The 144179-nt window shown below is 42.6% G+C and overlaps 2 protein-coding genes, 1 non-coding gene and 1 pseudogene across 3 annotated transcripts; 3 read left to right on the top strand and 1 right to left on the bottom strand.

Annotated features, from left to right (window-relative positions):
- Positions 1-13515: 13515 nt before the first annotated feature.
- On the top strand, positions 13516-13589 carry trnai-aau (transfer RNA isoleucine (anticodon AAU)). The gene has a single exon. It is a non-coding gene; the product is annotated as a tRNA-Ile (tRNA).
- A 51289-nt stretch (positions 13590-64878) lies between these two features.
- LOC144692033 (histone H3.3A-like) lies at positions 64879-87475 on the bottom strand (annotated as a pseudogene).
- A 14812-nt stretch (positions 87476-102287) lies between these two features.
- LOC144692032 (putative DMBT1-like protein) lies at positions 102288-122359 on the top strand. The gene is made up of 5 exons (XM_078560589.1): positions 102288-102323; positions 110501-110642; positions 115839-115871; positions 116575-116889; positions 122124-122359. The coding sequence occupies exons 1-5, from the start codon at positions 102288-102290 to the stop codon at positions 122357-122359; spliced, it is 762 nt and encodes a 253-aa protein (XP_078416715.1).
- Positions 122360-127996: 5637 nt separating this feature from the next.
- LOC144691332 (scavenger receptor cysteine-rich type 1 protein M130-like) lies at positions 127997-140245 on the top strand. The gene is made up of 5 exons (XM_078559336.1): positions 127997-128154; positions 129140-129454; positions 133967-134074; positions 137462-137587; positions 140203-140245. The coding sequence occupies exons 1-4, from the start codon at positions 128106-128108 to the stop codon at positions 137578-137580; spliced, it is 591 nt and encodes a 196-aa protein (XP_078415462.1). The 5' UTR covers positions 127997-128105; the 3' UTR covers positions 137581-137587; positions 140203-140245.
- Positions 140246-144179: the final 3934 nt, after the last annotated feature.

The following is a 144179-nucleotide window of genomic DNA, read 5'->3' as shown; positions in this document are numbered from 1 at the left end:
ACCCAAAAAAGGTTCTGGATCTAGTTTAGATCCCTTTTAGATCTAGTAGTGTGCAATGAAGACGATTTAATTAATAATCTTATAGAACGCGATTTCTAAGGGAGACTGAAAATAATAAGGTAGAAGATTAGATTTTGTTTTTGTAAATGATTTGGTTTACGCTGAATCTCGAATGATGAGTCTCAAAATAGCAAACATTAGCTTTTGAATTCGAGCTGTCAAATGTAATTTAGGTCACCACATTTAAAGATATGATTTTGGACAAACAATGGTTCTCATTAAAATACTTACTGTACAATTTTAAACACGTATACATCCGTTTAAGTTGTATCAGCCCCAAGACAAAAGAAGAACAGCGCAACCGTTACGAACAAGAGTGCTTAAAGATACCATAGTAATAAACCGCGGAAATCGAAAGCTTTTAGATTTCAGCCAAAGAGGATCTACAATTTACAAGGATACAGTAAAGAGAATATGATATTACACCAACTGCTAACTTTAAAAAAAGTTTGTAAACATTTCTATAAATTATGCAGATGAAAAAAAAAATAATTGTGAGAGTAAACATTGACCCTTTGGACTCAGAGAAAGGTGGAATTATAATGGAGAATCGGGATTTGGCTCAAAAACGATTCAGAATAAACCGAAACCAAATATCAAGTGAATATATTGAACTTATGTAAATCTGTGCCAGGAAAGAAAGATTTCTGGAGACATTCAAGGGGGTAAGTTGCAAGCAATCTCCTAGACCTTTCCACTTGCAACATGGAGTTTGACAGAAGAGGTAGCTGCAAAGATAGCAGATGTATTGGATTCGATCTTTCAGAATTACTTAGAATCCAGAACAGTTCCCAAGGATTGGAAAGTAACAAACCCCGATATGTAGGAAGAGGACAAGAAAGAAAACGGGGAACTATTAGCTTCACATCACTGCCAGGCAAAATGATATTTTCCCTTCTTTTCGGGATGTGCTAATAGAACACTTGGAAAATCATAATGTTATTCAATAAACTCCACACAAGATAGTGCAGGAGAAATTGAGTACGGCGATCTTATCAGCGGTTCTGAGGATGTAATTATGAGAGGGATAAAGGGAACACAAGTGAATGCACTAAATTTGGATTTTCAGAAAGCATCCATTAAAGGATCCTTAAAGGTTCTTATACAAACTTAGGAATTATGGGATTTGGCGTCAATACTAGCATGGAAAATGAATTGGCAAATGGACAGGCAACAGAGAGTAGGAAGAAAAGTGATATTTTCACCTTGGCAGGTTGTAATTAGTGGGGTGCTGGATGGATGAATACTTCGGTCTCAGCTATGTACATTCGATATTAATGGCTGAGATGATGGAACTGAGTTCGAAGTGTAGGATAAAGTTGTTTCCCACAGCAAGAGTTCATGTGAGACTGGAAAACAGCATAGTCACAGTGTGATGTAAAGAGTCACATAACAGTAAAACTGGGATAGACAGGTTCGGACATCGGAAAGACGTGAACTAGAGACGGTCGTGTAGAAAACTGCATGGAGATAGCTCTTAGACTGGGCTTTTCTGGTGGTTATGTATACAGCTGTGTGTTACCAATAAACAGTGACTGTTCAACAGTTGAACATTCTTCGTAAGAACAATGGACAGAACTCTCACAACTTGGTAGCAACTAATGACCGAACCCAGAACTCAAGACAAGCTGGGGAAAGACCCCAAAATCTGAAAAACTAAAGGAACCACATCCTGACCTGACGAATTCACCAAAACTGAAGAGAACAGATGAAGATCGCCTAAGAAGAAACCCCATTGCAGAACTGGATGCTCAAGGGCAGAAGTGAAATCAACTGTGTAGCTGAAGGACACCAGCAGAGCCCGCCCCGGGCATTGTGAATCCCCTTCCAATACAGAGTCAAATAACCGAGCCAGATCGCAAGGGTGAGTTAGCTAAATAATATTTATAAATCGGTACAAAGGCTGAACGGGTCTTTAGAAGTATTGAGGGCATTAATCAGGCAGAACAGTCCATTTCTTCAGTCACCGCCCCCAGCCCGAGTCCAGAGTCGGCCGCCTAGAACCGTTGAAATAAAAACATTTGACGCCTCAGTGAAAGCCGGAAATCCCCTTTGATGAATTGAAGACTCTACTCTGGGAAATTCGCGAGAAGACCCAAACGTTCGATTCAAAGACTTGCTGCAAAGAAAATAGATCACTTTGAGGTCGGGTCCAACATCGCCGCTGGAGCCCGCCAAAACCCCAAAAAGCTCGGGGTGAAGTGAACTAAACGGTTTCTGCAGATCCATCTTTAAAAGTGCAACAGCAATTAAATCTGAACTCCCCTCTGCTGAAAGAAAAACAGCCTTGGATAATAAATCAGAGCTAGCAGGTCGATCTTTGCTGATCCAAGGGGCAATTCAGGCACAGAATTGGTGGCGTTGGCGGGCATTTTTAAAAGATATACCATAGCTTTAGGGTTAGATAAGGAGACACAGGTTGATGAAATGAAAACACTTTTGGAAACAGAAGGTCCGATAACCGATGACGTCATTGTGAGCCAAGGAATAAATGAATCTCCGGGTAAATTTGAAGCTGTTCTGAAATCTTTCGATACCTATTTTGATTTAAGAAGGAATACAATTTTAGTGCGAGGAAAGTTCAACAACAAGTCCAACAACCTGGAGAGCCCATTGGCATCCTGGACCTGGTGGTGTCCGATAACGGCCCGCAATTCACTAGTGAAGGCTTCACTCAATTCACCATCCATTACGGATTTCAGCAACTTAACTGCTCCCCAAATTTTCCACAATCAAATGGTGAGGCGGAAAGAGGCGGCCCACCGTTAAACCCCCTTTTGAGATATAGAAAATACGTCCCATAGACGCATTGAACATTGAGATCCAACTTGCCTCAGTGCAACAGGCAGGAGCTGTGCAATGTCCCGCATAATCTTAGTAGAACTTAATTCTCCTAGTTTCTGTTACCAAGCTGAATCTGTTTACATTTCGGCATATTGTATTCTACCTGCCCTGTTCTTTCCCACACACTCAGCCCATCCATCTCCCTCTGCAAATTTTCTGCGTTATCTCCAACACACGCTTTCACGCCATTTTTCATCGTCAGCAAACTTGGATACTTTGTGTTGTAAGAGTTCTTTTCAGTAGGTGTTCAGAGGCTTGTAATGTTGAACAATAACCGTTTGTTGGCAACACATAACTGTATGTGTATGTGTGTGTGTGTGTGCGCGCGCGCGCGTATGTGTGCTTACGTGCTTGTGTGTGTATGTGTTTTTGTGTGGTTGTGTACAAACTATAGGCCAGACTAAGAGCCATCTCCATGCTGATATCTACTCAAGTCTCCTGATCATGCCTCTCCCATGCGCTAACCTGTCTATCTTAGGTATACTGTCATGTCACTCTTTCTATCACGCTGTGGGCAGTGCTGTTCTCCAGTCTCACATTAACTCTTGCTATGCCGAACGTACTCGCAGTACCGTTCCCTCCACTCTTAATCCAACATAATTGCATTACAATATTTTTTACAACTACCCTTTCTCCTTCTTCAAGCCTATGACTTTATAAATTCATACAGTCTGGAGGCCTGACAATTCTACCAGATCTCGTTCTGGTCACATCTGGAGGGTTGTAGGCCCAGTTGTTTTGGGCCAGCTTTATTGGTTTGGAGTTGAAAAATCAGAGTATCTTTTCTTTCTGGCACATTTTTTTATTCATTCATGGGATTTGGCAGGCGGCTGGCTAGGCCAGTGTTTATTACCCATCACCAATTTCCCTTGATAAGGTGGTGCTGAGCTGCTTTACTGAACCGCTGCAATGGATGTGATGTAGGTACACCCACTTGACTGTCTCTACCTGATTAGCTTAAAAGTATGATAGGAGGTTCTTCTCAACAGATGAGGAGGAGAATCATGTTCCGGCGGATTGTACCTTCTGGAGTATGTAACAGGTATGATCTTGCTTGATCTTCACCTCCCCAGTCTATGATGCCCGCTCTTTCAAGGTGCCTGGTCCAAACCTTGTCACTTCTGTTTAACTGGAGCAGGTTCTTGGTGCAGTATCTCCTACTGTAGGCAGAACAGTGCATTCTCGGTCCTGAACTTCCTTCTGATCCCTGACTGCCTGAATAACATAGAGATACAACCAGCCAGGGTTTCGGTCTCCTTACCTAAGGAAGGGCAGCTTTCCCTCACAGAAAGGACAATGTATCTTCATTGGACTGGTTCATGGGAGATGATTGTGTGTGAAGAGGGACTGTTTAAGCTAGGCCTCTACTCAGGTGAACGGCCTGCTTTGAAAACTTTATTTTCAGTAAGATTTGATTCTCAGAACACTCCAGCTTAGAGAATCACGGGAAACAGCAGAGTCAGGAGTAGTGACAAGAGCTCCATCATCTCAGTGCTGACCAGTAGCTCCATCCAAGATCCATCTGCCAAATATATAACTGCAGCAGCTTTAACAAAGACTATTCCAGCTTCCACTACCTCGACTGCTGGTAACATACTTAGCATCAGATCGCTCCTGATTAAGAATTTACTGGCAGATCACAGAGTCACAGTAGCATAAGGTGTCGACAGGGGTGCTTCAGAGTCGCCTGAGTTCTGGATCGATGTGATATCGTCCTGTGATAACGCTGTAAATGTAAATTATTCAGCACTGGGCAGAGATGACAATAACCTCACGCGCTATCCTTTTTACAGCTCTGGTGTGGAAGGTGGGGGCACGATTTAAGTTTCTAACTTTTCACAAAGATACGGTGACACTTCATCTCCGGCCGCCATCTTATTCTTGCTCCACCAGCTCTATGTTTATTCATCTGCCAAAGTGATTTTTACTGACGTGACCCCAGAATTTTATCTGCTTTCATTTTATGAAGGAGCACAGTTTGATGTTGAACTGAATGAGTCACAGGCATCAACCAATATTCTCTGGGTTATTCGCTTCCCACTCCACAGGGCCCAGCCACTTCCAGTGTCACGGGGCGAATGGATAAAATGAAAAGCAAACATCTTGCATCAACCTCTCTGTCTCTTCTCCAGCTCTCTCTCCCTCGATATCCCTCTATCTCTTTCTTTCCATTTTTCTCCCTTTGGCTCTCTATGTATCTCTCCCTCTCAACCCCCAACATCCCCGCCCCCCTTCAACCCGTCTCTCCCTCTCTCACATGTACACAAACACACAAACGCACACACACGTACACGCACACACACACGCACACACACACACGCACACACACGTACACGCGCACACACGCAAACACAAACGCACACTGATGCTAATACACTTTCTTCCTATTCTGGCCCAAACGAATTGAAACGAAATATTTTCAGGAAAGCCACAGTGACAGCCTTTAAAGAGATTGTTTGGGTGATGTCGTGGTTCCTTGCCACGATTAGGAAAGGATGGCCAGACAAAACCAAAGGTTTTCGATGAGAAAATATGTATCGAGCAAAATGAAAGAAGTAAAGGCTGTCAGATTGTATTCTTTTATTCCTTCACCTGATGAGGGCTTGCTGGTTGGGCCAGCCTATATTGCCCATCCTAATTGTCCTTGAGAATTTGATGGCGAACTGCCTTCTTGAACCGCCGCACTTCCTGTGGTGTAGGTACACCCACAGTTCTGTTAGGGAGGGAGTTCCAGGGTTTTGACCATGTGACAGTCAAGGAACGGCAATAAATTTCCAAGTCAGGATGGTGAGTGACTTGGACGGGAACGTCCAAGTGGTGGTGTTCCCATTTATCTGCTGCCCTTGTCCTTCTAGATGGTAGTGGTCGTGGGTTTGGAAAGCGCTGCCTAAGGAGCCTTGGTGAATCCGTACAGTGCACCCTGTAGAAGGTAGACACTGCTTCTACCGTCCGTCAGTGGTGGAGGGAGTGAATGATTGTGCGTGGGGTGCCACTCAAGCGGCCTGCGTGGAACTGGACCGTATCAAATTACTTGAGTGTTTTGGAAGATGCACTCATCCAGGCAAGTGGGGAGTATCCCATCACACTCCTGACTTGTGCCTTGTAGATTACAGACAGGCTCTCAGGAGTCAGGGAGTGGGTTACTCGTCGCGGGATCCACAGCCTATGACCTGCTCTTGTAGCCACAGCATTTATATAGCTAGTCCAGTTCAGTTTCTGGTCAATGTTAACCCCCAGAATGTTGATTGTGGGGATTCAGTGAAGTGCAGTCGGATGTCAAGGGGCGATGGTTAGATTATCTCTTGATGGAGATTATCATTGCCTGTCACTTGTGTGCTGTAAATATTACTTGCCACTTGTCAGCCCAAGCCTGGATATTGTCCAGGTCTTGTTGCATTTGGCCATGGAATGCTTCATTATCCGAGGAGTCGCGAATGGTGCTGAACATTTTGCAATCATCAGCGAACATTCCCACTTCTGACCATATCTTGGACGGAAGATCATTGATGAAGCAACTGATGATGGTTCGGCCGAGGACACTACCCTGGGGACACTACACCGCAAGTGAGAACCATGGAAAATAATAGAAAATTCATTGGGGAAGTGAAGAATAAATACAGGTAGAAAAGGGCGAATGGGAGAATAGACTAGCAGATTTCGTTTTTGCTTTATGGATATAAATATAAAAGGTTGCGAGAACAGGAACGGTCCGAATAGGGACTAAAACGGAATTTCGCGCCTGGAGCCAGAGGACTTATATTGTGTTTGCCAAGAAAGAAAAACACTTCCAAAGGCAGAGTGAAACACGAGGTAGTTGTGAAATTGGGTGGGCGACAATTGTAGATAGAGGAGGCATTATAAACGTGGTTTTACTTAAATGTTGACAATTCACCAGGATTGGTTCAGGGGCAGGGTGTTGAGGAAAGTAAGTTTGGAAATTGCGGAGGGCAGTGGGCCGCAAATTTCCAATCCTGCTTAGTTTTAACGGACGATGCTAGAGGATTGTAGAATTGCAAATGGTATACCATTGTTCACAAAATGTAACTAATTATCATTTTGTAAACCACACGCGCACCAGTTTAACCTCAAGTGGTGGAAGAGCTTTTGGAAATGATATCCAGAGACAAAATGTATTACCACATGGATAAGTGCGGATTCATTCAGGAAAACATGCCTGGATGTGTTAAAAGCAGTTAGTGTTCAGTTAACTTGATTGTTTTGGGATGAAGACTGTCAGTGGAGCATGGGCACCAAGTCAGCTGAATGATAGGAAACAAAGCGCTGTGGTGAATTGCTATATAATGGGATTCTCCAGCCATCAGCGGTGTCATCAATGCTGTTTTTCTTCAACATAGGACCGAGGCGTCAACGTGGAGGGCACCATTTCAAAACTTGTGGATGACACAAAACTCAGAAGTGTTGTAAAATTCAGAGGAGGATAATGATAACCTTCCAGAGGACAGAGGCAGGCTGATGGAACAGATGGCAGAAGTGAAATTTAACGCGGAGAAGAGTGAAGTTGTACATTTTTTCAGGGAGGGCGAGGAATGGCGATATAAGGTACACTAGTCAATGCTAAATGAGATGCAGGAGCCGAGGGGGCTGGAGAAATGTCTTGAAGTTGGCAGCGCATGTCGGGAAATTAGTTAAATTAGTGACCGGCGATTCAGCGCAAAATCAAGTGGGTCACCGACTGTGCGGTGAATTTTCAATTCACTCCCAGCATTCGGCGGAGTTGCAAGGAGAGGGAACTGGAAGATCATTCTACCAGGCTTTCAGTCAGAGATTTGTTGTGTTTAAAGCAAATTTGGTAACAACTAACCAGAAGGAAAAATATTCCAACTGCAGTTGTCATTTATGCGTTGATCTCAGTGCCAGCTTGTGGCAGCACCGCTTGACAGAAGAGAAGACAACACTGTGGAGAATTCTCACTGCTTTCCGCTTGTATTTGCGCTGCGCTGAGTGTTCTTTATAAGAAGTGAAACCGAGTTAAATTTAATTCAAAAACGTTGTACGGCGAAAGCGTTGGTTTCTCAGTTAGTGAATTACGTGTCGCCGACAAATATCTGGGCTATGACGTAGAATTTTGCAATATCGGTGTTTTGTTTCATTCGGACGTGGTTCAAAGTAATTAACAATAAATTATTACCCTGTTGTACGACGCTTGTAAAGCACATAGAAGCAAATGATTTTAGTGCCTCCAGCTGAACAGTCGATGTAGAGACAGCCATTAAGGATGTGGAGAGTACACAAAGAGCTTATCCAGTGAGCAATGGGCGTATTTTCTAGGTGGTGAGAAACAGGGGACCGTAGAGAAGCAAAAGGATTTGGGTCTCCAGGTACAGCGCTCACGAATCGCCAGTGCACAGGCACAAACAATCATTTTAAGGTCTGGACTTCCAGGCTGTCATATCCGAGGTGCCAATCATTCCAATAGATAGTTAGACAACTGTCTTAAATCTGCAGCTACGCAGATCTATGTAACAGACGGAGTGGCATAAAAGCTACAAGCGAGTTTTGTAATGCAATATTGTGAATTGCATCCCACTATTTTGCTGTGAACATGATTCTGGGGCCGCAAACGCATTAGGAATTCTTTATCTGTGATGGTGCTGCATGACGGTGCGAATTGAGGATTCTCAGGATGGTGCAATTGAAGCAGGAGATCAGCCAGAAAGTTTGTGAATTATTGAGAAGTTGTGAAATAGATAATACACCTGTCCCTATTTCTCATGTTCCTCCAGACGCTACTCAGAGGAAGCACCAGGATTACATTGACCCTGGAGTGGAAGCAGTGCGGATTGCGGAGTTTAGTAGGTCACTTTAGAAGTTCAGTTTTGATAATTCTAGATTTGTATAATTATAGGATGGGTAAAGCACAGAAGGTGACCGTCCGTTCTGTGCTGCTTCTCTGAAGGAGACGATCACCTAGTGTCAATCCCTCGACGTTTCCTGCAACTTTCTTTCGTTTTCAGGGCTTCTACCAATTTCTAATCTCTTGAGAAAAGAAGAATGAAGGGTGGTTTGATAGAGGTTTCTATCTTGTTAGAATCAAGTGTGAGATTAAATAGGGAGAAGCTGCTTCCACCGGCGTTAAGACTAGGGTTGAATCAGAACATATTGTTGTCACTGATTCACAGGGATAGTGTCTCGGCCAGCCAAGGGAAAAGCCTGGAAGAACCTTTCACACTTAGAGTAGCTGGAAATCTGCAAATAATTCCTAAAAATCATCGAGAACGCCACAATTTCGAGAAGAAAGTTTTTTTTTGTTGCAAATCGAAGAAACTTATACGTCTCTTCTGTTCTCTTGAATAATTCAGCATACTTTGCTCTTTTTTCCCGTCATTTCAATGGGACTGTACCCTTTGTCCCAAAAGGATGCAATTGGATAAGGACTGGAGCCATGGACCTTCAGATTAAATGTCTGATGCTGTACCGACTCGGCTATCCGGCCTCCATTGAGCATGTTTCCCATAGCAGCCTTCACTGTCTAACTAGGGTTATTGCAGCGTCTATTTTTTCCATTCCCTTCTTTGTATTTCACCCCCTACAACGCGTTTCCCTCACAGACAGACCGGCAGCGTCACTTTGGCTTCATTTCACAAACCTTCCAACTTGCATCAACTATTCGCTCCTAACCAGTGGCGTGTGATCTGATGATTGTTGTTATCCTGGTCTGTGCATTAGACCTTCAAAGGTTTGAAGAGTGTATTCATTTCAGGGAGCTATTAAGTTGCAGAAATTGAAGGGGGAAGCTCTAAAGTCACAGGGATGGATTTCACGAGTGGGTAAATGATTTGTAATGGTGTTTGATGTGGGAAAGTGTAATACCATCCCCTTGAAATCAAGACAGCTCATTCGGAGTAACGTTTAAATAGTGTGAAGCACTAAGTGTAGGTGTCTAAATCGATCTGCAAGCCCGAGAGCATTGATTAAAAAGATTCAACATGCACCCCTCCCCACTCTTTCCTGCATAACGTGCGGTAACATAGATCAGTCAACATCTTCCCTTGCTCTGCTAAACCCGGAATAAATCAAAGTGCTTCCTTAAGTAAACACCTCCAAAGGTAATATTGGTCCATTCGGGCTTCATAATATTAGCACGTAAACCCAAATGCTTTTTTCGGGCTTTGTTACGTTGATGTAAACTTCATAACATCTGCCTCCAGTTGATGTCTTGCTGGGTTTTACTGATTTAGTTTTGTCACGTTTCTATCTTTATTCCTTCATGTTACTTTCGGACGGTTGCAATGCAGCCATTCACAGCCCCATCTGGACATATCCTTTGTTTCTTTATCATGCCCATTACAACTCTCTATGGATTTTACATCAAGAAACCTATTCCCTCCCTCCCTCCACCCTCACAGACATTCGCTTTGTACATCCCGCCCCTTCCTCCTCTCCACAGGATTAACATTTAATATATTTATATCTTTCTTCACTTCTGATGAAAAGTCATCGACCTGCACAATTCACTCTGTTGCCTCCACAGGTGCTCCCTGACCGCTTGAGTATTCTCAGGATTATTTTTTAATATTCCCAGCAATTACTCTGCATTGCTTTACTGTCTGAAAGGTTGGTGGAATCAGATTCAATCTGAATTTAAAGGGAACTAATTTACAGGGTGACGTGGGAAGCTTGATTGTGGATCTAAATTGACAGTTCATTCCAAGAACTGACACAGAGTAGATGGGCCGACAGGCCTCCTTCTGAGCTGCAGGATTTGATGAATCACGTCTTTAACTTCTGCGTTGACCGGGAGATTTGAAAATGGCTGAGACGTGAAGGTGATGACCGAATGGTTACAGGTAATTGTCTGATGTTGTGTGCCGAACATGTAATACATGTAAGAGGATTTCATACACAGCACAAGTCTATAAATTACTACTATATTAACTCCTAAAACCCCTAATTAACCTCGCTTCCACTTACACTCCCGTTAAGGAAACAGTAAAAACAAATATATTTAAACAGACCCCAGCAAGTCGACACAATACCCTGGGCAGAAGTATTCAAAGTGGCTATTCCAAGCTTCGGTCTGTGTAGACAGCAGGCTTAATGCACAAATACTGAAGGCTGTTTGCACTTCCCGTCGACCTTAGAATGCCTTCCCTGCCATCGTTCTCCTTTATAAATGTTTGTCTTTTTTAATGTAATCCCCATTGTTCCCATATGTATTTTAAACTTACCTTTCTCATAATATGAATCATATTGCTAATCATAGTGCTAATATTATCAGGAACATTTGGAAAAATAAACATGCTGATTGCTTGCCTTCTCCGGCTAGGTGTATCATCCAACCATCTCTTTGAAATTCAAACTGCTGTGATATACCTAAAACTGCAAATTCTGCTCACCTCACATTCTAAGACTTCAGCCATGTTTTCCCATTTAGCATTTCAAACCTAGATTCAGTTGATGAGTCAAAGACTCCAGACCAGCTGTCCCCAATTCAATTACATCCCACACACACTCAGAGAAACTAATCAAATCCCACTATGTCCTACCTTTACAATAAATCACAATAATGTTACGAGAATTATTGTACGTTCGTGACATCTGGAATTCCCTCCCTTAAGCTCTGTCCCACTTTACCTCTCTCTTCTTCTTTCAAACACTCGTCCAAATCTACCCATTTGGCCAGACATTTCATCATTTTCCTAAATACCTCCTTGTGAAACTTCGTTTTAAATGTTGATATATAACGCTCCTTTCAAGCACATTGGCAAGGGGACGGGTGGGGAGTTTGTGAAATGCAATAGATACATAGAAGATTCTGCTGTGTTGTTCAGTTGAGCGGGCTTCAAAATTAAATTGTGTGGATCGGTTCAAAGTTAATATATCCCTCCGGTCAGAGCTCGGGTTATGGAATATTGATGAGGGTCACTGATGAATCTGGGATGACGAGTTTTATCTAAGTTTGGTTCCCATTTTTAGCAGCAGATACCACCGGCTATCCACGTTCATCATGCCGGAGCTCCACCATCGATTTGTAATTTGGTAATTTCCATGAGGTGACCAGGACTGCACACAGTTCTCAAATTGTGGCCTAACTAATGATTCATACATCTCCACCATAACCTCCCTGCAAGTATATTTAAGCCTCGTCTAATAAACGAAATGATTCTACTTGACTTCTTAAACACCTCATCGGCCTTTCATGTAACATTCGGGAATCTGTGGAGATTCGCTCCAGTGTCCATCACTTCCTCGAAACCTCCCAATCCTCTCTTCATTAATTGTGTATTCCCTGCGACCTGTTTGAGTTCCCCAGCTGCATCACATCGCTCTCCCCCGGGTTGAATTCCATTTGACACTTTACTGGCCATCTAACCAGTCAATTGATATCTCCCTGCTATCAAACCTCCTCACTATCAAACACAACCACTTTTCTCGTTGCCTAAAACTTCATGAGGATTCCCCTTATATATATTTCCAAATAGTTAATATGTGCCATGAAAAGCGCGGCTAAATATACATGTGGCTTTTTTTTTCAGGGGAGAAATCTGGTTGGTGCAAATCCATCTCCCAAATACCCTTAACGCTGATGTTTTCAGGATTCACGTCGATTCTCGGGCGCTGTTTTAAATGCAAGTTCGCCATTGGCTCTGCCATGCAGCCCGATAAACAAATACCAATGATCTTTGCAGCAAAACAGTGCAACGGATTTGAAACCTTTGCATTATAACTACTCACCGTTCATTGGTGACACATAACCTCCTGGGCTCAGAAATCAATGCCGCCCCCGTCTAATTCCAACCAATCCCGAACGCTTCGTTATGAAGACAGCCAGAAGAGGCTAAACCCGAGGCAAAACAAGATTGAGCTCCCCCCACACTGTTGTTCTGCGGCTTGTGAAGCGGCGCTGCTATATGACTGTTAATCAGATAAATACATCAATCGCAGCGGCAGTTGGCCTGTTACTTACCGCTTTCCCAACTTGCTCTGATCGCCTCAAGTCATCGATTGAGAGCCAGGCGGAAATATATTTCAGTTCCCTGACATTGCAACTACCGCGAATGATAGCATCAAATGTAAATTTCAACAGGCACTCGGTAATTTCTCGTTGAAGCCCCCGCCGTGAGTTTGCCCGACTGTCAGCAACTTCCTTCCAATTCGCCATGAAATCCACACGCTTCAATTCCTACATCCTAGAGATACTGCAACATTTCCACACTATTTTTACTTCAGTGTTTGAAGTGCTTATATATTTTATATGATTTAGCATCGTTCCGAAGGCAATTGTGAATGAGCAACTTGCACTGGTCATGCTCGACATGCCCACACCCCATGAAATAAATAGAAAAGAGATTGCATAGATACCAGCCTATTGACGGGAGATTTTGCAGTTTAAGATTTGCTTTGAGCAGATTATTTTCATCATTGACAAGAAGGAGAAGGTATCTGTAGCTGAACAGCTTTGTGAAGATCGGATCATTCAGCAGCTCTGGGAGAAACATACACTCACAGCTCGCTGGTAACCTGAACTTTCAACTGGGCAAATCCGGGAGTTCCAGACTGTGCGCGATCAATCAGCGAGGAAGATTGCGGAATCCTCCACTCACTGCCCATTGAGTTTGAAAACCAGATACTAGGGGGACTTCACCAAGTGGCCGGTTAGCTCAGATGGTTAGAGCGTGGTGCTAATAACGCCAAGGTCGCGGGTTCGATCCCAGTACGGGCCAACGTATTTTATTCGAGTTAGAAGTAATTAAAGCCCGGACCCGGTTCAGTTGTTATTCCTCCGCTGTCACATGGAAAGAGCGTTTCGAAAAGTTCTTCTGCAGCGTTGCAGGCTGTGTTTTTTTTCCATCCATGCTCCTTCCTTCTGGAACATTTCTGCCTCTAGTTCTGACAAATCCGCCCTTCTTTTAACAATTCTGTGCTACAAATTTGTTGGCGACAAGACAACAAAGCTTTGCTACTGCACAACGGAACACTTGCAAACGACGCTCTGCTCAGCATCTCTTGGGCAAATATATCCTTACAGCTCCCTGGTAACCTGAAGCTTTTACTGGGCAAATACGAGAGTTCCAGCCTGTGCGGGATCAGTCAGGTAAGGAAGAATGCTGAATTCTCCACTCACTGCTAGACTGAATTTGAAAAGCAATTGATCAAACTAGGAAACGTGCTGCTTGGCGACCAGTTAGCTCCGAGATAAAGGCAAAATGCTGCGGATGCTGGAAATCTGAAACAGAAACAAAAAATGCTGGAAAAACCTCTTCAGAGTCATACGGACTCGAAATGTTAACTCTGTCTTTCCCTCCACAGATGTTGTCAGACCTGCTGAGTTTTTCCAGCACTTTCTGTTTTTGATCAGTTAGCTCCATTGGTTAGAGGATGATGCTAATAGCGTTAAAGCTCACGGGTTCGATCCCCATTGAACAATAGGACATGGGAGATGTGTGGTAATTCTGTCCCTATTCCAGTTCAGTTGCAGTCCTTCTACTGTTCCATGGTTCGAGGTTCAGTTGTAATTCCTATACTGTCACATCGGAATGGGATTTCGAATCGGACCGTGTTCTCCTGCCGCATCGCAGGTTGAGCCTTTTTCTCTTCCACACTTCTTGCCTTTGGAAAATTTCTGCCTCTTGTCCTGCAAATCTGTCCTTTTTCACACTTCTGTGCAATAAACCGGTCAGCATCATGGCAACAAATATTTTCTCCTGTACAGAGAAATACTTGCAGACGAGCAGTGACATCGCTGTTAACTGTGCCCATGCCTGCCGTTCGCTGCAATGCTGCAGGCAAATTACCTCGAGACAATTTTCAAGTGTCAGTGCAACCAATCGTACTAGCCTACCATAAAGTGATTGCATTGAAGCTATCAACAGCTCTCTACACGACAACAATAACTCGCTTCACAACAATTTCACGCAAATACTACATCTGTCAGCAAAGTCTATCCATTATCAAATTTCTCAACAGTCAGTCAGCTGCTGGCGAGGCCAAAAAAACATTTGCTGCTTCGAGATATCTTTTAAAAAAGCAGCACAATATACTCCTAATGTGTTGTTAATTATTCTCAAACATGACCGGAACGAAGTAAAATACTGAACCGCGCAAAGTCTACTTCATTGCTGAGCGACTTGTAAGCGACGGATAAACTAGGTCCCTGAGAAGACAATGTTTTCCCGTCTAACTTGTCGTAATTCCAATCTCTCTCAGACATTCTAGTGACGAAGACACCCAGCAGAGGGCAAACCGAACGCAAAATTACTGTGAGCTCTCCCCACGGTTTAGTAGCTTACCTGTATGACTGTTACTGGGATAGGTTTGTAAATCACCGAGGGCAGTCGGCCTGTTATTTGTTCTCCCATTTACAGGTTCCGCAACTTGCTCCAATCGCCTAAAGCCCTGATTGAGAGCCAGGTGGAAATATCTTTTAGTTTCCTGCACTTGCAACTTCCCCGGCTTTTACTACCAAATTTAAAATTCAACAGGCACTCGGTCATTTCTCGCTAAAGAACCGGTCATAATTCGTAAAAACTGTGATCGTTTTACTTCTCATTCGCAATTCAGTTCCAATTCCAAGCTTCACTTGCATCATCCTGAGGACAGGGCAACATCTCAAAACTAATTTTACTTCAATGTTTGAAGTGTTTTCACATTGTAAAGTTAGCAATCCTTCCCAAGGCAATTTCGGATGAGCAACTTATACTGGTCGTGGAGGCATATCCATATCTCATGATATAAATAGAAAAAGAGAGGTTGGATAAGATATCAGCCTGTTGAGGGCGAGAAGGTTTTCAGCTTGAGGTTTGCTTTCGGCGGAATATTTTGAACATTCAGAAGGGGAGCGTTGATGTTGCTGATCATCTTCGTGAAGATCGGGACAATGAGGCAGCTCTGGGGAAAACTCATTCCCTTCCAGCTCTCTGGTAACCTGAAGCTTTCAATTTACAAAGACGATTGTTCCAATGGTCCAGCTGGTGCGCGGTCAGTCAGCAAGGACTGAGTGCCGATGGTCCTTGGGTCGTTCTTCGGTACCATTTCAGACACAGAATCCGATTGACCCCCGCCCCCCTGCTGCCTTGATACTGTCTCAAAGAAGTGTACAGGAAGGATATTGAGCGTATATTGTTTTCATGCTTTGAAAAAGTGTCTGCATGTATGACAGGAAAGAATCAAGGCGCATAACACTCAGTCGAAACACATCTGAACATTCCCTCTACTTACTGTGATATTTATCTGGCTCTCGCTATCACTGATCTCGTTTCCCTCTTTCTTACGGCGAACCTATTGACAATCATGATTCTCGCCAGGAGAAACTGCGGCCTTTACAAATTTATCTGTCTAAATGGTGTCTGGAAACAGCAGATCTACTGATCATGTTCTTCATATATTAGAATATCAAACTTTCAGCAAAGTCTTTACACATTCATTCCTCTCCAACACTGTCATTGTTATGGCAGCACCAAACTTTAAATTGAACTGGCACTCCGTCATTTCGCGCTGAAACACCCGTCATAAGTTGGCACTGAAGTGGCCGCCTTACTTCTCATTCGCAATTTAGCTCCATTTCCCATCTTCAATTGTCACTGTCATGGCCAGAATTTTAAAGCAAAGTATGTCACTGTGAAAACTGCTACAATGACCACAACAGCGGTCTCTGTGCTGATCTATTGGGAGAATTTGCCATCTCGATTTGTTCAGGAACACAAATGTTCATTTACCAGCAACTGAACAAACTGCAAAAACGGGTGATCAACAAACTGATCATTAACAATGTTCACTCGGGTTCCCGCCCTGGCGCGGATTTTGTTTCCATCGTCTTCCGGGGTAGCGGACTTTTCCCATGTTTTCAGGTGAAGTTCCAGGCAGCAGAATTTTGGATGAGCACAGGTATGTGTGGGGTGGAAGATGGGAGGCCGGCCAGGTGAACACTGGAATAGTCAAGCCGAGAGTAAACAAAGACATGGATGAGGGTTTCAGCAGCTGATGAGCTGAGGCAGGGTCGGGGTTGGCCGATGTTTAGGATGTTCAAGTACTGAGTGTTCATCTGATAACAGCCTGTCAGTCTGCCTAATATCATGTAGTTATATCAGAGACATTAGGGGTAAAATGGATACAGTGTCAGCCATTATTGTTCAATATTAGGATTGTTACTGTGTCTGTATCTCTGGAACATTATGTCGCTGCGGGACTTTTCACATTTCACTGCAATCAGAAGCTGAACAAAATGTCCCAGACTGTGGCCAAGGACTGAGACCCTTTAAAGCTGACATTTGCCCCTTTAGCTCGTCCAATTGGGATAATTCCCTGCAGGATATTTGCTGTTCATGAACCATTAATATCAATAATTCCTGTCACTGGGTTCACTGAGAGGGATGGAGAGTCAGTGAACAGACCGGAGTGTCACAGTTGTTCTGTTCCTGACTCTCCCCCTCCCGGTAGTTTAGTGAGGACTCGGTCTCCCAGGGAATGTGTTGTCTCCAATTCCGCCCGATTCCCGTCTTTTAACACTGAGTGAACTGACAGCTGTCAGTAACTCCAGTATCGGGATCCTAGTAAGTTCATTGTGGTTCAGTGTTTAGACAACACAATAACAAACAAGGTTCACAGAAAATATGATAACTCAGATTCAGGAGGGGATCAGACACGGGGGCAATCTGCGCTCTCTACCTTCTGATTCAGGTTCCTGAACGTTGCGGAAAAATAAATGATATTTGTTGCATTGTTGATGCTGTGGTCGGAGGGCCTATTAGATGAGGAGTTTTACTTCCCTGTGTCGTGCAAGGTTATCAGAAGATTGTAGGTTGGAGTCCTGCAGTTTGTCCTATGTTCTTTTGACGCAGATAAATTGCCGTGTACAGAAGTTCTCACACACTTTGTGTGTAGAATTCTTTTTTCTAATTCCCTCGGTAAAAACCCTGACTTTAACTCTTTGACGGTGGCACTGGGTCCGAGATTCCCAGTCAGCGGGAATAGTTTTGGGCTGATCTTACTTGTTCAAATTTACAAAAAAAATGCATCGAATGCCTCCTGCAGTCATGGGGAAGGATCTCGGTAAAGGGACAGTCAGTGCGTTAAATGTAGGGACTGAGCTGTGGTTTGGTGTCGGGAATTGAAGAGGGTTAGGAGGGAGTTCAAGAGACAAACAGATTTACAGAGGAAGAAAACTGAATGATTGGCGACGAGGAAGAAAGAGGAATATGAACGGTCATCACCATCTTTCAAATTTCATTCAATGAAAGATCAAAAGAAAAAATAATCTCTGTGCCAAGGAGCTGCTGATAGTGCAGAGACCAGAAAATAGAGCTGGAATTGGGAGAATCATCGTGTTCACTGAGGGAGAGGCGATGGGATAAGAACAGAAAAGTTGCGAGGGGGCGGGGATGGAAGGTAGGATACTGAAATGCTACCGTCTAAAAGCAATGGAAATAAAGGGAAAAATACGTTTAATAAATTAATAAAATGGTGGCAGATGTTATAATGTAAGTTACTCTATCATGTTACACTCACTGTTTACAAGATACTCGTTGACTGTCAGATTATTAATGAATTCTGCCTCGTTAGTCATTACTAAACCGAGTGTGGCCGGCTCCTCTCGGTTTTAAAATACCTTCTTTCAGCAAACTGTCCTGGGTTCAAGCTGCCAATTCACTGATTTCACTGAAATTCCGATTCAGCCAAGTTTTAGTGAAAGAGCCAGAGTCGGGTGTTCGGACACATAGGGAACTGTAGGCTGACTATTGGTGTGAAGGGCCGTTCCTCTCAAGAAACTTTCATATTCCAGGATCTCTAAAAACGACCGCTGCTCCTGAATTTCTGAGACGAAATCTGCACTCTCTCCTGTATATAAAACAATGCCCAATTCGTGTGTTTCCTCTTATGAAGGACAACGCCTCCTCCCCGTCGTGGAATTGAACCCCGGTCTCCCGCGTGACAGGTGGGGATACTAAGCACTATACTAACGAGGAACTGCTGAACTTTGGCACAGAGTAGAAAAACCTGGGGTTAACTTCACTCAGTAACAAATGAAAATGCTGAAGTGGCAAAATGTGGGACTGGAGGGGGCTTCCAACAGTTGTTTCCGAGACTTCTGATTGAAGTCGCTGTTGTTCAATTGCTGTCAGGAACTTATGATGCTTAATAACCCACAAATTGATAGATTTGTTGAATGAAAGAAATTAAATTGTCCTCCGATCAGCACATTCATATCGTGAAACATTCCTCTTTTGTGTAGTGTCTTGGTTTATCAATGGGAAAATCTGACCGCCAGTGAGATCCGCGGATGTAATACTCACACCAAACTTCCAGGGAAGTTGTCAATATGGGGAATTGTCAGTGAATACGCGGCACACGCCTATGCTCAATAATGCGCACGACTGAGGAAAAAATGTATATTCTGTACCTGCAGTGAAAGGCTAGGAGAGTTCAGAGACAATGAAAATGTCATCAATTCAGGTTTTCTGTTTTGTGGCAAATCCTGGCAAAATAACACTCCTTCTGACCCCATTTTGGGACTTTTAATAATGATAGGGATTTATTTTTCCTCTTGAAACATTTCCCGACCAGGAACCCAATGAGGGGGAAAAAAAACAAATGTTAAAATGAAAGGTGAATATATTTATGTTCACCCTGCAGTGATGGGGGAATCCCCCCCGCCCCCTGTCATTATTGTGTCAGGCCTCCTGCTGGGCCGCCGTCTTGCATTTGTGCAGCAGCTGTTTATTATTCGGTTCAGCTCTGTCTCTCCCGTCACTGGCTTTCCATCCTGTCGATGGTGCTGTCTCATGAACTCCGAGAAGGTAACGCATTCGCTTATTAAAATCACAAGACAGAGGCTCTTTGAGTGAAACATTTGGACCCAGGCCGAGTGTTTAGTTCATCACCCAGCAGCTCCTGGGAATTACATGCAATGCGTTCATTTGCTTTATAAATGCCTGGTTACTGGTTGATATATGCACTCATCCTTGACTGTCTCAATGACCTTCAAGGGTAAAGGCTTCCTCCCGTCTGCTGTAGAAGCTGCGCCCCTGCAGCTTGAGTTGTGCAGGACATCACTAGTGAAGATTGCATGTACCAGGCGGCTTATAACCAGGTTTCTCTTTTCTAAATTTTTTAGAGTCTCCAATTTTTCCGGTGCTACAAAACACATTTGACGATGTTGCAGTTCCACCTTCTCGTGCCCAGGGTTCTGAAAGTTAGGGAATTAATTTGAGACCCTGATAGTCCGATGGCTGCAAATGTGTGTTGCTGCTAAAACATGATGGGATGTGAAAACTAGACAATGTGCTTTAATTTCCTGAGTGAATTGTACTTGCGTCAAATCTCCTTTCCCGCTCCCATTCCTCAATCCTGCCTCCAGCAGGTATCCTTTGTGTGAAAATGGATTCTTGAGGGCCCTGTAACTTTGTAATTTCGGCATTCATGTGTGGTTGATTGGCAGTTACCCTCTGAGGTCTGCATAATGGTAGGAATAACTGCTGGTCTGTTTGTAAAATATTTTAAAAAATGTTTCAATGATGGACATTGAACCATCGTAAAGAGCGAGTCAAAGCGTGATCTCTGTGATTTCTCATTTAAATTCCCAACCTGGTGACAAGAATCACTCATTGGCATCGATCAACCTCAAAGCTTCGAGGCGTAACTAGGCAGGTCAGTATATGTCTTACAGAGCGGTAGAACAAGGACTTTCTTCATTCTTTCAAATGTAACATCCCTAACAAGGCCGGCATCCCCATCCCTTGCGAATGGTTAAGAGTCAATCACATTTCTGCAGGCCAGACTGGGTCAGGACAGCAGATTTCCATCCCTAAAGGACATTTATGAACCTGATGGTTTTTTTTACAACAGCTGATGATAGTCTAATGTGAGTTAGCATTATTTAAATTAGTTTTATATCCCAGAATTTCTTAAATGATTGTAAATTCGATCAGTTGCCGTAGTTGGATTTGAACCTGCGTCCCCAGAGTATTAACCTCCCTGGATTATTAATCCTGTTACATGAACAGAGAAAAAGGCCAGTAAATTAATGTAGGCCCCAGTCTCTCTGATCCACTGCTTGTGAGCATATTCGCGGGAAAGTCGAGGGTGAGAACATGATGTGAACTCTCAGTTTGACCTAAGTTCACATAATGGAGGGAGGGTTCCACAAACACTCACCCAGTTTCCATCTTCAGACCTGCTGTCAATTGGCACTGTCCATGCCCTCCAAGGGACCAAAAATGCCCCGCATGAGATGTAGCTTTCCAGGATTCATAGCTTCAATGTAAAGAGGAAACTCGCAGATTACATTATCTTGCTCCCCAGACAAATCCAAGGGCTATAATTTCAGAAGCCGTGGAGGGGGCCGGGGAACGGGGGTGGGGTGGGGGGGATGATCCACGTGAATTTCACTACATTCAATATCAGGATCTCTATTCACACAAATCTGTTTTCAGGTGTCTCAAACAATTCATCATAATGTGCAGGGACCCGGCAATCACACACTGTAGAAGAAGCTGCTGATTTGTGGGGGGCAGCATGGGACAGAGAATTCTTACCCAGCTTGTCACACAGAGGACATGCTCGTACCTTGGCCCAGCTGTTCAAATGAGCCCGAGGTCTGTCGTTCTCTACACACAGGATAGCATTCTCCTGTCTCACGGCTTCCATTTCAGCCTGTCACACTCGCTGTCTCACCACTGGAATGTCTGGATCTGGGTAAAGTGGTGTTCGATCTGCGATGCTCGACTGCGCATGTGCATTACACACTAATGTAAATTCAGCTGTTACCAAGTGAAGTCCAGCAGAATGTGGCGGTGAATACAGCTGGTGAGGGGCTCTGTGTCTTATTGGCCTGATGTGGCTGTTTTCATTCTGACTTGGGGTTAAACGTTGAGTCTCAGCCTCCTGCTGCCTTTCCTCCTTCCCTCTGGCTGCCTCACTCGGCTCCTTTCCGCTGTCACTGTACAGAGTGTCGGTTTTAATTAATGCTGAGCACTGCTCGGTGCCACTGGTGGAGGATGATACGGTCCTGGTAGGAGATGGTTCCTCCTCCCCTCATCCTCCAGCTTGGCCATTATCCCTGCAAACAGGAATTCACCAAGGCTCCTTAGCCAGCTCCTTTCCAACAAACCACCACGACCATCTAAGAGGACAGTGCAGCAGCGACATTAGAACACCAGCAGCTGAAAGTTTCCCTCCAAGTCACTCACCATCCTGACTTAGAAATATAACACCGTTCCTTCGCTGTCACTGGGTCAAAATCCTGGAACTCCCTTCCTAAAAGTACTGTTGGTGTACCTACATCACAAGGACTGCTGCGATTCAATAAGGCAGCTCACCACCACCTTCTCAAGGGCAATTAAAGATGGGCAATTAATGCTGGCCTACCCAGCCAAGCCCACATCCCGTAACTGAATAAATTTAATTATTTCTAATCAAGTCCTGGAGTGGTACTTCGAGCCAGGGTTCCCGGCTGAGTCCACAAGACCTCACATCTACTATTTTAGAGGTGCTATATAAACGCGACTTGATGTAGTTATTAATAACACTATGACTGATGGAAATGCACTGGTGAAGTGGGGGATTTGAAAATGTTGGAGCTCTAAGCAAATGAGTTTGTCATATCATCCCTTAATCTACTCTAACCTTCTCTCCCCTTGTATTAATCATTTGATTCCGCAAATATTATTAAACCTATGCTTTGTAGTTAAAACTTTTAGTTCCTGGAAGTATTTTATTTCCAACCATGTGGCGTTTTGAATCGTTGGTCTTTAGCATAGCTGGAATTCAATTGTGCCACAGTTTAATAATTGAATTCAAGCCTATTAAAGCATGACATACAGGAAACGTTCCTTACTTCTGACTGGGGCTTGGAGGGAGGGCGTAAGGCTGTGGGGTGTGGTGGGGCTACCGGTATGTAACGGGACCACTGCATTTTCAAGATTGAGATCAATAACCTAGACATGGGTGTGCAGGGCATAATTTCAAAATTTGAGGATGGTGCAAGACTAGAAATATTGTGAACTGTGAGGCGGATAATAATATACTTCAAGAGGGTATAGGTAGGTCTGTGGAATGGGAAGACACAAGGCAGGTGAAATTTAATGTACAGAAGTGTGAAGTGATACAATGTGGTCAGGTGAACGAGGAGGGGTGACATAAAATGATGGCTCTAATTCTGATTGGATGCATGAGCAGAGGGACGTGGGTGTACAGGTGCATAAATCAGTGAAGGTGGCAGGGCAGTTTTAGAAAGCAGTCCTTCGTCCTGAACACTCGGCTTTATAAATCAGGGCAAACAGAACGAAAGGAACTAAGTAATTAACCTTCATAAAATTATGGTTCAACTTAAACGAAGGTTTTAGAAAGGGTTCAGAAAAGATTTACGAGAATGATTCCAAGGATGGGAGACTTCAGTTATGTGGATAAATGGGCGAAACTGGGGCTGTTCTTCTTCGAGAAGAGAAAGTTGAGAGGAGATTGGTTAGACGATTCGGGTGGAGAAATTATGGTCATGTCTTAAATTGTGTGGAGATATAAAGCAAATTATTCCCTATAGTATAAAGAACCTGAAAACGTTAACTCTGCTGTCTCTGTTCACAGAAGCTGTCAGGCCCGCGGAGTATTTCCAGCATCCTCTGGTTCTATTACAAATATCTGTAAGGACAGCTGCGGCCAGTCTTTTTCTGTGTGGTTCAGAGAGAGGGAAGATTCACCCGCCCCCCATCCCCCTCCCATTTCTTCGTCGCTTTACAGAACAAACCCTGGTAGGAGTGAAATACCAGTCATCTTTCGTTTCTGTGGAAGTTTTGCGGGCAATGATAATTGTGCAATACGAGTTCACCGTTTACGAGCTCGATGCTTCACTGCAGGGTTGACAATAAAAATTATATTGACGCAGAAATTGTTACAGGCGTCACCTCCGATGCTCTAAATCCAGTAACAACTTCTGCAAACGCAAGTTAAATTCGGATGACACTCGCCACTCACAATGGCTTTGGTTTATGGCAGGTAGAATGAAGAAACATCATTTAAATGAAAGAACTAGTGACCGCTCGCTTCTTAAACATAAGGTGTCTTTCCACCTGGTTGCGAGATAAAGAGAGCAGAGTCCTTGAATTAACAGCTGTCAAATGCCAATAGTGGCTGCTTTACAACAAATTTACCACATTTTAAGTGATTAGTCATGATTGAGACACAAGTGGGTTTTGTGCTCCTGCCCGCTATATCTTCGATAACATTGATTGCTATTGGCAGAAAGGTGCATTTTCCCCTTGCATCTGCATTCAAGTGTAACAACCACATTTAGCTCCCCTCTTGAAAGCGACCATTGTCCTTCGTAAGGCAATTGTACTTAGGTGAATTATTACTGTTTTGTTCGCTGTCAACTGGGGAGATACATAATCGATCCATCGCCAATTGGAAGCAGTAATATTCTCCATAGCTTGACTTTTCAATTTGTGACTCCGCTTTGTGTTCAGTTATAAGGTGTAAACGTCAATATAAACTGTGTATATTCAAGGATAAAATGGTTCCTGCTGCATTAAGTTTGAGCGAGGAATAGATTTATCTGCCCTATTAGCATTTTTTTCAGTGATATGTCATGACACCCTTTCATTCTCCAAGCGCAGTTACAACCTAAAAGTATCTTTTCATTTTCCTTATTTCTTTTTGTTTATGCCCAAGGGTACTTGTGCCATGATTCTTGGCCAAAGCATTATAAATGCTCCTAAAGTGAAATAGAGGATTGTAAGCAACATCATTTTCATATAATAGGGGCTTTCCCAATTTTACCCAGAGTGCTGATTAAAATATTAACTCCGGCAATGGAGAACATTACCTTATAATCAGGCGACCGGATTTCGGAGAGAAATAAAACAAAACAAGAAAAAATAATCCTTGGAGGCACTGGATCAGCCCCAGCAATGTGTCAGGGATGTTATCACGAATTACTTTGAGTACAGGCCTCCGCAGTAACATTATAGTGTTACAGCTAGAAATGTTAGAATGATTCTCTGCACGGACACAACTATTATTGCTCGTGTAGGGGCTTCCCCAGTGAAGCTGCGATACTCGATATCTGAAATTTAAAGGTCAATGCTGACCATTGCCTGAAAAATAAACTCTGATTCACGCTACGCTGATGCTACAAGATCTCCTGAGTATTCCCAGCATTTTCTGTTTGTATTTCAGGACAAAAAAATTTGGAGCAGGGCATACAAATGTTTGATTGGAGTTTTCCTGAATAACGATAGGTTAAAATCAGCACCGATAATTTTCTAAATTTTTCTACTATTATTGTTATAGTAGGTAATGTCTAGTACTGTTGACTGACAGCAAAAGCATAAATACACGGACATATCCAGTATTGTTAACGTTCGAGCAATATCATCGCCAGTCATAATAACGCCGAGTCATCACGAGGTATCCACACAGAATAAAATAGGTTTAAGTTGTACATTACAGTCTATAACAGGTTTACATTCTGCAATGGCTGAGTCCAGATCGCACCAGAATAATATGAAGCTCCAAGAGACCAACAGTCTTCATGACGGACGTCCCTTTCAACATTCAAAGGTGGCATGCGCAGAACACATCACCTCTGGGGTTACTTTCCGATCATTAATTTTAATTGACGAAGTTTCTGGAACTGAGCTGGTCAATCTTCCCATTGGCGGACCGGGGTCTCTGACGAGGTAAATTAGCCGCTTGTTTGTTAAGTGACTATAACTAACACGAATTATTAAATGAGCTGATTTCATCAGTCGAACTGGGGTTGGCCTATAAAGGGGGAAACAATTACGGTTCTTAAATACAATCAGAAAACTGAGTGAAATCTCGCATCCTTCTAAAAAAATATGACCCGGCCAACGATTCTAAAGTAACAGATGTTTACTATCCAATTCTCGCAGTCTTTGGTATTCCCGGTAAGTCAGTGTTGTCTAACAGCTGTTTGATTTCACTGTTAGTGATTATGTAGCTGATTGAAGGAATGTCTCACTGCCGAGTCATTTCACTGCCAGGATAAATGGCTGAATATCAGCGGGAACCCTAGCCGTTCACAGGGCCCGTGATCCGCGGTAATGCTCAGCAGACCCTCACAGTGAAGGAGAATTAGGCCAATTTCCCGACCCCACATAACTAAAGCATGTGTTGCTTAGTGTCAATGGCCATCATCTCATATGTAAAGGTGCCCATTCTCTACATTACATTGATAATTCCTAGTACTTCAGACCCTCCGCCCAGCAGTCGGCGGGAAGTTATTTTGAGGAATACGAAGCTATTCCTCATTCCTCCCTTTCAACGAATCTTTCCGGATCCACTGCCTCCCGTTCAGTTCCTGAGCGGATCCTTCAGACCGCTTATAAAGAGGCAAAGGCCAACGTTTTGAATTACATTGGATAGTTTATCTTCAGCTGAAGGTTTTATTTGAATTTATTGCGTCCTGTAATGGATTGTAAATTATATTGAATGCCGCTGGCATCGGATACTCTTCCCGAGATTCTCATCTCCAAATAATCAGAAAGAACCGACTGTACAATTATTTTTAGTGTAACATGGAGCCAGAGTGGCAATTTATCAAATTCACTCGGTGTATCACATGGTAACCGCCCGATGACAGGAAGGTTGTTTGAATGGAAATATGTATATTATTTGACTGTTGAAATTCAAGAAGATATAAGAATATCCCACTTTCCCTTTACGAAAGTTATATCGGTAACTGGAATGCCTCTGCAAGGTGCTGACAGTTGCGCTGGACAGTTCTATGCAGCCTCAATCTAGCGACAGGGACAATGGTCAATGAAAGGGAATCGGGCGATATGTATGCCGGACGGCTGATCCGATTTAGCCAGTTTTACACTGTTGTCCGAAGTCACCATTGGCCCCAGTTGAGGCATCAATGCATTAGGGTCGGTGCTAGTGGGAGGAGTTTGGAGCTACTCTCCGTTATATTTTCCAGGCTGAATTCGAGTGACCCTTCTCTCAGCATCATGAAAATCTCAGACTGAAATTTAGCGGGAGGACGGCAGAGACCCAGTCCCGATACAGTGTTTCTGTACACTGAGGATCAATTCCCTGAAAGAACCGGACTTCCCAAAGGACCCCGATGGAAGAAGACAATGGACAAAAATTAACTTTTTAAAACATTTATTGTAAAAAATCAAACCAAAGTCAAAAAGTATATAATTAGCTTCTAATTGTATTCAGTAGAAAGTATTGATTATTGTTAAAGTAACTGATACAACAATGATAAGTCTCACGGATATCTCAGTTAGCCCACAGCACACATATGGCACTGTGTTCATTCCTAATGTCTCTCACAACTCCATCTTGCTCCAGCAGTGCTCAACCACTGTTCTTAACGTAAGGTCTGATTCTCAAGTGGCCTCCAACAACCACTTGAATCCACTCCAGCTCCACGGATATGATTATCAGCAGCAAGCCTACTTCTGTGTGGCCTGTTTCACTGGGGTCACAACAGTCCTGATAGCGGAGTTTTCCCAGAGGCACTGTCACTCACCATTCAATAGCGCTCTCGTGTACAGTATCATTAGCTCTGTGGCTCATAGCTTTTCTCAGGTTTAGTATTTTAAGATTGCTCCCATACACAACTTCAGCGAGAACCACTGAGCCTTGGCGGCTTCTGCTGAAAAGGAATTGAACTTTTTAGACGCCTGCTTGTTCTGACCACATGGTGAAACCCGATCTCCCAAACTGTTTACACTTCCCAACCAGTTTCCATTCCCTTACCAATTACATGCGCACATTCATTTCTCAGAATTCCGGTGTCCAACGAAGAGATCCCTCCCCCATAAATCTGGTTCCGGTCTCTGTTTCAGCGAGGGGCCAGTCTCAAAAATACTGCCCTTGAAACTATTTAATCACAATAGAGTGCATATTCGTTTATTTATTTTCGGAGTTTCATCAACACTGGCCAATGTTATAAATTGGACACATGTATATAACGCTGGGTAGAAATGCACAGTAACATTTCCAATAATATTCTGTGGAAGGTATCTGAGTGTCCATGTTACCTACTTTCTCTCCCTTTTTCCCACAGCGAACCTTATGACAATCGTGATTCTCTCCAAAGGAAATTGCGGCCTTTCAAAATGTATTTCTTTCTATATGGTGTCCATGGCAATAGCCGATTTACTGGTCATGCTCAACAATGTTCTCGTGCATAAAATCCTGAGTAAACGTTTTCCACATATAATCCTGTCCTTTCCACCCAATTGCAAGTTCATAATGTACTCAATTAATACCAACCTGTATTTATCGGTGTGGTTTACAGTCTCCTTCACACTTGACCGGTTTGTGTCTATATGTAGCCACAAGTTTAAGACAAGATATTGCACAGTGAGAACTGCGGCTACAGTTCTAACAACAATCTGTGTCATCTCACTTTTACAGAACATTCCAAACTGGTTTGCATTTGAACATCTGCGAACAATTAACAATTCTCACTGGGGCTTCCAGCCCAGCCTAAATTTTTATACATCTCCTATTGGTGTAATATTTATTTGGCTACAAAGCATTTTATTGACATGGATTCCTTTCTCTTTGAAATTACTGTTTAATTGTTTGACAGTCAGACGGATTTTAATAGCCAGTCGAGCCCGTAAGGAGCTCCGGGGTCACAGCAGCGAGAATCATAATGATCCGGAAATACAGAACCGAAGGAAATCAATTATATTACTGTTCACTGTATCGGCTACTTTTATACTGTTGTGGCTGACAGCAGTCGTTCGTACGTTAGTCAGTAGTATGCTCATTCATGTACGACCCGATTATGCAGCTCCTGCATACATCGCTACTGAAACCGGATACATGCTCATGTATTTGAGTTCCTGCACAAACACTTTTATTTATGCAGCTACACAAACTAAATTCAGGGAAGAGATGAAGAAAATACTGAAATCTCCATGGATAATAATTTTGTTAATGTTAAAAAAAATGCAAAACGAAACCAACTGTTCCTGTTCTAACTATAGTTAACTTGTAGACTATGTTCCAGTTTTGAATGGTGGCCTTTCTGTTGCGACGACAATGTATTGTGTTTTTTAAGGCATCAGAAATCATTATTCCACATTGTTCCATGTGTTTTATGTCTGCTGATATTCCACGGGGATTATAATTGCTTCTTGTTATAGCGGCGCACTTGTAAGTCAGGGGCCATAGAGAACAGTTATTAACATGTTTCAGCATTGGAGTAAAACCTCTCTGTGTTGGCCTTAACTCCCCTACACGGCAGGAACTGCATGAGAAGCGCCAGTTTAATAAGCAGCTAAGGTCCCAAAAGCAGCAGTGAATTGAAGTTGTTGTTGCGCATCCCAAACATTGCGAACGCCCTGACACGTGGACACGCTCTGAAATGGCCCCGGAAGTTTAAATTCCTGATTGCCTGATTTGCGCTCTCCTGGACCCGCTGTTATTGTCTCTCCCACACTGAGCTCAGTGTCAGAGATTTGGGTGTCAGATACACGGGACTTGCCTGCATACTCACACTGCGAATGTTACGCTGGTTAAAACTTGATCTATCTCAGGGATTAACCAACAGAACTGAACGAAACACCAAACTCAACTCTCCAATTCACCACCACCTCCCCCCAACCATGCCGACCCGATCCGACTGCCCACGAGACGCAATGGTCCACCGATCCAACTTCCACCCGAATGATTGCCCAGCCCAGTTGACTACCCTATCTCCACCCGGACTAATCCTTCCAACTCAGCTATTTCCCTCCCAACCAGCCCCCAGCCACTCTCACCTCTCCTCAGGACCTGACTGCTGTTCCCCGGACTGACTACCTGCCAACACGGCTGCTCTCCTCGACCCAGCTACTCAGCCAACCTGACTACCCACCCGGCTCAATGGCCCACCTGATCCAAAGCGACTACTGCCGATTGGGCGTGATTAACGTGATTACCCACCTATGAAACCCAACTCCAGTTCTCTAGGCAAAGGGATTGCTTATTCTCTCAGTCCTAAATTCCTTACATTCTCTAATATGTGGACGTTCGTCCTCAACCATACATAAATTCAAAATCCAGTGAATCTCAACAAAGTGCAGTTAAACCAGTTAATTAACATGTTTCAGTGAGAGATGCCTGTGTCCTTCCATCTACTGACGGGAGAAGAATGGATTTTACAGGTGGGAGCTGCCCAAATGACAGGGTCTGTGCAGGAGAGATTCCAGTCAAAGACCTGCAGGCCCATTCCTTGGACTGGATAGGCAGAAAATATAGGAATGCCTTCTAATAAATGACGCAGACTGGAAGACCTTCTCGATTATAATTGATAAGATTGTCATGAAGTTTCTCCACATTGTATCCTCTTGTTTTCTCTTTATATTGTAGTAGCTGCTATCTTTAGCCATTATATACTAAGTAGCGAAGAATTTGTCAATTTGCAACAACACGAGGCTATCAGGCCAGCACTGACCCTGCAGTAAGCATCAGTTTCAGGATGAAGTTTTATGGAAGTTATTTAAAGATATGTTATTGCACACTGATTAATAAACTTCGAAAACGTTTACTCGTTTGATACGGTCTAGAAATATAATCATTTGTCATAAATCATCCTCTCAATTGGCAGCAATGATAAAGTTGAATAGCAAGCTTTATAAATAAACAATTGTTAGAATTTCAATTATGTTGACCTAGATTGAATTTATCTATTAGACAACAAGTTAAGGGCCTAATACTTTTGGCCGATTGGTAAAAAAATCTTGTTCAGTAGGGGAAATTATCAACATTGAACAAGAATAAGCAAATTATATTCTCACGATATGAAATTGAAATTTAACAATTACAGAATTGTGTAAAGCAAACTTAAATGGAATTGTTATATAGAGGGAGTGAGAACAACGTGTAAAAATGTAGTCGTAGTATTTCAGTTAGTGAAAAATGCAAGATTTGTATCTGCCCACGGTTCGCACCCGCCGCCCTGCAACCCGCCTCCGCCGCCAAATAAAATCATTACCTGCCGCTGCAATTTCTGCCTTTAAATGTATTTTAAATAAAATTGCACGGAGTGCGTTCTCAATAAGAGAAACATTCATTCCAATGCTGTCGAACCTGATTAAAGCATTTATGCTTCAATAGCGATATAATTATACTGGTTTTGAATAGCCTGTCATTAACAGCTTACTTTGAGCGTCACTCTGCCATGTTCTCATTCATGTTGAGATCCTTCAAAAGTCGAACTTCACATTGGAACCCAGTGCGACAACACTGAATAGGTGCTTGTCAAAGTCACAGATCACACGCATGCAGGATATGAGCGTCTGACCACGTATCACCCCGATCGCATCGATTACGCAATGTCGCGCAGCTCCGCCTTTTTTGCTGCTAACCTCACCCGCCAAGTTGATCTCCAGACTTGGCTTATGCATTGTTACTCTGCCGCCTTCCACCGTCCACTATCCAGAAAAGCAATATCAGAGAAAGCCCTGATGGCCAGAATGCAACTGGCACTGAGCCCCATTCACACAACACTAGCGCTCGCTGAACATGTACTCTGGTATGGGCAACCCCTCTATTTAAAAATGTTCATTCTCGTATCAATCCCATTCTTACCCTTGTCTCTACCATCGTCTGCGATCTCCGTCTCTACAACCTTCCGAAAATTATGTATTCCTCATGTTCCGTCGTTTTGCTCATCTCCTAATTCCTTCACAGGACAATTGTTGGATTTTCTTTCAGATCTCTATGATGTAATCTCGGGAATCTTCTCCCAAAATCTATTTCTCCCCCTTTAAAGTCGTCATTAAAACTAACATCTGGCTCCTTTTCCTAGTGCTTTAAATATCTGTCTCAGTCTCCTTATTTATCCAAATACAATATTTTTAAGCCCAACGACGCTATTTTATCAAGCTAACACCGTGATATCAATGAAAGTTGTTATTTGCTAAAATGAACTATCCATTCTAGCCAGTCCGTCCCCAACACATGCCTGAATGGTCCTACCAATTTAACGTGGATGGAGCATAAATTACTGAATATTATTGAGTGTTGGTTCCATTAGTGACACTGAACCTCTGATCATCACAGTTTACGGTTTCAGCACAGGAATAGGTTCTAAGCCCGGTTCACAGGGTATTCACTGGTAACCAGCACTGGGGCAGAGAGTGTTATAGCGCAGTGACTGTTCTCAACTACTAGGCCATCAATTGCTCCCTACAGGGTTAACCATGTCAGACCAGTTTCAGCTTATGCTGGAGAGGTAACCGAAAGTGGCAACTGCGAAATGCTTTATGACAACGACAAGAAAAAACGTCGAAGCGATTATCATTCCCGGACCCCGCCATTACCATTGAGACACACTCAAGAGATCGCGGCAAGTTAGCACAACGGTTCCCGCTTGCTTCATAGATGATTTTGATCCAATCGTGGTTCCTTATAATCGCACGTGATTTGCTTCTTCCCGCGTTGAAAATGCCCGCTTCTTTTCCGGATTAATTTAAAGCCACACGTTGCAGAAACAGACAGAGGCACTGCTGAGATTCACAATTGGGATCTTCATTTTAATAGACAGGCGCTTTCACTAAATAGGCCGCGGTGACAACCTGCAAGCAAGCATCGAAATACAAAGCTTTGAATTGTAGATCACTATATTGCTGCAGTATGATCTTAAGAAAGAGAGGGGAAGTTGTATTAACTCATTTTAACAATCAAGCATCCAGGTAATATCAAGAGAATGCTGGAAATACTCAGCAGGTCAGTCAACATCGGTGACGAGAGCAGGAGATGTAACCTTTTAGATCGCTGGCCAATCGAATAAAGTGCTTTGTTGTAAAGTAAGTCAGATACCGAATCAGAGGGAGTGTCCAAAATAACCTTCACCTCAGCCCTATCCAATCCCGACAGATTGACCTTCATTCAGATGGACATGACGGGGATCAATAAAATAATCATGTGATGCTTGTTATTTGCTTCTTGCTAGGAGACGCTTTCTGACGCCTGGTTTTCATTGTATGTCTTCACGCTCTACACTTCCTCCTGACAGGAGAAACAACACACTGCCAAATTTATGGAGGTGTCACTTCAGTCCCTCAGGAAACATGAGGAACAGATTCAGCCAGACTGGGCAGAACCACCTGATGCTTTATTAGTAAACAAAAAATAATCACCTTGAACATCTTCTCTGTTGTGCATTCGACTTTCCTTAAAAAATACCTTCTCGATTTTTCAATTTCAATGTCAACTTCTTATAACAGTCAAACGTCAATGCATACATCACTTCCTCAACGGCCAACTTCAATTGCTTGGCGTAATTGGGTGCTGCCAGATCTGGCGTCGCATTTAATACAGTTTTCAAACTATCAAATGGCTTCTGAAACTCCAGTGTCCATTGCAAATTCTCATTATTTTTTACTACTTCAGTTAGTGAAGCAAGCACACGGCTTAAATGTGGTACAAACTTCCAATAACACCAGCTCATGCCCGAAAATCTCAAAACTTCCCATTTTGTTGTAGCACGGGGAAATCCATGATAGCCATGAATTTCACACCTCTTGGAGCCACCTTTCCATCTCCAATTGTATGGCTTAAATACATAACTTGCATTGTTGCAAATTCACTTTTAGACAAGTTCATCGTCAAATTAGCTTCTTGTAATCGAATAAATAATTCTTCCAGATGCTGTAAATTCTCCTCCCACGCCTGACTATAAATGATTCGTTCATCAACATAAACAGCATAATTGCATTGATCTGCAACTACTTTGTTTGTCATCCTGTGATGTGTCACAAGTGCATTCTTCTTACCAAATGGCATGATTTTAAACTGTTATAGTCCATTTGTCGTCACAAAACCCGATTTTTCCTTTGCTCTCTCCGATAATGGTACTTGTCAATATGCTTTTAGCAAGTCAATATTTGCGATAAATGTTGTTTGCCCCACTTTTTCAATGCAATCTCCAACCGTTCTATTAGATTTGAACCCTATTTTGTCACCGCATTAACCTTTTGATTGTTCACACAAAGCCTTTGTGTTCCACCTGGTTTTGGTGCCAGGACAATAGGTGAACTCAAGTTACTGCAACTAGACTTAATGATATAATTTTGAAGCATGAAGTCAATTTATTTCTGTGTTTGTGATCACTTGCTGAATTTAATCCATAAGAATGTTGCCTTATCGAAGATGAAACTCTTACAGGGGCATCTTGCACAGCTAAATCTTTCCTCCCCAATGCATTCCCACAAATAAACATTTTTGACTGCAATAGCTTACCCAAACCACTTTGATAGATTTTGTAAGGCAATTCAATATTACATTTAAGTACTCAAGTATTCCCTCTTTATCTATTTTGAATACAGGAAAATCAATTTCAGAGTCCTGCATTTCTACTTCTTCTTCATAATCTACCACAACTAAAAACTAATTTTGTCGTCTTCCCACCTCTTTGGAAGAGGTGACAGAACGCTCTCATCATAGTTTTTAATAGTTTGATGCAATCCTTCCAAAGCTCCTTGTTGATAAACTGTTGACTTAAACTGTTTTTTTCCCTAAACTGTTACTTTCGCCCTTAAACAGCTGTGACCTTAAATTTGAAACCTGATCTGATTGTTTTTCCTGAGATGAACCATATCTCGTAAAAAAAAATAGTCAACCCTTCCACAGCCTCCTTCGTTATATATATTTTTTTAAGATATCGCTTCAGGAAGCCTGGTAGACACATCCATCATTGTCAGTAAATCCTGATTTCCACTTTAATATTATCAAAGGGAGCTACACAATCAATCATAGCTCTCATCAAAGGCTAATCAAATGTTGGTATTAGGATTAACGGTACCGATTAATCACTGTTTGTGGTTTCCCTATCACCTGACATCTGTGACAAGTTTACAGAAGGTGACGACAAACCTATGCAATCCTGGCCAATAAAAACATTTCTGCATTGTTGCCTGAGTCTTCCTAATTCCGAAATGCCTCCACATTGGAATTTAATGAACAAAGCTCTGAATCTGATTTCTATATCCTAATGGGATGACAATGTGATGTGTCTCTCAGCAGTTTTCATTTGCTGAGACATGGTCCAGCCTCCAATTTCGCATTTCAAATATCAACCGTAAAGGAATAACACTCTGGGATGCATTTGCCTCTCTTTCTGAATAAACCGTCTGATATAACTGTTTAATCCCAAAACCTTTTGCTGCATCTCAATTAACTGCCTTGAGTTAAACCTTTCAGCAGAAATATATTCTTTTGTGTCTTTCTGAACAATAATATCAGACACATTGCCAGCAAATTGGATTTCAATACCCACTTCCTGCATTTGAACTGCCTGTCCATCTGGTTTCTCTTGCTTCAAACTATGTGCCTGTCATCTCGTTATCACATATCCTGGAAACATCCCAGGATGCTCCTCTTGTAACACGTCTGTTTAAAACGCTTCTACACGCTTCTCAAATGCCACATTGGTGATCCAGCGACTCATTAACCAAAATAAATTGAACCTCTGCAATGGGCATTTTTTCCACCACCCCAACAATCACTTCGCTAGTTTTTCACTTAGTTTTTAAATTTACCTTCCACAATGGAATATGTTTAGCATCCCCAAGAACCTCACTCAATATGACCTCTTCCTGCAATTCTCTGTATGAAAAACAAACATCACTATCCCACAACAGTAATGATTTACTAGCCGCTGTCTCTCCTGAAATTTTAACATCCTTACCTACTCCACCATGTACACATGGAAAGACATTCCCTTCACACACAAAATCTTTAAACATTTTTACAAACTGCTCTTCGTAATTATCTTGGGTAAATTTTGCACGCATTCCAACTTCTTTACCTGTCACTCATTTTCCTGGTTTTACTTGTACACAAACCAGGGTTTTTTCCCTCCTGTGCCTGAACATCAATATTCACAGTGCGTTTACTTCCAGAACATTTCTGAACCCCCACCCCCCTCCAATAATTTCAACAGGTTTTTCCTGCAATTTCCAACACACTGCCTTCATGTGTCCCACTTTATTAGAATGAAATCACCTCACCTTTCAGCACCTTCCTTTTCATTCAGAGATAAAATTCCCTGGGGGTTTACAGCAATTCCTTTTATTCCCTGACTCCCTACCTACCTGCTCCATTAATTCACCTCCTGGTGCATCCTTTCATCTGTGGAATTATTCTCAACTGTAACTGTCGCCTGTTATTGAGACAATTGGAGTTCCGCTTAACTGCGCTGTTAAGCAATAAATAAACTTTTAAATGAATTGGAGGTGAAATTTTGAAGGAGCAGAAAACGGGCTTCCAACTTTGCCTTACCATAATTGACGGAAACCATTTTTACTGCCCACATTCCCCAGTAGGAACATTTTTACTATTTTTCTATACTTAAATTTGAGTTGCCTTTTCCCTGAATTTTGCTGTGGCCCTGCTTATGACTGTGCAGCTGCCGGAACCCATTTTATTTCCAATACCTTTTTCAGCAAAGCCTATTCATGAGAAAATTCCTTTACGCTCAGTCAGCTGCTGGCGAGGCAAAAAAAGCATTTGCTGCTTCCACATGTCTTTTTGAAAAAATACTGCACGACGTACTCCTAATGTGTTGTTAAATTACTTTGAAATACGCCCGGAACGAAACAAAATACCGGACCGAGCAACGTCTACCTTATTGCTGAGCTACTTGTAAGCGACGCGTAAACAAGGTCGCTGAGTAACCAATGCTTTCCCATATAGCTTGTTGAAATTCCAACTTCTCTCGAACAATCTTGTTACGATGCCACCTAGCAGCGGCAAAATAACAGTGAGCTCTCCCCACCGTGCAGCCGCTTTGCTGTACGTCTGTTACTGAGATAATTACATAAATCACAACGGCTGTTGGCCTGATATATGTTCTGTCATTTACTGTTTTCCTAACTTGCTCTAATCGCCTAAAGTCCTTGACTGAGAACCTGGCGGAAACATGTTTCAGTTCCCTGCACTTGCAACTCCCCCGAATTATACGACCAATTTTAAGACAAGCCAGAGCCACCAGAGGTGGCCGCACACCGGTACACCGTCACGGAGGGGTTGGAAAGTCGCATTGTACGAGGTAGCTCGTTTTTTGGCCGGCGCAGACACGATGGCCAAATTGGCCCCTTTCTGTGCTGTAAACTTTCTGTGATTTCTATGAGTACAGTGTGAAGATGCCGGCAGAACTCATCGGGAAACGACAACCTGATTTGGCCTCGAGGCCGATCATTCAGTGGGTGAGATGAGGTGTCAGAGGGTCCGTGTGTCGTCTGTTATCAGCTAGGGACTCGATGACAAATGATTGGGAGGAGGTGGAAGGGGAATAGGGTGGAGGGAGTGGTTCATGGCCTGGTTATCTTGAGCCAGTTAATGCAATTACAGTCAGTATTAATCCGGCAACCATGAAAACCAGTGGAAATTCAGGGGCCTTATCCCAGGTAATTATTGCAGAAGGAATCATGGCGAATGATAAATTTAGATGGATTGAATGGAAAACTGTGGGCAAATGGGCTAAATGGCCTGAAGGGAACATTATAAATAAGTGGGCTAGAACGGTTGAAGGGAATATCTGGTAGGGTGGGCTTTATAATTTAATTGTATGTGCTGAAGGGAACACTGCTTATTGCCGAGCTGGATGAGTTAAATGGATTATTATGGACTTGCTCCTCATTCCTCCCTCGCAAAGAATCTTTGTGGTTCTACCCGCCCCCGCTCATATCCTGAACGGGTCCTTCAGGGCGACTGTAAATAGACAAAGGGCAACGTTTTGAATTACTACGGATTGTTTTTTTTCTTCAGATGAAAGTTTTATTTGAATTTATTACTTCCTGCAATGGATTAGGACTCATATTGAACACCGGTGGAACCTGGTGCCCTTCCCGAGATTCCCATCTCCAACTAATCAGAAGGAGCCGACTTTAAAATAATTTTTAGTGAAAGATGGAGCCTCAGTGGCAATTTATGAAATTCACTCGGTGTATCAAAGGGTCATGGCTTGATAACAGGAATGTTGTAGTTAAGGACATTTGTTTACTATTTGACTTTGAAATTGAACAAGTTATGGAAGTATCCCATTTTCCCTTCACGAAGCTTATATAGGCAACTGGCCTGTCTCTGCAAGGTACTCGCGGTGATTTGCACTGTTGAGTTCCATTGAGCCTCAATCCAGAGATGGGGCGATGGTCTTCAAAGGAAATCAGGTGTTCTGTACAACAGACGGCTGATCCTATTCAGCCATTTTTACTCAATTTTCCGAAGTCAACAATAGTCCCAGTTGAGCTATCAATGCATAGGGGCGGTGCGACTGGGTGGAGTTTGGGGCTGCTCTCCGTTACCATCCTCCAGACTGAATTCGAGGGACCCTACTCTCAGCACTATGAAAACATCAGTCAGAGATTTACCGAGAGGTCGACAGAGACCCAGTCCATATAGACAGTGTTACTGTTCACTTCAGGATCAATTTCCTGAAAGAACGTAACTTCCCAAAGGTCCAAAATGGAAGAAAATAATGGATAAGTTTTCTCTTTTTATAGCATTATCTTAAAAAAAAATTCAAACCAAAGTCAACAAATATATAATTAAATGCTAATTGTATTGGGTAAAATAGTATGTATTATAATTGATGTAGCTGATATAACAATGATAAGTCTCACGCATTTCTCAGCTAGCCCTCAGCACATAGTCGGCACTGTGTTCGGTCCTAAAGTCTCTCACAATTCCGTCTTGCCCCAGCGTTGCTCAGCCACTGTCCTTAACGCAGTGTCTATTTCTCAGGTGGCCTCCATCACCCATTGGATCCTAATCCGGTTTCACAAAAATGATTATCATCAATAAGGCCTTCTTCTTTGGAACCCCTTTCACTCGGGTCACAAGAGTTCTGATGGCGGAGTTTTCCCAGACGCACTGTCACTCCACCATTCAGTAACCCTCTCGTATCAAGTATGTTCAGCTCTGGGTAAAAGAAAAAAAAAATCTCAGCTCTTCGGCGTGACTGGGTGGCTCATAGCTTTTCTCAAGTTATAGTTTTCTAAGATTGCTCCCACACACATCTTCAGCGAGAACCCCTGGGACTGCTGCCCTTCAGCTGAAAAAGAATTGAACTTTTTAGACGCCTGCTTGTTCTGACCTTATACTGAAATCCAATCTCCCAGCCTGTTATACTTCCCAATCAGTTTCCGTTCCTGTTCCTGCTTCAGCTGGGGGCAGTCATAAAAATAAAGCCCTTGAAACTGTTTAATCTCAATATTTATTTTGCGAATTTCATCAACACTGGCCAATATTATTAATCGTATACGTGTATATAACGCTGGCTAGAAATGCACATAATTTCCCATAATATTCTGTGGAAAGTACCTGAGTGTCCACTTTATCTACTTTCTCTCCATTTTCCCACAGCGAACCCGATGACAATCGTGATTCTCTCCCGAGGAAATTGCGGCCTTTCAAAATGTATTTCTTTCTATATGGTGTCCATGGCAATAGCTGATTTACTGGTCATGCTCAACAATGTTCTCGTGCGTCAAGTCCTGAGTAAGCACTTTCCACATATAATCCTGTCCTATACAGCCATTTGCAAGTTCATAATGTACTCAATTAGTACCAACCTGTATTTATCGGTGTGGTTTACAGTCTCCTTCACATTTGACCGATTTGTGTTTATATTTAACCACAAGTTTAAGACAAGGTATTGCACAGTGAGAACTGCGGCTACAGTTCTAACAACAATCTGTGTCCTCTCACTTTTACACAACATTCCAAATCGGTTTGCATTCGAACCGAAGAGAACAATTAACAACGTTGACTGGGGTTTCCAACGAAGCCAGGAATTTTATACATCTACTTTTGGTGCCATATTCATTTGGCTACAAAGTATTTTATTGCCCTGGATTCCTTTCACTTTGATATTACTGTTTAATTGTTTGACAGTCGGACAGATTTTAATAGCCAGTCGAGCCCGTAAGGAGCTCCGGGGTCACAGCAGCGAGAATCAGAGTGATCCAGAAATACAGAACCGAAGGAAATCGATTATATTACTGTTCACTGTATCTGGTACTTTTATATTATTGTGGCTGACAGCAATCGTTTGTACGTTAGTCAGTAGTCTGGTCATTCATTTACTACCGGATTATACAGCTCCTGCATATATCACCACTCAAACCAGACAAATGCTCATGTATTTGAGTTCTTGCACAAACGCGTTTATTTATGCAGCTACGCAAACTAAATTCAGGGAAGAGCTGAAGAAGATTGTGACATCTCCTTGGGCAATAATTCTGGTACAGATTTTTAATAATGCAAAATGAAATCAACTCTTCCTGTTCTAACTATAATTAAATTGCAGCCAATGTTCCTGTTTTGATTGGAGGCCTTTCTGCTTCCACGACAATATATTGTTTTTTTAAAAGTTATCAGAAAACACTGATCAACTTTCTGTCACGTGTTTTATGTCTGCTGATATTCCATGGGGATTATAATTGTTTCTTCCTAAAGCGGCGCACTTGCCACTCAGGGTGCACAGAGGACAGCCATTAACATGTTTCTGCATTGGAGTAAAACCTCTCTGCACTGGCCTTTACTCCCTTGTATGGCCGGTACTTCAATGAGAAGCGCCAGTTTAATAACAGCTAGGGCCCCAAAACTTTCAAAGTTCACGGCAGTTAATTTAATATGCTATTGCGCATCCCAGTTAATGTGGATGTCCTGACACGTGCTCACGGGCTGAAATTGCCTCGGAAGGTTAAATTTCTGATTGGCTGTTTTGCATTGACCTGGATCCGCTGTCAATATCTCCCAGGCTGAGCTCACTGTCAGAGACTTGGGGGTCAGGTACAGGGGACATGCCTGCATACTTGCCCTGCGAATGTTACGTTGGGAAAAACTTAATCTAGCTCATAGACTAAGCAGCATAACTGAACTGCTCACCACAACCAGTGCTGAAACTCACCACCACCACCACGACCCCCCGAAAAACCTGACTACTCCCCCAACCCTAACTGTGTACCGAACCAACTGCCCACCCGACTGATCGCTCACCTCACCTGACTATCCTCTCTCCGCCCCGACTACACCTTTCAATTCGGCTACTTCCCTCCCAACAAGTCCACCCCCTCCCCGCCACCCCCATAGCCCTCCCCACGACCTGACTGCCCTTTCCAAAACTGAATACCTGCCAACACGATTGCACTCCTCAACCCTTCTACTGACCCAACCTGGCTACTCACCTGACTCAACGTCCCTCCTGAATCAAACTGACAAATGCCCATTGGACTGCCTACACAATCCGGCTGCCCGCTCAACACGATTACTCACCTATGCGACCCATCTGCACACCCAACCTGAATGCCCAACTAGAGAGCGGACTGCCCACTGAACCCAATTACCCACCTAGTTGACACAACTACCCATTCAACCTGTGTATCCAAGTACACGACCTTACAGCCGGGCCAACCTGATTATCCACCTACGTGATCTGACAACCGGACCAATTCGATTTCCCCACCACCACACCCCTAACGGCCCAACTGCCTACGCAACTGGATTACTTATCTGCCCAACCCCGATACATACCCAACGCGATTACCCACTAATGTCACCCAACTCTCGTTCTCCAAGCAAAGGGATTGCTTCTTCTTTCAGTTCTAAATTCCTTATATCCTCTCATCTGTGGGCGATGGTTCCTGACCCTTCAGATCTTGGAAGCAGTGTGCTGCTTCACACCCTTCTTATGTTAAATCACCTGGGCACAACTCGCCAAACCATATCAATCATATTAATTTCAAAATCCAATAAATGTCAGGAAAGTGCAGATAAACCAGTTAATTAATACCTTTCTGTAGTAGTCTAAACACGTTTCTATTTTAGAATTTTCATTCCTGCATTCAAATCCACCCATGGCCTTGCCTCTGCGATCGTCTATGACCTCTTCCCTCTCTACAATGTTCTGAGAATTCTCTATTCCTCATATTCTGGCGTCATGTTCATCCATTAATTCTTCACTACACTATTGTTGGACTTGCCTTCAGGTCTCTGGGATCTTCACTCTGGAATCCTCTCCCAAAACCCATCTCTCCTCCTTTAAAATCGTCATTAAAACTAACATCTGTTCAGTTGCACTAATGCTTTAATTATCCGCCTCAGTATCCTTATTTGTCCAAATGCACTCAATGACGTTTTTTAATTAAGTTACGGTGCGACATTACGACCGTTCTTATTTGCTAAAATGAACCACCCATTCTTGTAAGCCCGTCTCCAACACATATCTGAATGGTTCTGTCCATTTAAAGTGGGTAGAATATTAATAACTGAACATTATTGAGTAATGATTTCATTCGTGGTACTGAACCTATTATTATCGCAGTTTGAATGTGAATGGCTTCAGCACAGGAAATGAATCCAAGGCCGATTCACAGCGCATCCAGTGGTAATCAGCACTGGGGCAGACAGTGTCATAGCGCATTGACTGTTCTCAAATACTAGGCCCTCAACTGCTCCCTACATGGTTCAGCATGCCAGACTAGTTTCAGTTGATGCTGGCGAGATAGCTGAAAGTAGCTACATCAAAATACTTTGTGACAACGATAGTAAAGATGTAGACGCGGTTATCTTTCACGGACTCTGCCAAATTCCCTTGGGATACATTCAAGAGGCCGCGACATATGTGCACAACGGTCCACATTCGCTTCATAGATAATTTTGATCCAATAGTGCTTCCCTATGGTCGCACGTGATTTGCTCCTTCCCTCCTGAAAAATGGGCACTACTTTACCGTATTACTTTAAAGCCGTACATTGCAGAAACAGAGGCACTGCTGAGTGAATTGGACTCTTCAGTTTAAAAGACAGCCGCTTTCACTAAAAAAGGCACGGTGACAACCTGCAAGCAAGCATTGTAATCCAATGTTGTGAATTGTATATCACTATATTGCTGCAGTATCATCAAAAAAAGAGTGGGGGGAGATGTATTACCACAGTTTGATATTGTAAAATCCAGCTCATATCAAGAGATTGCTGGGAATATTCAGTTGGCCAGGCAGCATCTGTGAAGAGAGAAGGAGATGTAAGCTTTCAGATCGGTGACCAATCGATTAAACTGCACTGCTGTAAAGGAAGTCAGATACCGAATCAACAGAAGTGCCCAAAAAACCCTTCACGTCACCGCTATCCAATCGCACCAGGCTGCTCTTCATTCAGATCGACATGTCGGGAATTAATGAAACACTCATATGCGGATTCTTATTTGCTTCCTTCAAGGTGCCGCTTTCTGACACCTGGTTTTCATTCCATGCCTTCACGTTCTATACTTCCTCCTGACATGGGAAACAACCCGCCACCTAATATATGGAGGCGTCACTCCAGTCCCTCAGAAAACCTGATGAACAGCATCAGCCAAACAGGGCAGAATAACCTGATGCTTTATTATCACACTCAACAAGCAATAAACACTTTGAACATCTTAACCAAAAACAGAATTACCTGGTAAAACTCAGCAGGTCTGGCAGCATCGGTGGAGAACAAAACAATTGCCGTTTCGAGTCCTCACGACCCTTTGGCAGAACGGAAGTATAGTTAGGAGAGAGGTGAAATATAAGGTGGTTTAAGGTGGGGGGCGGGCGGAGAGAGAAGTTGAGGGTGGGGTGGTTGTGGGGATAAGCAAGCCGTGATAGGAGCAGATAATCAAAATATGTCACAGACAAAATGATCAAAGAGGTGTTGAAGGTGGTGATATTATCTAAGAAAAGTACTAATTAAGAATGGATGGCAGGATACTCAAGGTACAGCTCAAGTGGGGGTGGGGTGGACAGACTAACAAAGTATTAGTTGTAGATTTAAAAATAATGGAAAAAGATGCGAAAAGAAGAATCTATATAAATTATTGAAAAAAAAGGGGGAGGGGGAAGAAACGGGGTGGGGATGGAGGGAGGGGGAGTTTAAGATCTAAAGTTGTTGAAATCAATATTCAGCCCGGAAGGCTGTAAAGTGCCTAGTCGGAAGATGAGGTGCTGTTCCTCCAGTTTGCGTTGGACTTCACTGGAACAATGCAGCAATCAAGGACAGACATGTGGGCAAGAGAACAGGGTGGGGTGTTAAAATGGCAAGCGACAGGGAGGTTTGGGTCTTTCTTGCAGACAGACCGCAGTTGTTCTGCAAAGCGGTCGCCCAGTTTGCCTTTGGTCTCTCCAATGTAGAGGAGACCACAATGGGAGCAACGAATGCAGTAGACTAAGTTAGGGGAAATGCAAGTGAAATGCTGCTTCACTTGAAAGGAGTGTTTGGGCCCTTGGACGGTGAGGAGAGTGGAAGTGAAGGGGCAGGTGTTGCATCTTCTGCGTGGGCAAGGGGAGGTGCCATAGGTGGGAGTTGAGGAGTAGGGGGTGATGGAGGAGTGGACCAGGGTGTCCCGGAGGGAACGATCCCTACGGAATGCCGTCAAGGGGGGTGAAGGGAAGATGTGTTTGGTGGTGGCATCATGCTGGAGTTGGCGGAAATGGCGGAGGATGATCCTTTGAATGCGGAGGCTGGTGGGGTGATAATTGAGGACAAGGGGGACCCTATCATGTTTCTGGGAGGGAGGAGAAGGCGTGAGGGCGGATGCGCGGGATATGGGCCAGACACGGTTGAGGGCCCTGTCAACGACTGTGGGTGGAAAACCTAGGTTAAGGAAGAAGGAGGACATGTCAGAGGAGCTGTTTTTGAAGGTAGCGTCATCAGAACAGATGCGACGGAGGCGATGGAACTGAGAGAATGGGATGGAGTCCTTACAGGAAGCGGGGTGTGAGGAGCTGTAGTCGAGGTAGCTGTGGGAGTCGGTAGGCTTGTAATGGATATTGGTGGACAGTCGATCATCAGAAATTGAGACAGAGAGGTCAAGGAAGGGAAGAGAAGTGTCAGAGATGGACCATGTGAAAATGATGGAGGGGTGGAGATTAGAAGCAAAATTAATAAATTTTTCCAGGTCCCGATGAGAGCATGAAGCAGCACCGAAGTAATCATCAATGTACCGGAGAAAGAGTTGTGGGAGGGGGCAGGAGTAGGACTGGAACAAGGAATGTTCCACATTCTCCATAAAGAGACAGGCATAGCTGGGGCCCATGCGGGTACCCATAGCCACACCTTTTATTTGGAGGAAGTGAGAGGAGTTAAAGGAGAAATTGTTCAGTGTGAGAACAAGTTCAGCCAGATGGAGGAGAGTAGTGGTGGATGGGGATTGTTCGGGCCTCTGTTCAAGGAAGAAGCTAAGGGCCCTCAGACCATCCTGGTGGGGGATGGAGGTGTAGAGGGATTGGACATCCATGGTGAAGAGGAAGCGGTTGGGGCCAGGGAACTGGAAATTGTTGATGTGACGTAAGGTGTCAGAGGAATCACGGATGTTGGTGGGAAGGGACTGGACAAGGGGAGAGAGAAGGCAGTTAAGATAACGAGAAATGGGTTCCATGGGGCAGGAACAGGCTGACACGATCGGTCTGCCAGGACAGATCTGTTTGTGGATTTTGGGTAGGAGGTAGAAGCGGGCCGTCCGAGGTTGGGCGACTATCAAGTTGGAAATGTGGGAGGAAGATCTCCAGAGGAGATGAGGTCAGTGACAATCCTGGAAACAATGACTTGATGTTCTGTGGTGGGGTCATGGTCCAGGGAGAGGTAGGAGGAAGTGTCTGCGAGTTGACGCTCAGCCTCCGCGAGGTAGAGGTCAGTGCACCAGACAACAACAGTACCACCCTTGTCAGCGGGTTTGATGACAATGTTGGGGTTGGACCTGAGAGAACGGAGTGCAGTAAGTTCAGAGAGAGACAGATTAGAATGGGTGAGAGGAGCATAGGAATTGAGACAGCTAATGTCACGCCGACAGTTCTCAATGAAAAGATCAAGAGAAGATAAGAATCCAGAGGGAGGGGTCCAGGCGGAGGGACAATATTGGAGGTGGGTAAAAGGATCCGTTGAACGGGGATAGGACTCCTGCCCAAAGAAGTGAGCACGGAGACGAAGACGGCGGAAGAAGATTTCAGCATCGTGCCGAGCCCGAAATTCATTGAGATGAGGGCGTAAAGGTATTAAGCTAAGTCCTTTGCTGAGCACTGAACGTTCAGCATCGGAGAGGGGAAGGTCAGGGGGTATAGTGAATACGCGGCTGGGGCTGGGATTGGAAGATGGGGTGGGGACGGAGGGACAAGCAGGGGTGGAGGGTCCCAGATGGGTGTTGGTGTCGATGAGTTGTTGGAGCTTGTGTTCCTTAGAACTTGAGAGAAAGAGAAAAAGTTTCTTGTTGAGGCGATGGATGAGGCGAAGAATAAAATGAAACTGGGGGCACGCGCAGTTTGAAAAAGGGTGCAGCGGTGCTGCTGGAGGGAGAGGTCATGTGTGTTCATATGGCGGCGCATGGCACTCAGTGTGGATCTCAGAATGCGATGGGAACAGCAGTCCGAGAAACGTTTTATGTCCCGGAGATACCTGTAATCCTGGGTGGATTCGAAACAAGAGGGATGGAATTTCAGTTGAAATCCACGTGGGGTGAGTCGGAGACGGAGACAGTCACTGAGAAAGGAAATAAGTCTGTGAAAGCGGGTTTTAGTAAACACCTTGTCAAACACCAGGAGAGAAATGGAAAGCAATGAAGGTGAGCAGTGCAGAAGAGTCAGGCGGAAATCCTGTCAGAGAACAGAACAGTACTTCTTCAGGGAGGGCACTTCTTGAAGAGAGGTGACCTCTCTTTTAGCCTTTTGTTTTTATCTCTATGTTTAATTGACTGCCACCTCTCTTCAAGAAATGCCCCACTAGAGCTGTACCTTGAGTCTCCTGCCATCCATTCTTAATTAGCACTTTCCTTAGATAATATCACCACCTTCAACACCTCTTTGATCCTTTTGTCTGTGACATCTTTTGATTATCTGCTCATATCACGGCTTGCTTATCCCCACAACCACCCCACCCTCAACTTCTCTCTCACCCCGCCACCCACCTTAGACCAGCTTATATTTCATCTCTCTCCTAACTATACTTCAGTTCTGCCGAAGGGTCGTGAGGACGCGAAACGTCAACTGTTTTCTTCTCCACCGATGCTGCCAGACCTGCTGAGTTTTTCCTGGTAATTCTGCTTTTGTTTTGGATTTCCAGCATCCGCAGTAGCTTTTAGCCTTTTGTTTTTATCACTTTGAATATCTTCTCTGTTGCGCATTCAACTTCCGTGAAAAATTCCCTATCGATTTTTCAATTTCAATGTCATCTTCTTGTAACAATCAAACCCCAATGCCTATATCACTTGCCTCAACAGCCGAATTAAATTTCTTGGCATAATTGGGTTCTGCCAAAACTAGTCTCGAAGTTAAGACAGTTTTCAAATTCTCAAATGTCTTCTTAAACTCCAGTATCCATTGAATCTGCTCGTTCTTTTTAAATAGTTCAGTCAGTGCTAGAAATATCTGAAATTTGGGTACAATCTCGTAACTTAAATAGAAACACAGACTCGAAACATCTCGGGCAAACTTTGTCAATCTCTCATAACACCTATTTAACTCCAGAATATACTCTTCCATGGACTGATGGTCTGTCATCGCAAATTATTCAAACGTTGACCACGCTGCGTAGATTTCCAACAAATCACCTTCAATATAAAACCTATCTACCAATTGCCATAGAAGAGTTACTCCCTCCTCAGTGTCCAAACCAGCTCCAAAAATAATTGACTCCTAATCTTATTGTTTCCTGGTGCTGCCGAATTCAAAGCGGTGCCCTTCTTCCTCTTGGAAAACGAGTTAACTCGAGTCCACATTTCCACCTCATTTTCCGCTGCTTCTACGGTTCAAATTACCCAAAAAACAGTTGCAATCAATGGTTGAAAATTTGCTTCTGGCTTCACCATTTTTCACCAGAGATTTCCTCGAGCAATACTTCTGTCAGAAATAGATACAAAGAATGCTTATTCAGCTTACAGCCACTACAGCTCGACGTTCAATCTCTGGAACCATGGTACAATTTGATACTCATTCCCTGAGTAAAGGAGGAATATGGAGCCAGTCTTTCTTAACATTGGTTTAGTCACAAAACCCAGAGAACACAGGCACAAACTTAATTTTCCTTCCATCCACATGGGTGGAAACCAATTCTTGTATATGCTTAATAATAATGCACCACCATTTCCCCAACTAATAACTGAACCTCTCACTTATAACTAGAGCAGGCGCTTCAGGTGATAGGATTACAACATTAAGGATGATAACCGTATCTACTTCAGAATTGGTGTGCGGTCAAAGACAGGAGGGTGTGACTACCAGTGAGGCAAGTAACTGGACCCAGCAAGTAGCTGGACCCAGCAAGTAGCAATGGACGAGCCTCAGTCCTTGCGCTTGTCCAACAGGAATTAATTGCTTGCAGCTTACATAAAAGAGAGCAGTGACTACACCGTGGATGAACGCAGTCCTAAAGGGTCTCATTCAAGTAGGCAAAGTAAAGAATTGAAATGAGCTGTAGAAGAGGACAGCATAGTCAAGCGTATAGATACTAATCTTTGCAGCATGAGCTAAGAGCCTAAAGTCCTGCTGCCCGCAAAATGCCCGTTTTAAGGCTGGAGAGGAACCTGGAATGGGAGTGGGAGGATCCAATTGTTCTGATCCATGTGATATCTCCTTCTGTGGCGCAACATTAACTTTGCTTTCTTTTTCTTAATGATAACGCCCTCGTTAAGAGGCTTGGAGATTTCCGGTCCATTTCGCCCTTGGCAGCCAGTGATGGTGATATAGTGGTGAGCATAGCTCCCTTCTAAGTAATTCTCCCAGGTTCGACTCTCGGCCGCCGCAGTCTGTTAGTTTCTAAACCCCTCAGATATGAAGTTTGCAGCTGAATTTGATCTGTTTCGGTGAAACTCTGTTCCAAAAATACGAGCCGGTTTAATTTTTATAAAAAATATTTCCAACCTCCACTTCTCATCCATTTAAAATGTAACTCAGATGAATTCCTTGTTGCTGATAATGAAGGCTTTTCCTGAACTGTACTATGGAGCAGGGAGAGAATTACTCCGATTTAGTAAAATTCGCCAATTATCTGAATTTTCCCCCCTGTTGCTTCCCATTTATTATTTGAATATGGATTCCTGCACAGGGATTGTTTTCTTGTTCAAAAGGCGAGACACTGCTCAATTTGGGAATCTGAAATAATGACAGTATTTGCTGAAACACTCATCTGTGCTCCGACAGCATCTGTGGAGAGAGGAAGGGAGGATTCACACTTCAGGTCGATTGAAGTTTTAACGAATAGACCTGCTATCGAAGCGTCGAAATTGCCAGAGCGACTAAGTTCTTCCAGTATTTTCCATTTGAATCATGGAATGGCTAGAACACAGAAAGAGGCTATTCGGGCTGTCCAATCTGTGCTGGCCCTCTGAAGGTGCAATTCACCGAATGCTGCTCCCTGTAATCCTGCAATGTTTCACTATTCATCTGAGTGCTGATTGATTCTATCAATATCAGTCTCTGGCACTATCTGTGAGTGTGGAATTGATTCTGTAAATATCAGTCTCTGGTGCTACCTGCGATTGTGGGATTCATTCTATCAATGTCAGTCTCTGGTACTATCTGTGATTGTGAGATTAGTTGTGTAAACATCAGTCTCAATCACTACCTGTGAGTGTGGGATTGATTCTGTATCTGTCAATCTCTGACTCACGAACAATCAGCGTTCGGGTGGCACTAAATACCTCATGCGCAGATGTCTGCTGTAAATCAGCAACTAAAATCAACATTTTCTGCAATTCACTTAGAACACTATCTGAGCAAAAGGATTGGGATTGGGAAAAGATCACAGAACATTGAAAAGTGGGGGCTTGACCCTTTACAAACCCCAATTTGGCATCATTCCCTGCAGGGGATTTGTTGTTCACGAGCCCATCGTCACTAAGCAATCCTGCAGAAACATGGGAGGAATGAGGGAGGTAGTGATTTGCTGGGAGCACGCAATAGTTAATATCTGACAGAGAGACCCCCAGATTCATTTAATCGAAGTGAAACACTCCGTTACTGAGAGCAGTACCCAGCAACCCTGACCTGCAAGACTGCAGAGATTACAACAGGGAAAAGGAGGTTAAATATGAGGCTTTGGATCACTCTCTGGCACTGACCCTGAGTGTGTGATTAATAATGTATTTTTCTCCGGTAAAATATCAGTGAGAAATAAGACAGCGTCTTCTACCTTTCCAATTGTATGTTCGTAAAACTGGATTGAACAATGTATTCTGCAGCCGATACTTTGCCTGACTGTCTGTGTCTCACTGCCTGAACTCACCCTGACTTTGTCTTACACTCCGCCCTTTCTCCCTTTTCTCCCTTGCCCTATAAAACAATGTGGGATTCGCTTACTGAAGGGCCAGAGCACAACATTTGTATTTTTATATTAATTAAACATATTGCTGGCTGTGAATAATCTAATAATGTAAAATTATACCTGTCTTAATCCAGCCAGAGCTGTGATGCGTTTCAGCCCCTGAATCTGGGGAACAGACCCTGTGAACAGAGCTGCGAAACTACAAATAACCCCGGAGAGTCCACAACAGAGGCCGAGTGGAGTGGGAAGCCTATCCCACGAACTGTCAATCTGGGGGCAGTTTGTCCTGTGAATGTGCAGATGTGAACATTGCGTCAGGGAGAGTGTGTGAAAGGGGCTGGCGGGTTAAAATAATGTCCCCCTGTGTTTCTGTGTCCGCTCTCAGCACCTGATTTCTGTGCCCCTCTTGTGTGAAACAACATGATTTCCCTGTCATAGGATCACTCTGCTCTGAAGTGAGAATTAAACGGGAAGATTGAGTTGATTTTGAGATTTCAGTCGAAAAGAAAAGAACGTGTCAGTGAATGGATGAGACAGTGTGACCAGTGCAGAAGTGAAAGAGTTTTAAAACAAAACTAAGGCTTTTTCAGCGAATGAGGCCTTTTTCAAGAGCAACCATTCTGTCACTCTGGACTGTCCGAATTTCAATGGATTTGGACAGTTTAACAGCAGAAAGGAGCAAAATCTTTCATGCAGTAGGACACCCAGATCCCTCTGTAACTCCGAGCTCTGCAATCTCTCATCGTTTATGATATGTGCCCCTTTTTTGTTTGTCCTGCCAAAATGGTCAAACTCACATTTCGCCACTTTACACCCCATTTGCCATCTCTTTGTCCAATCACGTGACCTATCTACATCCTTCTGTCCCCTTCACAACTAACTTTCCTACATCCATTTGTTTGATCCTTACTTCCCCATCTTCTTTGACGGTTGTTGAAGTCTCTTTTGTCGCTTTTAGAGATGTTTCCGTTCAGGGACTGTTGTGAATGGGGAGTTATTCCTGCCCGGTAAAGTTTGAAAGTGATAGCAGAGTGAATCACAATCAATAAAGGATTTTAAAACATAAACATTTCAACAAGGTCCATTCTCCTGCCTTCTCCCCGCATCCCTGCGCATTGATGGTTTCCCAACCATCATCTAACCCCCTCCTGCTCTGGGAGGAAGTGGGAATGCAGCCTGTGTCTGGGATGGTCAGTATTAGAGGAATGGCCTCTTATCCTCACAGACATACAGAAGTGGTCACATTAAAAATCCATTGTGTGGTCCAGAGGCCACTCCCTCAGTACCTGCTGCTCCCAGGGGCATTTCCACTTCCTGTGCTGGTGTGGGCCACATTTCTGCTTGTGATCGGTAAGTACAGCAGCTCCATGTTGATCGGGAGTGAGTGGGGCCGAGAATGCGGGAGACTGGAGCCTATAGTGGAGCTTCTGGGGAAGGGGTGGGCAGGTCAGCATGGACATGGGGAGGGGGGAGCCAGGCCAGCACGAATATAGGGGGTGGGAGAATGGAGGCAAGGCCAGCATGGAGTTGGTTTAGAGGGTCCGGCGGCGAGGGGGAGGGGGTTGTGGGGGCAGGGGTCAGAGTTGAGACGGGGGGAAAAACAGGCTTGAGGCAAACATCGTGTTTTTTTCGGATTTTCTTAGAAATAAATGGTCCGTTAACCTGATACTTCAAGGTAAGATAATTCTCTGCTTTTAACTTGGAATGTGATCTTTAGGGAGACGGGGTACATGGCTACTGCAGTTTGGAACCTCCTGCACACGATGAGGCCGGTGGTTATGCAGCACTCGGCCCTGTGCTGAGTCAGCCTGCATGTTGCATCCTGGGCTAGAACTTGGACTCCCTGCTTTCGGGATGCAGAGCGAAAAAAATAATCACCACTGGCCAGTCCTCACCACAAAGGGGCCTGAAAAACCTCCAGCACATTCGGGAGATGTTCCTCGCTACATGTTTTTGTCTCAACTGTAGGGGCCTCTTCAAATGTTGCTCGAACTTTCTTCAAACATTATAAAGGTTTGTAACATTTCTCAATACTATCCCCGGACATGAGAGATGTTTTCTTCAACAAAGTTTACAGTGGACAGACTTTCCCAGTCAAGAGTAGACAGATTGTGTTCACCCGCTTGAAGTCTAATAATTACATCCTGCTAAAAATGGCCTGGAAACATTTGCGTTCCAATAGAGGTCACAAAAAACGGTACAGTCACCCCAATTCTTGTCATGAAGTGTTCCCAGATGTTTTTGTTTCCCGCCACTAATTTTCAGTCCTTTCTGTCGTTGACAATTCTCACTCTATCAGCTGGTTCTTACCACACTTCTCCGTTTTTATTATCACCCGCTTCGGCCATATCAGGACCTCTTGTACGGACATCAGTGACCTTATTGCTGCCGAACACTCGGCGCCCCCGGCAGATCCAGCCGCAGCGACCCGAAAGTTCTGTCTGGTTTTCTGGATCACGGAGCTGCTGACTAGGATTGATCCGCTGTCTGCCGTGAGCGAGCAGAAGGATCGAGAGGAAGGTTGGACGGGCCCTGACTAATGGAAGGGAAAAGGGAAGTTCATCGAGAAAATTTTGAAAGTAGGTGGTAGGATTTTTATTTTCTTCTGTTGTAAGAAGGTGAAGGTGAAGAGAAGGTGAACTTCAGCCCATTTGACAGGGGGAAATTAAACAAATGAATAGGCCTGGGAACATACCAAACAAGTTAGAATGTAAAACTGACCAGAAAATTGTTTAAAATTCAGTCTGCACAATTGTTTCTTCAATACTTCCGTTTAGCCGAGTGTCTACAGCTCAAAGTTGATCATTTCGTAATGAACTCAGACACATGATTTATGTTTTGTCTGCACAGCGCAGCCCAAGGCAGTGACCATTGCACTATTACAGATTCAGATACTAATATCTGTGAGAAGCGTGATACAAAGAATCTTTTAGTCAATCATAATGATTCTGAGGTGACTGATTTCTGAGACATTCCAATATTAATTTTGCAGAGTTAAGGAAGGAGCTGTTGACCTGCAGCTGGGCGCTGCTGCTGACCGGGATGCAGGAGCGAGCGCAGAGTAGGTGAAGAATGCGAAGTCCAAGGGCAGTGTGCAGCCTCCTGCCGCTGGTCACCATGGCAATGGAAGTGGCCCTCCACAGGGAAAGGGAAAGCAGTGTCATTCACCCGGGCCTAGGTTGGAGACTAGCCGACTGCTGTTTGCAGGGATAATGGCCAAGCTGGAGGATGAGGAGGAGGAGGAACCACCTACAGCCAGAACCGTGTCAACACCCACCAGAGGAACCGAGCAGTGATCAGCATTGATGATAACGGGCACTGCACACAGTGCCAGTGGAAAGGAGCCTAGTGAGCCAGCCAGAGGGAAGGGGGCAAGGCAGCATGAGGCTGAGGCTCAACGTTTACCCCCAGTCAGTGTGAAAACAGCCACATCAAGCCAATGAGACACAGAGCCGCTCACCAGCTGCATTCACAGCCACAAAAGGCTGAGCGTCACTTGTTAACAACTGAACGTACATGGGTGCGAAATGGACAAGGACCGCCCAGCATCACAGATCCAACACCACTTTACCCATCTCCATACATACCAGGGGTCAGACTCCGAGGTGTGGCAGATGGACAAGCACACTTGGCCCTACGAGAGACTCTGGGTGAAATGGAAGCCCTGAGGCAGGAGAATGGTAACCTGCTTACAGAGAAGAGAGGCGGCGGTCTCGATGGAGCAGTTGGATAAGGACACACCACTGCAGTGTGTGATTGCTGCACAGTATGGTGTATTGTTTGAGGGACTGAAAACGGTGTTCTGTGAACTTGGAACTGACCACTCCTAACCCAGGTAGAGATTTGCAATTGGATGTCATGCAATTAATGTGTATCCCTCCTGCCCCCACTTTAACCATCCCCTCCCCATAACTGCTGAATTTATAGCCCTTCGATTCCTCTGGGTAGACATAGAGTGTAATCTGTGACTTTACTCTTTCCATTGAAGCTGTGAATCCTGGAAAGCTGCAGGTCATGCGGCACATTGTCGCTCCCTTGAAGAGTAATGCTGGGTCCGACAGCAGGCCTGAAGGTGAAAAGGGGATGAGTACTTGTGGAACTTTCTCTCCGTTATGTGAACTTAGGTCACACTGAGAGGTCACATCATGCCCTCATCCCTGACTTTCCCGTGAACATGCTCACAAGCAGTGGGTCAGAGAGACAAGGACTTATGCCAATTGGATGGCATCTCTCTCTTGTAATGCAACTGTATTAGTAATCTAATAAATCAAAAGTAAATTGTCATCTAAACAATTCGAGCCAGACTGAAGTCCCTACAAACAGTTTCTGCCACAAACATTGGACTGGAGCTCACCGACAGCCCGCCATACGAATGTGTTCTGTACCCTCCTGACACAGATATCGAGCTCAAAATTAATCGCATCTGGAATACTGTAAGCAACATTCATCTACATAACTATAATACAGTTATTCATCGTATTTATATTATATATAGTGTTCTCATAAATCCGACGCACTCAAAGGAGAATAATTGTAAAAACAATCAATTATATATAAAACCGCAAAGTGCAATTGTGAAAATGTGTGAGAGAGAAGGGCAGGTAACGATCGATATTTGGTGAGAGAGAGAGAGAGTCACCCATTGGTTCCAGAGAAGTGGAGGATTGAACATGTTACATCCAAATTCAAAAAAAATGGGAGAAATGTTAAACTGCCCATTGCCGGCCAGCCTGTTTCACGCCAATGGTGGGGAAGCTTAAACAAACAATAATCCTGAAATAAATAAATAAATTGAAATAGAGAAATAAATCGGAATCCTGGCGATCGCCGACACTGGGAGCTTTCCCGGAAGTTTAGTGTGAGTATTAAATGCGCAGCTTTCACTATCGGCACATTTTCTAATTGAGAAATGAAGCCACTAGTCTCACGAGGAATTCTTCACGATATAATTGTCCTGACCACGGGGCAACTCAATTTCTATTAGTCAACAATTATGTCAATTTTTGGGTTATTAAGCATTAAAAATCCAGATTGGAATTGAAACACAGTGAGTTCACTGAGACAAGTTATCCTTTCATCCTCGCCTCTGAGGTAACTGAAGGAAGGCGGCACCCCGACAGTACCACATTGAACCACATCTTCAGTTTCATTTGTGAATGTGAGAAGTTAACCCAAGGTTTCTTTACTTTGGTTTCCTTGGTAAAAAGCTATGGGCCAAGTGCTGGTAAATGCGGTTAGGTAGGTATGTCAGGCGCTTCTCACGTGTCGGTGCAGACTCGATGGGCCGAAGGGCCTCTTCTGCACTGTGATTCTGTGAAAATCTGAAAGATGGTGAATGCCATTCATATTCCGCTCTCTTCCTCCTCGCCAATCTTTCGTTTTCTTTTACTGTAACTCTGTTTTCCCCTTGAACTCTCTCCTAAACCTCTTCAATTTCTGTCACTAAACCGCAGCTCAGCCCCTACATTTAATCCACTGACTGTCCCTTTACTGAAGTATTTCCTCATGATGGCAGGAGGGATGCAGTACATTTATTTTATAACTGTGAACGGGTAGGATCAGTCCATGAACTATTGCCGCTGACCCAGGGTCACAGTCAAAGAATTAAAGCCAGAGATTTCCCAGGGGGAATTAGAAAATAATTCTACACACAAAGGAAGCTGGAATTTCTCTACTCGGCAATAAATGTTTCACCCGTTGTTTATTGGAAATCTGAGATTAAAAGAGTTTTCTTAAATGAGGTTATTAACAAATATGAGGGAAAGGCCAAAATATGGAGGTAGTTACCAAACAAACAGAAAAACAGAACATGCTCCAGTGAATAAAGGGTCTGAACAAGAGTAAAGGTGGAGGAACAGCCCCTGACCTTGCAATTGGGTATGATAGAGCATTCTGGACTCAACACTGAGTTCAACAATTTTAGATCAGGACATCTGCCTCAATATTGTTCGGTCACGTTTCTTTCTTTACTCCTTCATGTTACATTCGGACCGTTGCTTAGCGGCAATTCACAAACTCAGATGGACACCTCTTTTTTTATTTCATTCCGACAGCCACTGCAATTTGTTTGTAACCATGGAAACTCTCTCCCTGCTTTCCACCCTCATTGTCATTGTCTTTTGTACATCCCACCTGCTCCCGCACTCCACTGGACCCCTGTCACATATACATCTTTCTTCCATTTTGAAAAAAAAAATCATCGACCTGAACAGTTCGCCTATTTTCTCCACAGATGTTTTATGAACTGCTGAATATTTCCACAATTTTCTGTTAATTTCGGTTTTCCAGTGTCTGTACTAGTTTCCTTTTCAACCTGAAGGCATTTTGGAAAAAATCTTGAATGCCATTCATAATCCTCTCACTTTCTTCTTCGCCAATCTTTCAGCTTTCTTGCTCCTCAACTCTGTTTGCCTCTTGAGCTTCGTCCGAACGCCCCTCAATTCCGGACACTAAAACACAGCTCAGTCCCTATGTTGAGCACTCTGGCTATCCCTGTAGCGAATCCGCCCCCGTGATTATTGCACTGATTTGATCCAAAATTTTGGAATGCTAAGGTAAACATAAAATCAATCCAAGACCTATTTCAGTTTCCTGGGAATCTCGGATTAAGGTCCACAGTGAAAATATTCAAGGCAGGGATTCCAGCATGGAAATTAGGAAACAATTCTATGCACAAAGATTCCCAGAACTTCAGAACTCTCTACAGTACAAGGAAATTAATGCTTGATCGATGGTTGTATTTTAAATCTAAGAATGTAAGATCTTTGTTAGAGGATATTAAGGGCTATGGGGCAAAGGCGAGCATATGGTGATAGTCACCAATCAGCCACAACATCATTGAACATGTTCTAGGGCCTCAACAGCAACAAACTTCGAGGGACAACAGATCAACTTCCAACTGGGTAATCTGCAGCCTTCTGCTCTCAACATTGAGTTCAACAAATTTAGATTCTAATATCTGCCTCAATGTTGTTTCGAGAGTGTATTATTTTTCTTATTGCCGGTTTGGTTTGTGACGTTTCTTTCTTTATTCTCCATGTTACATTTGGGCCGTTGCTATGCTGCCACTCCCACCTCACCTGGACACACCTTTTCTTTCCTTATTATACTCCCATCACCTGGACACACCTTTTCTTTCCTTATTATACTCCCACAACCACAAAAACTCGGAAATGTTACAACGCAGGAGAAGGTCATTCGATCCATCGTGTCTGAATGAGCAATTCACTTAGTGCCATTCCCCGCCTTCTCCCCGTATGGACGGTCTTCCTTTCGAGAAAATAGTCTCACTCCCTTCTTTATGCTTCCCTCGAACCTACCTTCACCACATTGTCAGGCGTCAGGCGGTGCATTCCAGAACTTAACCACTTTCTGCGAGAAAAAAATATGTTTTTTTCGTCGTGTCTCTTTTGCTTTATTTCAAACAACTACTTTAAAGCTGCGCTAGCTCGAACTTGATCATTTCACGGATGGGAACACTTGCTTCCCATCCAACCTTTCCAGACCTTTCGCGATCTTCAATCCCTCTAGCAAATCTCCGCTCAACCTTCCTTTCTCCCAGGGAACCATTCCTAACTTCTCCAATCCATCTTCACAACTGAAGCTCCTCATCCTAGGAAACATTCTCGTGAACATTTTCTGCCTTCCTTCCAACATCCTTCACATTTTCACATCCTTCCAAAAGGGAAGCGCCCAGAACCGGGCGGGATGCACCAGCTGAGGCTGAACCAGAGCCTTCTATATATCTTGTTTATCTTATTCCCATTACAACACTCTTTGAGTTTTAGTGCCGTGAAATCCATTGCCTCCTGCCCGCTCAGACAATCACCTTCGAAGTGACCCCATAAACATCGGATCAGACCTAAGCTGTGCAGGCCTTCCACATCCAGTTGTGAATAGTGGTGGACAATTAAACACTGACTGGACAAGGAAGCTCCACAAATAAATGATGGCCTTAGCAGCAGTTTTCACATCCATGAAGCAACAATAAAAAAACTGTCAATATATTCCGGGAATGGCAGCAATCCTACCCCGGGGTCCTATTCCAGTCACTGTTGAAAGGGTTCCATAGTGGCCCAATCCGCTTCTTTGACACTTTGACGGATACCACAAGGCCACCCTCTGTTTCACTCAGATTCATGTCAAGGACAGTTTCCAGTTGGCATGAAACAGGGGAACAAACTTTATTGAAATAAATTGTAGTTGATGGAGATGCCTTTAAAGCCTTGGTTTTTTGCCAGAATTACTTCTCAAACCCCTTGAGACATTCGTGGATTAATCTGTAATATCCCTCTTTGTGAAGGTGTGTGCGCCGGATCAAGGTCAAAGAGCAAAAGAAAATCGGACGTCCTCTGTAACTTCTGCTCTAACCCAGAAACGTTTATCATTCGATTAACCAGACAAACCCGCTAGTTCATTAGAATGATCTGAAGAGGAAGAGATGCTTCAGCGCAACAGTGCGCGCTCGCTTTAAAGGGAATTTCGATCCTATTGTTCTTCTTTATATTCACATGTCTAAATGCTTCCCTCTGACTTAAAAATGTTCAGCTCTTTGCCTGGTTAATTTGAAAAAAAAGCAAAAGCCCCATTGAAATTAGAACTCAGCATTGCCTGCATTACTGATACAAGATATCACGCACCAAACCACAGCGCAAAGTCATAAACGACACCAGGCTGCGATGTTTTGAACCATATTCCACTATTTGGTGTAAACTCATTGGGAATTCTTCATCTGCTATGGGGCTGGGTGGCAGCGAGAATTGAGAATTTTCAGGAAGGGAAATTAAGGCAGATATTCAGCCAGGAAGTTCTGGAATGTTTGAGAAGCCGGGAGACACAGGATACACCTGCTCCTATTTCTCATGTTCTTACAGACACCACACAGAGGAAACACCGGGGCTATATCGAATTTGGAGTGGAAGCAATGCTGATTCACCAGTGGGATTCCGGATTTCAGTAGTTTACTTTTGGAGTTCAAGTTTCCTTATCCTAGATTCGTGGAATCATAGAATGGGCTGTTTGGCCCATCGTGTCTGTGCTGGCTCTTTGCAGGAGAAATAATTCTACTATCATTTCCCCGCCTTTTCCCTGATCCCTGCACACTTTTTTTTTCTTTTCAGCGATTCAATTTTTCCTATTCCCTTGATTTACAGAGTTTATTTTTCCTTCTTCATTATGTCTGTCTTCAGTACTTTCCCCTTCACAGGTGAGATGAGAGTGGCTGACCTCGACATCAAGACAGCTTTCGTCCGAGTGCAACGTCTAGGATCCCGAGCACAACAGGAGTTAATGGGAAGCAGGGAGAAAACGCTCCGCTGGTTGGAGTCATAACCATCACAAAGGTAAGTTGCTGTTGGAGGTCAATCATCTAAGTTACAGGACATCACTGCAGGAGTTCCTCAGGGTAGACACCTCGGCCTAAACACCTTCAGCTGCTTCATCAATGACTTTCCCTCCATCATAAGGCCAGAAGTGCGGATGTTCACTGATGATGGCACAATGTTCAGCATCATTCGAAAATCCTCACACACTGAAGCAGTCCATGTCCAAATGAATCAAGACCAGGACAATATCCAGGCTTGGGTTGACAAGTAGCAAGTAACATTCGTGCCGCACAAGCGCCAGGCAATGACCATCTCCAACAAGAGAGGATCTAGTCATTGCTCCTTGAGTCCAATGGCATTGTCATTACTGATTCTCTCATGATCAAAATCCTGGGATACCATTGACCAGAAACTGAACTGGACTAGCCATACAAATGCAGTGGCAGCAAGACAGGTTAGAGGCGAGGAACCCTGCGGCGAGTAACTCACCTGATGACTCCCCAAAGACTGTCCTCCATCTACATGGCACAAGTCAAGAGTGTGTTTGAATACTCTGCACTGGCCTGGATGAGTACAGCAACAACACTCCAGAAGCTTGACACCATCCAGGAGAAGTTAACCCGCTTGACTGGCACCCTATCCACCCAACATCCCTCCACCAAAAGAGTACAGTAGCAGCAGTGTTCTTCATCCAGCTGATGCACTGTAGGAACTCACCAAGGCTCCTTGGACAGCAAATTCCAAACCCACGAACACTGCCATCTAGAAGAAGAAGGACAGCAGACGCACAGGAACGCCACTACTTGGGAGTTCCCCTCCAACCCTCACACCATTCTGACCTGGAAATATATCGCCGTTCCTTCACTACCTCTGGATCAATACCCTAGAAATACCCCTCCCCCCACAGCTAACGGCACTGTGGGTGTACCTACACCACGTGGAATGGACAAGGCAGCTCAGCAGCACTTTCTCAAGGGCAACTAGGGATGAGATTTTATTCTCTACACATTGACAACCGTGCTTGATGCTGACCTGGTCTAAAATTCTGCATTCCCTCCCTAAACTACTCCACTTCTCCTGCTCCTTCTGATCTTTAAGATGTTATTTAAAAACTTCCGCTTTGACCAAGCTTTTGTCATCTGATCTAATATCTCCTTCTGTGGCTCAGCATCATTTTTGCTTCATTTGTAATTATAACCCTCTTGTTAAGAGTTTTGTGACTTATCGCTATGCACTTATGCTGGCAGTTAGCGATGGTGGTATAGTGGTGAGCATAGCTGCCTTCCAAACAGTTGACCCGGCTTCGATTCCCGGCTGTCGCAGTTCTTTGGTTTTTAAACCTCTCAATCAGAAACCCCAAGCTTGAAGCTGAATTTGATCCGTTTCGGTGAGATTTTGCTCCGAACACACGGGCGGGTTTAACAGAAATATAATTATTTCCCACCTCCACTTATCTTCCATTTAAAATGTAACTCAGATGTATTCCTTCTTTATGATAATGAATGTTGTCCCTGAGCTGCGGTGTAGAGCCGGGATAGAATTAGTCGGATTTGTAAAATTCAGCGATTCTCTGAATATTTTCACTCTGCTGTTTCCAATTTCTTATTTGAATATCGATTGCTGCGCAGGGATTGTTTTATTGTTCATAAAGTGACAGACTGCTCACGCTGCGAATCTGAAATAATAATAGAAGGTGCTGGAAAAACTCATCAGGTCCTGCGGCATCTGTGGAGACAGGATATGGGGTTTCACATTTCACCTTGATTGAAGATTTAACGAATAGACCCGTTATCGAAGCTTTGAAACTGCCGGAGCTACTCAGTTCTCCCAGTATTTTCCATTAGAAACATAGAATGGCTACATCACTGAAAGAGGCTATTCGGGCAGTCTAATCTGTGCTGGCCCTCTAAATGAACTATTCACCCAATGCCACTCCCCGTAACCCTGCAATGCTTTCCTATACCAGTGAGTGCGCATGGATTCTATAAATAAGTCTCTGGTACCGTCTGCGATTGTGGAATTGATTCTGTAAATATCAGTCTCTGATACTGTCTGTAATTGTGGGATTGATTCGATCAATTTCAGTCCCTGGCACTATCTGCGAGTATGGGATTGATTCTGTAAATATCAGTCTCTGATACTGTCTGTACTTGTGGGATTGATTCGATTAATTTCAGCCCCTGGCACTATCTGCGAGTGTGGAATTGATTCTGTAAATATCACTCTCTGATAATGTCTGTAATTGTGGGATTGATTCGATCAATTTCAGCACCTGGCACTATCTGCGAGTGTGGAATTGATTCGATGAACATCAGTCTTTGGTACCATCGGTGGGTGTGGGATTGATTCTGTAAATATCAATCTCTGTTACTAGCTGTGAGTGTGGGATTGATTCTGTATCTATCCGTCTCCGACTCACGAACAAGCAGTGTTCGGTGTGGGACTAAATACCTCATGCGTGGTCTTACGCTGCAAATCAGTAACTGAAATCAACATTTTCTGCAATTCACTTTGATCAGCATCTAAACATAAAAACTGGAGATGGGGAAACGGTCAGAGAACAATGAAAAATCGGACTTGTCCTTTTAGAAAGCTCAATTTGGGATCATTCCCCACAGGGCATTTGCTGTTTATGATCCCATCTTCACAAAGCAATCCTGCAGAAACATAGGAGGAGTGAGGGGGCTAGCGAGTTTGCTGGGACTGTGCAATAGTTAATACTTACTCACCTCTGAAGTGAGAATTAAACGGAAAGATTTAGTTGATTTTATGATTTCAGTAGGAAAGTAGAGAACATGTCAGCGAATGGGTGAGAGTGCGATCGCAGCAGCAATAAAAGAGGTTTAAGTCGAGACTGAGGCTTTTTCAGCGAATGAGACCTTTTCAAAAGCAACCATCCTGGTCTGAGACAGGAAGGATCTAGCTTGGGACTCTGGACTGTCCTATTTTCAATGGTATTGGAGAGTTTAGCAGCACACAGAAACCAAATGATTCATGCACTAGGACACCCAAACTCCTTTGCATCTCAGAGCTCTGCAATCTCTCACCGGTTGGATTATGTGCCTCTTTTTTGCCGGTCCTGTCAAAATGGACAACCTGACGTTTTACTACTTTCTGCTCCATTTGCCATGTCTTTGTCCAATCACGTAACATATCTAGATGTTTACGCCCTCTTCACAACTTACTTTCCGACCTACAATTGCGTCGTACTTACTTTGCAGCCTTGCCGCATGTTGAAGTCTCATTTGTCACTTTTAGAATGTTGTGAACGGAGAGTTATTCCCGCCGGTAATTTTTGAAAGCGACAGCAGAACGAACCACAATTTATACAGGATTTTAAAACATGAACATTTCACCAGGTGTAATTCACCTGCCTTCTCCCCGCAACCCCGCACATTGTTAATTCTCCAAGCATAAATAATCCCCTCTTGCTCCGGGACAGGAAGTGGGAACTGGGACGGTCAGTATTAGAGGAATGGCCTCTGCACCTCGCAGACATACAGAAGTGGTCACATTAAAAATCCTTTGTGTGGTCCAGAGGCCACTCCCCCAGTACCTGCTGCTCCCAGGGGCATTTCCACTTCCTGTGCTGGCCGGTGCCCCCTTTTCTACTTGTGATCGGTAAGTGAAGAAGTTCCATGTGGGTCAGGAGTGAGCAGGACCGAGAATGCGACAGTTTGGAGCCGGGAGAGGCCGCAACGTTTTAAATTGGGCGCGGGTGAAGGGCGAGGCCGGAACCAGGTGGATCCCGAGAGAGGGGGGAGTGGCGAATGCAAACAATTATTGTGATATTGGGGAGGGGGAGTCAGGCCAGCATGGAGGCGGGGGAGGGGGAGTCAGGGCGGCATGGAGACGGGGGAGGGGGAGTCAGGCCAGCATGGAGACGGGGGAGGGGGAGTCAGGCCAGCATGGAGACGGGGGAGGGGAATCCAGGACGGCATGGTGATAGAGGGTGGGAGGAGGGAAGCATGACCGGCATGGAGTTGTTTTTAGTGGGGGAGGCGGGTGAGAGGGGGGAAGAACTGGCTTGAAACAACTACCCTGATTTTTTTCGGATATTCTTTGAAATAAATGGCCCGTTAACCTAATCTTTCTGCGTGTAAGGGCTGTGACATTGGGAGAATTCTCTGCTTCATCCTCCGAATGTGATCTTTAGGGAGATGGGGCACATTCCTGCTGCAGTTTGAAACTTCCTCCACATGATGAGGCCGCTAGTAATGCAGCACTCGGCCCTGTGCTGAGTCAGCCCGCATGGTGCACCCTGGGCTAGAAATTGGACTTCCTGCTTTCGGGATGGAGAGCAGAGAAACAATGACCGCAGGCCAGTCCTCACCACAAGGGGACTTGCAAAACCTCCAGCACATTCGGGACATGATCCTCGCTACTTGTTTATCTCAAGCACGGAACTCTCTTCATCTGCCGCTCATGCTTCATTCAAAAATTGTTTCAGTTTCCACCCTTTCTCAGTGCCATCCCCGCATTGGGAGATGTTTTCTTCAACTTAGTTTAGAGTGGACAAAATGTCCACTTGAGGTTTAATAATTACACCCAAATGAAAATGGTCTAGAAACATCTGCATTCCAATAGAGATCAAACAAATCTCTAGATTGGTATAGTCACCAATCCTTGTCATAAACTGTCCCCAGATCTTTTTGCTTCCCGCCACTAATTTTCAGTCTTTTCTGACCATTGCTGCCATTCTGACCATTGACCATTCTCACTCCATCAGCAGGTTCCTATCAGGCTTTGCCCACTATTATTACAATCCCTTTCGGCCATCTGGACATCAGTGACCTTATTGCTGCCGAGCACTCGGCGTCCCCGGCAGATCCAGCCGCAGCGACACGAAAGTTATGTCTGGTTTTCTGGATCGCGGAGCTGCTGACCAGAATCGAGCCGCTGTCTGCGGTGAGCGACAAGAAGGATCGAGAGGAAGGTGGGGGCGCGCACTGTCAAATAGAAGGGGCGAGGGAAGGTCTTGGGGAAAATTTTGAGATTAAGCGGTAAGATTTGTTCTTTATTTTCTCCGACTGTAACATCGAGAAGGCCGCAGTGACAGGGAAAAGTGAGGTTATTGAATAGGCCTGGGGTCATGGCGAACAACGTAGAGTGTAAAACTAGCCAGAAAACTGCTTAAAAAATCACTCTGCACAATCATTTCTTCAATACCTCCGATTAGACATACATGTATAGGTCAAACTCGACCATTTCATTTTTTGTAAAGATACTAATGTTTATTTTGCAACCTGAGCCAAGAGTTCGAAGGAATGTTTACAAAATCTTTCGCTATTTCCTCATTAAGTCACAATCAATACTCAAAACTAACAAAAATACAAAATAAAGGCCCAGCCCCCACAAGAAGACAAACCTACGGTCCAATAATGTTTTAGAAAATGTTTAAATGTGACTTCAAAATAGTCTGGAGGAAATGTGATGAAGCAAAGAGTTTAAGCACGCTGCCCCCGGTTCCGTCGTGCAATCTGGGTGTCTTTGGGCATTACGGTCACTCTTTTGGCATGGATGGCACACAGGTTGGTGTCCTCAAACAGGCCAACCAAGTAGGCCTCACTGGCTTCCTGAAATGCTCCAATTGCCGCACTCTGAAACCTCAGGATAGTTTCGAAGCCCTGGGCAATTTCCCTCACCAGGCGCTGGAAGGACAGTTTGTGGATAAGCAATTCGGTAGAATTCTGGTATCGGTGGATTTCTCGGAGCGCGACTGTACCCGGCCTGTAGCGATGAGATTTCTTCACTTCGCCAGTGGAGGGACATTTCCGGGCTGCCTTGGTGGCAGCTGCTTCCTGGGCGCTTTGCCGCTGGTGGATTTACAGAGGCAGATACTAATAGCTGCAATAAACAAAGAACCCTTTTATTCAATCCTATTCATTGCGAATTGACTGATTTCGGAGACATTCAGATATTCCTTTTGCAGAGTTAAAGAAGGAGCTGAAGGCCGCCCAGCACACTGTTGATCTGTAGCTGGACCCTGCTGCTGACCGGGCTGCAGAAGCGAGTGCACAGAAGGTGAAAAAGTGAAGACCAAGGTCAGTGTGCAGTCTCCTGCCGCTGGTCACCATGGCAATGGGAGTGGGTCTCCACAGAGACAGGGAAAACAGTGTCATTCACCCGGGCCTGGGTTGGAGACTAGCCGACTCCTGTTTGCAGGGATAATGGCCAAGCTGGAGGATGAGGGGAGGAGGAACCATCTCCCACCAGGACCGTGTGAACCTCCACCTGTGGCACCGAGCAGTGCTCAGCATTAGTGAAAACCGACACTCTGTACAGTGACAGCGGAAAGGAGCCGAGTGAGGCAGCCAGAGGGAAGGAGGAAAGGCAGCAGGAGGCTGAGACTCAACGTTTAGCCTCCAGTCAGAATGAAAACAGCCACATCAGGACACTGAGACACAGAGTCCCTCACCAGCTGCTTTCACAGCCACATTCTGCTGGACTTCACTTGGTAACAGCTGAACTTACATGGTTGGGTAATGCACATGCGCAGTCGAGCATCGCAGATCGAACATCACTTTATCCACCTCCATACATACTAGAGTTCAGCTACTGAGTGTGACAGGCTGAAATGAAAGCCGTGAGACAGGAGAATGTTATCCTGTGTGTAGAGAACGATAGACCTCGGGCTCAATTGAACAGCTGGGCCAAGGTACGAGCATGTCCTCTGTGTGACAAGCTGGGGAAGAATTCTCTGTCCCATGCTGCACTCCACAAATCAGCAGCTTCCTCTACAGTGTGTGATTGCCGGGTCCCTGCACATTATGATGAATTGTTTGAGGCGCCTGAAAACAGATTTGTGTCAATAGAGATTCTGCCATTGAATGTAGTGAAATTCACGTGGAACATCCCCGCATCCGCCCCCCCCCACCCCCCCGCCCTCCGCCCCACCCCCGCCCCCCCAACCCCCCATACTGGAGTTACTGACAACTGTCAGTTCACTCAGTGTTAAAAGACGGGAATCGGGCCGAATTCGAGACAACACATTCCCTGGGAGACCGAGTCCTCATTAAACTACTGGGAGGGGGAGAGTCAGGAACAGAACAACTGTGACACTCCGCTCTGTTCACTGACTCTCCATCCCTCTCAATGAACCCAGTGACAGGAATTATTCATATTAATGGTTCATGAACAGCTAATATCCTGCAGGGAATTATCCCAGTTGAGCGACTTAATGGGGCAAATGTCAGCTTTAAAGGGTCTCAGTCCTTGGCCACAGTCTGGGACATTTTGTTCAGCTTCTGATTGCAGTGAAATGTGAAAAGTCCCGCAGCGACATAATGTTCCAGAGATACAGACACAGTAACAATCTTAATATTGAACAATAATGGCTGACGCTGTATCCATTTTACCCCTAATGTCTCTGATATAACTATATGATATTAGACAGACTGACAGGCTGTTATCAGATGAACACTCAGTACTTGAACATCCTAAACATCGGCCAACTGTGAACCTGCCTCAGCTCATCTGCTGCTGAAACCCTCATTCATGCCTTTGTTTACTCTCGGCTTGACTATTCCAGTGTTCCCCTGGCCGGCCTCCCATCTTCCACCCCAGACATACCTGTGCTCATCCAAAATTCTGCTGCCTGGAACTTCACCTGAATCTAGTCCAGTTGACTCATCACCCCCGTGTTTGTTGACCGACACTGGCTCCTCCCCCGGCAATGCTTCAATTTTAATACCCTCATCCTTACTTTAAAATCTCTCCATGACTTCACCTCTTCATTTCTCCGTAACCTCCTCCAGCCCAACAAAACTTCCAGATTCCTGCTCTTCTGCCATCTTGTGCATTCCGGGTTTTAATCTCTACAGCATTGACAACCGTGCACTCAGCTATCCTGGTCTAAAATTCTGGACTCCCTCCTTAAACCCCTCCACTTCTCCAGCTCCCTCTCATCTTTAGGAAGCTCCTTAAAGTCTACCTCTCTGACAAAACTTTTGTCACCAGACCTAATTTCTCCTTTCTTAGCTGAGCATCAGCTTATTTTTTTAACGATAACGCTCCTCTTAAGTGTCTTGGGAGACTTTGCAGCTGCAAAAGTACCGAGTTCAGTGATGGTGGTATAGTGGTGAGTGGCTTTGCTTTTCTAGCAGTTGACTCTGGTTCAATTCCCTAACATCGCAGTTTGTTGATTTTTTAAAAATCTCAAATCAGAAACCCAACACTCGGATCTTTATTTGATCCGTTTCGGTGAGATCTTGCACGGAAATCACGCGCAGGTGTAATTCTAATAAAAAGGTTTTCAACCTTCACTTATCTTCCATTTAAAACATAACTCAGGCTTGTTCCTCATCGCTGATAATGAAGGTTTTCCCTGAACTTTAGTGTGGTGCTGCGATAGGATTACTCGGATTCAGTAAAATTCACTAATTCACTGAACGTTTTCCCTCTGCTGCTTCCTAATTCTTTATTTGAATGTCGATTCCAGCACAGAGATTGTTTTATTGTTCAGAAAGGGACAGACTGCTCACGCTGGGAATCTGAAATAATAACAAAGGTGCTACAATCAGCTCCCAAAGAGGAAGGTTAGTAAATATTTCAGGTCTATCGAAGGTTTCAATAATTGACCCCCTAAACCGAAACTATCAGAGCAGCCGAATTTTTCCTGCATTTTTCAATTTTTTGAGATGAGTTCTTACAATATTTCACCTCTTTCCCAACTCAATGTTTCCTGTGAAAATTTCAAGGCTGTGCTCAGTTCCTTGCGTATTTATGTTTTATCTGAAGTGATGTAGGTCATATCCTGAGAAATCAGACTGAAATCCTGCTTATTCTAGGGTAAAATGCACTTGGGTTTTGTAATTTGCCTTTCAGGGACAGCAGCATGACTTACTAGAAGGGAAATGGGCCGTGCAATCCAGTCTTTGTTTCACTGCTGCCTGTGAGCAGAACAAGGCACAGCTGTGATGTCTTGAAGCGTTATACCTCTGGACAAGTATTTATGTGTCCCTAATCTAAATATATGAAACCTCACCAATCACCCCGCATTTGCTGACCTAGAAAACTCGCTCCTGACCCGCCAATGTCTCCATTATAAAATTCTCATTCTCAATTTCAAATCCCTACATGACTATGTTCCTCCCTTATATAAGTGGACCTTGGAAATCGCTTCACTTGAATTACAGCCGCGTCTGTTTTCGGAACAAAATCTCATCTCATCAGAATCAACTCCTGCTTGGAGCCCCTGAACTCAGAAATCTAAAATGTACAAATTGCGATTGTTGGGAATAGAACTCAGAACAACTGCTTGAAAAGCAGCTATGCTCACTACCAGGACACCACAGCTGACGACATGCAATTGATGGGGCAAAGTATCTCAAAGCATTAGCCATATATTTGAATGGTGGTTGGCGCCTCCATCATTATAACAACAGAAAATGGTGTTCAGCGGTGATCAGACAGCCTGGCATTAAGATTAACTACAGATCCGATTGGTGAACAGTGTCAGGTTTTGCTACATGGCATGAGGCGACTCTTGAAGTTTTGATCAGACCTAAAGAGAGCCGAAGTTCGGAAAGCATTAAGAAGACAGCGCGCTGACTGTACAGAAAAGCTTGTAAAACAGAGTCAGATAGTGTTCAAATGAAGCGCAGGGAAGCAGACGGATCCCTCATGGTGAGATTGCAGTGCATGGCCTGTGAGTTCAGTGAGTGGGAGAGGGTATCAAAAGGACCAGCTCCAGATTAGGTCAGTCAAGAAAGGCGACTGACCAGGGCGTGGACCGGATTGATAGTGAGCGAGGGAGAGTCAAAGAATGAAAATAAATAAACAAAACTGCATAAACATCAGGCCAGAGAAGGCTGCGATTATATTGGCACAACTTTGGATAAGTCAGCAAAAGCAGCCACAGTGACAGTCATTCCAGGTACTACAGAAGAAGGAAGGTCAAAGGGACTTTGTCAAAATGTCCACAAAATTCCCCAGATTGAATTCGGATGCAGCTGAACTACCTCCCGAATTCAAAAAGTTTGAACAGAGCTATGGTTTCTTGATTCAGGTGTGCCTGAGCCAGACAAGCAAGCCATTAAAATTCGCCTAAATTTGTGAATGAAGGTCTACGCAGGCTGAACATGTCAGGATTAACAGCAGAAGAGCTAAAGGATGCTCAAAGATATGGGTTATATTGGAAGACCGGTTCAGAATCACGTTCAACTTCAGAATTCATCATCGACATGTCATGTCATTTCCACCACAGACCGAACCCATGGACAACTTCATAAGCAGATGCAGAGAAAGGGGTCCATCGTATGATTTTTCTGGTGCAGAAATAGTCGGCAGAATTGGCCATTTGTTAATCACATAGACACATTCCATCAAGACTTGCAAGACAAGCCCAAAATGAATAACATCAAAGAAATACTTAAGGATAGACATAAGTGTTAAATGAGCTTCGCTGGTCAACGAAGCTTAAAGGTTCCAAGTGCAACACCGACTGTTGATGCACTCAAACCAAGCAAGGCATGTGCAGGCCAGGAGGACGCATTTACAATGCTGTGTGAACAGGCCTTCATTTATTCACGCAGCTTCCCCTTCCAGTTAGCTGTTTAATTGTCCACCACCATGCATGACTCGATGTGGCAGGACTGCAGAGCTTAGATCTGATCCAGTGGTAGTGCCGTCGTTTCGAATGTGATTGCCTGTGAGGCAGGAGACAACATTTTTCATGGCACATTGTGCAGGGCTAGGGGGAGAAGCCAGGGAATGTCTCACTCGGAGATCTGCTGCAGACAGGGTGGTCTGAGTGACCTTCTGCTGCGCTGTAACATTTCTGTATTCCTGTGGGTACAGTAAAGAATAAAAAAATGTGTCCAGATGAAGTTCTGAGTGGCAGCATAGCAACCACCTAAATGTCACATGATTTAGAAAGAAAGAATCGTGACAAAACCAAACCAGGAAAATAAAAATAGGCGCAAGAACCAACATAGAGGCAGATGTTATGGTGTAAATTTCTTGAACTGAATGTTGAGCCCAGAAGGCTGTAGGTGAGTTGTTTCCCTCGAAGTTTGCTGTTGCTGAGGCGAGTTAGCCCCTGGAATATGTTCAATGATGTTGCGTCTAATTTGTTACTAACTCCATCTGCTCGCCTTTGCCTCAGATTCCTTAATACCCTCCGTTAACAAAACTCGATCAATTTCAGATTGAAAATATAACAATCAATCAAACATTAGATTCCGTTCACAGAATGTGACCCTGAAGTTCTAGCTCGCTTTGTGTGTAGAATTGTTTCCTAATTTCCATGCCGGAATCTCTGGTTTTAATGTTTACACTCCGAGATTACCAGCCAATCGAAATAGGCTCTTCGACTGACTGATCTGTTTCCCTTAGCATCTGGTAAGCTTGTGTCAAATCACTGCAGAAATCAGGAAGGGGGACTTCATTACTGGGGCAGTCAGTGGCTTCAGCATAGGGACTGAGCTGTGGTTTAGTGTCAGGAATTGAGGAGCGTTGGGAGGGAGTTCACGAGACAAACAGATCTATGGAGGAAGACAACTGGAAGATTAGCAAGGAGCAAGAGCGAGGAATATAAATATTGTTCGCAACTTTTTTTCGCAAACCTTTCAAATGGAAAAGGGAAACGGTGTAGTCACTGGAAAAGTGAAAAAAAAACAGAAACAAAAAAGGACCCAAAAATGTTTAGGAGGTCACAGAGCATCAGTGTAGACAAACACAGTGAACTGTTTAGGTCGATGGCTTTTCATCAGAACAAAAGAAATTAGAAGAATACAATGTTTAAACCAGTGGAGAGCGGGAGGGCGCAGGGTTAACAAAAGAGCTGAGTGAGGGTTTTTGTTGGGGCGGTGGGTTGTTGGGGTGGAGGAGAGAAAAGGTTTCATGGTACAAAAGCTGAACAGAATTGTAATGGTTCTATTAAAAAAAACAAAGGATGTGTCCAGATGAGATGGTGAATGGCTGCATAGCAACCGGACGTTTAATATTTAATGATAACGCTCTTGGTAAGTGTCTTGGCATTTTCCCGGCATTGAAGGGCCTGTCATCAGCGTTAGTGGTGCAGTGGGGGATATAATCTGTCTTCCGCGCAGCTGATTCGTGTTCCATTCCCGCCAATCGCAGTTTGAGGAAGTCATGCCGACTCGAAACGTTAACTTGGTTACTCTCTCCACAGACGCTGCCAGACCTGCTGAGCTTTTCCAGCATGTTTTGTTTTTTTTATTTTTAATTTTAAACCTCTCAAATAAGAAACGCCAAGCCCGGAGATTATTTTGATCCGTTAAAGTGAGATTTTGATCCTAAAACACATGCGGGAGAAATTCTAATGAGAAGATTTCCAACCGCTACTTTCTTCAACACGGATATAACATTCTCAATCCTCAAGTCAGCTGGCATCATCACTGGCTCTTTCTCTCTCTGTCTCTCTCTCCACCTCTCTATCATTACCTCCGCATAACACACACACACACACACCACATGTTCACCACTGCATTTTGTGGCTTTATATATGATAGATTGCTTTACCCAGGACGATTATTATGCTCGTTTAGATCAGTCGGAAAGCACCTCCTCTACAACAGCGCAATGATCATTGCTTTGCTGCGCTGTAAATGAGTTTGTGTGTGCATGTCAGAGGCATGGAAGATCTAAGCATGTACACATCGTGCAGTTCAATTCACTCGTTAGCATAGTGTTTAGTATCCCCATTTGTTACGCAGGAGATCGAGGTTCAATTCCCTGAAGGGGCGAAAGCTGTGGTATTTATACAGCGAAAGCACGCGAAATTGGAAACAGAATTTGAATTTGGTAGGTATATGGGAGACAGATGCTGATAAAGATTGTATATCAACAGAGTCAAGAATCTGCGGTTGCTTTCAGAGATCCCGGAATATGAGCGCACGTTGAAAAGAAGGGCCCTGAACCCACACAGTCAGGCGACATTTCCGTGTGCGCGTTAACACAGAAACTGGCTCCTTCACCTCAATTGGGCTGAATCGGAATTTCTGTGAAATTAGTGGTTTGGTAGATTGAATCGAGGACAGTTTGCTGATTCAAGATACTTTAAAACCGAGAGGAGCCGGGCTATGCTCAATTTGGGAATGAATATACACGCAGAGTTCATTAATAATCTGACAATAAACGTGCATCTTGTAAACTGTGACCGCAACATGACAGAGTAATTTACACTTTAATCTCTGCCACCATTTTGTTCATTTTTAAAATTTACTTTTTTCCTTCATTTCCTTTGCTTTTTGACGGCAGCTATTCAGAATCCACCATCTTTTGTTTCCTTGCTTACCGCGTTTACCCTCCCTCAGTAAACACCAGAATTCTGCTAATTTCAGTTCTATTTGCCGCTCACTGCACTAATCAGCAGCTGCTTGGCACGGGGATGCTTTTCCCTTTGGGTTCTTCATTGAGTAAAATTTGAAAGATGGAGAACGCCATTCATATTCCTCGCTTTTCCTCCTCGCCAATCTTTCAGTTTTCCCCCTCTGGAACTTTGTTTACTTCTTGAACTCCCTCCTAACCCTCTTCAAATCCAGACACTAAACCAAAGCTCAGTCCCAACATTTTACCGAGTGACAGCCCCTTTACCGAAACCCATACTCATGATTGCAGGAGGAATTTGGTAATTTTTTAAAAAAGTTATTTCCAATGGATTGTACCCTAGGACCCAGGGCCGCAGGCACGGATTTAAAGCCAGACAACAGTGTTGCTCTCTTTTTAATGCTTCCTTTGAACCTGCCGCCAGCACACTCTCGGGCAGTGCATTCCAGGCCTTAACCACTTTTTGCAGGGAAAGTAAAGTTTTTCCTCGTGTCACTTTTGCTTTTTTTTAACGAACTACTTTAAATTTCTACCCTCGAAGTCTTGAACATTTCACGAACGCTAACACTTCCTCCCTGTCTCTTCTGACCAGGCACCTCGTGATTTTCAATCCTTCTATCAAATCGACTCTCAGCCTTCTTTTCTCCCAGGAAAACAGTCCTAACTTCTCCAATCTACCATCATAACTGAAGTTCCTCATTCCAGGAGTATTCTCGTGAATCTTTCCTGCCCTCTTTCCAACATCCTCCACATCACCACATCGTTCATAAAGAGCAGCGCCCAGAGCCAGACCTGATACAACAACTGAGACTCAACTAGTGCCTTCTCCAAATCCTGTGCATCTCATTCCCATTACAACACTTGGTTTTTGTGCCTATTGCCTCCTGTCCTCACAGACAATCGCTTTCGATGTGATCCCACAATCAAAGGAGCAGATTTAAGCTGCACAGAGCTTGCACGTACAGTGGCGAATGATGGTGGAGAATTAAACATCTATAATGGAGAAGAAGGCTCCACAAATAAATGTTGGCCTTGCCAGCAATTCTCTCACCCAAGAACGAAAAATAGTAAAAGCTGTCGATGTATTCCAAGCCTCACGGCAACCCTAACCTGGGGTCGTGTCCAAGTCTCAGTTGAAAGAATCTCATTGTGACCTCAACTCATTGCCTACACACTGACAGAGAGAACATAATCATAGAATGGGCACAATACAGAAGGCCATTTGGCCCATCCTGTCTGTGCTGGCTTTCAGAAGGAGAACTTCACCTAGTGTCAATCCTTCGCCTTTTTCCTGATCCCTGCATAACATCCCCCCCCCACCCCCACCCCCCCTTTTCGGGGCTTCCAAACTTTTCTATTTCCTTGAGTATAGAAGAATGAAGGTTTAAACCTGTTAAAGTGATTTGTTAGGTTAAACACGGAGAAACTGTTTCTCCCGCCAGTAAGAATGGGGTTGAATCTTGACATGTTTTTGCCTCTGATCCACAGCGATCGTGCCAACCAAGGAAAAATCAGGAAGCACTTTTCACACTTAGAGTAACTGGAAATCCGGAAACAATTCTAAAATCGATCGAAGCTACCACAATTACGAGACGGTGGGTATTTTTCTTCAAACTAAAGGGTTCTCCGTTTCTTCAGTTCTCCTTGAAGAATTCAACCTCCATGACTCGTTTTGTTGCCGTTTTGCTGGGAGTGAACACTTTGAGCCAAAAAGGCAACGCCCAAACAGCGATGGAAACCTGGACCCTCAGGATAAAAGTCTGATGCTCTACCGAAGGCGGGACCCGGGCTTCGTTTCACTTGCATCCCACAGCCGCCTTCACTGTCCACAAAGAGGCATCGCAAACTTATGTTGCATTTCTTTCTTTGGCAGTTCTGATTATTTTCATATTGCCAGTTTTCACGCGACTTTGTTTTTCACCTGAAAGGAAGGTGAAATCAGATTCAATCGGGATTTCAATGGAACTAATTTACAGGGTAATGGGGAAAAGCTGGTTTGTGGAACAGTATTTACAGATCTATCAAAGAGCATGGACAGACTCGATGGGCCGACAGGCTTCCTTCTGAAAGATAGGATTCCGCGATTCAGGAATTTCATTTCGACATGGGCTGGGAGATTAGAAAAGGGCTCATGAGGGTGAAGGTGATGAGTGAATGATTCCAGACAATTGTCTGATGTTTTGTACATTACATTATGCCTGACATTTTGTACCGACATGGAATAAGGCTGCATTTGTCTTGCTGTGGTGACCGAGTGGTTAAGGTGTTGTGCATGAGTGTTGTGTATGCGGTTCGGAGGGAAGGTTCAAACACCGCACGCAGCCTCCCCATGATTAAAATGATTATCTTCTGCCATCAGTTCCCTGACTTGAGAATGCATTAAATTAAACCCATTGACCCGAAACTTTGAAACACAAATAATTTACGCAGATCAATTAGATAATGTAGATTTGCTAGAAACGGAACGAACAGCAAAAACAGGTGTTCAGGAAACTGGTTGAAATGTATTTTAACAAAGAACCTGAAATGTTTGGGATGAAAAGCAGGATTTTCAGCTCATGAGCATTAAGGCGGTTTGCTTTCATTCATATGGAGGGGGTTTATCTGCGTGAAAGGATAGTAACAGCTTGTGTGGCTGCATAGACGCAAGTTTTTGGACAGGAACTCAAATAAATCAACATATAACTAGTTTGAGAGGCGATGTATGTCAGGGATGTAAAATCGGGTCGGTAATTAACGGCTAAGCTGATAGTTGCAGAACAGACAGCAGCTGTCAACCACAGCATCATAAAACTGCCTGATACAGTGAACAGGCAAATAAAGGGTTTGATTCTGTTTTCCACCTCTGTGTCATTCTGATTCTTGCTGTTTTGAGCCCGGAGTCCCCTGCGGTCTCTGGTAGATGTTAACATGTGCCTGATTGTCAAACAATTAAATAATAAAATATAAAATAAAATTGAGAAATGGAGATAAAATACATCCGAAAATTCCGCTACCCCGGAAGACGATGGAAAAAAATCCGCGCCAGGGCGGTAACCCGAGTGAACATTGTTAATGATCAGTTTGTTGATCACCCGTTTTTGCAGTTTGTTCAGTTGCTGAGAAATGAACATTTGTGTTCCTGAGCAAATCAAAATGGCAAATTCTCCCAATAGATCAGCACAGAGACCGCTGTTATGGTCACTGCAGCAGTTTTCACAGTGACATATTTTGCTTTAAAATTCTGGCCATATATCGCTGACAGTGACAGTGACAATTGAAGATTGGAAATGGAGCTAAATTGCGAATGAGAAGTAAGGCGGCCACTTCAGTGCCAACTTATGACGGGTGTTTCAGCGCGAAATGACGGAGTGCCTGTTCAATTTAAACATTGTTCCATTTGTTCCTTGTACCTTTCTTCAGCCACAGTGTCTCACTTGTGTTTCAATGGATCATATATTTTGTCAGGCAATATATTTCCTGGACTCTTTAAGAATTATATAAACCTTTCTCATTGTTGGCATACATAAGTATTTGCCAATATTGCAATTTTTTAACAATTTTTATTCCACTCATTCAAATTTGGTTGTGCTCCCCAATCTATTGCAAAGATCTTTGTCATTTCTTGCTATTAACTTAAAGTCCAATATACTATGATCATTATAATCCTCTTATTTCCAAAGTTATGCTCTCTATCAAGTACAGATAGATTGTGTTTCTTGCATAATGGGTTGGAAGTTTTACTGTAAGCCTTGTTGATATCCGTGCCCTCAACATCGTTGCCAAACTCATCAGCCTTTTAATTTCGTGGTAGTTGACATTTACCCATGATTATTCATCTATGGTTTACTTAACTAATTGCTCGAAATGATTGTATGATTATCATTCAACCTCCCTCCAATTTTTAGTTCAGCTGCAGTTTGCCACCGTTAGCATGATTCGATTGTTTTCAGACAATCAACGGATGAGGTCCTCTAGGCCCATCCGGATACCTGAAATTCGTAGTCTGCAGCCGAGCGGGAAACAGAAACCTTGATATCTGCTGGCACTTTACGCCAAAACAGGGCAAAAAGAAACATTATTTGAATGATAAATAGTAAGGAGAATCTTTCCAAACTCATGTCTCATTTCACAGCACAGAAGGAGAAAGGCACAACCACCGGAATCTGATTCCTGTAAATGAGTACAAAGAGGGGAATGCTGATCGAGTTCATTCAGTTCATTGTCACTTAAAAAGAAAACAAAGGAAAGTAAAGCGACATTTACCCAGTCAATATTCGGTGCGAAAGGAAAATTTATACTTGATCTAGTTGCCTGAGTCGGCTCCTCGCCAGGTGGAATATTTTCAATCTCATTATAAATTGGTTGGTACAAACGAACAGTGAATCGCTGTCGCCAATCACAGCATCTACTGGATGAAAGGTGGAAAGTGGAACTTTTCCCACCTTTTCAGACGCGTGTAAACAATAATTACGTGTTTCCTTGCATCTCAAAATACATGCGGGGCAGTTTCGGTACATGTGCATGTGCTGTGTCAGTGCCAGCCTATGACTGTATAAAGTGAGAGATGATTTTAAGTGCAGCTCTGCTTTCTGCCTTTGAATGACGCCTCTTATGCCAGTTGGCATCTTATAACTTTCTCAATTTACAAATAAGTTGGTGTTTTTTTTAGAGTTGTACTTAAAATGGAACATTTTGTTTTTAGGATCTAGGTTTTTAAGACTGAGAATCATTCAGTCAAACAATATTTGTTTTGAAATAGTTTATTCCAGCACTGAATGCTAGAGGTTTGCGAGTGGCAGGTGAGTATGTTTCCCCCTGCAAACTGTTAAACATTTACAGAAATAATGCAATAAGTAACATGTGTTAGACAGATAAAGAAGCAAACACGGGTCTCAGATAGCTCCATTATCTAACAACTGATCTCATCGGCCCTGGCAGGAATTCACTTCACAAAGCCTTTCCAACTTTAATAACTACTCTTCAAGCAAACTCTCTAAAGTGGAAAGAATCGTTGATATGGCCTTAGGTATTTATGCTCAACATTAGTGTTTTGTATGAACGGGCAGCCCGCATTATAACCCATTCTGTGAACGGTGCCAAGATATGGAGCGAAGCAAGTTCTGAGGAGGATGCAAAACATATGAAAATGAATATAGTTTGGTTAAGTCAGTGGCCAAAATTTGAGAAATGAAGTATAATGTGCGAAAACATGAGGTTTTCCAGGGGCTGGAAGAATATAAAATCAGAATGATGTCAAAATGAAGATTAACGGTAAGATAATTTGATAAAAGGGACACCGGTATCCAAGTACATGAACGTTAAAATTTCAGCGTGCGTCTGGAGCAAACTCAGAAGGGAAAGGCAATAGTGCTCTCCATTGCAAGGCAACAGAACAAAATATCGCTGAGACCACAGCTAGAATACATCGCGCAGTTTTGATTAGCTTATTTAAAGAACCATTTAATTGCATTAGAGGCAGCTCAGGGATGAATCAGGGGACCGATTCCTGTGATAAGGGGGTATTTTTTGAGGGAAGGCTGAGCATGCGATGTGGAAAGCATTGAAGTTTAGAGGACCGAAATGTAAAGTTTCTGTTAAATATAAGATTCTGAATGGGATTTATTTGGCCGTTGCTCAAGTTGCGCTGTTTAAAAATTAACGAGTTTTCCAATTAAGTGGGAGAAGAGGAGGTATGTGTTCCGTTTAATCGCAGCATTGCTGGTGTTTGAAATTTTCTCCCGCAACGGGCAGCGGAGGCTGGGTCACTAAGTATATTCAATGTAGATGTAGACACGATTTCGAAGGAGAATAATTTTAAGCATTCTGGGGACTTGTCACAGATGTGGATTTAAGAACGCATTGCCTCAGCCATGATAGGACTGAATGGTGGGGCAGTCTGGCGAGCCCGATTGGTCTACTCCTGTTTATATTTCTGATCTTCTAATATCCTATCAACAATTGGGTGGACCCCATTCACTTTCTTTGTTTTTCAAAAACAAAGAAATTTTCTAAAATACTGTGTGGGCTTCGTTAGGCATTTCATCACGCCCATGACTGCGGATGATGCAGCGCATGCGGCCTACGTTCGAATAAGCTGCAGAAAATCCGAAATTCGTTCGCGTTGCAACGTGAACCTTGGCCTCTGTCAAGCAGACTTAGTAATAAACACTTTGAGACCACACCTATCAATGATCCACCTTATAATTTTACATGAGTGCTTTACTTTCTTTGAGATTAAAATATAAGAACAAGAAATTAAAGCAAACTATTTCCCATGATGCTAAAATAATGCTAAGTAGCTCCCTAGGCCTGCTCAATCTATAATTATCATTGTCTGTGTATTTTCTTTCCCCTCCAATCGATATGATTTTTTGATCCTTCCCAGATAAAATCATTCGGAAGAAAACTCTGTCACTAAGAACAGGAATCTTTAATTTGAATATTATGCTGGCCTGATATTGTTTTTATCGAGCACTAAATATTTCTTTGAAAATTCAATTTTTGATTTCGGACAGGCATTTTGAAGGCTCCTCTTTTGGGACATTACTCACTCACCGACTTTCCAATTTTACTTTACCATTGAACTCTTGTTTGCTCATGGGATCTAATCTTCAACTGCTCAATTAGGTCTTATTTCTCTTGCTTCTTAATTCTATAACCTTTGACATATCGACATTTGTGCTCATACTCCTGACTGCAGTTAGCAAGCTTTAAGGATCAGAAATCATAGCTTTCCTTCAATGGCATTCGAAACAATCAGGATTGATTTTAAGGTAGCCTATTAAGGAGCAACAGATTTTATGTGATACCTGGGGAAAATAGACCTGACAAGCAAACAGCACATGAGATTTGAGAGCTGTTCAACTATCCAGTGAACAAATGACCCAATGGATGCTGACATCTGGAGCTTGTGACGAACAAATTTTCGACTGTAGTCGAAGTGTTCGGAAACCCTTCCAATGGTCTTCTTCCATCTTCCTTGGAATTTCTCGATATGGGCATCTGGAAACGGCGTGATGAGAACAGCCACCTGCCTCCGTGCTCTTAATACACTTCAATTCTATGATTTGGTTTTTTAGCCTGTTGAAAATTATGAAAGTATAGGCACCCATTAACTCGAAACACAAGTGTGTAACTTCATACCGATCTCACCTGTGAGATTTCCGCTTGTTGATAAACTTTCGCTTCAATTTACTCATCGCATAGTGAGGCTGAATGTTACCACATCAACTTACGGTTGGGCAGTTATAACAAATTGTTCATGCATTTGTTTGCGATCTTGTGGCTCAGTTGGTAAAACCCCTTTCATTGAACAGGTGAGTCCCAGGTTCAATTCCAACCCCAGGCTGTAATGGCCTTGAAAATGTTGTTCAACGTAAATCTTATTCCATCCTCAATACCATCCTCTAAAATGGAGAAAGATAAGTGATAATTTCCCCAAAAAGAATAAGGTCACGGTCTGTTTCTGCAATCTGACTGGTATGGACTTGTCATTTGAGGCATAAAACGTCGCGCTCGGGGAAGTACCGGGTTTGGGAGATGTGAGTATTTCAGAAGGCTTATCAAGTGAGGTGTGGTAAATATTGGTTATATGATAGCTTGCAAGAACGGAAGGGCTCCAGTGTTCATTTTTTAACCACACTTACGTCAGTTTAAACAAAGTGGAGAACAATAGCAGAAGGGAGAAAATGTAAAGATGTCAGCCAAGACGAAGAGAAGGAAGGGACTTGATCCCACCAACCAGTCGACGCCTCCAAAGTCAGAATCTGAGAGGGAGTTAGAGAAATGGAGTGACACAACTTGACAAGGGGAATAAAATAGCGACACACTCAAAAAATTGTATTCGAAATTGTCCGTCATCTCCCCCATGCATGGTTTCCAGCACCTTGTGCTGTGGCTATCATTTTTAAAAATGGGACTTTCAGTGAAATGGCAAAAACTAACTAAAGTGCGTTACTTGTGACTATGCATTCCAAACTTAAACTAATGCAGAACCCGAATGATAATATAGGCAATAAGCTGATACAAAATCTCAAAACAATCTCAGAAGACGGAATTAAAATAAGGCCGTGGCCAAGTGATAATATTAGTGGACCAGTTATCCAGAATCCCATGTTAATGATTTGGGGATTCGAGTTCGAATGGGGCATGGTGTGGTGGAAAATTCAGTTCATAAAATGTGGAATTTAAAACTAGTCTCAGAAATGATGATGATTAAAATGTAATCAAATGTTTCAAAATCGCATTTGGTTCATTAATGTCCTTCAGGGAAGAAAATCTGCCATACGTACCGAGTTTGACAGACATATGATGGAGGAGTGTCTCTGTTGATTACCGACGATGATAACAAGACAAAGAGGGAAATCAGTATTTGGAACGCGTTTGGGAAGAAGTAAAAATGATAAGGTGAAGAATTCACTTTTGGAAGTTGTGTTCAGAATCTGAGCAGTAATGGGTAGGGCAAAGTACTAAACGTCAAATAATGAGTTCATATCTGAAAGGCCGAGCGTAATTCATGGAGGATACTCATCTACATAAACTGTAACGATCTGATCAACAAATGGGGCGCAGCTGAAGGATTCATAGAATGGTTTCCGGATAGCAGCATTGGACGTTCGGGATCCAACTATAGTGCAGCGCTCAACCTGGTACTTTGTAATAAGACAGTATTAATTAAATAGTTCATTATCAAGGCGCCCTAGGTAGACTTGATCAAAACATTACTGAATTTAACACTCAGTTTGATGGAATAAATGTTGTACCAAACTAGCATTTTAAACGTAGGTAAGCACAATGATGAGAGCATGAGTGCAGATGCTGCTAAAGCGAACTGTTAAATGAGGTTAATGAATAGGTCAATAGAAATGCAGCAACATACAGTTAAAGGGATATTTCAGAATACACAGAATACCTACTTTCCGACAAGAAAGGAAAAAAGAAAAAAATCAAGACGTGGGCCCACCAAACGTGGCTAACTAATAAAAAAAAATAAAGACAATATCAACCTTAACGGGATGAAAAACTAAAGCACTTAACGGTGCAAATGCTGGTGGGATGTCCGGAGATTGGAGAGATTGTACAGAACATGAAGGAATGGGAAAACAGATGAATAAGGGTGGAAACATTAAAATATGGGGGAAACCAAGTTGGAGACATACAGAGCGTGGTAAGAAATTCTATAGATTTCCAATAAGAAAATAATTAACTCAGTAAGCGTTGGTACTATGAAAAGGAAGCCTGGGAAATTATGAATTGAAAATAACGGAGCCGGCAAAGTAACTGAACAAGTGATTTGTATTGCTCATCACTACAGATGATGCACGCAACATTCCAGAAATACCTGTAAATCAGGGAGCAGAATGGCAGAGTTGTGTCTCTGAGCAAATGTTGGGGGCTGCGTCCTGACAAGCGCCAGGTCCAGATGAACTTAATCTCCTGCGTCCCTACAATAAGTGGCGAGGCAGATAATTTATGCGTTGGTTTTATTTAGTTCAAAATGCCGATGATAATGTAACTTTCCATTCGATTTGAAAATAGGGATTGGAACTCGTTAATTACATAGGGTGCGGGGGGCGTGATTTATGGTGGGGGGAAGGCAGTGCAGGAAGCAGGGAAATAAAGGACAGTTAGATTAACTAGAGGAAATATGTTATCACAGCGCACTTAACAAATAAACAATGCAAACAGGCGGATTCATCATAGTTAAGTAGATCGGAAATCCTCTTTAACAAAAATAAGTGGATTATTTTCAAGACATGTGCTGCGTATAAAGGTGCACGGTGGATGCACCGTACTTTAGTGCAACAATTAGTTATGAAAGCTAACAGAATGTTATCGGTTAATACTGTGAGAATTTAATACTAATGTAAGTATGCTCCATTTGTGCAGGGAGCTGGTGAGGCCACAACTACAGTATTCTGTACACTATTGGCCTCCTTATTTTTGGAAGGATGTACATGTGCTGGAAGCAGTTAAGAAACGGCTAAATAGGTTAATGCCAGGAATGGGCAGGTTGCCTTCTGAGGCAACATTTGACAGACTTGGCTGCATCCACTGGAGCTTAATGCGTAATAGGTGGTTTGATTGAAATATTTAAGGTCCAGAACAGTGTTGACAGGATGGATGTGGAGGTGATCATTCCTCTTGTTGGAGTATCTAGAACTAGGGGCCACAGTTTAAGTTAAAGGGAACACTCGGTAAAGATAGAGATGAAGAAAACGTTTTATCTTCTCTCAGGGCAAGTGAGACCTTTACTCCCCTTCCTCAAGAGAGAGTGGAAGCAGTGTATTTTCGACATTTGTTAATGCTGAGTTAGATAAATGCTTGCTGAAGTTGGGGGTGAACTGTTAACGGCAGTAAGCCCGAGGTTAATTCAGATCAGCAGTGACCTTACTGAATGTCGTAGAAGGATCGAGGGGCAGAGTGGCCAACTCCTGCTACATTTCAGTTAATTTTTATTCTAATTGTTCGTACGCATGCTCGTTTGTTATTGTTAATTAACGAAGGAATGGAATAACGGTACAGTTTCAGATCCAGTAAGTAAATAGTCGGAATCAACTTCCGCTTGAGGGGTACCACAAGGAACAATGTCGATCGATCCATTTACCTTTATACAATTATCACCAAACATTTTTAACAAACGTAAAACTTCCTCAGGTTGTTGCATGTTAAAATGTCTTAAGCAAAGAAATATCAGTATACTAAAATAACGATTTCAGGAAAAAAACCTCCTTCTTTCTTTCAGCTTGCACAACTCTAAACGGACAGAAACTCCCATTGATTCATGATCGCTGGTGTAAGGTATTAAAATCTGATTAGTGATAGCCCTCATTGCAACTCCGCACTGATATATATTCCCAGTAAGGCATGGCAACTGGGGTCAGGTGCACAAGTCTGTTTCGTGACAAACACTCAGTAAAATTGACAGTGGTAAATAATTACTACATACATATGCACAACGTATTCTATCACTGATTGTAAGATTCCAGGGCAGTGCACGAAATTTGATTATATTATAATATAGTCTTGCGTGAAGTTATAAATCTTCCATGTGTTGATCAGTAAAGGAGTGGCCCATCATTTTATTGATGCTGCCGATTTCTGTCTGTTCTCAGTCTCTTTGCAAGACGTCAACTGTTGAAAACTATTTCACTTTGTAGTTTTCGGCCACTTGATGAGTCATGCTATGGGCCATACGGAATTTTTTGGCTTGATCTTGAAACAGCTGGAAATTTTGGGTCTATCAGGGACCTTGTAGAGAAATATAAACATTGTACCAGTTGCTGCCGTAGACTTAGTTTATGGAGTGAATTCTACGTCTGCAGGTCGGCGCTATCAAATAAACATGACCAATGTACATCCCAGTGAGCAAATGAGAAGGAGGAATTTAAAGTTTACAGTACACGGGGCTAGCATTCTACAATACTCACCAGTGAAGGGAACCATTCCTGTATCAACTGCGAGTCGAAATATTCAATGTTCATCATTGTTGTATAAAGGTGAACATATCACTATTGTATTCACAAAAGCATGCAGACAGTAGCATCTTCATGTTAGACTTGGACCGCACAATACCCATAGGCAAAGATGGACATATTTTCTATTACTGCCTCTATCCGTCGTGCCGTTTATCGCCAGTGGAATAGTTAATGAACTTAAAATCTGGGCCTTGAAATGTTTCAATTTCCCTCGACAATGTGTCCAGTTAATAAAATTAAGTGATAGAATTTTAAAGTGTTCGGGCAAACCTGCGTGGCTGAACATGTTTGATTAATAATGTAACAATTGCCGTTCGCCATGATTCGTGATTACTTCTCTCGATGGCTTATCTCTGTTATTAATAAGGACTTCGTGGAAATTTAACTCTCCTACAATGTCCCTGTGAATATCAGCTCTGTACCTGATAGATGACATGTTCCCTGCGGAGAACAGGAGATTTCAGAAGCATTTCAGAACAACATTATGAAATAATATAAATATGAACATTGAAATTGCATGCAATGTTTTAGGAATTGAGATATCTGTGGCAGGTCTTGGTTTCTGGAAGTTTCTGGAACAGTAACACTACATGGAATGATTGCGTAAGAGCAGCAAGTGAATGAAAAAAAACCGGCTTCAAGGTTGTAATGGAATACGCAAATCAATTCAAAGAATCATCCGTAAAGGATTGATGAGTTTTCTGCAGAGGGTGCCGCATGACTTGATATATTGAATCTAACAGAATACGTGCGCAGTGAAGGGAAAAAGACGTCTCTGTCTGCAGTGAACTCTGGAAGGATAGGGAAAAGAAAAATAAAGTTGGAGGCGATGTTGTTCGGGGTATGATGACAATTCCACAGGAGAGCAATTTCGCAGAGCAATGATCGGCTAAGTCAATATAGTCATATAAGCAGAAATAGCAATGTAAAGTAGTTCGGCCGGTTTTATAGATTCCAGGATAACACGCAGCATATTATGGAGTTAATTTATCATCAAACTTCAGTGACATGAATCATTAACCGGAAACAATGCCGGGCGCTTTAATTTAACAAGTACAGAGTGGGGAACGTCACAAACAAAGGAAAGGAGGGTGAAGGATTCCTAAATTCTCTTGAATATAAGCTGCTTAATCAATAAGTTAGAAGCAGCTTGAGGAATGATCAAATGTTCAATGCAGTTCTACGTAATGAAGTCGCACAAATTTTTCGTGTTTCAGACGAAAACATTCGGTGGAATTAAAAAATATATACAAAGAACAACAAAGAACAAAGAAAAATACAGCACAGGAACAGGCCCTTCGGCCACCCAAGTCTGCGCCGTTCATATTGCCCGTCAAATAAAAACTTTGCACTTCCGGGGTCCGTATCCCTCTATTCTCAACCTATTCATGTATTTGTAAAGTTCCCTCTTAAACACCACTATCGTACGTGCTTCCCCAACTCCTCTGGCACCGAATTCCAGACATTCACTACCCTCTGCGCAAAAAACTTACTCCGCACATCTCCTCTAAAATTTTCTCCTCTCACCTTAAGTCGATGTACCCTAGTAATTGACTCTTCCACTCAGGGAAAAAGCTTCTGACTATCTAATCTGTCCATGCCACTCATAATTTTGTAAACTTCTATCAAGTCGCCCCTCAATCTCCGTCGCTCCAGTGAGAACAATCCGAGTTTCTCCAACCTCTCCTCATACCTAATAACTTCCAGACCAGGTAGCATCCTGGTAAACCTCGTCTGCACCCTCTCCAACACCTCCATATCCTTCTGGTAATGTGGCGACCAGAATTGCACGCAATATTCCAAGTGTGGCCTAAACAAGGTTCTACATAGCTGCAGCGTGATTTCCCCGCTTTTATACTCAATACCACTGCCGATGAAGGCACGAATGCCATATGCCTTCCTGACTAGCTTTTCCGACCGGGTTGCCACTTTCAGTGACCTGTGGACCTGTAGACCAAGGTCCCTCTGCCCATCGATGCACTTAAGGGTTCTGCCATTTACTGTATAATTCCTGCCTGTATTAGATCTTCCAAAAATTATTACCTCGCATTTGTCCGATAAAACCCCACCTGCGATTTCTCCGCCCAAGTCTCCAACCGATCTATATCCCGTTGATTCCTTTAACAATCCTCTTCACAATCTGCAACTCCTTCAACCATTGTGTCGTCTGCAAACTTACATATTAACCCAGTTACATTTTCTTCCAAATCATTTACATATACTACAAACAGCAAAGGTCCCAGCACTGATCCCTGCGGAACTCCACTAGTCACAGCTCTCCATTCAGAAAAGCACCCTTCCACTGCTTCCCTCTGTCTTCTATGACCAAGCCAATCCTACATCTATCTTGCCAGATCACCTCTGATCCTGTACGACGTTGCCTTCTGTAACAGTCTGCCTTGATGGACCTTGTCAATGGCCTTACTGAAATCCATGTGGATAACATCCACTGCCCTTCCATCCTCGATCATCTTTGTCTCTTCCTTTAAAAATTAGGTCAATTTGGAGAGACATAAACTCCCTTTCACAAACCCATGCTGCCTCTCACTAATACACCCATTTGATTCCAAATGTTAGTAAATCCTCTCACGAAGAATCTTCTCCAATAATTCCCCTGCCACTGATGTAAGGCTCACCGGCCTGTAATTTGCTCGGTTATCCCTGCTACATTTCTTAAACAATGGAACAACATTTGCATTTCTCCAGTCCTCTGGGATCTCAAAAGTAGCCAGTGAGGATACAAAGGTTTATGTCATGGCCCCAGAAATCGTCTCCCTTGCCTCCCTCAGTACTCTGAGGTAGATCCCATCCAATCCAAGGGAATTATCGACCGTAATATTCTTCAAGACGCCTAAAAGCTACTCTTTTTTGATCTCAACATGATCCAGGCTATGTACACACTCTTCCCTAGACAAATCGACGGCTAAGTCCTACTCTTTGGTAAATACAGATGAGAAGTACTCATTTAGCATCTCTCCCATTTCTTCTGGCTCCACACATAAATTCCCACCTCTGTCCCTGACTGGGCCTACCCTTTCCCAGGCTCCTGCTTTTTACATATGTATAAAGCGACTTGAGATTTCCTTAATCCTGATTGCCAGTGACTTTTCATGACCCCTTTTAGCCCTCCAGACAATTGCATAAATTCCTTCCTACTTTCTTTATATTCTCCACGGGCTTCATCTGTTCCTAGCCTTCTTGACCTTACGAATTCTTCCCTTTTCGTTTTGACTAATATCACAATATCCTTCGCTATCGAAGGTTCCTGAAACTTGCCATACGTATCCTTCATCCTCGCAGGAACATGCCGATCCCGAATTCTAATCAATTGACGTTTGAAAGCCCCCCACATGGCCATTGTTGATTTGCCCTCAAACATCCGCCTCCAATCTCGATTCCTCAGTTCCCATCTAATATTATTACAATTAGCCTTCCCTCAATTAAGCACCTTAAACCGAGGACTCCTATTATCCTCATCCACCAGCACCTTTAAACTTACTGAATTATGGTCACTTTTCCCGAAATGCTCCCCTACTGTAATTTCGACCACCTGGCCTGGTTCATTCCCTAATACCAGGACCAGTATTGCCCCTTCCCTAGTTGGAAAATCTACACATTGTCTCAGGAAGCCCTCCTGGATGCACCATACAAATTCTGCACCATCCAAACTTCTAGCACTAACTGATTGCTAGTCAATATAAGGAAACTTAAAATCACTCACCATAACAACCCTATTGCTTATACATCTTTCCAAATCTGTCTGCAAAACTGTTCCTCAATCTCCACGCGGCAGTTGGGAGACCAATAGTTAAACCCAACATTGTGACTGCACCTATCCCGGAGCTCTGCCTATATTGCCTCGCTGCATGAGCCCACCGAAGTCTCCTCCTCTTGTACAGCTGTGATATTCTCCTTAACCAGCAATGTAATTTTAATGATATTGACTTTGAAATAGTGCTCATTGGATGACCCTGTGACATTTTCAATCGCTGAGAAGAAAGAAGAGCCCAGTTTGCACAAAAAGTTACATACTCAATGGGGATAGTGACTTCCCTGGTGCTCAATAATTGCATGTATCATGAAACATATTTTCTGCACATGTTCAATTGGAAGATGCCTTTTCTAACTTAAATTTTCCTTCCCCTTTCTGCTGCAGACAATTCCTCTGCATTAATCTCTGAGGTGAATCATTCCCAGAGCCATTAACATATATCATGTGGAATCTCCATAGGATTTTGGGGATGTAACATTTTTTCACTTTTTATTAAAATGTACAAATGCATTACAACAACTACCCAAAACCCTCTTCTTAATTAAACTTTGCACTGAAAGCAAATTGTACATTTCAAAGCGCAATATTTTAATAACTTAAGAATGGAAGCTGAATTCTGATAGGAAAGGGAGAAAATGAATCATCACTCCATTTGCTGCATCTCATACTCTTTCATTAATGCCCCTAGCTCGACTTTGGGCATTCAGTGATCTAATTCAAAATCGCCCGGTGTCTCTTCCATGCATGTTCTCCTGCACCTTGGTGACTGACCTCTGTATCTGTGGACATTGAATGAAATGACAGGAACTAACGAAAGCGAGTTACTTTTGAATATGCATTGAAAACTTAAACTAATACAGAATCTGAAAGACATGCTAGGCAGAAAGCTGATACAATACTGACTATTTTGTAGAAGTAACATGTGCTGTGGAAAAGTGGAAAAGGCGAATGTACTGCATTGTGGTAGAGGAAGTAATTATGAAAGCGAACAGAAGGTTATCGGTTATTGTTAGAAGAACTGGATACTAATGATGGGAGCTTATGCTTCACCTCCTCAGGACACTAGTGAGACAAAACTGGGGAATTATGTACAGTATCGGCCTGCTTATTTAAAGAAAGATGGAAATGCCTTAGAAACAGTTAAGAGAAGGTTTAATAGACTAATGACAGAAATGGGCTGGCTGCCTTTCTGGGGAGCGATTCGACAGTGTTTGCTTGTATCCATTGGAATTTAGAAGAGCAAGAGATGACTTGATTGCGACGCTTAAGATCCTGAGCGGTCACCACAGGGTGGATATGCAGAATATGTTTCCTCTTGAGAGAGCATCTGGAACTAAGAGTCACTGTTTAAAATTTAGGGATCCACCTCTTATAGATCGAGATGTGAGAACATGTATTTTTTTTTTCCACAGAGAGTAGTGAGAATTGAATTCGTCTTCCTCAAAAGGCATTGGAATCAGTGACATATGAGTATGTATTTAAGGCAGAGGCATAGGATGATAAATAGTTTTAAAACAAGTGGGTGAAAGGTACGATAGGAAGCCAGAGGTTATTTCAGATCAGCCATGTTCTTAAAGAATGATGGTGCAAGAACGAGGGGCAGAGTGGTCTACTCCTGCTCAATTTCGCATTCTTTTTGTTATTGTTCGTTCCTATGTCCGCATGTTAATTATCATAAAAAGGGAATACCGGGATAGTTCCAGAAACTTGTACTTAAATAAGCAGCATCATCCTCTGCAGGAGTTCAATAAGGGACAATGTCAACGATAGATTTACCTTGATACACTTATCACTAACCATTTTTAACAAACATGAAACTTCCTCCAATTGACACATTTTAAATTGTCTTAAATATAGAACATTTCCATGGAGTGGAGAGATCAGTAAGCTAAATTAACGATTTCAGAATAAAGCCTGCTTTATTCTCTCAATTGGCACAAGTCTACACCGACAGAGCCTCCCATTAGCCAATGGTCACTGGTGTCAGGTATTTCAACTCTGGTCATTGCTAACACTCATTTCAACTCTGCACTGACATATCATCTAAGTAAGGCATGGACACTGGGGTCAGGAGCTCAACTTGGTTTCGCAACAAACACTCTGTGAAATTGACACTGGCAAATCAATTCTGCATACATACCGACGACGGATTCCGAAACTGTTTGCAAGGTTGCACGGTAGTGCACGAAATTTTATCATGTTATAGTATAGTCTCGCTTTAACGTATAAATCTTTACATGTTGTTGAATCAAGGGCCGGCCCATAATTTTATTGATGGTGCTGATTTATGTTTGGCTTCAGCCTGTTTGCAAAAGGTCAAGTATTGAAAACTCTTTCAATTTCTGTTTTTCTGCCAATTGATTGTTTGAGTCACAATGTGAGCTTTGCTTAAAAGTCTTTCTTGATCTTGAAACAGCTAAAATAACGCATTTGGCAGGAACCTTTGCAGAGAAACGTACATGTTGCACCACTAGGAACCGCTGGCTTAGCTTATGAAGGCTTTCTAAAGGTGGAGGTGGGCATTATGGTATAAATGTGACCAAAGTACATTCTAGTGATCGAAAGAGAAGGAGGAAATTGCTCCATAAAATTCGCTAGCGCAACGGGCAGTGTTCTACAGTAGGGAACCATTATTATATTCATTATGACACAAATTATTCAATGTTCATCATTGCTCTGTGAAGGTGAACACTGCACTACTGTTTTCACAAATGCAAATTGCATTCCAATCAACATGATACCTTTGAACCCCACAACACCCTTCGGCAATGATGCACATCGTTTCTCTAATTGCATCATTCGTTTGTGCAGTTTTCGCCATTGGAATAGTTAGCGAATTTTAAATCTGGACCTTGATTTTTTTTTACAATTTCCGTTCACAATGTATCTGGTTAACAATATTAGGAGTTACGGGTCACAAAGTGTCAGGACAACCATGGATTGCTGAACTTGTTTGATAAATGATGTAACTACTGTAGTTCCCTTGAATCGTGATTGAGTCTCTAGATTGTTTAAATCTGTTATTATTGACAACTTCGTAACAATTTAACTCTTTCTCCCTGTCCGTGAGAACATCAGCTCTATATCTGTTAGTTGACAGGGTCCCTGAAGTGTAGAGGAGGTTTGAGTAGCATTTCAGAACATCATTATGGAAGAATATAAACTCGTACAATCAAATTACATGCACCGTTTTTAGGAATTGAGATATCTGAGTGTCTGGGAGTTGACTTCTTCCTTAACGGTTGCTGGTTGTGTTCTTGGTAAGGCTTGATATCCAACTGTGTACTCTAAGGTCAACTTTTTAATGAAATACCGCCTCGTTACTGCCATTTTCCCTGTGATGAGACACTGAGCGTCGATCTGACAGTGCAGCGTCCCCATCCGTTTCCATGAAGCCATAACACCCTGAGTTACATGTCGTGTGGACATGTGGTTCCTTGGGGGCGCTGTTCTAATAACAATGAATGAGAATGTTCAACAATTGTTTTACAATACCCTGGGTAACTGTCAGCATATACATGTTGATATGTCTATTCTTGGTTTGTGGGGGGCTGTTCGTTTGTTTGTCGATATGTACAATTAGTTCACGTATTTCACAAAATTTGAAGGCAGTTCTGGAGTGCGTTTAGAAGCCCTTATGAATGTCAAAGGGATTTCAGGAGATCAGGATTCAGCCATTATTTAATTTATTTGTTAAATGTAGCATTTGTTATGCAATGCACTCCAGGCAGATTTGGAAGATTTATTTTTTTAGGCAGAGGGTTATGATGGACAGGCAGGGCGGTGGTGTTGATTCCATAGTCAGATTATCCATGCTTATTTTGAATGGTGGAAGGAAACAGAAGGGCCGAATGGGCCTTTATTTACTTATAATAATAACGGGGTTCCGAGCTAGTTACAGTGCTTGCAGGGGTATTCCCAGAATTCACATTCATGGAGGGTTATGAGAATATGCAGCAGCTGTAACATGAGTAGCACGGATTCCATGCTTCGAATCCTTGATTCTAAAATGATTATTCGTAGCCAAATATATCCTGTTGAAATTTCCAGGATGTCCGTTTGTAAGTGCAAAATATTGATATATGTCACTGTCACTGAGTCCACTCAGATACACGGCAGCAACTCAAAGATCTGCCAGCTCCACAATTCTGTGCGAGTATTTAAAGCTGCTGAGGAACCTTCTTGCTGTCTATATTCATGTTCCATGCTCATGTTTGTTGTCTGAAAAGTTGTCAGAGTGAATCAGTTTGTGTTGAACCAGATACATCAGTGGAAACAGATGACTGCGTGGCAAAGTTTTCGACGGAAATATTCTGTTTCAATTCATTTTCATCACCGTTGACAATCGATTTAAAGAAATAGCTTTGTAAATGTCTATGTCTGCTGAGATTGTTTTCATTCTAAATAGCGTCCGGTAAATGTGCCATCCGATGAATGGCTTTTGATAAAAACTGTAACTTTATAACTGCACCACTTCTGTGTTCGGACATTGATCTTCATTAAATATTCAGACACCTATAATTATCCAGATAAACCTTTAGTCCCCGAGATTTCAGGCTGACGGTAAAATATGACTATTTAGGTTGATTCGAAGCAAGTAACCAACTGACTTATTTTCAAGGTGCATTCTCGTCACTGGATAACAGCAAGTCAAGGTTTTGCATTTACACATACTCAATCTATCTGTTTGCTTTTGATAAACAACAATATTAATGCTACACTGGCCTGGAAATTAGTGCAGAAATAGTGCCTCATTTTCAATGGCTTAGACCATAAGACATAGGAGCAGAAATTAGGCCATTCGGCCCATCGTGTCTGCTCGGCCATTCAATCAGGGCTGAGAAGTATGTCAACCCCATTTTCCCGCCTTCTCCTCGTAACCTTTGATCCAATCTATCTCGGTCTTAAATACACTCAAAGACCTGGCCTCCACAGCCTTCTGAATTCCATAGATTCACCACTCTCTGGCTAAAGAATTTTCTCCTCATCTCTGTTCTAAAATGTCCTACCTTTACTCTGAGGCTGTATCCTCGGGTCCTAGTCCCTCCTACTAATGGAAACATCTTCCCCAAGTCCACTCTATCCAGGTCTTTCAGTACTCTAAGATTCAGTTAGATCCCCCCCCCCCTCCCACCCCCAACCCCTCATACTTCTAAACTCCATCGAGTAAAGACCAAGAGTCCTCAAACGTACCTCATATGTTAAGCCTTTCATTCCTGGGATCATTATCGTGCACCTCCTCTGGACTCTCTCCAGGGCCAGCACATCCCTCTTCAGATATGGGGCCCAAAATTGCTCACAATATTCTAAATGTGGTCTGACCAGAACCTTATAAAGCCTCAGCAGCACATCCCTGATTTTATATTCTAGTCCTCTCGAAATAAATGCCAACATTGCATTTGCCTTCCTAACTACCGCGTCAACTTGCATATTAACCTTAAGAGAATCCTGGACTAGGACTCCCAAGTCCCATTGCACTCCAGGATTCTGAATTCTCTCCCCATTTAGAAAATAGACTATGCCTCTATTCTTCCTACCAAAGTGCACAACCTCACAATTCCCAACGTAGTATTCCATCCGCCACTTATTTGCCCATTCTCCTAACCTGTCCAAATCCTTCTGTAGCCAGCCCACTTCCTCATACTACCTGTCCCTCTACTTATCTTTGTATCATCTGCAAAGTTAGCCAGGATGCCCTCAGTTCCTTCATCTTGATCAGTAATGTATAAATTGAAACGTTGTTTTCCCAACACTGACCCCTGCGGAACTCTACTAGTCACAGGCCGCCATCCTGAGAAGGATCCCCTTATCCCCACTCTCTGCCTCCTGCCAGACAGCCAATCATCTATCTATGCTAGCACCTTGCCTCTAACACCATGGGCTCGTATCTTACTGAGGATCCTCCTGTGCTGCATCTTGTCAAATGCCTTCTGGAAGTCCAAGTAGATAACATCCATTGGCTCTCCTTTGTCTAAACTACTCGTTAAATTCTCAAAAAAATTCTAACAGATGTGTCAGGCATGACGTCCCCTTGATGAAACCATGCTGCCTTTGCCCGGTTTTACCATGCACTTCCAAGTATTCTGAAATATCATCCTTAATAATGAACTCTAAAATCTTACCAATTTCTTCTATTTCACTTCAAAGGTACAGGGAGGATTGTGGTTCCATCTATACATGAATTTACTGATTGATTTGGAATCGGAGACATTGATCCTGACCTGTGGATTTGTTGTGTTACACATTTGGGAAAGTGTGCACAGATTACGGTAACTTGGTACGATGATGCTCTTTTGTGATCAGGGAAAAAAATATCTGCAGGCACTAAACTGTTCTGTAGTTTCAGTCAATACATCAACTTGCTCAGAAAAAATACTTGTTGCCTTTTTACAGACTTTATTTATACAGCTCAAATTCAAGTTCCGAGGGAAAATTCCAGGCACATTATGTCCACATTGGAGGTGAACTGCAAACATAACACGAGCAGAGAAGCCACCACAACGCCAAGTGCTTCTTGTTAGTCCACAGGACAGCAAAACGCGCAGTGACTGTTGTGAGTCTCTGCAGGCTGCGAGTTGCGTTTAATGCGTTGGGGGACATGAATGCCCCCATCGTTTCCAAGAGCTCGCCTTCTATAAAGCACATCCCTTCCTGTTTAGAGGGAACTCAATTACGTCTCCCCTGATAGAGACCATTGAATGTGGAATTTAATTTTGTTCCCTGTTTTCGGTAATTCTTTATATTTTTTTTATTATTCTCTCCTGAAGTCTCTTCGAGTGATCATGTTTCCTCAACTATTTGGAAAGTTGCCCTATGCAACTACACAACACACATATGGTGTGCAATGCAGCAGCAATACTAAGTCTACAGTTCAGAAGGTCTGAAATCTCTACAATGTGCACATGCAGCAAATTTATGATTTTAAAATGTGTTGCCTTCATTGCTGGCTGCATTGATAATGGTAATGGACGTGAAGTGCCATGATTCCAACGTTGCATTTGACTGAGACTTCAACCAAGAAGGCGACTATGATAATCCATTTTAATACAATTTGCCAGTGTTTCTAGAGTTGTTTAATACTTTCTCTGTAGCATGTTATTTCCCGTCCATTGCACCCCGAAATCTTTAGGTGTCCTTAGAATCTCTTTTTTAATGGCAGTATGCTATAGATGCTGTGAGACTGAAATATGACCAAAAAACCTTGAAATATTTAGAATTCCAAGCAACAGCTGTAAGGAGAAAAATAATCTTCATCATTCAGCCAAGTGTCCTTTTGTTAAAAATAGTAAATGTTGTGTCGTCATAGTTCCAGTAGGAACAGGCACTTTGAAAGTGGGAAGGGGGAAAATTGTTTAAAGAACTCAAGTAAATCTATATCATACTGAGAACGGCAGAGGTGCCTAAACGGAGGGCATAATCTTTTCCAGCTCCATTTGTAAGCAATATTTTAGAAAAACAATTTTGACATGATTTATATTTAACTCGGTTCTGAGCTTGGGAAGATGCAATGTGTGAAGGAGGGAAATAAGGTTCATTTGTAGAAAATTCAGTTAAAATCCATTGAAATAGGTCCCGGGGCTGAAGAGAGAATAGCCTGGCTGAGGTGGGAGAAAAACATTACATTGGAAACTTACTTGAAGGTGATTGTCACGCTTGAGGACTTCACGGTAATTTTCAGCAAAACAATGACATAATGTTTGCTTTGTCTCTCGAATGTAAGCAGAAAAATATTGGGGTTAATGAACACTCAACCCTTTCACTTTGGAAGGAGTGAATATGGCTCTTCATATTGAATGAGAGGACATGAATGGAAAGCTGCTGCACATCCACCAACTATAGGGGAAGGTGCCATTAAAAGAAGAGTGGGTATCCTTGGTGAAGCAATAATGGACCAGGGACATTTTAGGGAATGTAACTGTGTAATTAAATAAAATAAATCGAGAGGTAGCTTGGATAGGTTTTATGGTAGCTTTCCATAGAATGTGGCGGAAATGGCAAAGCCTGAGGCCTGAATTTGTAGGTTTTTGGAGTGAATGTCGAGGAGCAGTTTTCACCATGGTGTAAACAATAATGGAGACGAGCGTCACCTGAACTCTTTGAAATGGAACACGCATTTTTGACGGACAGCAACCATTGAGTCCGTGAGCCCACAATTGAGGAAAAGATAAATCATATCCGAAGCAACCTTTGGAAGCTTGCATTGCCAAAATGGAAGTTAGAGAAACAGAGAAGTTGGGAGTTTGGCATAGCATCCTCAAGAGAGGAGGATTGTGGAAAATTTAATCCAGGTAACTGTGTTCATCAGATTCTTAGGGTATATTATTCTTGACAGAAATGGGGAAGCTGCTCTCCCCCTCCAGCATCTTTATGTCCCCAAGTGTCTGAGTTCCATGAAGATTTTATTCGTGTTCTAGTGATCTACACTAGATAAATCGTTCCCGCCCCTTCCCTTTCATTACTTCAAATTAACACTTCCAACCTGTCCTCCAACACCCTGAATTTCCGCTCTTCTCTCTATGGGACAATCCCATGCCATCACAGGTGAGAAAAACAAATGTTCCATTGGGGTGAGGCTGTACGTCTGACCTGTCCTTCACAATCTAACAGCTGTAACCAAATAGATTAAATTGTAGGAACCAAAATATTTTGCCAAAATCTCCCAAAAGGTTTTTACTACAAAAAGCTAGTATCAGTGGGCAAAAGAATTGGCTGTTCCGAACAGCAAATTTAAACAGATTTAATTTCAGCTGACATTCACTCTCTTAACTAAGGCTCCAGATAGACTTTTTATACTCGCAGAAATATTAACTATAATCTATTGATTACCTCTGGAGAAATTTACCATGATAATCATCATATTACCGAATGCTTCATTGCTAGAATGTGTTTGGGATTGGGGTAAGGACAGGGAATTATGTAATAATTATGCAGATGAAATCTATAACAAATGCATTACGATAATACATTCTCAAATGTTTGCATGGACTCCTTTTGAACTGGTCATTATAAGACAGAGGGTGTATGTTTCAGTTTGGAATTGTTCAGCTAAGTTCTATCCGTGAATTAATGAGTCTGTGTAATGTTCTGTTAATGAGCATGCGGTTTGTGACTGACACCAAAAAGTGTAATTCACATGTCAACTCACCTAACACAAACACGTGAAACCGAGATTTAAAAGGTAACCGTGCTTTAAGCTATTGTATATTAATCTATTCGGACATAAGTGAAAAACAGTCTCTCAAATTGCCAACATGTCTGAGCTTCAAATAATTATTTCCATGAGAAAAGTGATAACGTTAATATAATGCATGGATTCATTTGCCTTGATTTGTTTCAAGCCTTTGAATGGAGTTGCACAGAATGTGGAATGATAACCAATATTCATTGGAAATGTTTAGTGGAGTTAAGGGCTCCTTTTATTTTAGTACTCGGTAGGGTGAGGGCTGTAGTTGTGACAAAGTCGTTTTTTTTTTCTCCATACTGGTCAATCCCATTGCTCCCTTTGCAGATATTTTACAGGCCAGGAAACACGTAGCAGGTGTAACGTCGGGACGCAGAATGGAACTTAGGTAAAGATTACTTGCTTCCTCTTTTTAACCATCTGAAATGAAATTGACCAAAAAGTAAAGGGTGGTTATCTTTAGTTCTGCTCTCGGCTGCTGTGCAGTCCAGTGCATAAAACAGTCATGGACACTTTTAAAATTAACAGTGGAATGCTGAAGCTCTGCTCAGCGAGGACAGGATAGGAGCAGTTACTATCGTGACCACACGATGGAAGCTGCCTTCATGGTGCGAACATAAATGTTCGTGCCTGCCTGAAACGGTAGAATCCTGTTTTGTGAATAGCTATCCAGGTGGTAGTACAGAATGGAGAATGGTTTAAGTTTTAAGCACCGCTCCTCTGTGCACCGCCCTTGGGTCAGGAATAAAGTATATTTGAATGCATTTGACAGCCTTTATTTCATCACTCTAACCTTGTCCATTTCATTTCCTTACATGACTAAATTCATGCAGTGTAACAAACATGTGATGAGATTCAATCCCTTCACCTCTAACTAAGACAATGTGATCATTAATTGTGATCAATAGATCTTTTCACAATTCAAAATTATATATCATGCGATATTAAATCACTTCTTCCTCGATTGTCTCAATTTTCACGTTTTAAAATTGATGGTCAGCGTTGTCTATAACTCAGCGCAATGAGACTAGGTTGAAGTGCAGACAGGAACCATTCCTAGACCCTGTTCGGGGATGGGCTGCACAGCATGGGTCGACAACGTGCATCAATGTAGAAGTTATTGGGGATTTGATATTAAGCGGAGTGGAATGTTATTCCTCCTGTCAAGTTCGCACATTTTGCATTTCTCCACCCGCCCCCCTAACCACACCACCCCGCCCCCCTCCCTCCACCTCCCCCCCACCCCCCACCCCACCCCCACACACACACCCTCCTCGTAACAGAGAAAAAAATGCAGTTGAATGGGTGCAGTGAATTCTGGAAAGGCGAGACGAGTAGAAGGCGTGGTCCAATTTGGGACAGATGACATAGCTAGAGAATTGACACAGCTCATTATTACAAATTTTCATCAACGAGAAACTGTGAAAACCGGACATCACAGTTCATTATCTGTAGATTCATCCCAGAGCTGCATGCTGAGAAATACTGAACCAAGAAGATAGTGCAGATGAATGCGAGGTTCCGCACATGATGGACGAGAAATAGCTTCAGGTGCCTAGGATAATCTCGACAAGAGGGAAGAGACAAGATTAATATTGATAATCTGTGGATCTTGCCCCCGATCAGGGCTACGACAATGCATTTAAATATTGTTGTGGGCCACAGTCTAAAATGCATGAGTGTAATTGGACACCAGGACCCAGCAAATGAGTGAAGGAGCAGCAACACGACAAGGAATGGAGACGTAAGAGCAGCAACAACAGTTTTAAAAAAATATTAAAGGCGTGTAGGGTATTTTGGAATAGCTGGCTGTCAAGTTAGGGAATTTTCCAGAATCGATTGACAAGTTTGCTACAGAAGGTGCTACATGAGTTGATGATAATGAGAATAAAACAGAATACTTGGGAAATGATGGGAACCGGGCGCCTTTGTCTGCAGTAAACACTGAGCGGATATAGTTGAGATAAATGAGGTTGGAGGCAATATTGTTCAGGAAATAGATGAGAATTCTACAGGAGTGCAGAACAGCATAGCATTGATAGCCTAAATCATTTTGGTCAGATAAACAGAAAGAGCAATGTAAAGTAGTTCGACGTCTTTTAGTGATTATCAAATAACACACAGCAGATTCGCGATTGAAATTATCAGCAAACTTTAGTGACATGTGAAATTAAAGGGCAACAATATCGAGCGTTTTCACTTACCATGTACAGGCTGGGGAACATGATAAGAAAAGGCAAAGAGGGCGAAAGATCACTAAATTTTCTCGAATAGAATCTGCTTAATGAATTTGTTGGAAGGACAGTGAAGAAGGTTCAAATTTTCGATATAGTTTTGCTGAAAGAATTCGCAAAAATGTTCTGTGTTTCAGACGATAGAATGCGGTGAAATAATGTATAGATATATATATATATATATGTGCGTGTGTGTATAATAATTATTATACCAAAATTTCAAGGTTCAAAATAATAATTCGGTGATTTTTTATGCAATTGATGAAGGGAAGATTATAAATCGTCTACATTCAAAGTAGAAACAGTTATGTAACCAGCCAAAATATTTCCATGACGAAGGAACAATAATAAAGTTCAGAAGTTTGAGGAAAATGTTTCAAACTTCTTTGGGAATTGAACTGCTGCTCGAGAAATGAATTAGTGCAAATGTTATGGTGTTGTACATGAAGGGGCAGATGGCAACTCTTGGAATAGCGGACTCATCTTTATAACATCTTTGACATTGGAGAGACCTCATCAAGGAGAAAATAATTCTCACTTGGGAAATGGATTAACAATGTCAACCAGACCATTTGTTAAAGCCAATCATGTCTGAATAATCTGTGAGTTATCTGATGAATTAACAGACATTGCGAGGAAGGGCATGCTATCGATATGTATGACGTGGGCTTTCAATTTTGTCAAACAAACTCTTTGCAGATTTTCACAGTCAGTCCAAGTGCATTGCATGAAAGAACATTGTTAGCTTGCTTGTTTGGTTGACGAAAAGGGAGGCGGATGAAAATAGTCGTAAATGAATTTTCATCCGAGTAGGAAGAGTGTGTTCTGCTTAGGCATCGAGTATAGTACTATTCATCTTTTTTTTACACATGTGTTTAAAATATTAAGATAAGTTTAGGTACAGAAAGAAACTGGTTACAACACTTTATAATGTTGCAAAATCATGAACATATTAGCAACAGAAATAAGACGGACACAGGCAAAGTGGTAAAGTGGCCAGACGCGTGGCTGCTTGAATTTTTTGTGCTTTTGTGAGACGCAATGCATCATGGGAAACATTCCGTCTTGTGGCATCAAAGTATAAATGTAACTACTTTGAAGGGGGAAATGAACACAATTACGATGATGTGCATGCCTATGATTACTTGAAAGCGGCGTGGAGATTGGGGCAAATGAAACATACTCTGTACTGGTTTGGTAAATTTGGGTACTCAATTGAAATCTAATGAATCATTTAATACATTTGTAAATTAATTGCTATTATTCAGATGGCATATGGCGCACAATTTTAGTCACTGTAATGGCGGAAGGATGTGAAGGTCCTGCAGAAGGTACAGAAAAAGTTGTTAGGAAGGCACGATGACAACTAAATAACATCATGAAGATAAACCAACAACATTCTGGGGTTGGCCTCACAATGTAGATATTGGGAAGGCGTCCTTCTCGCATGAAGTCCTAGAAATAGGGAGCGATATTCAAAAATATAGGATCTCTCAAACAAGTGGCAGATGAGCAGGAATGTCTTATTTCAGAACGATGTTAGTCTTTGAAAGCTCCTTGCACGGAGGTTGATGGGCATTGAAGTTTTGTCAGTTTGAGAAAGACAAAGCATTTGATCCTCAAAGAGGCTGTGTTATTTTGAAGGGTTGTGGCAGAGACATGGATTTCTGGCTCAAATCAGATCAACAATGATCATATTGAACAGCAGAGAAGGCTTGCTGAGGCATATGGCCTCTTCCATTCCCGGAGTATCTTATGGGCGGGAGAATGTTGTTATGTGGAGAGATTGGTGAAATTGTTTTTTTTCCCTGTTGGAGCTGAATAGGTTATGAAATAATCCAACAGCGCTTGTAACACATAATCATAGAACAATTACAGAACATAAGGAGACCATTCAGCCCATCTTCTCCATGCCATCCCGAGGAAACCAAGGAGCCCATTCTAATCCACCTTCCTTCACCCGGCCCATATCCCTGCTGTTTACAACACTTTAGGTGCGCATCCAGGTGCTTTTTAAAAGTGTTTAAAGTTTCTGCCTCTATCACAAACATGGAATGCGAATTCCAGTCATCCACTAGACGCTGTATAAAAAGAAATCTTACCCATTTCACCCCTACACCTTCTGCCAATTGTCTTGAACCTATGTCCCCTGGTTTTAGAAGTCTCCGTCAAGGGATACAATTTTATCCGGTCCACTCTATCTATTCCCCTTATAACTTTGTACACTTCAATCAAGTTACCTCTCAGCCTTCTTTGTTCTAAGCAAAATAACCCCAACCTATCCAATCTCTCCTTGTAGCTACGCTTTTTAAAATCTGGAAACAATCTTGTAAAACACCTCTGCACTCTCTCTAAAGCTATTCCGACCTTCCTCTAATGCAGTCACCTGAACTGCATACAATACTCCAGTTGAGGCCTTACCAATGTTTCATACAATTCCAACCATTTATCCTTACTTTTATGTTCTATACCTCTGCCAATCAAGGAGAGCATTTCATACGGCTTCTATCCAATCTTGTCTGCTTGAAATGCTGCTTTCAGTTACCTATGTACTATTACGCCAAGATCACTACAGTTTAATCTGCACTAATGTTGTTTACATTTTATCATGAATGATTTTCTCTTGAAATCCATGTCTCTCTTCATAAAGCACAAAACCTGTATGCTTTATCATCATACTCTATCAGATTATGTAATTCATGGAAATATAGCAGCCCTCTCTGCCTCGAAACCACATATGTAAACTACTCAGTATTTTCTATATTCTCGCCTCCAGGTACTTACCAAGTTAATCACCTCATACCTTCGTGTCATTGGCAAACTTTGAAATCGTGTGTTTGCAGTCAATTATCTGCCATTACTACATACTAGTAAAAGCAGGCGATTAACGTTGATATGTTAATTGGTTAGCGAGGTGATGGCGGATTGGGAGTTATCGTACGTGGAAAGCTTGGTCAGACTTGTGGAGGATCCCATTTGGAATAATGAGAGATGATTTTATTTTTACACTTGAAAGGTCCTGATGGAGATTGACATGGTGACGGCTGTATGGATGTTTCGACTCGTGGAACAGTCTAGAACTGGATCGCAGGGCTTAAAAGCTAAGTTTCCTCCCACTTCAGTCGCGGGTGAGAAGAATTTTTTCTCAGGTGATCTTGAAACTTTGAATGTCTCTTGTCCAAAGAGCAGTGACAGCAGGGCCAGTGCACATTTTAAACGTGAATGTAGAAGCACACTTGATTAACAAGGGGGTCGAATTTCATCGTGGGTAGATTAAATATGGGGTTGAGGCCAAAAGAATATCAGTCATGATCTTATTGAATGGAGGAACAGGCTCTAATGGCAGAATGACCTTCTGTTGCTCCTAGTTAGTGTGTGTGGGGAATTAGTTATTGCTGACGAACGTCTGCTTGCTGCAATTTCCGTTTGAGAATGCGAGAGGGGGTAGTTCTGTGTGGAGAGAGATCTCTGTGTTTATGATGTTTCTCTGTATGGATGGTGTCTGCTGGGGCGCTAGTGTGCGTGAATGGGGAGAAGTCCTCTCTGTGGAGCAAGGCTGCATCAGCAAGAATGGAAAATAGCGATGAAAACAGCAGTGTCCTCCTACATCTGTCTACTCACTGTCCTGTGCACGTCTTTCTCTGTTATCTTCCTCTGGCCTCATTTCATACCGGGTTCGATTTCCAAAATAAAAGCACTGCCCGAGATCTCTCAACTATTCAAATTCTGCTCCCTTGTCTCTCTAAAATTTTCATCACTTCACTATTGAGGAGCGAGGGTTACATATGACCAACAGCCATATCTCCTCCTGCTGTAGTGCAACCAATGAAACTTCACAGAGTATCATTCTAAATATACCTCAACCACCGTTATCGGAGATGAAAGCTAGTTAAATTACTTCATTTTAAGTTCAACCTATAACCTGTATTCTCGGAAAATGAAGAAGAAGATGCAAAATTGTAATTTAAAAAAAAAACTGAAAATGCCTGAAAACAACTCTGCTCGTCTGGTAGCATCTGTGGAGAGGGAAACAGAAAAAAACAAAACTGTGAGTCCAATAATTATTATTTCTTAGGAACTGGAGAGAAGTGGAATTCTGATGAGCTTAAAGCTGTTGCAAAAAAAAAGAAAGGGGTAGTGCAACAAATTAAGAGGTCAGGGATATGCCGGAGGGATGGAGAGACTACATCAGAAAGATGCAATTGAACACAGGACAAAGGGAATGACAATCACGTTGCTAAAGTTTGATACTTTTGTCTGGGCCAGATGTCGATAGTACAATCAATGTCAGCACTGTCTGAAACAAAATAAATGGTTCGCAGAAAATGGCAGAATAAACACGCCCGCTCTGTCGCGAGACAACCAAGTCTGCTTCCGGTCTCCGCAATGAAAACGAGACTGCATCGTGAGCAGCGAATACAGTAGAATACATTGACTGAAGTACTAGTAAATCGCTGCTTGACCTGGAGGGATTGCTTGAGGCTTTGAAGGCCAAGGGGGATGAGGTAAAGGTGCAGATGTTACAGCTCATTCGATTGCAAGTGAGAGTGCCCTGTAAAGGCAATAAAGTGTTGGGGTAGATAGTGGATTGAACCAAGGTGTCACAGAGGGAACTGTTTCATTGTAATTCTGACAGGCTAGTGAGGGGGCGATGTGTTTGCTGCTGGTATCATGCTACAATTCGTGGAAGAGGCGTAGGCTGCTGAGGTGGTGAATGAGTTCGTGGTGAACCACGTCCTAGTTTCAGAAAAGATGTGTGCAGAAGTGCTGGATATGCGTCGGATACTGTTCAGGGGCCAACGAGCAGGGTTTGCTGGGCTGGGGAAGAAGGGAGGATTCTCCGGATGTTAATTGTGAAAGATAACATAATCAGATCTGCGGAAGGCAAGAAATTTTGGAATATTAGAGACTCCTTACCGAAATAATGATGTGAAGATTTATAACCCAGAAGTTTGTGGAAATCAGTGGGTTTGCAAAAAATGTTTGTGGACTGCCTAATGTCAGCAATTGAGACAGGAAAGTCACGCATTGGAGGTATCGGAGAAGGATCGTGTGATGGTGAAAAAAAGTTTATAATTGGAAGAAAACTTGCTGAATTATATTTGTCTCCAGACATTCAGGCAAAAGCATGATTTTGCACCAAAACAGACTTCGATGTTCCAGAAAAAAAAAGAATGAACCCTGTGAGTGGGCCTAAGTCGGACTATATTCTGGAATGTCGAACATGACCACACACAAAAAAGGCATATGTAACTGGGGTCCATGCTGGCAGCCATACCCACACCGATGTGACTGCAAATGTCACATGAGAAAAAAGTTTTTTCACGCAGTGAGTAGTTGGGGTTTGGAATGCCATGCCTGGAATCGTGGTGGAGGCAGGTTCAATAGAGGCATTCAAAATGCCACTGGATGATTATTTAAATTGAAACAAATGTGCAGGGCTTCAGGGAAAAGGCAGGAGATTGACACGGATTTAAAATGTCCAGCGAGCTGATGTAGACGCGATGTGCCTAATGCCGCCCTTCTACACCTTTACCGTTCTTTGATTCTGTGATTCTTATTTTGCGGAAGTAAAATAAAAACAAGTTAATGTTTGTTTCCTCAATGAGAGAACGAGTTGTGCTAAGCTGTGGTGTGTGGTTGTGGATGAGGAATGTCCGGGCCTATGTTCATTAAACAAACCGAGAGCCCTCAACACGCCCATGTGGAGTAGGGAGGTTTAGAGGGATTGGATGTACATAGTGAAGAGTGCCGATCAGGGCAATGTAACTGGAAAGTTTTGAGGTGATGTAGGGGATCTTAATAATCACAAAGTTAGGTAGGATGTTTAAGCACAGTAGGGGGAAAAATAAAGCCTAATATGAAGAAATAATTCCATCGGGGTAGGCACTGGTGGAGACAATGGGTATAATAGGAAAGTCCTTTTTGGGAGTATATATATAAAGTTGGTACAAGTGGGCTGCAGAGTTGGGGCACCATGAGGCTGGAGACTTTAGAGGGAAGGTCTACTTTGGAGTTGACATCAGTCGCAGGCTTGCAAACTATAGCTTGATGTTTGTTGATGGGGTTTTGTTCCAGATGTGGTGCAGAAGAAGTGTCTGAGTTTAGATCCACAGACTCTGCAAGGTAGAGGACGGTGTGCCAGACAACATGCGCACCAAATTGAGTTTATCAACTTTGCTTTTTTGTACATTGTATCAATGTCAATGACTGAACACACAGTCACACAGAACTAGATGTTGATGAAGACTGTGATTCTGAGCCAAGCTCATAGAAAAGCCAAAGCTAATTTATCTGCCGTTATGACTCTATAGTGACACTCGGCCATTAACTGGCATAATGACTTATAAACTGACATTGTGAATATAAAGTAACCAGAACGATGGAAAATTAGTAATCACCCCAAAGTGACCCATTGTCTTCAATCCTGAGCAATAATAACATATTTACTCACTTTTAGCAAAACAAACAAAAACCAAGAGATTATCCGTGTCGCAAAGGATTTGAGGAGTTAGAAATCGACGCCTTGCAGATACACTGTCCCAATGATTAGCAAGTAATCATGTGAATTTAAGCCGTTCGATTACCTCCAAACTAGCGATGAGATATTATATACCCAACTGTCATTTAACTAACTCGCTACCCATAAACTCCCTCACTCCTCCAAAAGGACAAGCTCCCCACAAGTCAACCCTCGTCCAACCTATAAAATAACATTAACATCGACCAGTCCAAAAACTACCACTCTCGGCCTAACAACGCAAAAAGTCAACAAAGCCTCTGTCTGATGTGTTGAAATAGAAGATGAAGCAGCAATGATAAAAACAAGCTGTACTGACGCAACTCCCATGTTGGGGCCCTGCAATATTCGCCAATAATCTGACGGAACACCCGTGAACTGATACTACGCCTGTTAACTTACTGAGCGCCATAAACCTATGGGCAATGGCAGACCGATACAAAAACAACAATATCTAACCGTACCACTGTCTATGTAGTTAATCGTGTATTCATTTAATATAAAAAAAAACTGAAAAGCAATGCACTATCAATTAACTGAACTATTCCAATAAAGCGAATACTCTCTAATTAGAAACGTATGTAAAATTACATGACACATTGAGCTTATTGAAAATGCAGGCACAGTAACATGGTGAAGTAGCATTGAGTATTCAAGTAGCGCTCATAAAGAAATATCAATAATGAAGTAATTCAACCACTGGTTTAACCTGAACTTAACCATTAACTGTATGAGCTTCCTGATTAAACCTTACTCAATTTCAGTAGATTGACTCACATCAATCAGCTGGGTGTATGAATGCCCGACATCAGGAAATTGAATCATCAACTACCAATTCAAAAAACAGGCGAAAACTGTGTGAACACAGGCAAGGTCGTTGCACGGCCTTCGCCGGAAGGCCGGGGACGAGGGTGGGCCAAATTCAAACCGGTTTGAACATGAGGCAGAGGCATTGCGTGGCCTTCGAATGGAGGCCCGGGATTATTTGGGACTAATGTGAAAATGGTTCGCACATTAGCTTAATTCATTAACTGGCTTTAAATAATGGCTCGGGATGATTTGGGACTAAAAAATAAAACTTCCATTGTCGGTAGAGCGCATGATTTTTGTACTAAACACCTACTTTGAATCTGCCTGTGCTGGAGAGTAGAATTTTCCTAACTGGTAGAGAGAACAAATTGGCGACCTTGAATTTGAAACACATTCACATATTGGATATAGGTAAACTCCAGGCATTAATCAAAGCAGCAAAATCAACTGGCCGAAAATCTGCCAGGGGGACAGAAAGCAGGGAGCGATACTGAATGGTCGTTGATTTTACATGAAGCATCAGTCCAATACTGCCCCGAACGTGTATGTGTTAGGGGTACTTTCTCACATTTAGGCATTACAGTCATCATCAGAAGTGAAACATTAAATTCTTTAGCACTGTATATAAGCAGTGATCAAGCAAGACAGCAAATAACAAATTAAATCTTGCATTGGCGTTTGCTATGTGATACATTTTGAGGTAAATTGACAGTTGGCAAAATATAATTTATATAAACCGAGACATTGCAAATAATATATAAAAATAAGTATCCCTTGCTGATTCAACATCAATAAAATGACTCGAAGCACACGACTGTTTAAAAAATAGAACCTGCTACAAGAATTTTACCTCACCTGCTACAACAATCACCTCAACTTACAAATATTCATTTTACTGATTACCAAGCAACTGATTTCGAAATCCTCACTTAACAAAGTTACCACGACCCATCAATTCATCCCTCGCTAATAAACGAGTACAATGTAGAAATGGTAACCAAGTGCTCTGAAACTGACCTAGCATCTCAGAAATTCTCCAGTGTTTATCACTTTTCATATTAACAAACCATCCATTACAATGTAAAGTGATACACTGCAGACTGGCCAAAAACCATTCAAAATATTCAGCACCCAAACAAAAAGAGGCATACTCGTTATCCGAGGTAATTTTTAGCCCTCATCGAAATCCTATCCGTAAAGTGCTGCCCCTGGACTGCTCTGGGGAGTTTGGCTACACCGAATCATTTATTTTATTCAGCAGAAATCCTGCCCGCCAGTAGCTTGAAGGCGGAGTTGTTGAGGAGGGTGACGTTAGGGAGGGATTTGGAGGCGCGGTGGGAGCGGTGATAAATGCCGACATGCCGGTTGTAGACTTTCACAGCCTTAGCAATGACAATAGTCGATTAAAGCCGCCAAACTAGACGTATTGTTTGTTGCACACGCCAGACTGTCTCGACAGTTTACCGACATCTTATTCCATGAACAACTATTAATGACACTGGTTTGGACTATTTGCAGGTGACATTCTGTCATGTTTTTCCCGTGAATTGGTGCCGGTACCCAGATATACTGCCACGACTCATTGGCCTGGACATGTTCAATGTTCACAAGCCTTATGTCAATATTGTAAGGGAGCAGCGACGAAGTTGCTGTGCAGACATCACCACAACGCCAGGTGTTTCCTGTCAGTTCTGCACAACAACAAAACATACAGCGAGTGCTCTGTGAATCTGCACACTACGAGCTGCTGTGGGATTACACACAGACATTTTCGGTAGTAATTACTCATCTTAAAGTAAAAACACATTTCATGTCGCAACAAATATCCCTGTTGGCTCTACTTCTCTCCAAGACTAGCGCTGATTAATGGAAAAACATTTATTCAAATGATTGGCAATATTTCCCAAAGAAGGTGCAAGTACATTTCGGCAGTTTATAGAGAATAATTTAGGAGCGGCATAGATCCGACTGGGTAAATTGTGAAAACCATCCAAGAAATAATGGTGGTCTCTACACTTCTGTTATTGGTGATAATGGAAATCAAGCAACTGCCCTTGAAATGAAGCATTTCCTATAAGTTTAACAACAATGGGCACCAATAATTTAGAAGTCAATGGAGATGAAGCCGGTTTTCAGTTTTCAGGTTATTTCATTCTCAATAGTTAGCTAAACCGCCAAGTTTAGCTGCTTGAATTTCTAATGTTTTCACTATCACCCTATTTGGAATCTCCGCCAAATTCTCCTCCACAAATTTGACAAATTAAACTCGATATGGGACTGCAGACAACCCACTGAAATATATAAGTAGTAGCCACAAAATAATCAAGAGCAAACACACAGTGTCATCAATATACACAGAATTATTTATCTGCAAAGCTTTAAACTGGGTCCTTCGGCCTTGGACCTGAGGAAGAGAGTTTGTAAATAGATGTTTGCGTTGATTGTGTCTTCGCTATCCTATGGTGAAAAGGCCTCTCGATTAAGTGTCCCAGTGTGAAAAGCATTTATTTAATTGTTTAACACGTTTAATAAATGTAAGAATTAAGCTGCAGTCTGTCTAACATTGAAACCTGTAAACCACACGCTCCCCAGCTCAAACACAGATTATAATCAGGATGCAGAAAATACATCACACTAATCTTAAAAATTAGAACCTTAAAGCTGTCAAACATAACCGAATAGCTCTCATGAGGCTCCTGAGTTGGCCACTCTGATTTTGATTTTAGAATAATAATGATAAATGAGTACATAAACACTTTGTTGTTCCTTACATTCTTTGTTACAGTCTGAAGGAATGTTCTTCTTTTTATACCCGACTTCTAGCTGGAAAGAAAAATCATATTTTTTTCTTGCAATGCCTGTTGAATTTCAAGTGAATTTCATATCTCATCCCAAAGCCATCAGTAACGAATAGAGTTAACGATTCATGTTGAAATGACCTTCCATGTGGTTGGGAACTGGTTGAAATGACAGGTCATCTAGACATGAAACGATAACCGTTTCTTTCCGGAGTTGATGCATCACTGGCTGTACATTCTAGCGTTCTGTTTTGTTTGTATTTTACATCAACAGCCTCACATTTTTTCCCCCTGTTTTTTGTACTGAACAGGAAAGCCATGTAATAGGAGCAAAGAAACAGAGAGACAGTTAGAGAGTCTGGTGGTTAGAAAGACAGAGACTGAGTTAGAGAGAGTAAGCCAGGAATAAGGCAGATACAGAGAAACACAAACATTCATACAGACACACACACAAACACACATAAAGAGATATATCTCAGGGAGAGTGGGGAAAAGTATTCCAATTAGCTTTTGTGTCATTAACTGGATGTTATGAACTTAAATAAATTGACAACATTGTTATTGAACAGAAATTTAATCACACAGAAGCTGACTAAGATCTGGAATACACCATAAAACATAATGGTGTAATGATATTCCACAGGATTCTTTAGAAGGCAATTGGACATGTGCTTTAAGAGAACTCATTTGCAAATGTATATAGGGATAACAGCAGTTGTGACACAGCAGGTGTAAGAGCCCACTGCTTTGTAAGTTCCTGCTGTAAATTTCAATGATTGAATGATCTGATACAGTGTTGTTGACTCATTTCCTTTCCATTCTAACAGGAAAAGGCGGTGGATGGGCCCTCGGTTCGTTTTATCCATTAATGGGCAAGTTCATTCTCATTGGTCTGTTACCAGACGGCACTCTAGAGCTCTCACATGATAATATCTCTATGTTATTTGGAAGGAAGAGTCAACTCTGTTCAAACTGTTTTCAAACACTTAATTGCCGCCTCAGCCGGGTTTTCGGAAGGTGTTCGAAGGAGAACCCGGCATCTGTGTACAGCATTCGGTTAAAGCTCAATTCCCAGCGCAGGATCCCAGTGCCGGGAAGATGCTGCGGTCCTTTCTGACTCTAACTGCACTGCAACTTCTGAAATGTAAGTTTTTAAAATTAATATTATCCTGTTCTACATTGCGGCTTCCACTGTTATTCAACAATGAATCTTATCAATACAGATATTGATATTTACTGCAGAAAACATTGAGCTATTTTGTAAGGTAAATTTTGGATTTGTATTCAAATATTAACACGTTTGCCCATTGTGTAATGGGATATTGCTGCATAATAATACGCAGGTCGAAGGACGCTCGCTACCTGAAAGGCCGGTGAATGCAGGAACCCTCATCACGTTTAAAACATGTTCGGTTGCGCATTTAAATTATGGTAGCGCACAAAACAAGCGGCCAAAACTGGAAAGTGGGACTAGGCGGTATCCGATTTTTCGACCCGCGCAGGCCCATTCAACCGAAGGCTCTAATTCTGAGCCTCAAATTGCTATGGCTTTACCCGTGTGCATAGGTCCCTGTTCTCTATCAGCGTTCACCTGAATTCCCTTAACCGGCTGGCTAGTTTGGAGTTGAAAACATTCCCAACTGAGACAGTTGTACAAATATAAAACAGATGGATTTGCCGAGAGAGAATAGTCCAGTCTGGGCTTTATTTATTGAACACGGACTTTTTTACATTTATTTCTGCGCTTCATTAAGATCGTATGAACTGAGGATTGATGAGTCGAGTTTATTTGCCGAAATTTTATCCAGTTAATATTTTAGGCATTTCAATTGATTTAAAAATATATGATTTTGAATCATATTTGAAAGGTTTTGCACCTGGCTGGTGATTGTTTTAAATGTGATATTTAGGTCAGAACGATTTAAATCCGAAAGAGAACAGAAATAACACAGCAGCTGAATTTACTGAGTCCCCTGCTACTCTTCCTCACACACAGCTTATTAAGATTAACACTCAGATCAGACAATTTCAGCAGAGCTGGTACGACGTCGAAAGCCGTCACTGTTAGAATATCATGGAGCGGAGTCCTGGTTTATGTCAATTAACTGAGTATGAAACTGCACCTACTAACGTGTGAGCCTCCACACATAGTACTCTCAGGGGTATTTCTCAGTCGACGTTCCGCGTGAATTATGTGTGATATAGGGGCAAACAGTAAAGCATGCATAACAGTTGGTTCTGCCTTCGAGTGTTTTGCAAGTTCGATAAATAGTTTATATTGAAATAAGAAGAAGGAGCACAATTAATATTATAATGTTTTCTTTTGGCGATTAATTGCATTCTCCAAATATATAGTTACTGCAACTTCTTTAACTCATGGGAAATGGTACTTATCAATGTTCTTGCTTAATTTGTTAATACATCCTTCCAAGTTATGACCACATTGTATGAAGTTTAAAATTCCCATTGAACTATTTGTTTTCACGGGTTATGTGATAAGTACGTTGGCTCAAATTTATTCCGAATTCTCATTGTTTTTCAAGGTCCCATGTGCTGTTTAATGAGGTATCGAGACTTGTGCCTTTACTTCCTTCCACCGGCCTGATATTATTGTTCAGTTTTATGTCGATGCCTTGGTTGAAATTTGTTGCTGCTTCCAGTGCGTGTCTTCATTTACAATTCTAAATCTCTTATTTGAAATAGGAAATGCTGCCTTAGTGACAGGGAAACCCCGCTGCATTCTTGTCAGGTGCACGGTAAAAGGCACATGGCTCTCTCAATCAGTTTCTAATTATTTAGAAATAAATGACTGACACTAAACTCCAGGCATAGTAATTTATTTGAGGAACATGTCTTCTAAATCAAAGAACTGCTGGATGCATGTATTATATATTGCTCCGGAAAATATTTTCACAAATCCCGGAATGAACAAAATTCTTTGTCGAAAATTGGAATATTTTTCCTTAAATTGGTAATTAATTTGGGATGAAATAGTTAATTTAATTGTGTTGAATTCTGAGCTAGTAGTCTCTTTGCTCATTTGTTTCATTTTAAATCCGCCAAGTTCAAAAGGCCAAATGTTGACCATTGCTTTTGGTGGCCGTTATCTGGGCTAACATGTTTTACTTATTTCCAATTGCAACTGAGACTTGGATGTCAAAAGGTCTAAAGTGACCATAGTCCCAGCAGTTTGCTTTTATCTTGACCTCTGCCCCTCTTGTACAGAAACCGCAGACTGAACATGCAATTCGAACCTGGTTATTTAAATTTAGTGGATAAGGAGCGTAAAACGTCGCTGTTAGAAAGGAGCGGATCAAATTCTGGAATGTAAATTAACTCAATGAGTACAGAATCCTGGTCAGGGCAGCACTCACTGGTGAATGAACCAATGCAGATTTCCAGTAACTGACTTTCCTCAGAAGAAATGCGGTCAAACCTACTTGTGATACTTTGAAATAAGAAACATGCAAATGCTTTATTCAGCAGTAGAGTGTTGGACACGATTTTTGAATAGAGTATAATAAAATATTAATCATTGTCAGCATCAACATTGCTTTAATTATCTGTTACCATATGTATAATTATTAACTGCAATCTACAAACAATAAATTAGCTAAAAACGTTCTTATATTTACGTATTTGCTCAGAATTTTGTTTAGCTTTTACTTTCATCAATATTATGGCTGTTTGATATGAAGTTGTATTTTCTGCTTCGCTCATTTTCTATGTACAGATTCACGAAATTATCAAGTTTTCTCCGCCTCCTTCCACGTTCCCGATAACTTTTAAGTAGAGTTAAGGGGATCTCTGGATTTTTTTTTTTAATTACTTTGCATCGGGGCGAGGATTATTTTTCTTTTGCTGCTTTGTCAGTAAAAAGAACTAAAATAAATTGTGTTTTACTGTCAGGGAATAAATTCGAGAATAGTTATCAGATACATTTTTCATTTACCGAAATATATTTACATTGGCTATTTAATTTAATTCTTAAAAAAAGTAATATTTTTAAAAGTTTAAATTCTAAAATTCTAATTGTGTCGCTAATTTAACGAACATTCCCTGCACAGCGCAGAAAGGAGACAGAAGACAAAATTAATATTATTCAGAATCATTTTCACAAACCAAGCGCAAATCAGGTTTAAATCCCCAAAAGAGGGCCAATGTTGTTAAAATTTAAAATGCGTGCGATTAGATGGAGCGAGATTTGAAATTGTTTAGTTACATTGTGGAAATGTCATTGAGTGCATATTATGGACTGTATTATTTTCCGTTCATTCGACATCAAACAGGGAAATTAATTTATCCAATTCTATTAATAACTGTGACATCTAAATATTAACTTGCATCTGCTTAACATAAACTTTGAATACCTGAACAAATAGATATCACATTTCGATTTAATCCAGAATACATCTCCAAAAACGAGGCAGTTAGTTTTAATTTCTCCCCTGCGGCTCTTGCACAGGCAAAGCAGAGTCGATTGCAAATCTTTTTAATCCCAGAGTATATATATTATTGCGCCCAGCGTGGGACTCGAACTCACGACCCTGAAATTAAGTGTCTCATGCTCTACCGACTGAGCTAGCCGGTATTCTTTCCAGTTATCAACAGTCACAGATTGCAACTCTTTCGAGTACAATCACAGTTCTTGGTTTCCGGGAGTGGGACATGAACCCACAACCCTCTGATTCAAAGGCGAGGGTGCTATGAACTGAGCCACAGCTCCTATCTATTGCTGTACCACCAAGAGTGACTGCTCCGTAACTATTCAAACTCTTTCGAGTTATCAACAGTCACAACTCTTTCGAGTACAATCACAGTTCTTGGTTTTCCGGGAGTGGGACATGAACCCACAACCCTCTGATTCAAAGGCGAGGGTGCTATGAACTGAGCCGGTATCCCAGAGTGCTAGAAGCAGAGCGCATTTACTCTTGGAGAAGCATGAATCACATTCTGGGATGTAAGGTCAATGACTGACTGTACCAACCATGTTAAAGTTGCAGTTACTGTCAACTGAACCCTTGCACATATTTTTCAAACATATGTTTATCAGTGGTAGAGCTTTGTGACTGTTGTGTGCTTTCATGAGCTGAACGATTTCAAATACTATTTTCAACTTTGGAATGATGGACAATGACTTTTTTTTTTCAAATTTAAATTGTAAATTGCGATCGATCAACGTTGGTTGTGATAGGATAATTATGGTAAAATGAGTATTAATTGCACGCTGATAGGTGAGGAGAGCATATGATTTCACATTTTACCGGGAATTAACCTGTAAACATGCTTGATTATTTGTATCTTTTTGGGGGCCTGAAATCTGTTTTAATTAAATCACTTTCCTAAGGCAGAAATTTATGTGTATATTATTTTTGTGAACCTGAATGTTTGTCAGCCTGTTCCACATGCTTCATATGTTTTTATAATAGATCATGTTGTAGCTAATGAGATATCAGATCTCAACTCTCAAACTTGCATTCCTTTATGTCGCTTTGTATCAGGCTTTAGGTCGCATTTATATCTTGTGCACCTTGTACATGAGGTACTTAAAGAGGACATGTTTGGGCTGACGCTCAAGGGGGTTGCTATGAACTTGCTGGTGCGCAACTTGTTGAGTATTGTTGCGACTTCCATTACCCAGACAATCACAGACAATTCCAACAAACTCCTGAGTAATATTTTCTAGGTAGGTGCACGCTTTGTGCAGGACTGGCAGAAATCATGTAAGGGGTTGCAGAAATCCAACTGAGGGTGGGAATCAATGTAAGATGTTCTATAACACGTCAAACAGGGAATATAGAGATACCAGGATATCCTCCTGGTTAAAATAAAAACCCGAGCCAATTTTGGAAAATGTTAACGCAAAGTCAATGGTGTGAAACCAACAAATGGAAAGTGACCAATAAACATGCAGGCCACCATGTCTTCGAGCACCGAGCGTGAGTGAGGTAAACATACCATCGATAGTATGTTAGAGGGACTTTAGATGGTGAGAAGGTGATCTGTGCAATGGGGTATTCTCGGGATCTCCTGGGTAAACGTTGACCAGTTAATAACATGAACTTGCTCCTGAGCCTGTACTGGATGCTTCATTAGGAGTGGAAAACAGATGAAATCACAAACCGCTGGATTATTTCTTCCTAAAAGCGACGGTAAATCTACCTTCAGATAATGATGGAAACGTGGGTGTTTGTTGAATTTTTTTATCATAAAGTTCCTGAAAACATTGTGTTCAAAAAATGACAAAATATTCTCGCAGTTGCTTTGAACAAATAACGTTTCTGGCCGTTTCATCGTCCTCTTAACCCATGAAACTTTAATTCTCAACATTTCATTTCAGGCAGAACTGGGAGCAGTCAGGCTGATCCATCAGGTAATAACTCTTAATTTTCATATTATCTGATATTTTCCTGTCCAATCTACGTGAATTAAAACTAACTGTAGGAGAAAATTGCGGTACCGATTTGATCATTGATTAACTCGCTCTCCATGTGCCTGTCAGGGAGGAATGGGATTTTTCCTGCACTCTGACAATGAACATATTTAAACACTGTTGAGGGACAATTGCTGCCTAATGCAGAGCGACCATGACTTGGGTCCCGGAGATGGGAATGTCAATCACCACTGATACTGCTGCCGATCCCATCCAGACAGAGATAGAGGTTACATGACGTTCCAGTTCCGGTGGGCGGGGTAGGGAAGGGCTGGCTTGGAGAAGGAGATTGCATTTGTGCTCTGGTGCTCTGAATGGACCTCAGTCTCCGCCAGTCAGTGAGTTCGCTGTTATAGTCACGTCCATCTCCTGATCTCCGGGGACTGGATATATTCTGAACGTATCGACCAACTGCCCCAGAAGGGGCATCTCTCCCACTTATAACCGGCTCGTTTAAAGGGTTGAATACAATTATACCCTTGTGTTTGAGAGGTTTTATTTTTAAATCGGGATTCAATGGGAGATTGGGCACAGGCCAATATTCCAAATTCTTCTGCTCTGAACTGCAGAAAGTGGAGACCGGTTAGCTGGGTCTCGCGGATTTAATGGATTGTAATTCTGCGCTTATTATTGTATTTTACAGAGGCGGTGAAACTGAGACTGGCGAATGGGGGCAGTCGGTGCGCAGGAAGATTGGAGATTCACTACAGGGGACAGTGGGGGACTGTGTATGGTAACAGTTGGGACCTGCAGGACGCCGCCGTTGTGTGTCGGGAGCTGGGCTGCGGGACCGCGGACTCTGCACCGGGCCGGGCTCACTTTGGGGAAGGCTCCGGGCCCATTGTGACGCAGAATGTTCAGTGCAGCGGGAACGAGGCCGCCCTGCGAGACTGTAAATCATATTCCTGGGGTCACTATTCCTGGCCACACGACAATGATGCCAGCGCGATCTGCTCAGGTACAAATATTTCTTCTGCTTCTCATCGCCCGCCGGGTCTGATTTTTTCCCCCTGGAATAAAGGTGGAGATGTTATTTTCGGACAGCCGATTTCTGAAGAATGAGACTTAGGGCAGGATATTCCACTTGGAGTTAATGTTATATTCAATCAGATTCATTGTGTGTCATAAATTCATGTCAATAATTGTGTTAATTTAAAAAAAAAATAAGCTCACACCGGAATGGCAGGTTGCACCCCGCTTTATATCACTGCTGGCTTCTTGCTGTGAGGTGACCCGGACCATCCGAGGATAGGGAAGAATGTCCGGAAAATCCCGCACGCATTCTACCCTCTCCCTCGCCACTCGCCCGGATGGTTCGGGATGCTCTTGGGGGAATGAATGAGAGCGATTGCAGAGTCCAGTTGTTCAGTTGCCCGGCTGTTAGATCATTGATTTATGTTCTCCCTCCCTGTATAAATTCCCTGGTGTAACGACCCTGGGGAGAACATCGGAGCGCGCACGTGTCTTTCATTCAGCTCCATTGCGGAGTCTCCCAGAGAGCAGGGGAATTCCCCAGATGAAGTTGAAACTTCCCGGGCTGTTCACACATAGTTCAAGGCGCCAATACTTCCGCAGGGGCCGCATGCTCATCTCTGCCATTCCTTAGGTTTCCGAGAGTCACTAGTACGGAATATTTGGGCTGATATTTTACAGGTTGTTAAACGGGAATTGGGGAGGAAGGTTTCTGTGCGTAGGGAGAGTCTAAGTCATGGGGCAGCACGGGTCTAATCTGCAAACAGATTCCCGATGTTAACTGCACAGTCCACTCGTTTCAATATGTAATTTATATTGAGATCGGAAGAAGTGCTGCATTTCAAACAAATATGTTAAGTGCAGTGCACGGCACAATTGCAGTGAATAATCTTAACAGCGTTATAGTACTGGAAGAAAGGGGAAAGTTCACCATCACCGCACCCAAGAAATCCGACCACATGGACCTAACCTGGCCATCCTCAGAACAGATTCATTAGCAATTTAACACTTTGTAGGATTTTGTTGCAAAGGGCAGCAATTATAAAACTGAATCAGTCTTTTAAAACTAAACTCAATGGAGATTAAACGGAAACTGCATTTTCTAAGTTACTGATCGATGTCGAACTTTTTTCAACTGCTTCAGTCATGTCTTTCTTAAAGTTATATGTTCAGGAGACGAGTTGTTTGGTCATGACTACTCAGTGCACGGCTCCATTCGCAATTCATCAAATTAGGAAGCAGCCCAGGAGCACACAGAGCAAATCCTGCACAACATCCATGCCTCAAATGATAAATGACAATTAATAAGTGCACCACACGGGTGTCTGCAAACGGCTAACGACAGCAAAGAATGAGAGATTCCAATTAACATTCAATTGCTTTACTATCAAACAGTCCATCACCATCTTAAACTCCGGGAAAACCGTTGACTGAACTTTCATTTGCAATACCGAATGCCAATGCTGTGGCGTCTTCAGCAGGCCAGAGGCTGAATGTTTTGTGAGTTTCGGTCTTCAACTGTCTCACCAGAGTTTCTTATTTCCCGAATCATTGCTCATTGTGGAAACTGCACTTGACCTGTATAGGCGCTGCTGAGGCACTGTTCAGGAGACTTCCCATCCCCAGACGAAGTTTTCTCTTTGACTGGGTGTTTAATCACCGCCATCAACCACCATTGTCTTCCTCAGTGGGGTAATAAGACTGATTTCTTAATTATGTGCAGGGGGAACGGCAGCCCCTCTAAAAACATTCTCTTCTCCATCTCTCAAAGAAACGGCCTTCTTCTCGCTGGTTCAAATTCCATGAACTCCCAATCTAACAGCAATGTGGTAGCCCGTTCACCACACACAAGGCAGCTTATTTTATGAAACACAAAATAATCTTCTCAAGCAAACTTGGATGGACACTTAATACAGGTCGTGTTAGCGAAGTTCACATCTGTAAATCTGTTGGAAACATTACACAGAATCACACATTTTCGACGATAAAGCTACTTACTCCATAGGACAACCGGTCAATCTCAGGGTTAATGATCTAATCGAGCCTGCCCCGCTCCCCAACCAATTTACCCTCCCGCCAAATCAACACCACGTTTTCTATCTCCATCAATATAACGTGAGGTTCCATTCTCCCCCATCTGTTCATCAGTCATAAATAAATCCATGTCAACCACCTCATCTTCTGTGGCCAGGAGTTCCACATTCTAACAACCGTTTGGTAAAAAAACATTTCTTCTGAATGCATTTGCAAATTTTAGTAGTTTTTTTATGTTTGCAAGTTTGGCCATAGACCACAGTTAACGATCATCTATCCTGTCAATTCGTTCAATCGTCATAAAGATCTTTATCATTTCAGTGTTCGGGCTACCTTCCCTAGTGAAAACAAATGTACCCAAGCAATTAATTTCATTTCCCCCGACCTTCCTCGTAGAACTGTCAAAATCCAATTAAATAACTTTCAACTTTTCTCGCGTCTCTTAGAATTTGACTGCCCCGTTGCGACGGTGCCGTGGGTGTAAATGGCGGTGAGCTATTCAAATGTCCATTGACTTCGGCGGGACTATAATATGCCAGGAGCGCAAGAGTGGGCTGACCGAAATATAATGAAACTATCAAGATTTTTAATTTCTTCCCTCCAAAAATGAAGGCCGAGACTGAGATCCATCCGATGGCGCATCTAACTAATTTGCACTTTCATTTTCCAATGAATACTTGAGCTCTGAATTAATTCTAACAAAAGTACTGCATTGCCCTTCACTATTATAACATTCATTTGCAAACTAAGTGCACATTTTGTGAATTTATTGCATTTACTGTTTATTCTGTCCCTGTAAGTACCTCCTCACAGATTTCCTGAGTTTCAACTGAGCTTCGAATTTGACTTCACAGACTAATTTTGAACTGTTTCCTGTGGATAATCTGTTTCTGTAAACGGTAAACAATATTGTTCCTGGCATCCGTCCTGCTGGAACACAATGTACTACCTTTGTACTGGTCTGAATATCTACCCTCAATCCCTAATCATTGATTTCTGTTTGCTATGCAGTTTGGAATTAATTCTGCTCGCTGTCCGCTAGCTCCACATCGTCTCTCACGGAATTAGCTTGTTTTTTTTCTCTCTATTGCACGACAGTACAGAAAATCTACTGTTAAATGTAAAGGAAACGATGTAATTATTAAAAAAAAAACAGAAGATGCCAAAACCAATGATTTGAGTAAGAGGTTCCTGTGGAGAGACAATGTTCTCGTTTAACACCAGTAGCTTTTGGCACTAAAACTGTGGAAACGATATTCAGAGACGACATTCGTTAATGGCCAAACGATCCATAAACAACGTTGGTAACCATTATAGAAGGCAGCGATCTGATACTCTGTTATCCAAACGTTTGAATGCATCCGGCAGTGCAATTGCTGTCCTGGATCAAATGACCCTTAATTATTGATGGTCATTTTTGTTTTTATCTCTTCTCCCCTACATTATACGATGTAATTTAGGCTACGTGATGGAAGGTTACTGGACATTAATTGCCAAGGCCCGTGAAGACTATTCGGTTGCAATGAGTTTGCTTCTTCATCGCCTCTCACTGTCCTGATTAAACTAGATGTGAGGGCCGAGCGACGATGAGAGAGAATATTGTTGGACTATCACTGTCTCCCCATTTATTTGCTCGTCGATCATAGCCTTAAGAGGCTCCCTAAAGCTTCGGGAATCAAAAGGTGATGTAAGGGAACAAGAACCAATCGACATAAGCTGTCCTTTCAAGTTTACACTTGAAAGACGAGGAACATTCTGGGGAGCTCTAAATGCACTCCTTACATGATCAGCGTATTCAAACCAAGGCTTGGTTCCCAGAACTGTACATGGTTATCCGGTGATTGGTTCCTTTTGATTCTAGCTGTCAATATGTTAAAAATGCTAAAATAGCACGAGCCATTTATTTCCCCTTGTATGTGACCGTTACATTTTACTGACAGATTCAAAAGGGCTCTTAACATTGCTTTGCGCTTCCAGTGTTCGGAACTTTTCACTAGGAAGGTAGTGTGGAATCAAACAGTTAATGTTTGAGGTTATTTCGTGTCTGTGTTCGTCAATGTGCTCCATTGACGAAATGACAAACGCCAGCAGATCAAATGGGGGACTCTAAACACTCGAGGACAAGTCAGGGTTCCTGGATTTATCCGACTAATTTTCTTGCCTTTCACGGTATGTGCAATAGGTGCCAGGGAAGAGTTACTCCCTGAAAGTATTATGAAGAGAAAGCTGTTGTCGCTTCCATATAAGTAGATGTTGTGAAGAGAACATCTTATAATTTCAAGAGAAGGGATTGAAACGTGAGGGGCCAGAGGTAGTAAAAGTAGATAAATTGGGACTTTGAGAATAGATTTGTATTAAAATTATTAAATACAACCCGATAGAATATACAGAATGGAAGGGAAAGGGATTTTTTTTGGTGATCAGATGTTTTCCCGCAGGGATAGATGGGGCTGGGGAGGGGAGGTGCCTGGATGCAACTTGATGTAGTTTATATTTGCAAATTAGTGCCAATGTAATACCAGCTGTGAAAAGTCGAATTCTGGGTGGTCTTCATTAATGAGATCTATCGACTGCACCTCGAAGGTGTGCACGTGTGTTGGGGTGAAAGATGGTATGGTTGGAGGGAAAGGGTTGTATTATCTTTTTGTCATTTAGTGTAGACAGAATTTCATTGTTCTTCATAGGCTGCATTTCGGTCTATAGTTTCAGGGCGGGAATCGGGATAAGAGCGATATGGGATTGAAGAAAAACAAAAAGCGCGTGCCCCCAGTTTCATTTTATTCTTCGCCTCATCCGTCGCCTCAACAAGAAACTTTTTCTCTTTCTCTCAAGTGCTAAGGAACTATTTTATTTTGGTTTGGGATTGAAGAAAGTTGGCTGCGGGTAGAGTAGACATTGTTTGACGTCAAAGTGCACATCTCTTTCAGTATATGCTTAGCTAAGTTCCCTCTGTAGATATAGTGCGTGTTTGTAACACCGTACTGAGGTAGCAATAAGTATGTTAAAGGTTGCATATGGCCACTTTGCAAGCAATAACTTCTGGAGCAATGTAGGGTTTAGCTTAATCGCGATTATGCCAGAATGAAAATTTTATCAGGAGTCATCATGACAGGTTTTGCTTAAACAGATATGCACAAAATTGAAAATGATTGCGACTATCATGAATTGTTCTTCCTCAGATCACAGGTTTCCCAGACTCGTTTCCGGGAATTCCCAATGCTCGGGCAGACTGGAAATACAGTTCGGCCAAACCTGGGGAACAGTGTGTGATCTTCACTGGGATTGGAATGACGCCAGTGTGGTTTGTGATCAGCTTCAGTGTGGAGTCGCTGTGTCCGTGGCAAAAGGGGCTTATTTTGGAAAGGGCACTGGACTTCAACGGAGCGATAAATTTGAATGTAAAGGCAATGAGACAAGCCTGACAGACTGTCCTAACTCTCCAGTAATTAAAAACGACTGCACCCACATGAACGATGTCAGTGTGAGCTGTTCCGGTGAGTAAAACGAATCCGAATGACATAAAAAGTTTTCTGGTGAACTTTTCAGAAACGGAGAAAAAGCCATTGATATTTCCTTCTTTCATGATCATTCCCAAGCACTTCTTTATAGTTCACTGTCGCTTTTTTATGATTCTGGAATAACACAATTATGTGTAAGTCGGTAACTTCTACGTTATCTGAAAATAGCACATTATTATTGCTAAATTAATGCTTGCACCATGCATAGGTTCTTCATTCACATTTGCCAGAACACCCATTATCGAAAGAACTCTCAAGTCGTGTTCTGTTTGCCAAACCTGAGGCAGACTTCATTAATTACAAACGTAGGCGAATCATTAATTAACTGTGGTTGCGTTATTTTAGAGAGGCGTTTCAATGAATTGACCCAAATGAGGTAAATAATTAGGAGAAAATTTCCTTTCTGGTTTCTCGCTCAAAATAGTGGGATTAAATCAGTAGCAGCATTGCAAGTCTACTTTCAATCTGCCCACATCAGCAGTTCAAGAGAATGGATTTCAATCGCTTTTGCAGGGGAGTGTAGGAACCAGTAATAAATGCAAACCTTGTCAAATATATTCCTATCCCCAGCAACAGCAAATTCATCCTTTGAGTGGCCTTGGTCTGGATTACTGCACCCGTGACTCTTTATCAAATCTTTGAAATCAATATAAGATTTTTAACATAGTTTTATCAGCCCTAATTCTTCCAGATTAAATAGCTTCAAGTCATCTTTGTTCAAACTGGGATCATAATACAATGCTTAATTACATTATACATCTTTCATATCTACGCTTTATTACCTCCAAGACGAATATTTTCTTCCGGAGTGCCCTGTCCAAATCTGACATATGTTATACAGGTTGGTTCTGGCCAATACTGGGTATGACTGAAACGTTACGTCCTGTCTTTGGTATTTCAAAGCTGTTGTGACAAAGTCCAAAATTCCATTAGCTTTTGTTGGATGAACTCTCTACTTTGAGCAAATAGACACGTTCGTTTATAGGCTTTCGTAGTCTGGTGAGTTTCAAAGAATAAGATGTGTAAACAGTGCAGTGTAACACACACTTATCCATTTTCATCTTTTCCTTTTTTACCTTTCGCCATGTCTATATTCAAATGTGGATTTACAAAATGTTTTCGTCCTTATTTTTATTAAAAACAGGGAAGCATGGACCCCGATTGGTTGGTGGTGAGAACAGGTGCTCCGGCCGGGTGGAAGTGCTGCACGGAGGGCAGTGGGGGACGCTGTGTGATATTCACTTTGGTTTACAAGACGCCAGTGTGGTGTGTGAGCACCTTCAGTGCGGGGCTGTAAAGGCAATCCCGAGGGGTTCTTACTTTGGGCAGGGAACTGGCCCCGTGTGGATGGAAAATTACAGGTGCCGCGGGAATGAATCCCGATTGACAGATTGTCCGATTACATCCGGGGAAGATTTTAACTGCTCACATGGAAATGACGCGAGTGTCATCTGTTCGGGTGAGTCCTCTCAGTCGATGTAATCATGGATTAAAATAATCTCCCTGCAGAACTGAAAGGGGCCTTTCAGCATGTTCTGTCCGTGCACGTTCTCTGCAAAAGTATCTCACCCACTCACACACCCATGTAATTTACAATAATCCGGTATTATTTTCCATGCAATTATCTGACCACATATATTTTAAAATCTCCGATTGAGATTCATCCACCACATCTTCAGGCAGTGCATTTCAGATCCTCGCCGCCACATGCTTAGACGGTGCTTTTCATATCTTCAAGCACCATATTTTCCGACAATGAATTGCAGATCCTCATCATCATCATTTTCAGAGAGTGCATTTCAGGTCCTCATCCTCCGCTTTCTCAGGCAGTGCATTGCAGACCCTCATCATCCACATTCTCGAACAGTACATTGCAGAACATCAAACACCCACATTCTTAGACAGTGCATTGCAGATCTCCATTCCCCCACATTCTCAGGCAGTGCATTGCAGATCCACATCCCCCACAATCTCGGGCAGTGAATTGCAGATCCACATAGGCCACAATCTCAGAAAGTGCATTTCATATCCTCACCCCCCACATTCTCGGAAAGTGCATTTCAAATTCTAATCCACCACTTTGTCAGATAGCGTGAAGCAGATCCTCACGTACCACATTCTCAGCCAGTGCATTGTAGACCATCATCCACCACATTCTCAGACAGTGCATTGCAGATCCTCAGGCACTACAATCTCAGACAGTGTATTGCAGATTGTCATCCACCACATTCTCGTACATTGCATCCCGGGTCCTCATCACCCACATTCTCAGTCAATGCATTGCAGATCCTCATCCATCACAATCTAAGACAGTGCATTGCAGATCGTAATCCAGCATTTTCTCAGACATTGCATTGCATTTCCGCATTCACTACAATTTCAGTCAGTGCATTGCAGATCCTCGTCCTCCACATTCACAGGCAGTGCATTTCAGGACCTGATTAATTGCACCATGCAAAATTAGCATCCTTACGTCACCATTTCCAATTTGTCCAGCACCATAAATCTGTACTGATCATTCATGATCCTTCCGCCATTGGCAATAATTTTTCTGTGTCACATTGTCCAGATCCCGGAGGTTTTGAGCATTCCCTCTCCAATTAGAATATTCGTAGCTCCCTAAAACTATGTAGAAAAAGTAAGTTTATCATCACCATAATGATCTTATGAAGCATTTCTGCATCTTTTCTAATGCCTTCAGACCCTCCCTAAAGTTTGTAGCCCAAAAATGGAAGGATTACTCCAGATGAGGCCGACATGAATCATCACGTCTTCCCTGCCATGTACTCAGTGCCTCAGTTATACACCAAAGAACTCAAAACTTTAGTAGCCTTTTCCCAACCTGCGCTGTCAAGTACAATTGTTTGTAGAAATGCACCCGAGATTCATCAGCTGCTGAAACTCATTTAGAAATGATCCCGTTCTTTATTGCTCCTTCTACTCGTCCTTCGTCTGCCAGCATTACTTCACTTAAAAACACTCTCACTTCTAAAGCACAAGGCCAGGTACAAGAATGACTCAAGTTATTTACCAGAGCAGTCAAGTCTGTGAATGAAGTGCAGTGCTGTGGGAATGCTGCCCTCTATAATATTTCGTGTTCCGGGTAAGAGGGGTAATCGATGCCATATCTGCATCAGTGGATGTTAATAAAAATGTGAACCATGGCTCTACTTTGAGGGAAACGAGGGAGTCTTCCCCGGTGTCCTTTCTAAAGTTATCCCTTGATCAACATCAAACAATGTAGCTCATCTGGTCATTATCACATGACTGTTTGTGCGATTTTACTGCGCCCATTATGGCTGCGGCGTTCCTTAAATTGCAACAGTGACGACATTACACAATGCAAATAAATGCCTGTAACTTGCGTTGAGACATCCGGTAGTTTTGAAAAAAACACTTATCAACTTTAAATATACATTTATTTACTTCCGACAAAAGTGAGCCAACCAATGCTTCCCTCAGCTAATTTTCATCTGGAACTTTCCGGCCCGTTCTAACAGCTTGTCTGTGTTCGATTGAATTTAATCCTTTCAACATTTTACAACACTTAAAAATTCCGTGAAAAAAAAAACAATAAATTGTTCCTCTCACAACCAATAATATATATTACTGGAATAATATATATTATATATATTACTGGAAAATTAGGGTTGCTATCCGGGTGGAATGTTCTTTTCCTCTGGCCTGGAAAAGAAGAAATCTTGAACACGACATCCTGTCCCTTTCAAAGAGCAATTCCATCTCCAAGCAGCCATTTTAGCCTTTTATTCCACAGGCGCTAACATTTCTGCCAAGCATCATTCGTGGCCCTTTGCCAAAGGTCATTTGAAAGTCCATCAAAACCACATCCACCCCATGACCCTCATTAACACTCTCTGTAACCACATTTATTTACTCTAGCAAGTCTGTGCAAATCGATGTCTCTTACCAAATCCGCCCTAGTTTGTTAATGAATCCACATTTTTTCAACTTGCTGTTACTTCTGCCCCAAGGGATATTTTCCAAGGAAAGAAAGCTTTCCCAAAGACAATATTAAACTTACTGGTCTGAATTTACTGCATTTATCCTTACACCCTTTCTTGAACAAGGGTATAATATTTGGAAACATCAGTTATCGGCATTGAAGAAGGATGGGAACATTATGACCATTATCTGGCGATTTCAGTTCAGGTCATGCCCCTCGAATACATCTCATCCAATCCATGTGTCGTGTCAAATTCAACATCAGTTACCCAAGCCAATTCGTCCTCTTTATAAATATCTAGCCATTCCATTTTTTTTTCTTCTACCTATTCTTTGTCCACCATTGAGCAGCGTTTTCTTCCTTGGCACAAACATACTCAAAATGCTCACTCAGCAGCTGAGCCAAAACATCAGCCTTTATATACCGATGTACTTCCTGGTGTCGGTTTTGTGCCTATATAAGACTGTAAGATCACGTTTTATGTTAGTGGGACACTCTTATACGGTCTGGATATTGTACATTAATCTTGGATCTCACTTGCATTATCCAAATTCAATATCCTATGCATATATTTTGTTCTGCATCACCTTAATCCCCACCTCTTTAATCAGCCAGGGAGCCTTGGAGTTTTTGCATCGTCCTGCACGTGTCTAAGTCAATTTTCCATTTTTGCACCTGCAAAAGAGCCTGCACGTCACGGAAATCATTTATTACAATGTATGTACACACACCTGAATGGTAAATATAATTGAAACCCTTATACAACCCCTATTGCTCTTATCCTGAATAACACCACATTATTTCCTCCGTTATTGCAATCTTTCTTTTCTAGTTTTCTGTGCAGTTTGGTTTTTCTCTCTAACATTATCTGCCCGTTCCCAAATCCCAGCCAAATTAGTTCTGAACTGTCCAACAAACAAACCAGACGGACATTGCCCTCGGACTTTTTCATCTGAAACACATGAAAACATCCATTGGCCCTTTCTTCACAGAACTGAGTCTATGAGTCCATGAGAGCAGATCACAAAGTCACATGAGCTTCATTAGCGCTCTCATGCACCGTTTATCCGGCGACGTTCATCAGTTCTATCGCTCGTGCGTTGTGCTGGGATATTTTAATATTATTAGGATATTATTCCGTTGATGGCAATTTACTAGATTCTTTGCAATATCCTTAAAAATCATCTGCAGGACTACACCCCTCTTCCTACCTCTGAAATTGCTCCACTAACGGAGCACGAATGCCACTGCTCACCCTCCCGCATCAGAGGGCTCAGCAGGGTCCCAGTGATCTGCCTCACCTTGGCACCACGGTCACAACATTTACTTGAATAATTATTGCCCCGGTTATGTTGAATCAAATGTGCATTTTTCTTTTTTTGAACGTTAACCCTTGCTCTCAACGGCTTTCTTCTTGTAGATGAAAGTTGGTCATTGAAATTGACAAATGGGGGAAGCCGCTGTGATGGTCAGGTGGAAATTTACCATAACGGTCGCTGGGGCAGAGTGCAGGACAGCCTCTGGGAAATAAATGATGCTAACGTGGTCTGCAGGCAACTAGGATGTGGTGTCGCATTTGCCGCTTATATCTTTTCAAATTATGGAGAGAGTGAAGTGCCTGTGTGGGTGAATGATGTCCAGTGTGGAGGAAACGAATTGCATCTCCGCAACTGCAGCTCATTTGCAATGAATTCTTCTCTCAATGAGAGTGTCGGCGTCGGAGTTCTGTGTTCAGGTGAATAAATAGTTCAATTTTACAGGAACATACATAGAAATATCTAGTAAGGAGTGTGGTGTGAATATACGTCACTTGTTCCTCGAGTTCTTTTAACCTTACTGCTTAACACTGGAGGGCTAACGTGGAGAGAGTGGGCACGGACAGAACTGATCAGCAAACAGCACTTGCATGTTAGCTGTGCATTTATTAACGACCGAATTCTCAATTATCTCTCAGACAGGAAATTCTGACTGCACAGTTGGGAGAGTGTGTTGTTAGCGCGGTTCGGGGGGTGTTGTGAGGCGGAGGTGAGGTGGTGTCGGGAGGAGCCTTACAGCTTGGTGCGAAATTGTGTTAATTTAACAACGTTTTCATAGAATTGCAGTTCACATACTGGTCAGGGCAAGAGGCCGCTCATGGGATTTCTGGATTATTCCATCCTTGAAAAACCCAGGTACTTACAGGCCTTTCAGCAGCAGAAGGCTGAGCTTCTGTGAAATGTCTTTCTTAAAAGTCAACTTGGTTTCTTTTTCCACTGATGCTGCCAGACCTCCTGAGGAGTTACAGCATTTCTTTCAATATAATCAATATAAAATAGCGAGATATTCAGAAATCGAGTGAAATAAGGGTTCGAGATGCGTGCAGGGAAAAATAAACTGTGTACAATTGAAGTTCATTAGTAGTTTGTGTGCAACGATGAATACAAAAAAGTTTAATTGAGGTTGAAACAGGGCACACAGCATTGAGCACACAATATGTGAACTGCAATCCAAAATATCGTAGGAGTCAGGTGTGGGAATATTTGAAATAGTTGTGCATTCCACACTATAAATTTCAAATAATTAGAGATACATGGTTTCAACTATAGAAACAGTTACCTGTCATAGTCAAGTCAAATATTTTTTAAATTACTTTTGCTGGATAATATTCAATAGTTTCAATTGGGTTATGACATAAATGCGTAATCGAATCCTCTTGATAAATACTGTATTTTTTGGTTCAGAACACATACAGTTAAGGCTGTCAGATGGTGGAAGCCCATGTGCAGGACGAGTGGAGATTTATTACAACGGGACCTGGGGCTCAGTTTGTGATGATTCCTGGGATCTGACAGACGCTGACGTAGTTTGCAAACAGCTGCATTGCGGAAAGGCATTGGACGTGACACTTCCTGCCTCTTGTGGACCAGGCTCAGGTCCAGTTTGGCTGGAAGGCTTGGAGTGTTCAGGGGAGGAATCGTATCTCTGGCAATGTCCCTCTGCATATTGGGGTTCCCACGACTGTTCTCATAAAGAAGATGTGAAGATTATGTGCTCAGGTACGGGTGAGCTAAATGAACTCATTTCCTTTATACAAGAAGATTCACACAGTTGGTATTTTACTGAATAGCGCAGAAACTGCACATCAACGGTTTATTCTGCTCAACGCGTCTGACAGCTGCTTATTCTGCTCATAATCTTACATCATTTCATCTGGCATGAGCTGAATTCCACTCTGCATTTTCCTCTCGTGTCTTTATCAAACGTCACATTCAAGGCATCACCACAATTCGCCCCACCAAACGTACATGTTCCATGTTCCACATTCTCCTTCTATCTGGGTAATAGAGGGTGAAAAAAAAAGCTGAAATCGCAATTTTTTTGGCTCTTGTGTTTCTTCGTCCAAAAAAAGCACGACTTTATTCTAATCAGCACTGAAATAATTTCGGCATTGACACGCCTATCCTGCCGTCTCTGAACGTCTTCCTGCAGTTAGTGGAGTCTGTCTTGGTATTAACTGCAAATCCTAGTGCATTTTGAACATTTACTTCAATTCCAAATACCAAGTGTAGTATGTTAATCTTAAACAGATGTGACCCCCAGCATTAATCCATGTGCACAGCAGGCTCCATCTTCTGCTATTCTATGTGAAATCCTGCGTTGTTGTTTGATGGCTCTTCTTTTAATACTGTGCCGATAATTTCATTTTCCCTGATCTCAGCCTTAATTCTGCTGTTTGAAAATTTTTCGAAAGTTATTGTTTTCAAAATCCATGTGGATTACACAGATATTATTATCTCCACATAATCTTTCTGAAACTTCTTCAAGTAATTCAATTAATTGGAAGATATAGAGTTCGCTCTTTTGAAATCTGCGTTGATTATCCTTGATTGTATAATTGGATTGTACATGCATCACTGTTACATTTTTGGAATAATTATCTCTATTCGGTGAGCACATCTGGCGCAACTTGGGTTAAGGGGGCACTGTTGACTTGATTCAATTTATCACTGGAAACATCTGGAGATTTCTTATTTCGTTGATAGAACACAAGGAGCTGCGGCTGGTGAATGGAAAGCATCGCTGTCAGGGGAGGGCGGAAGTGTTCTACAATGGGACCTGGGGAACAGTGTGCTCGGAATCACTGAATCGCCATGATGCTGAGGTGATTTGTAAACAGCTACAGTGCGGCCCTCTCGCTTCTATTGAGTATAGCGCTCGGTCATTCGGAGAAGGATCAGGACGTATTTGGCTCGATGAGATAGAATGTATTTCACACGAGTCGACCATTTGGCAGTGTCGGACAGACCCGTGGGGACAACACAACTGTAATCACAGAGAAGATGCAGGCGTTTTATGTTCAGGTAACAAAACAAACCTTCTAATGTGAGAGTTTTATTTCATTCATTGATGTCCAAATGAGTCAGCACGTTTCCTTCCCCAACAGGAGGAAAGATAACGAAGGACCAACCCGAAAGTGAAAAGGATTCTGCTCGACAATCAGGTGATCTATCGGCTTTATTATATCAATTATCTGAGTTGTATACCTGTATTTTTGTGCAGAAATAATAGTGATTGATTATCATTGACAGATTCGGGTGTAGGTTTGCACCTGATTGGAGGTAACAGCAGATGCTCCGGACGAGTGGAGATACTGTACAAAAACACCAGGGGCACGGTGTGTGATGACTCCTGGGATATGGCCGATGCCAATGTTGTCTGCAGACAGCTGGGTTGTGGCTCTGCTCTACTTGCCGCAGGAGGGGCCGCTTTTGGCCAGGGTGGAGGTGACATGTGGTTTGATGAGGTGAGGTGTACCGGAAGCGAATCCTTTCTCTCCGATTGTCCTTCTTCAGCGTCTGCTCAGCCTGACTGTGATCACAAGGAAGACGCCAGTGTGATTTGTTCCGGTAAGGGTAGTGCAGAACGGGGCGGGTTGGGGCCGGGAGATTGGCGGTTGGTGAATGTTCGCTCAATATGTCTCATGAATTCGTAAACGATGAACAACAGATCACTTTCTAAATTAAAGTTCTATCTTTTTTTGCATAATAACCCATAGGTCCCGAATTGTCGTCGGCTGCTTCTCCATTCACACCCGCAGGTTGGTCTTATGAATAAGTAGTATTCATGTCAAGGCTAATGTCCAGAATGATCTGATATGATTGACATTTGCTTGTTTTATAAAAAAATTCTGAAGTTAATCTTAGTGTTTCAGAATGTTGGACTATTTATCAATACATAGCATCCTGTGTCCCAGTTGAATCTTTCTTTAACATTTCATTAAGAACATGAAGACAATATCACTTCCATCCCTCTTGTGATCGGTATAACAATCGGGATCCTGTTGATCTGTGAGTTCATCGCACTAATTGTGGTAATGCGGAGACAATCATCAAGGAAAGGTGAGCTCAAATATTACCACTGACTTCACATTAATTCTCGGATATTTTTATTTTTTATTTCAATTCATGAATGATAAATGAGCCTCGCTGGCAGCCCTGCATTCATGGCCCATCCATAATTGCCCTTGAGAAAGTGGTGATGAGATGTCTTCTTGATCCGTTGCAATCCATGTTGCGTAGGTACACCCACAGTGCTTTTACAGAGGGAGTGTAAGGATTTGACCCAGCGACCATGCCGGAATGGCGACAAATATGCAAATAAGAATGGTGAGAGACTTGGAGGGTGACTTCCAGGAAGTTGTTTTCCCATGTCTCTGCTTCCCTTGTCCTTATCCTTGGTTGTTTATGTGGTTTTGGAAGGTCTTGTCTAAGTAGACTTGCTGGATTCTTCAAGTGCATCTTGTAAACAGTACACACTCCTGCCACTATAAGTCGATGGTGAAGGGAGTGATTGGTTGTGGATATCGTGCCAATAAAGCGGAAAACATTATTCTGGATTGGGGCAAACTTCTAGAGTTTTGTTGTAGCTGCACTCAAACAGGCAAATGGAGAATATTCAGGAACACTCCTGATTGTCCCTTGTAGATGATGGAAACGATTTGCCTAGTCTGGAGTTGAGTTCCTCAGAAGCGTTCCTTGCCTCTGACCTGCTTTTGTCACCACATCATTCATATCACAAGCCCAGTTCAGTTTCTGGTCAATGGAAACCCCCGGGATGTTGTCAGCGGGGGAATCAGTGATGGTGATGCCACTGATTGTCAAAGGCTGACAGTTAGATCACACCTTGTTGTAGATGGCAATTTCCTGGCACTAGTGAGGCGCACATTTTACTCACCACTATGAACGTCAGGCCTGGATATGGTCCATGTCTGACTAGATGTGGACATGGCCTGCTGCAGTAGCTGAGGATTCGAGACTGGTAATAAACATTGTGCCATAATCAGCGGACATACCCACTCATGACCTTCAGATGAAGAGATGGTCATTGATGAAACAGGTGAAGATCGTTGGTCCTAGCACGCTATGCTGAGGAGCACCTGTATTAATGTGCATTTACTGAAAGATGATTGACCTCCAACAACCACAATTCCCTTGTTTTGTGCTCACTCTGACTTCAAGCAGCGAAGATTTCCCCCTGAATCCTATTGGCTCCAGTTTTTTTTTCAGGCGCCTTCATGCTTGATACGCCGACGAGAACTCACTTTATTGCCCTTTTCCATTGAATGTCACTTGTCATGTTGGAAACTAATGTTAACCGATTTAGCGAGTATTCTCGTTCAAAGTACTCGGTAAAATAGTGAAATGTGTCATTTAAATGGAAGAGGCACTTGAGTGTCCACATTCACAGTCCTAATTGTTCCACCGCTACTGTGTCTGAAGGTCAATCAATTGTTGTAGCCATCGATCTGAAGGTTATTTGTAGCATTTTAGACTTAGCGCCCAGTCATGATGTTTCCGTCAATCGAAGTCTATCCAATAAGTGTCCGTCCAGTCCTTCCGTTTCCCTGCCCAGATGCCCAATCTCGAGCTCCATAGCCAGAATCGATCCACACTTTTGAGGCAGGAGACTTTGATGGGATTTTAAGCACCAGTTTATGAATATTGTGTACCCTGACTTAACTAACTACTCTGATCTGAACAACCATAACACTCCTGTTCGATGCGCACAGCAAATTAATTTTAATACTGTTGCGATACATAAAAGAAACGTCAGCTCCTCACTCGTCTTTCCAACCTGATGCTGTCAGCAGAATTCAGTCATTTTCCCCAGCTTCTCTTCAGCTATATCCCCTTGGGTCTCACAACAGAGTTTTCAGCTGGAATTCATTTCTCCCGAAAACGCCTAGTTTCGTCTTTTCCGACCTTAATTACATTTTCCATAGTCTGGTGGAGTTGAACACGCGTCCATGCGGTTACCCACACACGCACACGCCCACACAGACACAGCCATACGCACATAGCGTCTATCTCTCTCTATCTCTCTCACACACACGTATGGATACGTGCTCTCTCGTAAAAAAAACTACTTAACAAAAGATCCTTCATAGCCAGCTCACTGACTTTCTGCATTCACTTTCGCCATCAGTTTTGTGTTAATATTTGCAAACACTTTTATTATTAAACAAAGGTAAAACGAAATTGTTAATCCCTCCGCATTGTCTCCATCAGGTTATGTCACTGGCAGTTGGGGTACACCAATTGATTTGTACCAAGCAATTTATGAAGAAATTGAAGATATTCCGCCTGTCAAGGATCCCGCTCTGACCCGTGGCTCAGGTTTGTAACTTCCATTGCAAAGCCAATCCGCACTGGGGGATTCCATTTCCGTTTACCCATTTTAAAAGTCAGGGCAATGAATGGGCCCGACAGGCATTCCGCTCACTTTACTCATGCGAAAGTTTCCGATCTCCGTGTGCTTCTGTTATGTGAGAAGAGTGATGAGCTCCTCAAATTTCCCAAAATTCTGTGTTGCTCAAAGGGTGTTTTGCCGTTTGGCAGAAAATAGGGAGCAGATCGGTGTTTCCAACTTCCCAAGGGACTGCTCACTGCCTCCATTAGGTAGCTGACTGACTAAATTATACAAAGAGAGGATTATTGAACAGAAAATGCAATCCACTCTCCCCAACTATGATAGTCTACAGGGCCGCTGATCTCAGGGGCCGGGAATCACATTCGGGATTAATTGATCCAACATTATGAATATCTATAATGAAAAAGAAAATACATTCAAACTACTTTCAACCGAATCCAGGGGATCATATTTCAATAACTAATAAGAATATGATAAATACTGGGGCAAACCATTGGGAACAAGAGCACACAGAAAAAAAGAAATGATGATAAAATAGCGAAGCAGAACAATGGTGGGAAGCGGCGTGGTGGCAAAGCAGCATAAGGGAGAAAACGAAGAAAGACGACAAATGTAATTACGGTGATAATAATGACTAATCAATGAAATGATCGTGGACCGTCTAGCAAGTTAGTATAATATTTAACGGCACAAAGAAATGGTCGGTCAGTATGGTATGACCGTGTTCCAAAAAGGAACTGAAAGAATAGAGCAGCATTCATGAAATATCAGAAATATTAATCAATAACATTATTTTAGTATTCACCAGGGGTAAGAGGGCATGACTTTGGAAAATTAGGTTAGGAGTGACAAAATTTCATTTAAAATCAACTTAAAAAGAAAGTTAAAAAAAATCTTACCAAAAAAGCACGGGTCATAACAATTTGCATCCAATCATTATGGAAAAATATTATAAGATAGCAGAGGCACAATTACAGTGATTAACCAATTAATTTCAAGCAGTGGTAGTGCCACGATCCTGGCAGATAATTAATATTAAATGTACAATTAAATATGGAGAAGGAAAATTTCCAGGGAAGAATGATCCTTTATCTGAACGTTGGTGGGAGAAAAACTAATTAAATTGATACAAAGGAGGAAAAGGGTCCAAATTCGCATCAAACAACCAAAAGCGCAGTCAGCAAATACTCCATAATGGGAACTGTCACATTAGCAACTTCAGCAAAATGCTGAAAAAGTTAACAGCATAGATAAGGTTAGCAGTGAGGACATAAAATCTGTGGATTTGATAAATAATTTTGGAACTGTGCACTTAATATTTCGATGGATAAGACAAGTGCTAACCTCTCAGCTATTGCCCAGTGGGTGTCAATCTTGCCTCTGAATCAATATCCTCCGGCATCCAGTTCCACTCCAGTACTTGATCAGAAATTTCAACGCTGACACTGTGGTGCACAAATGAGCGGCTGATGCCTTCTTGGCCCTGTTCTCTTTCAGAGTCGTTGTTTAAGTGGTGACCAAAATGTCTTCTCCTGGAGAATTTAGACCAGCCCTTGGGATACTGACAAATATGTATCTCTTCAGCAAAATCACAAAGTCAGATTATCTGCTAATTAGCACATCGCTGTGATTGCCTGTGGAAAGTTTTTTGTGTACAAATTGTCTGTTGCATTTCCCATATTTAAATAGTGATGATACATCACAAGTATCCATTAGCTGTAAAAAGCTTTGGACATCTGGCGATCTTGAAATCACTGTTTGCTCGTATTCATCACATTTATATGCAGTAAAGTGACACCTATGAGAACGGGTAGACTGCTGCCTGCAAGACAGGAAACAGAGAGTGGTACACAAGGTAGTTATGTTGAGGAAGGAAAGTGGGAATGGGTATTTAAAACGCGTCTCTGCTGGGATTACTGTTGTTCTAAATTAATCTGAACGATTCAGACTTTGGATAAAAATGATATTTTCTCTAAATATAACTATTGAACAAATTGTGTTGGGCTGGGGGTAGTGAAAGCATTTTAAAAACATACATTATTAAATTTGCGGCAAAGCACATACGATTGGCAAATGAATATCTACATAAGTAATTATGGGGAATTACAATCTAGTATATAAACTAAGAATTAATTTTCGGTCTGTAACAATGAATCCGAATTAAATGTTAAAATCGTGGAATGCAGGGGTTCAGGGAAATAAATAAAGAAAGTAAATCGATGGAGAATGATCAGGCTGTAAAAAGCCAAAACAAACACTATCTTTTATTTCTGGATAGATGTGCTTAAATAACAATATTATTCTGTTGAACCTCGATCGAACATTAGTTAGAGGGAATTTGGAGTATAATTTATGGTTCTGGTCAGCATATTTTTAAAGATATAGAGGAGTAGTTGATGAGGCTCAAAGCACTTTACAAGAATGGAAACCGTGTTAGGAGCAAAAGGAATCCAAAAATGCTGAAAATAAGGATCAAAAAATGCTTGTTGGTCTCTTTTTGGTTCCATTGCCCATGAGTTCCTTTCTCCTCCCTCAAATAGGACGGATTTAACGTCTCTGATAATGAAATGGAAAGCGGAGTTTTGGGGAGGGGGTTACTTATTTTAACCTCTACTCCAAAGGGCTGTTTACATCTGTACCGTGATGACACTATAATGACATAAATAATTCCTCCAAGAACCAAAGTATTTTTTTCCCCTTTCTTTAACAGTTTCTGCTTCCATTGATTCGCTCAATCATATCGAATATTACACCAGCCATGTTTTGCATTTCAAAAGTCTTGGATCGCAAAATCCTGACGAGAACTCCTCCAGTATTCAGGGTGGGTAAACTTTTACTTCCGACCATCTGGTTTTCATCCTTCACACTCAGTAAGATCTACAATCGAATATGAATTATTAAAAAGAACGAATACAAGTTAAGTTGCACGGACGATGATATCAGCTATTACAGTGACTTTAGATAAAAACGCTTCTAAAATACTTTCAGGCTGATACAATATCATATCAAGATCACGTGATTGTACTCAATAATATAAAGGCATGAAATAGTTTCATTTAGAGTACATATCAACTTGTTAGTTTCATCACAAGGCCCAGTAATCTGTGAAATGTGAAATACGCACGCAGGCTGTCGAGAACATTGGGTCAGTGAGACACGTGACATCAAAACATAAAATAAAAATACTGTGACGCGAATGGTTCCAAAAATTCTCCACACTTTAAGCTCCCTCCCCTGTTAGCGCAATAGAACCACTGTCCTCTCTTCTGATTGTTTTGTTGACAAATCTCAATGTTATTCTAACTGTTCATTGTTAGCAATTAATCTCAATGAAAGTCGTTTGTTCCTCCCAGCTCTCCGCGATTACGACGATGCTAAGACTACAGACAATGATTGTAAGGGCGATCACTTGCTGCTGGACCGTGTTCATGATGATTTCTTCACACGGGAAAGTGCCGGCGGTGATATGTGAATTCTGGGTGAGATAGAGATTTATTTATCTCCTCAGCCTGTCCTCTGTATTGTTGGTGACTTTCTTACTCTCTGCTTATATCGGTTCTGAAATGCCTGATAGTCCATTGGATGATCTGCGGAGTCTCTCACTAACGGGATACGCGCTGCTTGAAAGGTTGGGTAGACAGGTTGTTCGAAGGGTTGTGCGCTCCATCCATCATCTCGACTTAGTATATGCACGTTTGTGATTGTTGGATTGCGGCCAACAGCGTTCTCAGATAAGTCACGGGGTTAGTTGTGTATCTTCAGGGATGCGTTGGAAACATCCCTGAATTGATTTTCCTCCTCCTTCTGGGAGAAATCGGCCTCCTCCACCTCCCGCCACTGACTTCGGAGCAGATGATTACTTCTGAGTATTCCTTCCCTCACCTGCTCACATTTGCGGAATGAACTGGATCTGTTTTAAAGTTCATTCATATTGGCGATGGAACAAACATTTGTTTGGTGTATGCTCCTCTTGAGGTGATACCATTTATTTCATTAATTTATTGGATATGGGCGTCGCTGGCTTGGCCAGCATTTATTGCCCAAACACAATTGTCTTTGCGAAGGTTGTGGTGAGCTTCCTTCTTTGTAGCCCCGCTATTGTAGGTACCTGCTCAGTGCTGTTGGACACAGGATTCCAGGATTCTGAGCCAGCGACACAGAAGGAAAGGCGATAAATTTCCAAGTCAGAAAGGCTTGTGACTTGAAGGGACATTACAAATGTTGGTGATCTCATGTATGCTACACCCGTGTCGTGCTAAATGGCCCTGGTCCGGCGCTCAGAAGGTGCTGCCACAGGGGCGTTAGTGAGATTCTGCAGTGCCTCCTACAGATGGTGCGCATTGATGCTACTATTCGTCGATGTGATGGGAGGGAATGTTTGTGGAAGGGTTATCAATCAAGCAGAGTTCCTAGTTCTGTACGTTGACGAGCTTCTTGGGTGTTGTTAGTGGTGCAATCGTCCAGTCAAGTGGAGACTATTCCATTAGGCTCCTGACTTGTGCCTTGTCGATTATGTACAGGTTCTCTGGAGTCAGGAGTTGAGTTGCTCGCCTCAGAGTTCCAGCATCTGACATGCTCTTGTAGTCAAAGTGTTTACCTGGCTATTCCAGTTCAATTGATGGTCAATTGTAAGCCCCAAGATTTTGATAGCAGGATTCAGAGATGAGCATGCCATTAAATGTCAAGGGGTGTTGGTTAGATTCTCTCTCGTGGGATATCGTAATTGTCTGGCACCTTGGTGGAGTGAATGCTACTTGTCGCATGTCACCCCAAGAGTGGATATTGTGTAAATTGTGCTGCATTTAGTCATGGACAATTTCAGAACCTGAGCTGTTGTGAATGGTGATGATCATTGTGCAATCTACAGCGAACAACCCATCCTCTCACCTTCTGATGAAAGGAAGGTCATTCATGAAGCAGTTGAAGATGACTGGGCCGAGGGCACTACTCTGAGGGACTCCTGCAGTGGTGCCCTATAACTGAGATGCATGGCCTCCAAAAACCACAGCCATCTTCCTCTGTGGTATATATTACTCCAAGCAACGGCGAGTTTGTTTTTTCATTCCCTTGGATCCCAAAGACTCCAGTTTTGCTCGGGCTACGCTCGGTCACATAACGCCTTGATTTCAAAGGCAGTCACTGTCCCCTCACCTTGGCAGTTCAGATTTGTTGTCCATGTTTGATCTAAGGCCGAAAATAATAATGAAGCTCAGTGACCCCGTCAAAACCCATACTGATCGTCACTGAGCAGGAGATTGCTAAGCATGAGACGCTTCTGATTTTACTGATGATGGAGACTAGACTGATTGGGCTCGAGTTGGCTTTATTCGTTAATAAAATTAATGCTGTTGGGTGTGATTTTCTCACTTGTTCAGACCCCAAGCGGCAATACGTCGAGTGCTTAACATGAAACATCGGACTTTGCAGGACGTCGTCTGTTGCCTCACAGCGGCACAACACAGCCCGGGCAAAAATAAACACCATTTCTCTTTCACTCATGAATAAATAAATTCTAACCTCTTCATGCTGCTGTCACACACCCACGCACATGCTCACTCGTGCGCACACACACACACCAGGCACCGGAAATGCACCCGCTCTCAGCCCTTTACTAACCAATAATATGTTCATCCTAAGTGCATAACACTCAGGTTATTTTTGATCACGCCTTATCGGCCCCTCCCATTCCTGATATGATTGGCAATGTCCTCTGTGAAACCTTCACAAGCCCACCCAATCTGTCCCCAGAAAGCAGTGAGGGTGTTGCTCAAACTTTACAACATATACATTAAACTGGTAAAGCCAATGCTTCATTACCGGCTACAAGCTTGTTCCGCATAGTTGGGGAGTATGCAGCCCTCTCTGGTTTTTACCATCTCATTACATGGAGTTGTTCTGATGCTTTTAATGATGCTGAAATTATCAATGAGAACTTGCTGTTTTTTGTTTCTCTAGAAACAACAACAACAACAAAAATCTAGTTGATTTGGAAATATTCTGAAGAAGAAAATGAATGCATGGCCTTCATTTCGATGATGGTAGACATAGTTGCATCACTCACTCTAAAGCAATACTATTTTAACCCATCTTTCAGGTAAAATACATCGACAAATCGAGGATGCGAAGCCCCAGGCGTGTGAATCGCTGTGTAGAATCTGAGGGAACGCCCTTAAGTTTTCAAAAAATACATCCATCTCGAAGATGCTTACCTTTCCGACATAAACATGTTATGAGAAAAAAAGCGAACGTTACCTTGTGTGGAGACATCTAGATTCGTTTCTTAAATCTATAATTTATCTTAAAAAGTATGAATAAATACTGTCTAATCAGAATTGTAGGACAAAGGGATTTTTTTCGCGCATTTTCATGTATATATTCAAACTGTACCACACTCCGCTGTATCGACAATACAACCCATCAAGAGAATCGAAGAACCGATGACTATCATTACAAGTTATTTTCAGCTCCATTTTCTAAGATTTGTTTTTTTTCCCAAATGCCTTAAAAAGAAGGATTAGAACAGAGAAATAAATGGAATATCTGTTTTCCATCCATTTAATGTACTTTCTCTCTAGACTGCCACATATTGGGTACACAGAGAGCTGCATTCTCAAAGCAGCTCAAAACAACACGATGTTGCTTGACAGCACAACATATAACTCTCGGGTTATCGAGTCTGGAGGGAGGCAGGAAAACAATCAGAATTCAGTATGTCTCCAATACTTTATTTCTAAAAAATAACTATTCAGTTACCCATCATTGGAGCTCAGTACTAACTGACTCAGGAGAAACAAATCACCGTGCACTATCCCCAGCAGCAGTTATTATAGTTCCATGAGGTTGGCCATTGTATCAGGCATGACGACATGCTGAGGGCCACCATTATAATAAATACAGCACAAAATAGAGAAAAAATGTTCAAATAATGAGATAACATAGACTGAGAGAGAAACAATGCTCATCTTTCCTGTCTGTGAAAGGGTCATGCGCCGTAGTGATTAAGTAAAACCTCAGCTCTAGCACTCTGTGTTCTGTCCCTGTGAACTTGCTGTGCTCTGTACGCTCAGGGCCAAAATTCTTCCTTCTCTGAAAGGCTGGTGGAAAAATAATTGCACTTGGTGTTTTAGACCAATCTTCCAGCTGCCGGATCGGAATCACCAGCAGTTTGGAATTTCGTCCAAGTCTTCACCTGTAGCGAGAAACCAACAGTTGACATCAAGCCATCCTTCCCCAGACACTCTCGACACGCCATGTACGCTGGAGTTATGCTCACAAAAAACTAATTCACCCTCAAGCCACACTGTACTCGAGCATATTCCGCATCCTTCCAAATTTCCGTAACACTCAAGACGCTCTTCGTTCTTTTACTGCCAATGGGCAAAAATACTGGAAATCCCTCCGAGCCGCACAGAGAATGTATCTACACCACAGGAATTTGGCTCCCACCATAAATATCAGGGCAATTGGCAATGGGCAGGATATAGTGGCCTAGCTAGTGATGCAAGACCACGCAAATGCCTTTATAAAAATGGTGTCGCTGTCCGACACATCATTCCCACTTCTTCCTATCACTAATCTTTGGAAAGACATTTAAAATTCTCTTCCGACATTACGCAACATGTTTAACCATTTCCAGTATCCTGGCTTTTCCGCTGCTGCCAGACCTGCTGAGTTTTTCCAGATAATTCTGTTTTTGTTTTGGATTTCCAGCATCTGCAGTTTTTTTGTTTTTATCCAGTATCCTGGCCTTCACTAATTATGTTTCACAATGGACATCCAGTTCCCTTACAACAACCAGGACATTGAACTACATCTGTATCACCGTTCCTTCATTGTCGATGGTTTAGGGTCCTGGAATTCCCTTCCTTACAACACTATAATTAAAGGGCAATTAGGAATCAGCAACAAATGCTGAATTTACCACTGACTCCCGCATACCACGAAAGAATAAAAAAGTGATGCATTCTTCCCTCAGCAGAACAGCCAATCCCCCTACAACTCTATCTTCACCAGGTCTCCCAATCCCTCTAAGCCTCATCCATCACGACGACATTCAGTCCCCCTGCAAATCCATCCATCATCAGGACATCCAGTTCGTCTACACACACATACCTCAGAGATACAACTGGTCCCTCTGAACATGCATTGTTCAACAACACATCCAGTTTCACTATGCCAACATCCCTCAGAAAGACATTCAGTCCTTCTTTACCTCCATCACTCGCCAGGACTTGCAGTGCCTCTGTGCAACATACCCTCACCAGGATATCATGTTCCTCTACACCTCAATTCCCCAGCAGGAAATCAAACCCCTCCACATCTCCATCCCTCTCCAGGGCACACAGTCCTTCCACCTCTCCATGCCTCACGAGGAAATTCACTCCCTCTGCACCTCCGTCTACCAGCAGGGTATTCAGAACCTCTACCCCTTCATCTTCACCTGGAAGACCAATCTCACTTCACCTCCATCCCACAATACGACCGGCAGTCACTTTTCACCTCCATCCATCACCAGGGCATGCAGTTATTCTGCACATCCGACGCTCAACAGCATGCACTTTCCCTCTAAACTTTCATCCCTCAGCCAGGCACACAGTAAGTCTGCATTCCCATTACTCAGTCGGACATCTAGCCTGTCCAGGCCACCTCATTCACCCCTGGCATCCGGTCCCTCTACATTTCTCCTTCCGCGGACATCCAGTCCTTCTACACTTTCACTCTTCAACAGTGAGGATGAGCGACTATGAGATGGTGGAGTTCTTCATGATGATAGAGAGTGACGTATTTGATTCTGAAACAAGGGCCCTGAAAGTTAATGGAGGAGGCGACGATGGTATGGGGTGCGGCCTGCCTATGCTGGATTTGGAAACGTTGTTTGGAGGGATGACGGTGGATGGGCAGTGACGGATATTGAGGGACGCTTCTGTTGGCTGTAACAGTAGTTTGTTCATGTCTGGCACAAGGGAGAGATAGAAATGTTGTCCGAACCATGGCTTACAGGGGAAATTGGGGATAGTGTTGGTTCCAAGGAAGAGGCAGACAAGTTGGGGGGAAAAAAAGAAAAAGTCATGAGGATTTGGAGCACTTTAGAGTTCATCAGGGGAAGACCAGGGTATTGATTAATTAGGCGAGGGTGGAGTGTGAGAGTAGGCTTGCAGGAACATATCAGCTGTCTGTTAACGCTTCTACAGAGGAGGGAAGGGTTGGTGGATACACGTGCAGGTCTCTTACAGTCAGAAGCAGGGGATTTATGATTGGGAACGGAGGGGTGGCTGACCAACTAGATGGATATTTTGGTTCTGACTTCACAAATGAGGACGCAGGTGGCGTGCCAGAAATGTTGGGGAGCAGGGTATAGAGTGTGAGGGAGGAGCTGTATGGGACCAGTATGGGCACGGAATTGGTGTTGGGGGGATTGATGGGATTGAGGAGCCGTGGAATCCCGGGGCCTGATGATCTACGTCCCAGTGTCATTGGGGAGGTCGCCCTTTAAGTGGTGGATGCCCTGGTGGTCATCTTCCGAGATTCTATAGTGTTGGGTATAGTTATTGCGGGTTGGAGTTTACCTAACGGAACGGCAAAATTTGCAAGGGGACTTAGAGAGAAGGCGGGGAGTTGTAGACCAGTCGACCTGACATCGGTGCTGTGGAGAATTCACGATTCCGTTTTGGAATATTTGTTAGCTGAGCCCTTGGGAAGCAGTGGCAGAATCGGACAGAGTCAGAGATGGACAGAAGACTGGTTGGCAGACAAGAATCAGGGAGCGGTCATGAGCAGGTCTTTTACCGAATGGCAGGCAGTGAATACAACGGTGCTGTGGGGGTCATTGCTGCGATCCCAGTTATTCACGGTGCGTGTCGATGATTTGGATGAGGGAGCTGGGCGTGGTGTCTCTGAATTTGCAAATGGTGCTGGTTGCGAGGCTGAGCAGTGTGGAGGATGCAGAGATGCTTCGGTGTGATTTGGACAGGGTGAGTGGGTGGGCAGCTGCATGCCAGAAGCAGTCTTCTGGCGATGGTTGTGAGTTTGTCCACTCTGGTCGCAGGGATGTGAGGGCAGATCGTTATCTGA

This window comes from Cetorhinus maximus, chromosome 16 (genome assembly GCF_964194155.1).
Source record: "Cetorhinus maximus chromosome 16, sCetMax3.hap1.1, whole genome shotgun sequence".
Classification (NCBI taxonomy): Eukaryota; Metazoa; Chordata; class Chondrichthyes; order Lamniformes; family Cetorhinidae; genus Cetorhinus; species Cetorhinus maximus.
The sequence above is the reverse complement of the archived record's forward strand: the minus strand, read 5'-3'. Positions and strand labels throughout refer to the sequence as shown.

Coding starts and splice junctions, on each gene's coding strand:
- LOC144692032 (XM_078560589.1), top strand. CDS start 102,288: ATGGCGGATTGGGAGTTATCGTACGTGGAAAGCTTG. Junction 110,643..115,838: donor TGCACTGCAACTTCTGAAAT/GTAAGTTTTTAA, acceptor ATTTCATTTCAG/GCAGAACTGGGAGCAGTCAG. Junction 115,872..116,574: donor CAGTCAGGCTGATCCATCAG/GTAATAACTCTT, acceptor TGTATTTTACAG/AGGCGGTGAAACTGAGACTG.
- LOC144691332 (XM_078559336.1), top strand. CDS start 128,106: ATGAATTCTTCTCTCAATGAGAGTGTCGGCGTCGGAGTTCTGTGTTCA. Junction 129,455..133,966: donor TGTGAAGATTATGTGCTCAG/GTACGGGTGAGC, acceptor TGTCTCCATCAG/GTTATGTCACTGGCAGTTGG. Junction 134,075..137,461: donor CGCTCTGACCCGTGGCTCAG/GTTTGTAACTTC, acceptor TGTTCCTCCCAG/CTCTCCGCGATTACGACGAT.